The sequence below is a fragment of the Notamacropus eugenii genome, chromosome 5 (assembly GCF_028372415.1).
Source record: "Notamacropus eugenii isolate mMacEug1 chromosome 5, mMacEug1.pri_v2, whole genome shotgun sequence".
Lineage (NCBI taxonomy): Eukaryota > Metazoa > Chordata > Mammalia > Diprotodontia > Macropodidae > Notamacropus > Notamacropus eugenii.
The window spans coordinates 236614510-236715896 of NC_092876.1; the positions used below are offsets into that span (position 1 = coordinate 236614510).

The 101387-nt window shown below is 37.1% G+C and overlaps 1 protein-coding gene and 1 pseudogene across 8 annotated transcripts; both read right to left on the minus strand.

The window, feature by feature from the left end:
* Positions 1 to 13923: 13923 nt before the first annotated feature.
* GPR155 (G protein-coupled receptor 155) lies at positions 13924 to 78742 on the minus strand. 8 transcript variants are annotated; one of them, XM_072612364.1, is made up of 18 exons: positions 67231 to 67329; positions 66753 to 66997; positions 65217 to 65373; positions 58621 to 59118; positions 50734 to 51133; positions 48644 to 48809; positions 47271 to 47426; positions 44127 to 44210; positions 40043 to 40160; positions 37940 to 38024; positions 37749 to 37839; positions 36466 to 36679; positions 28565 to 28669; positions 23619 to 23755; positions 22282 to 22377; positions 19932 to 19996; positions 17958 to 18095; positions 13924 to 16032 (listed from the first exon to the last, which is right to left on the minus strand). In XM_072612364.1, exons 4-18 carry the CDS (start codon positions 59084 to 59086, stop codon positions 15732 to 15734), a joined length of 2622 nt encoding a protein of 873 aa, XP_072468465.1. In that variant the 5' UTR covers positions 59087 to 59118; positions 65217 to 65373; positions 66753 to 66997; positions 67231 to 67329; the 3' UTR covers positions 13924 to 15731. The 8 variants fall into 8 exon arrangements, with proteins under 8 accessions (XP_072468465.1, XP_072468470.1, XP_072468464.1 ...); XM_072612369.1 differs by lacking the exon at positions 65217 to 65373 and having other exon boundaries at positions 67231 to 67348; XM_072612363.1 differs by lacking the exons at positions 66753 to 66997; positions 67231 to 67329 and adding an exon at positions 65903 to 66043.
* Positions 78743 to 96285: 17543 nt separating this feature from the next.
* LOC140509108 (ubiquitin carboxyl-terminal hydrolase 15-like) lies at positions 96286 to 100858 on the minus strand (annotated as a pseudogene).
* Between the last annotated feature and the right edge of the window lie 529 nt (positions 100859 to 101387).

The window sequence follows — 101387 nt, forward strand, 5'->3', positions numbered from 1 at the left end:
TGTTTGGGCATACATTTCAAGCAGGTAGTGTGGGAAGATGCCAGCCTTCTTTGGTACAAGGAGTTTCTTCTCCTGAGAGTTCTTTGTACTAGTGAAATTTCAGATCTAATCCCTATTTCCAACCCTGTTAAGGTTTAAAGGACATTGGACAGCTAATGCACATTGATCTTTGAGAAACTGAAAGAGATCTCAAGAATGTTGAGTGGCATCCTTTATGGATGATTTATGAGCAAATGTGGACAAAAGTAATATAGAACGAGGAAGTTTGAGGTTGCGAGGGGATTCTCTTCTGCACTGATAGAGGGAGTCCCCACACTGAAGGAGTAACTTGATCCACAGAAGTAAGGATACAATACATTCTGATGACCAGGTTTGGCCTATGTGGCTCAAGTGTTAATAAAAAAAAATACCCTGTATAATTGCATGTAGATTATTGATATTAGAAAAAAGTATAAATTTGTCATTCTTGTATTAAGCTGATGCTCCCTTTCCTATATGCACACAGTACTTAGAATTTGTGATTGGAAAAAGCCTCAGAAACATCTGGCCCAAATCCCTCATTTTATAGGGGAAATACTTATAAAAGATTTAGAGAATTTAGAGTTAGGAGGCATCCTAAGGGATCTCTTAGTAATGTACAGAAAAGTTCACAGAGCTGAAAGCAGGACATCTGGATTTAAAGCTTGGCTTTTCTGTTTTACTACCTGTGTGACTTCAGGCAAGTCACTTCACTTCTCTAGTGTTCAGATTCCTTAGCTAAGATATAAGGCCCACTGATCAGGAGTAAGAACTTAAAATCTAGGTACTTGTTTCTTTAAACATTTTGGTAAAGCTGTTTCAACGTAATTGGTTTTCTTTGTAATTTGTGTGTTTTATGCATTTAAAAAACAGCCCTCCAGAGAACTGAGTCAAATTTATAAGAGTACAAGTCATTCCCCAATTGATAAATGGTCAAAGGATGTGAGAGCAGTTTTCAGACAAAGAAATCAATCATATAGCCATACGAAAAAATGCTCTAAATCACTATTGGTTAGATAAATGCAGTTTAAAACAACTTTGAGATACCATCTCATACCTATAAGATTAGCTAATAGAGCAAAAAAGGTAAATGATAAATGTTGGAGGGAAAAATGGGAAAACTGGGACAATGATGCATTGTTAATGAAGTTGTGAACTGATCCAACCATTTGGGAGAGCAATTTGGAACTATGCCCAAAGGGCAATCAAAATATGCATAACCTTTTGATCTAACCTTGCCACTACTAGATCTGTATGCCAAAGAGGATTTTTTAAAAAAGGAAAAGGACCCATTTGTACACAGATATTTATAACAGCATTTTTGTGGTGGCTAAGAATTGGAAATTGAGGGGATGCCTGTCAGTTGGGAAGTGGTTGAATAAGTTGTGATATAACATGAACTGATGCAGAGTGAAGTGAGAAGAACCAGGAGAGCATTATACACAGTTAACAGCAGTATTGTATGATGATCAACAGTATTCTTGACAATACAGTGATCCAAGACAATCCCCAAAGGACTTATGATGTCTGCCTCCAGAGAAAACACTGATGGTGTCTGAATACAGACTGAAGCTTGCCTTCTTTTCATTTTCCTTCCTTCCCTTCCTCAAAATGACTAATATGGAAATGTTTTACATGATTGCTCGTGTATAGCCTATATCAGATTGCTTACCATCTCAGGGAGAGGGAAGGGGAGGGAGAGGGATGGAATTTGGAACTCAAAACTTAAATAAAAAACCCAAATGTTAAAAATTGTTTTTACATGTAATTTGGGGGAAAAATAAAATGCTAAAAAACCAAAAACAGTATTCTGAGAAGGGGGTCTACAGGCTTCACCAGAATCCATGACTTGAAAAAAGATTAAGAACCCCTGGACTGAAAAATTTCTTCAGGTTTCTTCTTAAGCCCTAAAATCATACCCCACATTTTACATTTGAAAAGTATAGGAAACTGAGATAGAATCACATGTCAAAGATCTTCAATGTCAAAAATTATCTGTCTAGTGGAGCCTTGTTCTATGGAAATACCTGATTTTTGCTATTGTTTAGTTGCTACAATCCTGTCCAGCTCTCTTTGAGCACATTTCTTGGCAAAGACACTAGAGTCGTTTGCCATTTCTTCCTCCACCTCATTTGACAAATGAGGAACTGAGGGAAACTGGATTAAGTGACTTGCCCAGGGTCACACAGCTTGTTAAGTGTCTGAGGCTAGATCCAAATTCAAGAAGATGAGTCTTCCTGATTCCAAGTCCAGTGTTCTATCCACTGTGCCACATAGTTTGCATCTGATTTTATGATGTCTCAATGCAAAAATACTTAGAATAAGCAATATCCAGAAATACCCCAAATACCTCCTAAAGACTTTTACAGTTACACATTTTCCCCAGCAAAAGGTGCTACTATTATTCTGGATTTTTCTCCAAACTTTTACGCTGATATTTATTTTACCTGAAACCTTAGTTGGACCTTAAATTGCTTACGTAGTATTTGTTAAATTAGGCCTTGCTATGGTATACATTTTATATTTCCAAAATCATTTACTACTATTACCATACACTAGAACAAACCTTTTATTTAGCCCATTTGGTAGATTTTACTTGAACCTACAGGTTTGAGCTCTTTTCCTTTAATATTTTCTTAAATCTTATCTCCATTTCATGACTTACAGTACTTATTTATAATAAACTTTATTATCAATCAATGCTACTACTACAGGATTGTTGGGTTTAAGTGAGATCATGTATACAACAAAAGCATTTTGTAACTGAAGTGTTGTATGTAATTATTATTGATAATGATGGTAAATTGAGAATACCCTGATCTTATATAAAGTGTGAGTACTCCCTCCACTGATGCTGATTGCACTCCCCTGCCTTTTTATCTAGTGTCATTCTTTTTTAGATTTCCTTTGGTCTCCCATAAAGGATCTAGGCACTGAAGACCCTTCTCTACTTACTTTAATATTTCACAAATACCAGCATAGCATTCAAGATGGCCAATTATTATTGCTACGTGACAAACCCACCTCCTTTTCTAGTCACCAGTATTCTCAATGAAGAGTTTTATACCACTTTTCACATATCATTGTTGCCAAGTTGTTGAAAACTATCCTCTACTGGGGATGTTTTTTTTTAAAACATTTTCCTGAGCATGGTTTTCCTGTGTTTCACAGCCTCCTAGTATTCTTACCTGGATAATATTATGCTATAGAACAGGCTGTAATCACAGAAAGTAGTATAGGTTTTCAAATGTGATCCACCCTGATCTCCAGTGGGCCCAGTTCATTTTTCACCTGCAGTGTTTATCCAAATTTTATTTACCTTTGGATTTGTTTGAAGAACTGTTGTAATGGTAATATAAATGCAAAAATCTTTCCCATTCATTAATAGGCCCACATGACCTGCTTAGATCACATGGAAACCTAAGTCACATGTGATGGGAGGAGCTTGCTGAACAGGTGGAACAGGAAGGGTGGAGCAGAGCTGGGAGGAAGTTGGTCAGGCTAGTCAGAACTGGGAAGGACATAGGCAGACAGGAACAGTTTAGACTCATGAGTATCTGTGGGAAGGGCCCAGCAGGGGGTGAGGAGGCTTGGGAATGGCTTTGCCCCCTGTGGTGATAGCCTGTATTGATTTCTTGTTCACTGCATTGGATGTTGCTTTCTGGTTCTGGGATTTGACTTTTTGGTGTCTAAATAAATGTTCTTCTGCCTTCTATATGGAGAGTCTGTTATACTTTGTTATACTTTAAGATTGAGAACTACTCCAGCATATTCATATTCACCACCACTGCTGTGAACATTGCCTTGATGATACATTTGGCATCAGGAACAGGATTGCAGTGTATAAAAATCTCTGTTTGGAGGCAGAAAGGATTTGGAGGAAGACATTAATATCCCAGGATGGGAGAATTGACCGTATTCCTTGGTAGCCAGGGAATGGGCTAAAAGCACTGGACCCTGTGAAAGCTGGGAAGTGAGGTTACAGGAGGGAGAATCTAAAGGCTTGGAAAGGTGTTTGCAAGGAATACCAATAAGACCAGGGAAGGAGTTGGCGGGGGTAAGTAAGAGAGGCTGGATTTTAACAGGATGCCGTATTAGGTATGAAAGCAGAGACAAGTTGCTGAAGGAAAAACTTCAGATGGAGAAAGAGCTAGTTTGCATGGGAATTCTCTGCGTTCAGGCTCTCCTTTAAAAGAGCAGTCTGGGGCGGGAGGTCTTTGATGGAAGGAAAGGCTGTTCACTTAGCTAAGAAGCAGCAGAAGACTGGCAAAAGAAATATGCATATGTCTGTACAGACCCAGCCTAGTTGCCATGATGACTGCCAGAACATGTGTGGGCAGAAAATGTAATTAAGTCAGAGTTGGAAAATGAAACAATGTTGTAGGAGGAGACTTCTAAGGCCGAAGCTTGCCCCATAGTAAAGCAGAAACAAAAGAACCAAGAAGGAAACACAGTGTTTAAGCCAACAATTGGGAATTTTACTCAGCAGGAGGTAACAGAAATTTTGAGCCGGTTCACCCAAAGGATGGGAGAATTATTATCTTGGATGGTGAGAATCAGTGATGAAGGGGCCAGAGGGGTATAAATAAATGGCATGAATTGCTTGAAATTTATAGGTTTCAGAATCCTCTTGTACAGCAAGTCTTTAGATGTGTTCATCCTTCATTGCCAAAGAAGACCATGCCATCAGAGAAATGATGACGACTCGCACTTGACTTTGTTTTGAGTGAAGGAGGGCTGTGCAGATCACCAGCCTCACTTCTCTCCTCCAGAGCCATCTGAATCCAGTGACCAGATATTCATCAGGGTGACTGGAGATGACCCAGGATGAGGCAACTGGGGTTAAGTGACTTGCTCATTCAGGATAAAACGGTTCTTAATACACATATGGTGACATAGTTCCTTAGCCAACAACAGACTCCAAAAAGGAAATAAGGAGAGAGGTGACTGCTACATGTCTGAACACTAACAGCAGTGAGAAGTGCCAAGGGATGAAAACCGTAAATTAGCTGGTCAACAGATATTTATTAAATGACTACTATGTGCTAGGCATTCTGTAAGGATTGCTGAGAATACTAAGAAAAGCAAAAACAGTACTCTTGAGAAGCATACGTTTTGGGGGTAGAGAGACATATAGTTATTTTAACTGTATATAATCTCTTTGTTTTTCTATAACCTGTGTCTGTCTCTTACGTGCATTACAAGCTGAACAAGAGATGATAATTACTTTTGAAACACTGCAAAATTCTTTTAATGACTTCTACAGGGATATGCAAGGAGGTAACAATACAACTAATCTGTTAGCTTTGGCTGCAGAAGACTGCAGTAGGCAGTATCCTACTGACTCTGTGTGGCTCAGTGGAGATAGACCCTGGTATTCGTTTAGGGACTGTATAAAAAAGTTAAAGGAGAAGGTGATGAAGACTGCCATAATGATTGGAAATGCACATGCATACTATGATACCTTTTTTACAATTTCCCATAGGAATATAATAGTGAAGACGGCTCCTTCTTACAAGCTCCTAGTTTTGACTCTAATAATTAGGGAAATAGGGAATCCTCTTTCAGAGGTGCTGGACAAGATTTCACAATTAAGTGACCTAGGGAACAGGAGAAAAGATAAATTTCCTCCAGAGAGAAGAGCAAATAGCCAGTGGATTTAAAGTCAGAATAGAATGACAAGAATTGTTTAGTGCTCTGTTGAGAGCAGAGGTTGATTTTGGAAGCATAGATGATATTCCAACAAATGAACTATACAGAATGTACTGAGAAAAGGGGCTTGATACTAGATGGAATAGAGAAGTAAGAACTGCCCTATAGATCCTCCCGAATGCTTGTGTCCATGTTTGCCACACCTTCAGGGAGAACAGAAAATTGGCTGAGCCCCAGCTCAGATTAAATACGCAGATGAGATTATAGACCCCATATCAATTTTACCATATATTGGAAAAATGGATCAAATACTGCAACTAGGGCATTAATAGAGCCTGGGGTGGAGGCCTCCCTTATATATGAAAACCCTGATAAGTTTAAACATGGATTGGGAGGGGCTGAAATATCAGCCAGACAAGTCAAACTAATGATGAAAATTGGACAGTTACCTAAGAAAGAATATACTGTAGTAACTGTACCCATTCCTGAATACATCATTGGAATAGATATATTGAGAAGTGTGACTCTAAATTTACCTGAGGGCAGACACCAATTTGCAGTAAGGAAGATAGGAATTAATACAGTTTTAATGGGTAAAATAAAAATGGACCCAATCACTTAACCTGAACCTTCTAAATTAATTACTTTAAAACAGTATCGTGTGTTAGGTGGGCAAGATGAAATTACCAGTACTATAAAGGAATATGTTGAGGCAGGAGTGTTAGTCCTTACAACTACTTGATGGAATAATCCTGTCTGGCCAGTATGAAAATTGGATGGGACATGTAGGATGACAGTGGATTATAGACAATTGAATAAGGTGATTCCTTTCTTGTATGTTGCTGTTCCAGGTACTGTTACCTTAATAAAAAGGATCCAGAAATATGATGGGACTTGGTATGCAGTTATTTAGCCTATGCTTTTTTTCCCCCAAGAGTTATAAATATTTTCTTTCCATGTAGGAATGTAAACAGTTCAGCTTTAGAAAGTCTTTTATGATTTCTCTTTCTTGTTTACCTTTTCAAGCTTCTCCTGACTCTTGTGTTTGAAAGTCAAATTTTCTCTTCAGTTCTGGTCGTTTCATCATGAATGCTTGTAAGTCCTCTATATCTTTGAATGATCATTTATTCCCTTGAAGTATTATATTCAGTTTTGCTGGGTAGGTGATTCTTGGTTTTAATCCCAGTTCCTTTGACTTCTGGAATATCTTATTCCAAGCCCTTTGATCCCTTAATGTTGAAGCTTCCAGATCCTGGGTTATTCTGATTGTATTTCCACAATACTCGAATTGTTTCTTTGTAGCTGCTTGCAGTATTTTCTCCTTGACCTTGGAATTCTGAAATTTGGCCACAATATTCCTAGGAGTTTCTCCTTTTTGGGTCTTTTTCAGGAGGTGATCGGTGGATTCTTTCAATATTTACTTTGCCCTCTGGTTCTAGAATACCAGGACAGTTTTCCTCAAAAATTTCATGGAAGATAATGTCTTGGCTCTTTTTTTTTTTATCATGGCTTTCAGGTAGTCCCATAATTTTTTAATTGTCTCTCCTGGATCTATTTTCCAAGTCAGTTGTTTTTCCAGTGAGATGTTTCATATTATCTTCTATTTTTTCAAACTTTTGGTTTTGTTTTCTGCTTGGTTTATCTCATAGTCATTCATTTCCCTGAACTCAATTCTCTCAGAGATGAACCTTCTCCTCCATTTGGCTAATTCTGCTTTTTAATGCCTCCTTCTCCTCATTGGCTTTTTGGACCTCTTTTTCCAATTGAGTTAGCCTCTTTTTAAAGGTGTTATTTTCCTCAACATTTTTTTGGGTTCTGCTTTAGCAAGCTGCTAACTTGCTTTTCAAGCTCTTCTATTGCCTGAGTCCAATTTAAGTTCACTTTGGAGGCCCCGGAGGCAGGGATCTTAACTTCCTGGGACAGTAAGCCTTCTTCTTCCTTACCTGAAAGGATGGGAGGAAACACCTGTTCACCAAGAAAATAACCTATGGTCTTATTTTTTTCCCCCTTTTTGGGCATTTTTCCAGTCAGTTACTTGACTTCTGAATCCTTAGTCAAGAGATTAGACTCAGCTGCTGGGTTCCCCTGGGCTTTGGGTGGGGGCAGAGCCGTCATTCAGGGCTGGGGTTTAGATCAGCTGCTCTTTATTGCCAGAGGCTTTAAGCTGAGCTGCCTGAATAATGGATCCAGGTTGCTTCCCAGCCTCAGCAGCTGCCTACAATCTGCTGCCTCAGCCTCTGCCGTTGCCTAGGGCTATTGCTGGAGAAACCCCCATCGTTCCCTCTCACCCAACTGGGAAAGCCCTCCCCCACTGACCTTTGGAGCTTTCTTTGTTGCTTGTGGGTTGAGGTATCTAGGACCTTCCCTGCTAGGAACTCTGACCGGAGGTCTGTTCAGGTCCTTTTCCTCCCAGTGCCGCATGGCCAGGGCTGTACTCTGCTCCACTCAGCATCCTGTGAGATAGACCTTTCCTGTTGGCCTTCTGGGTTACCTTTGGCTGGAAACCTCTTTCATTCTGTTGTTCTGTGGCTTTTGCTGCTCTAGACTTTGTTGAGAGTCCTTTTTACTGGTATTTTGTGGGCTGTGAGGGAAGCGCTAGAGTATATGCGTTTTTCTAGTCTGCCATCTTGGCTCCCCCCTTCCCCCCTCCCCCATGCTTTCTTTACTATCCCAATAGATTCTAAACAATGGGATCAATTTGCTTTCTCTTGGGCAGGGCTGACAATATACTATTACACGCTTGCCACAAGGATATCTACATAGCCCCACTATTTGTCATAGGATTGTGGCTGAACATTTGGATGAATTAGAGCTACCACTACATAGATGATACGATACAGGAAAGTGGAGAAGAGTTTGACACTTTTACTTGGGCATATGAAAAGCAAAGTGTGGGAAATTAACCCTGCAGAGATTCAAGGGCCAGCTCAAACCATAAAACTTTTGGGCATACAATGGAATAAGGGGCTGCAAGAGATTCTCTTGCAAGCCCGACAAAAGATTCAGGATTTTCCTATCCCCACCAATAAGAAAAGTTTATAGGATTATTTGGATATTGGCAACATCATGTACCACATGTAGGAGAAATTTGGAACCTTTATATAAGACTCCTGGGAAAAAAATATGAATTTGATTGGGGACTTGAGCAGAGTAAAGCCTTTGAAGAAGCAAAGGCTGCGATACAACTGACCCTAGATTTATGGCCTATGCAAAGTGCCCTGATGGAATTACAAGTGATTGTACAGGATGAATATGCAAACTGGAGTTTATGGCAAAAACAACAAAGCCAAAATGTACCCTTAGGATTTTAGTCTAAGAAACTGTTAGCTGCATTTTGAGCTTTGGTAGAGACTGAACAACTGACTTTGGGCCATGAGGTATAATATTAAGGCCTGGAATCCTAATTATGACCTGGGTAATGAGTACCCCACCTTCTCACAGAATTGGACATGCTCAAGAGGCTAGCATAATTAAATGGAAATGGTAATATTCAAAATAGATCTAAAGCAGGCAAAAGTGGAGTTTCTGCCTTATGTGAATCTATAGCAAACATAGATAATGAAAGATACACCCCCTGAACCAAAGCAAGAATTGGTACAGTCCTTAGTAAAATGGAATGAGGGATATGATGGATTAACTGAAGGACAAAGGAAACATGCATGGTTTACTAATTAGACAGCAAAATATTTGGACCACAAAAGACACTGGAAAGTGGTAGCCTATAAAACCCATGTACTAGGTGGACTTTGGAAAGTACTGGGATAGGTAGAAGTAGTCAATATGCTGAACTTATGGCAGTACACCAAGCTATCAAAACAGAACAAGGATGACAGTGTTTTATATTCACTGATTCATGGGCTAATGGGTTAGCCACATGGATGCCCATGTGGAAAAATCAAAATTGGGAAATTCATGGCAACTAAGTCGGGGGCAAAGAATTATGGGATGATACATGGGATATATCTTTGGTTACTAATTTGTCAGTTTTTCATGTAGATGTTCATGTGGCCCTCACCACGCCAGAATGTGAGTACAATGCACATGCCGATCAACTAGCAAAGATTGCTACTCAACGTATTGTTCCTACTCTGACATCAGCTGATGATCTGGTAGTAGCAAAATGGGTCCATCGAGTGGCTGGCCATTTAGGGGTCCAAGGCCACACACCAGTGGGCACAAGACCAAGGTATTAGTATCTCTCATTCATTGTTAAAACAAGTAGCAGAGAAATGTACATATATGTCAGTTGGAAAAGGAATGAACTGTTCCTCAGGTAGTAACTGGAGAGAAAGCAAGGGGAAAAGAGATAGCAAGGAAAATTTATTTGGCAAATATAATGGACCTCTACTCCAAGATATAGGATATAAATTTATATGTACTTGTGTTGACACCTATTCAAGTATACTAGTGGCTTGTCCCTATAAGGATGCAACCCAGAAAAACACCTGTAAAACTCTAGATATCATAAGTCTATATTATGGAATCCCAATGCAGATCCAAAGTGACAATGGGTCTCATTTCAAAGGTAATGAAATGAAGATAAATTGTGTATTAGACAACATAGAATGGATATATCATATTGCATGTTATCCACAAGCCTCTGGGTTAATTGAAAGAATGAATGGATTATTGAAAGAATAGTTAAGGAAGTTCTAGTAATTCTTATCAACATTGGTAAGATAATTTGTTTGCTACTTTGTGTAATTTCAATAACACACCATTAGGAGGAAGTATACCTCTAGCCAGAATGATGACCCCAAATCTGCAAATTAGAAAACAATAAATACAAAAGATTCCAAATACTGAGCATTGATCACATGGAAGCCTAAGTCACATGTAGTGGGAGGATCTTGCTGAACAGGTGGAACAGGAAGGGTGAAGCAAAGCCGGGAGGAAGTTGGTCAGGCTAGTCAGAACTGGGAAGGACACAGGCATGCAGGCACAGCTTAGGCTCATGAGCGTTTGTTTGTTTGTGGGAAGGTCCTAGCAGGGGGTGGGGAGGCTTGGGAATGGATTTGCCCCCTGTGGTGATAACCTGTATTGACTTCTTGATTGCTGTGATGGATGTTGCTTTCTGGTTCTGGGATTGGGCTTTCTGGTGTCTAAATAAACGTTTTTCTCCTGCCTTCTATATGGAGAGTCTGTTATACTTTGTGATTGAGAACTACTTCAGCATATTCACATTCACCATCAGTTCTGTGAGCACTGCCTTCACAATACAACTGCCCATTCAACTAAATATTATAATCCAGGAAAGCCTGACTCAACCTGATATACTCTATTAGTTCAGATTTAATGTCAATTAGTCCTTCACAGCAAGGCAAGGACCTAAAACATTCCCAAAGAACTCTTGATGCAAAATGCCATTCACATTCAGAGAAAAGAACTATGTGAGGAATCACAACACAGAATAAAGCATACTATTTTCTCTTGTGTTATGTTTTGTTATGACTAATGTGAAAATATATTTAATAAGAATGTATGTGTAGAACTCATATAAGATTGCATGCCATTATGGGGAGGGGGAGAAAATTTAAAACTTACAGAATTGTTGAAAACTAAAAACAAATTAATTAAAAACAGAAACAAAACAAAAGAAGATTTAACATCAACACAAAATGAGGCACTTATAGGTCATTCAGCAGTTAACAAAAGGTTTCTTCTTGGCCACAGCATAAAAAGGATACTCAAACAAGGATACTGCAGCATTTAGCTTGGGCAGACTTTCCATATGGAAAGTCAGCATGGGAGGACTCGTACAATCTTGGGATAGCTGCCAGATGTGAACTCCACATGAGTGGGCCTTTTTTGTGACTAGGAAACCACATCAGCATGGTCACAGGGTACCAAAAGCTATGTCACATGAGCTACAACTTGACCATAAGTCCTCTGGCTCACTCAAATCTGGGGGACACATTCTGTCACCTTTCAGGGAAGAACAAGCCTAACACATGTTTGCCAGGGAGGGGCAACTTCTGTAGAAAGTGGTCCCTTCAGACATGCATTTTCAGGTATTTCATTGATGCTTTTCTATTTATTATCACTATCATTTCCCAATGACCCCTTCCCTCCTCCTCCAAGTTTCCTTTGTGAAGAATAAGCAAACCAGTACCTTGGCCATATCTGAAAGTGTTGACTACATCCCATACCAAGCCCATCTCTCAGACTCCTGCAGTCTTCCAGCACTATTTTTCTTTACATTATCATGATCATTGTGAAAAGTATTCTCATTCTGCTTACTTCAATATTAGTTCATAGATCTAACCCAGTTTTACTGGATTCTTCATTCCTAAGAAACAAAAATGTTCCATTACATTCATACACCACTATACGTTCGCTCATTTCTCCAGGAGTCGTTCTATGCTATTAGAAAGTACGTCTGCATCCATGGTATCTTTTTACTTTGATCATCTTACAGTTGTATGCCTAGTAATGGTATTGCTAGATCAAATGGCACGTGTACATTTGACGGACTTTCTCAGTCTCATTTCAAATTGTTTTCCAGAATGGATGGACTATTTCATAGTTCCAACAGTGCACTGATGTGCCTGCCTTCCCACAACTCAACTGCTACCCATTTTTGTCTTTGGACATTTTTTGGCAATCTGACATGAAGTAAAATCTCAAGAGCTGCTTCAGTTTGCATTTGTTCTTAGTGATCTGGAGTGTGCTTTCACATGCTTGTTGATAGTTTGTGCTTTTTTTCAAAATTGCTCATATTCTTTGACAAGGCGTGCACGCATCTGTGTGTATTCCTTACGTATCTTGGATATCCAATTTTTATCAGAGACATTTGCTGCAAAGATTTTTTCCAATTAACTCCTTTCTTTCAATTCTGCAGCACTGATTTTTTTTCCATGCAAAAGTTTTTCAGCTTTAATGTTCTCTGATCACCTCTATATATTATTTAGTTAAGAATTCTTTGGTCATAGTTGTACAAGGTATGTATTCTTTACTAATTTGTTTTTACTGTTGCAGTTACTAGTGTAATCTATAATAAACATAAAACTTAGAAGATATTCTATATTTCTATCAAGTTAATACAAGTTATTAAAAGTTCTAACACAAGTAAAGGTTTCTGAATAAATTGTTGGCAACATGTACATTGTAAAGAACATTGGACCGGTAGATGCAGGTTTTAACACTAGTTACAAACAAGTACTAGGTGATATTAGGCTGATTTCATTTAACCTTTATATAGCCTTGGTTTCCTCATCTATAAAAGGGACTGAGGTGTGGACAGGGAAGATTGAAAACTAAATTTTCCCTATTTAAAGCTCTGCTGTTTAGTGAAATATTTTAATTTTAAAAAAACTGGATTAAATTTCCTAGAGGTGACTGATGCATAATTTTTAATATTCTTGTTTTAAGGTCACTTTTCAGAATTCTCAGATTATAATCATAATAGCTAGCATTTAAATAGACAGCCCCTAGTAATTGCCAGGCACTGTACTAAAAGTGCTTTAAAATTTTATCTTATTTGATTTTCATCCTACCCTGGGAAGTAGGTGCTATTATGACCATTTTACAGATGAGGAAACTAAGGTAAACAGAGGTTAGGTGATTTGTCCAAGGTCACACAGCTTAGTGTCTGAGGATGAATCTGAGCTCAGGTTTTCCTCACTGTAGGCTCAGTGCTCTATGAGCTGGCCACCCCCCTGATACAGCATTTGGTTTTGAAAGCAGACCAACTAAATGGCTGCTACAGTAATAAACATTCCCAGCATGTGATACTAATAATGAGATGTTTCGAAGGGACAAGATGAAATAAACACCTCAAAGAAATCTTTTTCTCTGCTTCTCTTTATGCGAGAAGCATAAAGTTACATGTCTACTGTGCAAGACAAATGCTCACAGATCATTAGATCAGATGTGGGATTCAAGAACACCCTTTTGGAGACTCTGTGGAGGGTGGATTGGATCAGGAAGAGGCTGGAGGCAGACAGCAATTAGGAGACTACTGTCACAGTCCAGGTGAGAGGTGACAAGGGCCTGAACCTAGGTGATGGCTGCTTGAGTGGAGAAAAGGGGACACAGATTATAGGCTCCCAGATTCATTCATTCAGCACTTACACAGTGCCTACAGTGTACCTAACAATGCAGAAATCATAAAGTACTTGCAGTAATTCATGGAGTACTATTTAAGAAAAGGACAATTTAAATGAACTAAAATAAGACTGGTGTTAAGGAATGACAGAAAAGACTTGTGTTTTTTGCATCATTCAAAGAAGTCAAAAAATTACAAGAAAGACATTTTCTGCAACACAAATTAAAAGAGCTATTTTATTGAGAAACTTGCTATATTATTGAGGTCACAGGTACAAAGATATTTTCATTCGATAAAACTGGTATATCCTTAATTCTAAAAATATTTTAACATAACAAAAGTACTCTTTTAACCAAACTTGCAGATCACAATGATCAACAGTTTTCTATCAGTACTTTCTGTGCTAAAAGATGCAATTTTCTGCTTCCCTTTAAGAGAACTGATGCAATAACTTGTACAAAGGTAAAACAATTGATTCTTAATTTAAATTTGAGATGCTTACCATGCATGTGAGTTGGCACCTCAAATGCTGTAATTATAAATCAGTTCTTCCTGGCATAAGTAATATTTAAGCTTAAAACCAGTCTAAACTCCAGAGCATTAGGACAGTTACAATTAAAATGTAAAAAACGAAGATTTCCTTGCCAACGTGACTCTAGTTGGCAACACAAACTGCTCTACCCCTAAAACATAACTTAAAACAAATGTTATAGCAAAATGTTTAGATTTACTCTTGTTAAATACATTAAGGTTTTCCTAAATTTTTTTAACATATAGGTTTAAAAGGGTAGTAAAATGAGTCCTATTCACTTAAAAAAAAGGATCCAAGTAGAAAATAGAACTGTCTTTCATGTGGAAGTTAGATGCAATTAAATATAATGAAACTAAACATTTTAAGTTAAATCAGCAGAGGGGCTAAATATTTAGGATAAAGTAGTAAACAGCTTAAAAAGTAAGACAAATTGGGCATAATGTATTAGAGAAACTTTTAAAAAGTGACTTAAAACTTATGAAATAAATAAAGCACACTGAACATCAAGTAACTCAAAGATAACATGATCACCTTTTTCTCTTCATCTTTTTTCCATCAATTTCAAACCAGGAATATTTCATAACTGTACACAGCATGAATAACTTAAATTTGTAGATGTTTAAGAATCAGAATGTCATAAATTAAGTTCTAAAATTTATAGCAGCATATTAGATTTGGCTTCAAAAATAGTTTGAAATATGTAAAAGGCTTTCATTTTTATCTTTGTATCTCAAGTGCCTGGCAAAAAGTGCATGCAAGTAGGAAACACACGATAAGTGACTGTTGACATGAACCACTTCTTTCCTATCTTAATTTCTCTAAACAGTGGTTCACATGAGATGTGCAAAAATTTTCTAAGCTGGGATGTGCAAGATTGTATATATGTATATGTACATGTACATACATATCTACATATATATCAATTACGGTAGCAATTTCGTTGGTTGGTGTAATAGAAGTTAAACTGCTTTAAATATAACATGCACAACAAAAGTTAGAGACTAAACTATATTTTAACTTCTATTACAGATTTTTGGAGATTATCCTCTACCTTTTGATAGAAAAGCAAGAATAAGTATACTTTAAAAACATAAACTCACTGTGTTGCCAGTTTGAATGAGCACCACTTGTTAAGAAATTGTGTGGTGGTGGAGAAATGAAGAATTAGGAAGGGCTCTTAATAAAATGCTTTTCGAAGTTTCTCCATGAAGTGCAATGGGTAAGTGCAAAGAATACATAATCATGAGACTGGTTTACTGCTCAATATCCAACTGCAAAATTCAGCAATTTAAGAGTCGTGGCTTATTTGGTTATTAAAATCATATTAAATAATTACATGCAAATCAGTTATTAACAATCTTTGTCCAAACTGATGATTATTACATTCAACAGGAGCTCTCTAACAACGGTGATACAGGAGGGGAAAATTCTTCTTGGGTTTTGTTGGATGAAGTTTCCTTCTGTGTTTTATATCTACATATTTCAGGCTTGGGGGGAAAGTGAGGTAGGGGATGAGTGCTCAATTTCTACCTGTCTGTCCTGCGAGGATGTACCTGAATTAGTGCCTAGAGGACTTTCTGTGGGACTGTCCTGAAGAAATCGGTAAAACAAATATTCATCCCGAAATTCATATTCATTGGTAATGTGCTGGACAACTCCTCCTTGTACCAGCCTGTCTCCATACAGCACTGCTTCACCACGGTCAGAGGCAAGGCCAACTTCAATTAGCCAGTTCACCAGGTCACAGCCACAGAAAGTTCCAGTAGAGGTCTTTGCACCACACCTGTATGTCAAAGGAATGATTGACCCATATATTCTATAAATCTGCTATCAGCACTGCATAACAGGGGACAGGCAAGGAAAAACGGGAAAACAAGGAAAGACAGCATGATAGTTGGTATGTAAAAAAGTATGGTAGAAAAGAAACTGTTTTTGGATATTAATGGTTTGTTAAACTGTAAAAATCATTTTAAAAAACATGACAATTATGTTTATGAGAATAGTTAAAAACTTAATACATAGAAGCTATATATGAAAGTGACATATTGTAAATGTGTGTTCAAATCAATATACAATAACATCAAGCTTTGTTAGAGACTACTACACTGCATAAGGTTTAAGTAAAATTTGTCCAATTATAAAAATACCAAATGTTTTCATTAATACTGTAAACTACTTTTTATAGTAGTAAAGCAAGAATTGCTTCTCAGGTAATATATTTAATCCGAGACTTAAAACTTGTCTTACTAAAAAACAATGAGATTAAAAAAATGTACTTGATTATTTCAAATGCATTCCTAAAACAAATGCATGGTTCCTCATGTCTCAGCAAACAAATAAAGTTTATGGCAACACGAGGAAAAAGAACCAAATGAACCCATAAATTTTAATAGAAGTTTGTAATGGACATGAAGTACACTTGATAAAAGCATCAGTCAAGTAAAAGAACTATTTACAGAGCCAAAAAGGAAGCAGCAATCAAAGATCAAGGTGAGATGAGGAAAGCAGGTAATGAAAAAGAATACATTTAATTACATGAGTAGATTATTTAAGAAGTCATACAAAAATCACAAGGTTAATATGCATTTAAACATCTTCTCAAGTCACATCACAATGAACACAAAAAATGTAATTTCAGGTACATATAAGATGTAATATACCTTAATTTGTAAACAAAATTTCAGGCCACTCAAACATGAGATTAATACCCCAAACAATTTGTGGTTGAACATCCATTCTTACTGTTAATTTTAAATACTCAATTAAAATCTAGTAAGGTTCTTGAAACTCATTCAATAAAACCTATGTCTGCTGATGACTGTGTAATGACATCTCAGGTATCTTTACAATTGGACAAAGGTCATGTCTAACTAATGAGGCATGTAGCCTGGAAATGGTCTAATGGAACAGAGAGGATTCACCATCACCCAACAGCCACATAACTCCCCAATCCTAAAAAACAACAGCAGTGCTATGATTCCCTTTCTGCTTACTAACTTGTATAAAGGTGTCAAATGAAATTTTCTTAACCTGTTGAATTGCTGAAGGAAAGTATTCGTAAGTATTATTTTTAAATGATTGTGCCAGTTCAGATATCTGCCCCTCACAAAGGAAAACTGTCATGTGGTCTGTAACACTGGTCTTGGATTATCTGCTTTTTCACTTTCCCAATTATATAATTTCTTAAAAGTTCATGGCAACATTTATCCTTCATATTTCAGCATCAGAGGCTATTAACTGGTTTCCATGGATATTATTTAGATACCACAGACTAAAAACTAGGATTTGACATGAAAAACAGAGTAGTTGGTGTCAGGACTGTCAGTTTTGAAAATATTTTTTTCAATAAAAAGTAACATCAATAGAAAATGAAAATAAAATTGTTTCTAAGTTCAAAGTCTTTTAAACTTTTCTAAAAAACAACTACTAACGTCCCTCAATTCTAATATTCTAATGTCTTGGTTCTCAGATCATGTTTCTATACTTTATATGAGAAACCAAAGCTAGCAGCTTTTCAAAACTATCTAAACAAAGATAGTCTAGGTATGTTACAGAGGTTTTGTTTAAGGGATAATCCATCTCTCATGTGCACTGGCCCATGACATTTTTTGTTAAAATGCATCAGTCGATGGTATTATTTAATCTGAAAGGTATGTCCAACATTTAATATTTTAGTCAACAGGAATCTCTGCATAGGCATTTGCCCACCTTCTTTCCTTGACAATGCTTCGGACACAGAGATCACGGTGATAATGAACAAACTGTTGACAGGTCATTCTGATTTCCTCAGGAACAGGTGATGATCCATTTTCTGCGGTTTCTTTATTATTCCACAGGAATTCCAATCTGAAAATAAAAATTGAAGAAGGGGCTATGTGTAAAGATAGACAGAAAACACCACACAGGGGACCTATTCCCCCCAAAAAACATGCTTGTTCAACAACAGTTGTCATCTATCTGGTATGTCCATGTCACTCTTAAGCTAGAAGGAATGATAATCTGCCCTCATTGACATTTTATTCCTTAAATTCACAAGATAAATTTGGCATATTTGTGATTTGTCAAACTCCATTTTCCCTGGGATATTTTAAAAACCATCTTTAGAGATCAAACACTTTACTTCAGCATTTTTGTGCAATAGGCAGATTTCCTGTATATCTTGAAAGTAGAACTACTGTGTGCAAGTCATTCCAGCCTTGTGGCCTATTTATTCTTTAATCTGATTGATAATGAAACAGATAGCTAGATCTCCTATTAATGATTAAAGTTCAATGACTGGTTTATTATTCCATTTCTTCATATGGGACCACCCTGACTGTTTTTTAATTAAGATTAAATGGGGATCTCACTTTGGGAGGAGGCAGCAAGATGGTAGGGTAAAGAAGCACTCAGCTGAGCTCTTCCAAACTCCCCTCCAAGCACGTCTAAAATAACACCTCAAATCAAATTCTGGAATGGCAGAACCAAAAAAAGGCTGGCTGAAACAATTTTACAGCCCAGGAGAACTCAGGAGATCAGCAGGAAAGGTCTGCCCCACTGGGTGGTGCTTGGGCCTGGAGTGCAGCACCAACCACACAGTGCAGGTCATGCCAGCTTGCCTTCTCAAGGAGGTGGGGAGGAAGGGAAGGAAGAAGAGAATTTGGAACTCAGAATTTTAAAAAATTAATGTTAAAAAATCAAGTAATTGAGGAAAAAAAAGACTAAATTGGAACTAAGAACCTAATGCTAGGTCTTAAGACTCATTTTGGCTTCTCTGGCATCCCATTATTACTTGGCTCAAATCTCCCTATCTGCACGGAGCCGCTTAGCCTACTCCTTGTGCTTTCAGCGTCTCTGAGATAAGATCACCTTCTCCTTCTGCTAGATAGATATCTGGTAAGTACATGTCTTCTGTATATTGTTTTCCCCAACACCACGTGAGCTCCACAAGGGTAGAGATCATGACTTTTTCTTTGTGTCCTCAGCACCAAGCACAGTGTTTGACAAGGCATGAACACTTAATCAACGTTTGTTGACTGATTAAAATTGTCACTCTTATGCATTTGTGAGTTCTGTAACATGCCCAGAGTCTTTATTATGTAGTGCCTTGGTCAGTGGAACTCTTAACATTTCTACTTTTTACTAATTTTACCATGAAAACTAGTGAACCTAATAATATCCTAAGGTACTCCCAAAAACATGATCTAAACTCAGTGCTTATGATATCTGTAGAAAGTTAATAAAGTTGATACTTTAGCAATCTTGGTACAAAATGGTAGAATCAAAAATTTAGAAAAGCAAAATGAGTTTTCTTGAGGAAAAAAGTCAAATGTGCTAGAATCTAAACTGCTCTTGTCAAGAAACAGATATGCTGTAGAACAGCTATCACAGATGAGATAAAATCTCTTCACTATCTTAAGAACATATCTTTAAGCATAATTTAAAATTGCATTTTAAATTCAGTAATTTTTTTTTCTAAAACAATATCCAACAGTTCTTTTAAAAATGGAAATACTACTGGATTTACAATGGTTCCTTCAGTAGTTTATCTGTGGTTATTTACTACAAATATATGAAGCAGCTGATGATACTGTTACCATGATAGTCAGGCCAGTAGATACTAGAGGCCTAAAAACAGTCTCTTAAGGGAATATCTTTATCATTAACTTTATTAAAATAGATACACTTAAAAATCAAGTTTACCTTCTTTTGAAAGGAAGAATGATAAAATGTTTGTCCAACCCAAAGATTCCAAAGGAAATAAAACCCTGTTGAAAAAAATATATACACATGTTACATATTTAGAAGCTAGAAATAAAATTTCAAGCAAAAAGCCATGACATTCACTCCAGTAAACTACATAAAGTTCTAGGTCCTGAAACAAGAACATTTTGCTGCTTGCTTGTTCCAGGCACCTGGTCTTGTCAATTTTGTTAACAGTCTTTATGTCTTTCTTCTAAAAGAACACCAGAGGCTGAGGAAAGGAATATTATTCTCTGTACTGGGGGGTGGAGACTGGTGAACAAGTGGAATCAGATAGAACCAGTCAAAATATTCACCAGTTTTTACTTCAACCTTAGTCAGTGCTACTGGGAAGGAAAACACATAGTAGAAGTAATTGTTTCAAATTAATGTCTGGCTCTTGGAACCATGTAAATTTTGACTTTTTCATGAACCTGGTCCCTACTTTGCATCACTACTATGAAATGTTGTTCATTTATCTAGGAATTCATGTTTCATCTAAATAATAGATGTCTTCACAATAAATTTTCAGAATTGTATGCACTTTGGCACAAAAGCCAATACATAGAAAACAGCACTGGCAACAATTAAAACATATTAAACGTTTCCATGCAGTGCAAACTGTAAGTTATATAAACTCTATGTGGGGTAGAAACTGTTTTATAGACAACTCTTGCTTATTCAAACTAATAGACTGTAGAAATCCAAAACAAAAGGAAAGCAAAAAAATAATTTATATTGAGCCTTGAAGTATATCACTACGCTAATAGTTTAATACTATTACATCTCAAAATGATCTCAAATAAAACACTAAAGTAATGCCATAAATCTGACTTATCCAAACTATCTTTTTACATTGTTTATGAAATAGCACTTACCTTCACTAATTCTACAGTCCAGCAAAACTGATCTTCTTGCTGTTCCATATGCACAGTATCTTGAAGTCATTCCCTAATTTCTTTTTACCCTTTATTTACTTTGTAAAGTAAGTGGGAGTGTGTGTGTAATATACATATATGCACATATATTCATATAGGTATACATACGTACATATACATTTCTATAGTAAATGTACATATATTATACAAGCATATATTCACACACACACACCCCTCTATGTATATCTATCTAAACAAATGCCACCCTCTATGTCGACACATTCTTTTCCCTGGCAGAATCTAAAGTCTTTGGGAGGAGTTATTTCACTTTGTCTTTGTATTCTCAGTGCCTGGCACATAGTAGGAGCATAATAAATGCTTGTTGATTAAGTTCAACTTTTTTTGAATCTCACTCTTATTAGGTTCCTCCTTCAAAGCATCAGCCTGAAAATAGAGCTTCCCTCTCAAACTTTTTATGAAATATGAGATATGGGTTCCAAAAAGGGTTTTCCTGATGACTACAGGTTACATATGTCAAATCAAATAAATGTAAAAGAATGTGATATTTAAAGTATTAAATCAGAGCATGTGTTAATTTATCTACTAACCCATGCTTAATGATTGATTAAAATTTTATTTTGTTATCTCTTGTGGTGTAGAAGTGATCCATCTTGAAGGTTGTAGTAATGGGATACATGCTCTTACAGGTTTACCACCTAAGCTTCAAGTATGAGTATCATGATGGACTTCATGTCTTTTAAATAAAGACAAGCCTGGCTAAGTTCAAAGAGGCTCATGACCAAGTTGGCCAAAGATGATAAATTTTTCTAACATAACAATTTATGGAAATTGTCTGCTAAAGCAGAGAAAGGAGCTGGAATGTGTACTTAAGAAGGGAGTACCCACATCAATGAAATCATGGATCCCTGAAACAGTGCAGATGTATTAAATTGTCAATAAATTTTAAAGTAACTTTTAACAAATAAATATAGACTATACACAGGATCTCCCCAAGTCTTAGTGTGATTTTAAGCTGTTAAAGCCTAAATATGTACTTAGAACTTCAATAATACTTTCTGCTCAGGAATTATTAACGATACTATTAAATAACTTTCTTTATTGTATTTGTAGCTATAAAAGACCTTCAGGGACATTATTTGGCAAAGCTAACCTAATAAATTTATAGTAAAGTTCAAATAGATGAGGTTCTTTGTCTCTGTTTCCATGACCATTATTGCTTTCGAAATTAAAATAGAAGATGAATTCAATATTTCTGGTTGAAGTATTCAGAACACAACCTGGTAACCTCAGTCAATATAATAACACATTGCTCTATTCAAAGGCATATCTTTTGCTGACATATAACAAAGCCGATCAAACAGAATATACACGCATACACAAACACACATTCCTTTGAAATTTCTAGTAAATACCTGTCCAAAATTGAATACAGCACAAAAAAACTGTAATTCAACATACAGTCTTCCAGGTTCCTGGTTGAACAGCCACCACAAACAACTGGAAAGATTCTACAAAGAAATAATAAAAAATACTTTTAAATGAAGAAAACTATTCATCTTACCTACCACAATATAGCTCCAATTAAATAAATGCCTCAAATCTAAATCTACTTAATGCCTGAAAAGGAAAACTAAAGGGCAAAACACTATGAGAATATATAACCTTTGTCTTTCTAGAAAGAAGCTGACACATCCTTCTGAGAGATGCCATTTATACAGCTGTCTATTCTAATTAATACTGAAGGAAAAAGACATGATCTATACTATAGGGGTTTATATAAGACATCAGTATTGCTGCCTGGTGTAGAACACAGCAGATTTTTAAAATTAGCACATCATGATGCAAAAATCAGATTATCAAATTTGTAGCAGTACTCTTTGATCTTTTCTGATTATTACGCTTAGATGGCAAGTAGAATGGTACCAGTCAATATCATTCTACATAAAATGAGTATGAGAAGTGATGAAAAAATTCCCCTATGTTCATTCTATTTATTGCCATGTCTGTGGCTATCTCAGAAAAGTAGCTATCCTGGAAAGATCTCTTGAAAAGGAGAAGTGGAGCCTGTCCATTAAGGTCAGCTAACAACTAGAAATTAGTAGCTCTAAAAAATGGTAAATTTTATCTATGATGAAGAGTTGTTGATTACCAGATTAAGATTTTTTTCAGATCCTAAGGTTTAAGGTAAATGGATAATTATCCAAGCAGGATAAAAATTTTTTTCAGAAATTGAACAGTAACATTGTAAAATGAGCTACTAATTCCTCCCCCCACCTTTTAAAGAAGATTAGAAATTTAGGATTCTATAGTTCCTATTGTGTATGTTTGTTTGTCCTCCTTTGCTGAAGAAGACCATGCCATCAGAGAAATGATGACATGACTTGCACTTGACTTTGTTTTGAGTGATGGAGGGCTGTGCAGGTCACCAGCCTCACTTCTCCTCCAGAGCCATCTGAATCCAGTGACCAGATATTCATCAGGATGACTGGAGATGACCCAGGATGAGGCAACTGGGGTTAAGTGACTTGCCCAAGGTCACAAAGATAGTGAGTGTCAAGTGTCTGAGGTGAAATTTGAACTCAGGTCCTCCCGACTCCTGTACTGGTGCTCCGTCCACTGCACCATCTAGCTGCCCCATAGTTCCTATTACCATTTGTAGAAGTAACTGAGCTGTTTTAGCTTCCCAAATGCAATTTTTACAAAGCACTTAATGGAAAGGACCTCAAATAAAAATAAAAGAAATATTTACAGCAAGTAAGCCGACAATAAGTAGTAAACACAGCAGCACATGTCTAGCCAGTTGTTTGTCTCCAATCTGTAGGAGCTGTTCTTCTTCCTGCACTAATATGCAGCTCTGAGAATTACAGTGACTCACACAATGTTCATCTAGAAGACATTAAGAATAATTTGTAATCAGAACTTTTTAAGTGAATTTAAACTTGTTAAGCAAACTGTCACCTGTACAAATACAACCCAGAGTCATAACAGGTTATGTTACAAGACCTCCGTATAAGATTCTTTCCTTCCCTCTGCAAAGCAAGAACAGATTCCTTACTTCCTCTTACAAATTACACCCGAGAAGCTATATGATACTTGCCTTACTTATACTAAACAGTAGAATTCTAAGACCAAAAAACCCTCAAACTGAGAATTCCTGATTTCATTTTTAACTAATGTACACACATACATATCTTTGTTGTATGATTTCAAGTTAATTTTATAGCAGCCAAACTGAAAAGCGTGAAGGTTTTCTTGGTTTCTTTTCTGTTACAAAATTAATATAAATTTTGATAGTACATATGTTAAGTGCTTTATAAATGTTTATTCAATCAAAATACAACTGACAAACTGCATTAAAGATTTTTAAATTTGTCTGAAGAATTGAGACACTGTACGAAAAGATGATGCCAACCACCTTTCTTTTAGCACAGGTTCACTTGAGCTGACCCTCACTAGTAAATCATCAACTGTGCTGTCTAAACTGCTACTCCATGACAGTTAAAGAAACTTTCACAAAACAGATTTTTATACTAACACAGTGCAACACTAAAGATCAATTCTCACGTGTTAGAGTACTAATATTTCACAAAAGTATGTCTGTCATCTGGGTCTGGAGAGAAATGAATACCAGTCGATTAATTTTTTGGTACAGCAACCTGTGGTAACCATCTACCACAGCCTAGGGGAGCTAGGATCTATCCTTACAATGGAAGCACCCACACTGACAAAGGCCCATTGGCTTGGGGTCAGTGACAAATACAACAAAAACAGCAGTTCATGATTACGTAATGCTATAAAAGTTGCAAAGGGTTTTCCACATATAACAACTCTGCAGATCAATAGCTCTCTAGAAGAGATTAACAGTGAAGGAGAAATGATTAAAGACCAGATCCTGGAGGCAAAAAAGAGGCAAGCAAGAAACTCAGATGACGTTTTGAGGATATTGTCTATCTCATACACAAAAAGGACCAGTTTAAGTGGAAGAATGCCAAATTAAACTGTTAGGGATCGTAAAAAAAGAGAACAGCTGAAGAAAAGCTTGGTCCCGCATTGAGAAAGATGGAAGAGGTCCTTGGCATAAAAAATTAATGAACACAATCCCAAAGGCTTAGAAAGAGAGTGTGTATGTATGTGTGTGCACATGTGCACGGCATGTGTGTTTAGCCCTTTGGAAAAACGAATACTATTAAAATTTCATTCTATACCAGCAGGTGGCAGCAAAAAAGAGGAAAAAAAATACCTCATCCTGAGAACACGGAATATTTTACATATAAAAATTTTTTTACAAATGTGTATCTGTTTCATGTGTATAGAACACTGTTTTTGTTCCTTTGTTCAAACCATGTTTAAATCAACACACAGAGTAGAAAACTTACTCACAACACATATATACTTACCAATTCAGTGGCTCTAAATAATCTCAAATAGGGACATAAAGTAAATCCATGGCTGAGTTTTAATCTCTAAGCCAAAAAAGGCAGTCCCTTTAACAACAGCACTCAGCTTATGGAAAGAATATTTTTTTTAAAGATATGCATATAATAATAAGTCTGTAAAATAGCCCCTATTTGCCTTGAAGTCAAAACAATTTTTAAAAAGTCCTTGGGACAAAAATGCCTTGGTTTTTAGTTTGAAGTAAAAGACAATATTTCTTCTGTGCAATACTTAGTATAAGGCAGACGTTCAAAAATATTAACTAATAAATTCAAAGGCAATTTAGCTGGTCATTAAGGCCCACTTTTGGATTTATTTTTGAGGGGAATAGGAGAAGGGAAGTAGATCATTAAGTGTGGTGGTAAATAGTGATTAGCTCTCAGAGATAGCATGACAGAGTAGATAGAATCATGTAGACTCAGGTTCAAATCCTACGGCAAATACTTAATAATGTCTGACAACAGAAGAGCAAGAAGAGCAAGGGCAAGAGACTTAACTTCCCTGTGCCTCATTTCCCTTATCTGTAAAATGGGGGTTATTACCTCTAAGGTTCTTTCTAGCTTTAAATCTATGATTCTGTAAGATGCCTAAAAAATTACCCCTTCCTTTCCAATACAAATATCAAAATTATTCGGTACTAGGATTTTTCTAATAGGAACAATTTTGAAAATAAAAATGCAGCCAAAAGACATGAACTAAAATTTTTCAAAAGAATTTAAAGTTATTAATAATTGTACGAACAGATGCTCCAAATTACTAATAACAGAAATGCAAATCAAAACCATAAGGTTTTACCTCATTCCCTGTAAATTAGCAAAGATGGCAAAAGTTGAGAATAGTCAATGTTGGAAGGGTTATGGAAAGACAGGTACATTAATATACTGTTGGTAGAGCTATGAATCAGTATGAGCATTTTGGAAATCATTTCAGAATTATGTAAATAAAGTGCTAAAATGTCCATTCTCTTTGATCCAAGGATTCCATTACTGGGCTTAAATTTCAAGAAGGTCATTAAATAGAGGAAAGTCCCCATATACACCAAAATACTTCTGACAATACTTTTTGTGGCAGCAAAGAAATGGAAACAAAGTAGATGTCTATGATTGGGGAAAAGCTATTAGGGAAGAGTTTTTGTTCTTTTTTTTGGTTTTTTTTTTGAGAATTGTTTATTCATATCCTTTGATCACATTTTTATTTATTTTCAAAGCTGTGTTACTTAAATGTAATGGAACATGCTGTAAGAAATGATGAAAGTGACTGACAGAGAAACAGAAAAATCTTTCATGAACTGATGCAAAATGAAATAAGCAGAGCAAAGAAAACAATGCATACACAGTGGCTACAGTGATGTAAATTGAGTTTACAAAAAAATCCCAAAAGTTAATGGTGCAAAATTATAAAGGACAAATATAGCTTAAAAAAAGAGAAATAAAAAGATAATATTCCTTGGCAGGGGTGGGAGGTCCACAATTTTTGTAGATTGCACATATTTTCAGATTTTTTTTTTTGATGTGTTGATCTGTCATGCAGGTTTTTTCCCCCTCTTCTCTTTCTTTTGTCTTTTAAAAAAAATATTATTTGTGTTCTTAAGAGTTGGTGGAAGAAGGGACAGATACTGAGCACATAGTGATGTTAAAAAAAAGATATCAGCAACTTATCTTTTTAGAAAAAAAAATATAAAACGTATGGCTAATGATCTTATAAAAATTCCATACCTGTTCTGTTGTAGCATAAGGGATAGAGAGTCAGCTTTGGAGTCAGAAAGTTGTTGTTTATTTGTTTCAGTCATGTCTGTCTCTCTATGACCCCATTTTGAGGCTTTCTTGGCAAAGATACTACAGTGATTTGCCATTTCCTTCCCCAGCTCATTTTACAGATGAAGAAACTGAGGCAAACAGGGTTATATGACTTCCTATGGGTCACATGGCTAGTGTCCGAGGCCAGATTTGTTTTTAAATTTTAGTTTTTTTAAAAAAATTCTGAACTTAAGAAATAAAACAAGTATTTCCATAACAAAGTAAAATAGAAAACAAAAAAAGGATTACATTTGAAACTGCAGATTCATTATATACAATTTGTTATTCCTTTAAATATACAAGTTATCATGTAAATTTCTTCTCCTCCACCCTAGAGAGGGGCCTTTGAATACAAATATGTATGTATATGTCAGTTCTTTCTCTGGATGCTGACAGTATCTTTCTTAATAGGACCTTTGTAGTTAATTTGCCCATTTATAATAGTCTGAATGACTTGGTCTCTGGTCTCTCAGAGTTGTTCTTAAAACAATAATGTTCTCTTGGTTCTGCTCATTTCCCTCTTCATTATTTGATGCAAGTCTTTCCACATTTTTCTAAAATCACTGAGTTTATCATTTCTTATAGCAGAGTAGTATTCTATCCCCAACACATACCACAACTTACTTAGCCATTCCCCAACTGATGGACATCCCCACAATTTCCAGTTCTTTGCCACCACATAGATTTTAGAACATATAGGTTCTTTTCCTTTTTCCCTAATCATCTTGGGAAACAGATCTAATAGTGGTATTACTGGGTCAAAGAGTATAAGCCACTTTAATAACTCTTTGGGCATAATTCGATATTGCTCTCCAAAATAGTTGGATCAGCTCACAGATCCACCAACAATGAACTGCTCCCAATTTTTCCACATCCCCTCTAACATTTGTCACTTTTCTATCATTTTAGCCAATCTAATAAGTGTAAAATGATATCCTAGGTTGTTTTAATTTTCATTTCTCTAAAAAATAATGATTTAGAATATTTCTAACATGGCTATAAATTGTTTTGATTTCTGCACTGGATAATGTCCTGTTCATATCCTTTGATCATTTATCAACTGGAGAATGAGGCTGCATTTGAACTCATGAAGATGAGTCCTGATCCCAAGACCAGTACACTATCCACTGGACTGGCACTAGAGCTGTTTGGCCATGGGAAATTTAATCTTGAAAAACCCCAACCTCTCTTTAAGACTATGGACCAGATGCTGATTTGCATTAGTGGAGAGAGTAGCCATATAAAGAAGACTCCTACCACTGACAAAAGTAATAAATCCAAGAACTTCTTACAGTTGAATTTTTTTAATGTCATCTGACTATTCTAATAGCATTTCTCATATACATCTGAAAAACGAAACTTGGAAAATTACTTTTGCTAATACCAACAGAAATTTTATGTAGTTACTTTGAATCATAACAATATCGAACTATCTCTATAGCTTGAAACTCTTAGTCTAATTTACCTGTCCCCAAGGAAGGAGTTATGGTTTCACCCGGACTGGTGTTTGCTATTGGGTCTATTGCAGAATAGCACAATTCGCCATTGCCTACTGAACATGAACAGGAGCCTGAAAAAAAAAAAGTCAGGTCAGAGGTCCAATACTTTCAAAACTATCCAAAGTTCATGAGGTGATTTAACTTCTCATGGGAAACTTTTCTGTGCTGTGTCAAAATAGTCTTGAACCATCTTCTCTAAAGAGCATCTAAACACAGATAAGGACATATAAATAAAATTTATATTTTCAAAGGGCTCTCCCACTGCATTTTAATTTTGTCAAATGAACTAGTATGGAAAAATCAGAATTTGCTCCAAATCTCTCTCAAATACAATTTTCATTCTGCCACTCATCATCTCAGAAATCTATAATAATGTTCTCTTTCTATAAGATTTAAAACTGGGGAGTCTTCAATTTGTTCTCCCATGGATCTCTTTTGTAGATTGGTGAAGCCTGGAGACTGCTTAGGATAATATTTTTAAATAAATGAAGGAACAGTTATGTTTCAGTTAGACATTAGTAAAAAAAAGAAAAAAAAAAAGGCCCTTTTTTTCTCATCCAAGTTCACAGATCTCCTAAAATTTGCTGACTCTAGATTAAAAAGCCCTATTTGGCTTTCAAGACTCTTAAAACTGGACCTATTCCCATCTGCCCACTCTTATTTCTCATTCTTCAACCCAAACTCTTCATTCCAGGTAGGGTGGTCTCTTATTTGTCCATTTACATGGCATGCTAATTAGTGGCATGTAAAGAAACACCGAGCTTGACGTCAAATCTGAGTTCATGTTTTACCTCATACATTTGTTAGCTATGTGTCCAAAGGCAATCATAAAGATTCTTTTCTGAATGCTCAGTTTTCTAAGAATATTGTACTACCTACACCTCTCATGGTTTTTGTGAGAAAAAAGCTTTATCAATCTATTCTATGATACAAATATTAGCTATTTGAAAGGTAGCATGGTGTAGTGGAAAAAATATCAAACTTGTCTGAAGACCTGGGTTTGAACCCTGGCTCCGATACTCGTGTGACTTCCCTTGTCTGAGCCTCTGTTTCTTCACCTGTCAAGTTAATTTCTGCAATGCTTACTGCAGTCATTGTGAGGCAAACACTTGGAAAACTCAGTTCAGTATGAACATGAGTTTGTGGGGCTTTTGCTTTTCCCCTTGCTTAAAATACCTGAAAACTTTGCCCCATTACCCCAAGATTCATTTACTACCATGTTTTCAGAACACAAATAGTATGGACTACATCATTTTGTACTTGACTGTTGTCTAATTATTTCCTAAATTTAGGTTTTGTCTCTACAACCAGACTAACTAAAGGAAGGGATTTTAGTTGATGTTTCTCTTGTATCTTCCACAGCACTTGGCAGTGATAGCTTTCAGTAACCACTTATTATGTGCTTTCCATCCTTAAAATATGAATGATAAAATCTATGGGTGGTAACAAATGTAAAATGATCTCCTTTAAATTAGGTTTTACAGAAAAATTATATGGTTTTAAAAATCATCCTGAAGGTGGCATAAAGAAGTCAACACTGAAATGGCAATGCATAGCAACTTTTGTTCCTCCAAATGGTCTACTAAGCAGCAGGCTATGTATTCCCTTTGTGAGAACTTGCACATTTCCAGATGTGGTTCTTATTGGCATTAAAATCTTATTTACCTTAGCAACAAATCACATAAATGTCAATGTTCAAACACTGAATAGACGCATCCTAAAATTTAGGGTCCATGGCATCCAAAGAAGCTTTTGACATTTCTGAAGCTTAACGTCTACTATAATGTTCATAAACACTATGACTCTAAGAGGAAAAAAAATTCTGGAGTATTGTTTTATTTAATGTTGGAATCTAATAGAAAAAGAGCTAAATTAGCACCATGGGAAAGGTAATCCTGTCCTCTCTGCCTCAAAGTAAAATAACTAAAGGTAAATAATTTTGAAATTATCTTCGAAGGTACTCCTTTTGTGCTGTTACTCTGGCAGAACAATAATAACTACTATTTGCACAGTGCTTTAATATTTCCAAATAAGTTTACAAATATTATTTCACTGAAGTTTTTTTTATTATTGCCACACACAATTAATTTGCATTTGTTTCATGTTTATCCAGATCTTAAGTTCCTCTACTGGACTGTAAGCTGAGGGTAAGCCTTGTCTTATTCATCTAAGAACCTTCCTCAGCACCTATTGAGCCTGCTCAATAAACACCTGCTGAGAGCAGCTTTAAGTTCACTGCTTCAGCCCTGGTTCACAAGCCAGCTTGTCTTTTTCCAATAACAAAATTCCTCTTATGCTTGAAAATAGTAATCAAATCACTCATTAGCCTCTTCTTCTTTGACTTCAGTCTGGAATTTAAGGGTCTCCTTAGCTTTAAATTATTTTCAAAGCTCTCCTTAGGCTTAAATTATCTTTTCCAGCATTATTTTACACTGTTCCTTCCTTTGTTACACACTTCCTGCCAAAGTAGAGTATTAGATGTTTCCAAATTTCATCCCAAATTCTTCGGCTTCTGCTCATACTTAAGATGCATCTCATCTTCATTTCCACTCACTGAAACCCTACTTTTCACTCCCAGTTTGGTCCAAGTGCCATCCCTCCCCAAGGATCCTCCTCTCAGCTAAAAGGGATTTCTCATTCCTCAAATCTTCCTAGAACTCTCTATCTGATCTCTCCCCTACTTCTATCATATTATGCCTGATCAAGCCTAAGAGGGATTTTAGACCTCCTGACCTGGACTAAGAGATTCTGATTAGGCTATCCTGATGAAGAGATCCTAAAATTTAGCAGATCCCAGATCCAAGCTTTTACCTCAGTGATTTTCAGACCCACACTTTCTACTAACACTAAACAAAACGCTACTTCTCCATTGTTCTACTCACCAAAACACTCTAGCTACCACTTACCTACAAGTGCTTTCTCCACTCCTTCCCCTTAGGGTAGCTTGGGTAGATGCAAGCAGTTTGACAGCAGAGACTTTTCTATTTTTATATTCATATTCCTACCTTAGTTTAGTACCTGACAAATAATAAGCACTTAAGAAATGCCTTTTCACTCATCCATTTGTCCTTCTTAGAGGGACAGGACAGTTATCTTGCACCTTTGTATTCCCAGGGCCTAGCGTGCAGTCTTTTACGTGTGGCGGATATAACAAAGGTTGCTAGAGTGAATTTAGTTTTTGTCAGAACTCTCAATTTAACAACAAACCTTGATACAGTAATGAGACAATGCTCTTGGCTTACCTACAGTAAAGGGACTGGGAAACCAGGAATGAAATGTTTGGAAATACCTCTTGTGGGTGTTCAATCAAGGAATCCAGGCTGGAAACCCGAGTGATACAAATTCATGCTAGTTACTAATACTTATCAGATCAGCCTAGATTAGGGGTGAGGAGGAAAGAAATCACAGAATCTCAGAACTGGCAGAGATAGAAATCACAGGCCAACAGCTGCCTTTTTTTGGGAAAGGAGAGAAAGGAATTAGCATTTATACAGAGCCTACTATAAGCCAGGCACTGTGCTAAGAGCTTTACAAATATTATCTCATTTGATCCTCACAATCCTGGGAGGTAGGTACTATTATTATCCCCATTTTAGAGTTAAGGAAAATGAGGCAGAGGTGAAGTGATTTTTTTCATGGTCACAAAGCCAGTAAGAATCTGATGCCAGATCTGAACTCAGGTCTTCCTGACTCCAGATTCAGCACTCTGTCCTCTGCACTACCTAGTTGCCTCCTAGAAAAGGAAGGAAGGAAAGAAGCAGTTATTAAGTGCCTACTCTGTGTTAGGCACTACACTAAACACGTCACAAATATTATATCATTTATATAATTTGCAAGTCTGCAAAACTATTACTTCATTTAATCTTTATGATAATCCTGGAAGATACAGATATTATCAGCCATGCTTTACAGATGAAGAAATCGAGGCTGATGATGATATTGAATACCACGGCAGCCTTTCAGATGTGAAAGGTTGTCATGAAGAAGAGAGTGGGACAGAGGAACTACAGGAGTGGGGCTGAGGCTCCAGTTTTGAATTCAGGCCTGTGTGATCACTGGTGAGTCACATCACTTCTCAGGGCTTTAATTTCCATCTCTAAAAAGTGAGGAAGGTCAGATGGAATCACTGTGATCATCTTTTCAATTGTGAAATTCTATAAAGAAACTTGCTCCTCACAATTCCTGATGCAAGAATAAGTACCACCACCAGGCAACATTTACAAGAGGCTGCCTTCCTCCTCAACATCACTAACTGGCCCTAAAAAGGAGTGAGCTCAGGAGTGCCAGAAAGACATGAGTAAGCAGGAACTCAGCTACCTGGGAGATTCTACAGAAAGGAAGCAGCTTCTGGTAGAAATACAGAATGGACAGTCCCTCAAGTCCCTGGCAGGTAAAAAGATTACATATGGTTCAATGCTATGTTTAAATAAATAAACTTCCACTTAGTTATAATGGCACACATTATACGCAATATTTAGGTTTTTTTTGAGTGGACTCAGGTTGGTACATCTTGCTCCTAAAATGAGTTCAGTTTTATTTTATCAGCAGTGTTTGGTCATTTCAGTTGTGTCTGACTCTGTGACCCCATTTGGGGTTTTCTAGGCAAAGATTCTAGAATGGTTTACCATTTCCTTCTCCAGCTCATCTTACAGAAGAGGAAGCTGAGGCAAACAGGGTTAAGGAACTCACCCAGGGTCACACAGCTATTAAGTGTCTGAGGTCAAGTCTGAACTCAGGTAGATGAATCTTCCTGACTTCAGGCCTGGCAGCACTCTTATCTACTGTGCCACCTAGCAGCCCCCTTTATCTTCAATAATTGTTACTAAAGCTTTCTTGGAAACAGCTAGTAAAGATTTACCTGGATATTCCTTATTATAAATCACGGGTTTTAGTTTTTTAAAGGTTTTAAATTAATTAAAATTAAATTAAAAAAAATTTAATTAGCCTCCTTTCCAGAGAAAATTCACTTGTTTAGTACAATATAGCCAAACATGGAAGCAATTTAAAGAAATTTATAGTTTTAGCTTTCTGAATAGATTTTTATCAGTGATCTATTACAGAGATGTTGAACTCCTAGCCAGGGTTGCCTGCACCAGATTAAAACATAATTGAGATGTGAAAAAATGCTGCAAATCACTAATAAAAAGAGAAATACAAATTAAACCAATTCTGAGGTTTTATCATTATACCAACAAAAATGACAAAAAGGGAAATGATAAATGTTAGATGGGCTGCAGGAAAAACAAGTACTGTTGGGGAGATGCGAATTGATACAAGCATTCTAGAAAGCAATTTAGAATGATGTCCCATCCCATCTCCATCCCCCCCCCCCAAATCATTTAACTTTGACCCAGAAATATCATTTCTAGACCTGAAAAGATCAAAGAAAGAGGAAAAAGATCCATATGTACAAACATATTTACATCAGTTCTTTTTTATTATAGCAAAGAACTGGAAACAAAGGGGATATCTATCAGCCGGGAGAATGGCTGAACAAAGAGATCATGCACGGTTTATGGTTTATTAATATTGTGGCTTTATGAGAAATGATGACATGAATTATTTCTGAGAAACCTGAAAATACTTGTATGAATTGGTGCAGACTAAGAGAACAATTTATACAACAATAACAACCCTGACACAAACCACATCAAATGATTTTAAAATTCTAATTGTTTGCAAGATTCTAAAGGACTGATGAAGCATGTTGCCCACTTTCTGACAGAGAGGTGATGGATGCAAGGTACATCCAATGAGACATTTTCAAACACAGTCAACAAGAGAATTTATTTTGATTTACTATGCATATTTGCTATAAATATTTCATTTTTCTTTTTAAAAAAAATTGTGGGAAAAGATGGAAGAGAGAAGAGAATTGGCAATAGAGTTGTCTAATTAAAAGGAAAAGAGGGCCACTGAAGCATTTTTAAAATTCACAGAAGAGGGAAACACGAACAGGACAACTTTGAAAATTAAATGTTTAAGTCACATACTTAAAAGGAAAAGGAAGTTGTACATAAAACAGATTCAGAGTTGCCTATATAATCTATCTCAGTTCTTATATGGAAATGCTCATTTTATTTAGTGCTTGTTAAATCCAGAGTAAAAAAATTAAATTAAAAACCAGAAAGGAAAAATATTTTCTCAATGCCCTCTAAATGGCAATTGTGAATGAAAGAACTTATAAATCTTTCATCAGTTCAAGAGCATAAGTGGAACAGATTTGCCTCATACAAAAGTGGTAAAGAGCAGAAGGTGAGCATTTATCAGAAAACAAATTTATGTGGTATTGTTCCTGAAAGGATCAAGGAAATCAGATCCTACAGTCAAGAGTCATAAATGGCTATTTGGGCATGTGGATTTTCTTTACTCATAGCATTTCCTGCTAGGTTTTTGTAAGCAAGTGCCCACTCTCACATGAACACTGAATATATTGATGGGAGAATGTAACCCAGAACTATCATGCTTTGATTATCATTTTATTTGCCTTATACTGAATTACTATAATGTTATGATTATTCTTGCTTTTGCCTTATCATTAAGTAAATATTCTATGTTTAAGAAATATATATGTGTGAAAAAAATGGAATTGGGAAATGTTTAACAAAATAAATAAAAATAAAATTCAACACAGATAATGGTCATTTGTGGCTTTCTAACTCAAGAGGCCTGCATAGATCTATTTTTATCTGAGTTTTACACCACTGATCTATTACATTAATTACTTGTACACAGAGCTACTGAACTTGGGAGTCAGGAAGATCTGAATTCAAATCCCACCCTGGACAAGTCACTTTTCCTCTGTCTCAGTTTCCTCAATTGTAAAAAGGAAATAATAATAGGCCCTACCTCTCAGGAATGCTGTAAGCATAAAGTAAGATAATATTTGTAAAAGAACTCTGCAAACCTTAAGGCATTATATAATGCTAGCTACTATTAAGATTTTTTGAGCAACAGGATTATCTCCTCCCTCCATCTTTTTAATAATGTCATATTAGCTGAAGTATAGATGCAAAATGAAAACTATTAATTTAAGGCATACTTCTTAAACTACCCAAAGAACTTAACTAACAGAGAAGTCTTATCTCACTTAATCCCTTTCTTTTTCCTTTTCTCTTCTCTATGAAAATCCCATTTTAGACAAAGTTGCCAGTGTGTGGTTTTTCTTCCCCTTTTCTTTCTTTTTCAAAAGATGGAGAAGGTAAAACATCTTCCTTCTTATCTCATACCTCTTTATCTCTCTTTTTGTTCTTTATTTACTGACATCAGAATTTTACCATTTGGCATTATTGACCTATCAGTCACAAACCCTCAGTAATGAAATATAATCCATTTCCTAGAGTGTTAAGTCTATGAAATCTTTACATCCTCTAATGAATACATAAAAACAGTATTCCAATTCTGCATTCCTGATATATACGTAGTAAAGCTAATGCTCAATCTGGACTACTATTGATAAACAGGTATTATTTTACTAGTTAGGTTCATAACCAGTTACACTTCTATTGCCAATTGAAATAATTTTTATACCAGACCTCTGACTTATTTCAGTCACTCCTGTTGCCCAAAAGATAATATAGTGGAATTTTCTAAGTATATGTGAATTTCATTTAGAATCCACTCTCAGTCAATATATTTTTCAGAATGTAAATTCTAAGTCCTAAAGTTCAACAAATGATTTTCCACACAGAACTATAAGCAAAATAATCAATTAATGTGATTAAATGTTTCCTAATTACATTTGTCCAAGCTCCCTACATGATGAATGAATACCTAGAATACTCAAGGCAAGTCAGTTACGGCCCTTGAAGACAAAGCTTTATAAAGTATAAAAACATAAACACTGATTTATGTTGAAGGGACATACTTCTTTCTAGAGTAGAACTTGTAAAAGGTTGTGGTTCATTTTCTGGCACTGGACTCTCCTCAACAGCAGTACTTTCAGCCTCCCCTGCTTTGCTGTTCTGAGAACGATGATCCAATCCCTCATAATTCCCTTCCTGTGTACTCTGGTTCATACACATCAGTGATATGCCAGATATTAATATGCTACAAAACAGGGTGACTGCTGTGGTGATCATCTGTCAGAGTTAGAAAAAAGGAGTTATAACACTCTTTTCACAACATATTAAAAATCTTAGTATGTTAAGATACAAAAACAAATACAAAATTAAACACTTATTCACAGTTCAAAATGATTTAGAATTTTCTTTTATGAATGAAAGATTTCTGATTAACTGATTCAAAGCATAACATTTATGCTATTCTGCTTTTCATTGTAGCAATCCAACTGTTTTACTGGTATGCTTTTATCAAATAGGTATTTAAAAATATTGATTGATAAAGATTCCTGTGACACCAAAAAAACCCCAAACAAACAAAACACACAAGTTATTTGGAAACCAAATTACCCCCTCTTTCAGGGTGTTTTTCTCAGTATTGCAGACCTACCTTCTGAAATAAATGACATCTATTCATTCACAAGGCGAACAACTCCTCGGTCTTTCAGTCCCTCAATTCTTTTACATATCCTTCTTTCCTCCTTCCTCTAACAGGATCCACCAAGGTTAATTTTCAACTTTCAAGTATTTTTCTCCTCTAAAAATTTTTATCTTTTAAATTCTCATCTAAAAATGACTTAAAAGTCAGGAACTTGGGTTTTATTACTGTTGACCCACTAGATGGCTTTACACAGATCATACTTAAATCATGCCCATTTAAGAGAGCTAAATAATTGTTAAAGCCTTTGAGAACTCAGCTAAAAACAATTATACAAATGCAAAGTATTCATGACACCTGTTTTGACTAATCTAAGTGAAAGGTGCTAATTGAAGTATAATTTACTTAAATTCATCTGAGATAGCTAAAGCTGTTTATATTAAATGCTGCCAGCATTTTTTAAGGATTAGAGGACCATAAAATGAGAGCTGAAAAGGACCTTAAGAGATCACTATATGCAATGCCTCATTTTACAGATGAAGAAACTGAGGCCTAGAGAGGTTTGGTAACTTGCCTACAGTTATACAGATAGCATATATTTCAGGTGTTATACGAACCCTGGTCTTCTGTCCCCAGGTTGTATGAGGTTTTGGACCTTAAATTGGAAGATGTTCATAAGATGCAAAGATTTTTCTTAAATTCTCTTCTTACCTGGTCTTTCCCGTAAAAAAAGGCAGAGTCAATGCTATCACCATTATGTTTTCCAGCAATCAAAAGAACACCCACGAGAAGGGCAGGAATGCTGTAAGACCAAAGAGAAGGAGGAGAGACAGAAAAGAGGCATCTGAATAGCAACTGTGTATATGAAAAGCTATTAAGCAGAAAGAAAGCTACCAACTCACCCCCATCCAGAGATAATAATAATTCCTACAGGAATCTGTATTGCCTCTTTCTTCTTCAACAGAAACAAAGAAATTGATAGAAGCCCTATGAACAAAATGTTTCAAAAAATGAAAATTTGTCAACTATGTGGTAAGTATGAACAAGGATTAAAACCACTTTTCAGTTAAACCAAGAGAAGTAGTAAGCTGTAAAATGAGCCTCCATTTTAGCATTTTGCTTTTTGACAACTTTCAGTGCACAAAACGATTGCAACTAAAAATTAAATAACACTACTGAGTACAGTAGTGGAGTCTCAAAATCCAAAAATGCCACGGTAAAAAACATAAGTACTGTTGCTTTCCTATTAACTTGATTCTGAAACCATGTCATTCAAGATGTCTAAAGTAGGTGATATTCCATCACCCTTAGGGAATACTGGTCAGAGATGGTATAAAAGAGATTTCTGGTTTAGGTAGGCGTGGATTAGATGAACTTTGAGGTACCTTTTGTCTTCCAGATATGCTTTTCACACACTGTCCAAAATCTAATTCCTAAAAAATTTCTAGCGCTACTTTTGGCAAGTGTGGGCAGTTTCTTTGTCCTCAGTATGTAGCTGATCATCCCCTATAGAGGGATTAGAGATTACTTTGGAAAAACTAATCAGAGATGAAACTAATCAAGGGTTAGTAATCTTTCAGAAGTAATTAATACACCGAGAGTCATTTTCTGAGTGGGGTTGGGGGAAGGGGAGTGGTACTAGCTATTTACATGTTACTCCTTACCACTTGGGACCAGCAGAAGCATAGCTCCAACTAATGAAATGATGAGAGAAAGTAAAAAGGAGGGGAACATCCTCAGAATACTCTCACTTACTTGGCATAAGTCATTCTATAACTTCATGGTAACAGAATGATCTCCTAGGAAGTAAAGAAGGCCTTGAAGTCCACTTCCCTAGAATTATTAGGAGCATAAATTTGAGCTGAAGGAGACCTGGAGGTCATTTAGTCCAACTATCTCATTACACAGAGGAGAAAATTGAGGGCTAAAAAAGTTAAATGACTTGCTCAAAATTGCACAGGTAGTAAATGAGAGCTGGAATTATTTGAAATAAAATCCTCTGACCCCAAATTCAGCATTATTTACACTACACTAATAACCCAATTCCCATTTTAAATATTCAGAGTTCCTTTTAAAAATTCAAATGAACCCAGAAGAAAGTCTCAAAAGGAAATTCTGACTACTTCACAATTTTGCCCAAGATTAACTTCAGCTTTGCCACCTCAATTTATTTTGTAGATCACCACTGGCATGTACACTATGGGCTATCAACTCAGAACTAGCATTGAGAGTCGGAAGAGACCTTACATACAGATCACCATGTACAAACCTTTCATTTTACAGGTGAAGAAACTAAGACTCAGAGAGTCTGTCCAAGATTCTATGTTGTGTACAATAAATGACCAATTAAATGACTAGTTCTAAGATTTTTCCTTCTGAATATAATTCAAAGAGTGAAGAAATTTTTCTTGTAGATTGTCACTTAACCTACACCTGAGTAGTGTCATTTTTAAAATGACTCAAGTGGACTAGATGACTTCACACTTTTCCAAATCTAAATAATTCACTTTGCCCAAATTATTTAGGAACTCCTCCTTTGGGAATACTTTAATAGCCAGTTTGTTACCCACATTTAAAAAAAAAATCAATCTTAATATTAGTTTCACTACCATTCTGCCTTTCCTCTCTCTCTCTCCTCTTCTAGTTCCTTGCCACATCTGTTTTGATTTTAATAGGTCTATATATTCCTAGCAGGCACTACAATGCCTTACCAGCTGCCCTCACCCCCCCACCAGCTGCTTTTTAGTTCTGGAACCATAATCAAATCAATACTACCAATGCTACTGCTCACCTACAGCTCCACTTCTCATCCTTGAAAATTTTCAAAACAAAACCTCCCTCATTGGCCACCATTCTCCTGAATCCAGGTAAAGGACTGCCTCTACTCATATCTGTTTCCCCATCATTTAGCGTAGTACTTGGCATATTAAGTGCTTATTAATAAAAGCTTTTTATTTGTTCATTAATTCAAAACACAAACAACTTCTATTCATATTACAACTCACCTGTCCATAAGTAGGTGCTATAGAGAGAACTATATAACAGAACAAACACCAGAATTTGTCCAACAAAATTTTTCTCTTTAACAAAATTCCACATCATCATTCCAGCACAGACAATAGACTGTGGACAAAGATTTATTTAAAAAAACAAAACAAAACAAAATTTAGTCCTCATTAAAGAAAACTGTAACATGTTAATACAAAAGAAAAGCTTTCCATTATGAATAGTCAGTCATACCTGTGCAAGTTGCATTAGCAGTAAAGGTCATATTATACACATTTACTTTTAATTACTATTGAACAGCGACTAAAATATTTATCGCTAAATTTCAGTATGCTGTAGAGTGTGATAAAAATCTATTAAATCAATGATATACTCAATAAAAACTGACAATGAGCTTGGTTTTAAGTATCAACTTTCTGTCCAAATCCTATCAAATTTCTTCCAAATAACACTAAAAAAAATTTTTACATAGTGTTAATATTCATTTAAATTGTCATTTATAACAGATTCAACTAGAAATACAATAATTTGAAAGTTTTGTTTTTCACAATTCAATTATCTCACAAATAATAGGACCACAGTTTTCTCATTGTTGAGGTACTAAGACCTTTTACACAAGTATGTCTAAGAGAATTATGAAGGTACAGCAGTTACCAACCTTGTAATACAGATCATTTTCTCCCAGATCCTTCAGTGTTTTCTTGCTCAAGAATTTAGGCAGTTTAAAGCATAGTACCAAGACTTTTTCAGGAACGTACATCAGGGTGGAACAGAGTCATGTAGTGAAAGCTACCTGGGAACACTAGATCCCTAGAGCCATACTTCTCTGCCCTGAAGAGATCTTGATATACATACTTTCCCCTTTCAAGAAGACCAGCTCTGAAAACCAGAGTATAACACAAGCCACAAGACTCTAGCTGTCCATGCTTTTATTTGCTGCCTATAGGCAGTTTCATCTTTGCAGAGAGAAAGAGAAAGAGAGAGACTGACAAAAGGCTAGGGGCACCCAGGTTGCTAAGCTGCAATGACCTTCTTAATATGAAAACATTTGGGGGCAGAGCCAAGATGGCAGAGTAGAAGAACAGACCTGCTGTAGTTCTCCCCCTGAATTCCATAAAATACCTGTAAAAATGACTCTAAACAAATTCGAGAGAAGCAGAAGTCACAGAACAACAGAATGAAAGAAATTTCCAGCCCAAGGCAGCCTGGAAGACTGACAGGAAAGGTTTATCACACTGGGCTCACAGTGGAGCCCAGCACACAGAGTGCAAGCCCATGCGGGCAAGGCAGGGATAGGACTGGAACAGGCTTCAGGGCGCAGAATCCTGGGTAGCAGCTGCAGGTTCCCAGATTCTTCAACCCACAAATGCCAGAGACAACTTCAAAGGTCAGTGAGAAAGCTCTTTCACCCGGGTGAGAAGGGAGCAGGGTCCTGCCTTAGTCCCAGGCCCAGGCAGCTGCAAAGTTCATTTTTTGAGCCCTCGGGGCCTAAAGACCCTGGGGGAATCAAGCCACTGATCTGAATCTCAGCCCTGGGGTGAGGAGGAGCACTAGCCTGGTGCAGTGGTGCTGGAGGTGGTTGTGGAGAGGGAACCCTACTCACGGATCCTGGGTAGGAAAGCTTGTGGTTGCTTCCAGACCAGAGCACAGGCCAGGAGAGGAGTAAACTCCTCTCCCTTGATTGTGCCACCTTGCAGGAACTGAGAACTTACAGGTCCCTAGAGAATACCCTCCACTTGACAAAGGATTCAAATGTCAAGTAACTAGCTGGGAAAACGCTCCAAAAAGGGGGGAAAAAAATAAGACTATAGAAGGTTACTTTCTTAGTGAACAGGTATTTTCCTCCATCCTTTCAGATGAGAAAGAACAAAGCATACCATCAGAGGAAGACATCAAAGTCAAGGCTTCTTCATCCAAAACCTCCAAAATAAATTTGCAATGGTTTCAGGCCATGGAAGAACTCAAAAGAGATTTTGAAAATCAAGTAAGAGAGGTAGAGGAAATATTGGGAAGAGAAATGAGAGTGATGCAAGAAAATCATGAAAGGCAAGTCAACAGCTTGCTAAAGGAGACCCATAAAAATGCTGAAGAAAATAACACCTTTAAAAATAGACTAACTCAAATGGCAAAAGAGGTCCAAAAAGCCAATGAGGAGAAGAATGCTTTAAAAAGCAGAATTAGCCAAATGGAAAAGGAAGTTCAAAAGCTCACTGAAGAAAATAGTTCTTTAAAAATTAGAATGGAGCAGATGGAAGTTAATGACTTTATGAGAAATCAAGAAATTACAAAACAAAAACCAAAAGAATGAAAAAATAAAAGACAATGTGAAATATCTCACTGGAAAAGCAACTGACCTGGAAAATAGATCCAGGAGAGACAACTTTAAAATTATGGGGCTACCTGAGAGCCATGATCAAAAAAAGAGCCTAGACATCATCTTTCATGAAATTATCAAGGAAAACTGCCCTGATATTCTAGAACCAAAGGGTAAAATAAATATTGAAAGAATCCACCGATCACTTTCTGAAAGAGAACCAAAAAGAAAAACTCCCAGGAATATTGTAGCCAGATTCTAGAATTCCCAAGTCAAGGAGAAAATAATGCAAGCAGCTAGAAAGAAACAATTTGAGTATTGTGGATCTAGCAGCTTCTACCTTAAGGGATTGAAGGGTTTGGAATACGATATTGCAGAAGTCAAAGGAACTAGGATTAAAACCAAGAACCACCTACCCAGTAAAACTGAGTATAATATGTTAGGAGAAAAAATGGTCATTCAGTGAACTAGAAGACTTTCAAGCATTTGTGATGAAAAGACCAGAGCTGAATAGAAAATCTGACTTTCAAACACAAGAATCAAGAGAAGCATGAAAAGGTATATAGGAAGGAGAAATCAGAAGGGACTTACTAAAGTTGAACTGTTTACATTCCTACATTGAAAGACAGTATTTGGAAACTATTTGTAGACTTTTCTCAGTATTTGGGTAGTTGGAGGAATTATATACATATAGAAGAGGGCACAGGATGAGTTGAACAGGAAGGAATGATATAAAAAAAATAAAATTAAGGGGTTGAGAGAGGAATATATTGGGAGGAGAAAGGGAGAATGGAATGGGGCAAATTATCTCTCATAAAAGAGGCAAGAAAAGGCTTTTTCAATGGAGGGGAAAAGGGGGGAGGTGATAGGGAAAAAATGAAGTTTACTCATCACATTTTGCTTAAGGAGGGAATAACATGCACACTCAATTTGATATGAAAATCTATCTTACACCACAGGAGGGTAGGGGAGAAGGGGATAAGTGGGCTGGGGGGGGAATGATAGAAGGGAGGGCAAATGGGAGGAGAGAGTAATTAGAAGTAAACACTTTTGGGAAGGGACAAGGACAAAAAGAGAGTATAGATTAAATGAGGGACAGGATAGGACGGAGGGAAATATAGTTAGTCTTTCACAACACGACTATTATGGAAGTCTTTTGCATAACTACACATGTACAGCCTATATTGACTTGCTTGCCTTCACAATGGGGATGTGTGGGGAGGGAGGGAGAGAAGTTGGAACTCAAAGATTTAGGAATGAATGTTGAGAACTGTTTTTGCATGCAACTGGGAAATAAGAAATACAAGTAATGGAGTATAGAAATATATCTTGCACTACAAGAAAAGAGAGAAGATGGGGACAAGGGAAGGGAAGGGTGTGATAGAAGAGAAGGCAAACAATGCGCGACATTTTGGGGTAGGGGTAAGGGGAGAGATGGGGAGAAAATCTGTAACTCGAAATCTTGTGGAAATGAATGTTGAAAACTAAAAATAAATAAACAATTGATATGGAAACATTCTCAGAACCATTAGAGATGTTCCTACCTCATTTCAAAATATTCATAAATACTGAAATAATTCATATCAGATAATAATGAAAGCATGAAATTCTAACTGGTCTGTAATTTGGTGATTTTTTTTTTAACTAGGAAAGATCTAGGAAAATATAACCAAGCAAATATTCTTCCTCCTAAGGGGATGATAATCTTTCACAGTAGTTAGAGCAATCTTTAAATAATTCTTACTTTAAAAACCTGTAAGTTTACTAACCTGAGCAATGAGTAAATTGGTTGTTAGCATGTGAGGAAGCTGTTTATATTTCTTACTCAGAAGTAGAACAGCAAGTGACCAGATCTGAAAGATTAAGGGGTTAACAGCTTGTAACATGGTTTCAACTGAGTACAGTTAGCTAATTTCTAAAAATCCCTACTTTAGTCTTTTATTTCATTTCAGAGTAAAATCTAAAGCAAAAAATTGGAGAAATCATATAATGCTTTTACCTGAAATTCTCCCTTAAATAGAGCCTTTGGTAACTAATATCTAAACCAAACAGATACCCAGAGCCATTTCTGGATTATCCCTACACTTCAATTTTTTGTGGACAGAATAGAGGCAGGGATAACTTTTTGTTATTAAATTCATGTTAGTTAAATGTCTGTAGGTAGAGCAGAGCTTCTACACATGTGAAGTCTCTCATTTTCTGTTTTTGTTCTTTGGGCTTGCCAAGCTTTAATTGTTGTTGTTGTTTTATGCTTTGTTTTTGAAGACGACCAATGATATTACAGGGTGATGTGTTGATTCACAAGTGAACTGGATTTAAGTGAGGCAGAATTACACAACATTGTTAACCTATCTCTCTCTTCCAGAATCATCCAAGTCCAGTGGCAAGACAAGAGTCAGGATGACTGGTGATGGCCCAAGATGCAGTAAGATAGAAGACCTTGGGATTTTGGATGTCTGACCAAGTTCTAAGCAGTCCACAGTGCCTGTTTCAACTGCCTTCAGAGTAGATGGAACAAGTTCTTCTCATCCGCCCATTCCACAGGGAGAAGTCTTCATAGGCCTGGGGTAGACATTCCCCTAACACACCCATTGGTTTGTGGCCCATCAGTTACCCTCACTCTTGTTTAGCCCATCTGCTCAGGTTTACCATGGTGTGGCTACTGCATATGCTACAGCTTCTTGGAGCCACAGGTGAAACTTGAGTGTCAGGTTGATAAGCAGACCTGAAAAGGGCTCAGCAAGCCCTCACATGAGAAGTGCTTGCCAGGTGCCTAAACTATGGATAGCTTTTCCTCGAAGGCCCTATGTACATGCATATCAAAACATATATAGCACTAAACCCTAAACTTAACACTTCTCCATGCTTTATTCTCTGAATGAAGAAATTCCTAGTCCATCTCTTTAGACAACCTACAGTTAAATCTGGATACTTTCTTTGTTCCTCACTACTAAGCAAATGGCAATGCTATCCACGTATTCCCTTTCCCTAAGACTCAGCACAGATTCTAAGAACCTCAACACGACAAAAAGAGAAATTTCAACATTTTGTCAACTATGTATCTCTGTTGACAAAACAACAGATTCTTCTCTTCTTTATCAAGCATTTAAAACAGGATTTAAAATCAGGACATTATGACTTATGAATACTTTTTTGTTTTTCTTAACAATCACTGCCATACAATTGCGATTTTATCCCTCCCCACCTATTCCCCACTACCCCCCTCCCTCCCCACGACTGCATACAATTCTGTATAGATTCTACATATACTTTCCTATTGAGTATATACTTTTTTGTTTTTCTACAGATGTCCGTCACATTCTGAATTTTAATTTGATGAACAATCTTAAATACTTCTAAAACTTAAACATTCAATCATCTAACTTCAGCTAATGTCATCCAACTTAAAATACATCTCAAAACCCACAACAAATTAAGATATGGAGGTTAAAATAACTTTTGAAGTTGCATTTAACTCTAAACATTCTTTAATAGTAAGAATTTGTTCTGTGTAACTTGGACTCTGTCAAAAAGCTGCACCCAGGGACCTATAAGGTCACATGTGGCTTCGAGGCTGCAGATTCCCCCCACCCCTGATCTAGTTCAACCTCATCTTTTCACACCTAAGAAAAATGAAACCTAAAAGATGACATGCTCAAGATCAGATGGGCCACAAATAGTGAAGTTGAGATTCAAAACCAGGTGTTTGATTGTAAATCTGCTGCCTTGGGAGGTAAAAAAAACCTCAACTTTATTTTCAAATAAATTGAAAATTTATTCTAATTCCTTTCTATAATAAAGTTGCCTTTGGCTTCATTTTTAAAACATACAGAGAACTGAGTCAAATTTATCAGAATACAAACCATTCCACAACTGATAAATGGTCAAAGGATATGACCAGACAGTTTTCAGAGGAAGAAATTAAAGATGACTATACACATATACAAAATGTTCTAAATCAGTATTGATTAAAGAGATATAAATCAAAATTAACTCTGAGGTACCGCATTACACCTATCAGATTGGCTAATATGACAAAACAGGAAGATGACAGATGTTGGAGAAGATGCGGGAGAGTTAGAACACTAATTCACTGCTGGTGGAGCTGTGAGCTAATCCAATCATTCTGGAAAGCAATTTGGAACTATGCCCAAAGGGCTATAATAATGTGCACACCCTTTGACCCAGCAATATTGCTTCTAGGGCTGTATCCCAAAAAGATCATAAAAATGGGAAAAAGACCCACATGTACAAAATTATTTATAGCAGCTCTTTTTGTGGTGGCCAAGAACTAGAAACTGAGGGGATGACCATCAATTAGGGAATGGCTGAACAAGTTGTGGTATATGAATGTAAGGGAATACAATTGTGCTACAAGAAATGATGAACAAGAAGACTTCAGAGAGGCCTGGAAGGACTTATGTGAACTGATGCTGAGTGAAAAGAACTGAACCAAGAGAACATTATACACAGTAATAGCCACAGTGTGCAAGTACTGTTTCTGATAGACTTAACCCTTCACAGCAATGCAAGGACCTAAAACATTTACAAAGGACTCTTAATGCAAAATGCCATCCACACTCAGAGAAAAAGCTATAGAATTGGAATGCAGAATGAATAAGGCTATTTTCTCTTCTGTTTATGTTTTAGTTTTTCTCCTGGTTTCTCCCATTCATTTTAATTCTCCTATGTAACATGACTAATGTGAAAATATCTTTAATAAGAATATATGTGTAGAACCCATATAAGGCTGCATGCTGTCTTGGGGAAGGGGGAAAGGTGGAAGAAAATTTAAAACATATGGAAGTGATTGTTGAAAACTAAAAATAAATGAATGAATGAATGAATGAATGAATGAAGTTGCCTCTGACATTATTTTCTGTTTGTCATCTCATTTTTATTTTGTTACTTACCAAAGAGACCAAGCTGACGATACTTATATCAAAACTAACATTCTGGATGGCATATGCCATGGGCTTTGGATCCATGGAGGGAATGGTTAGTAACCATGCAGAAACATACATGATTGGTGCCGACACAAAAGTACTTATCACCATCCCTGAGGTCACCTGCAAATTAGAGATCCAAATGGGGAAAGATTCACAATTCTGCTTAAAAATATCAAAACAAACTTTGTTTCCAGAGAATACCAAATGAAATCTAAAACAAATGTCAAATTTCCTAAAAATGCAGAATGCAGATACTAATTCAATAATCTTTTCTTTGGTTCCATTGAAAAGAAACTAGACAAATTCGTTTTCTACAGTTCATTTCTGTAATCTTTAACATTCAATTTTATATTTATACTAAACATACAGCATAAAATTTCACTGTTAATTGCTAATATATCCTGTATTTTTTGGTATTAACCAAATATTTAAAGAAGTTCCTATGTAGTTTTCAGAACTTATATGGTAACTGAAATGCAGACTTTAGACATCTTGTTTTTAAAGGGAAAATTACCTTTTAAAAAAAAGGATATCTCTAACACTTAATTGTCAAGAACATTATCTGGCATGTTTCCTTGAAGAACAATATTCATTCATACTACTTCAAAACTTTTTTGACCAATGTTTTAGAAGGTGACAAGTTTATACATATTACTCTAGATCACTGATAATAATTTAAAATTAGAACAGCATGAGTGTTAGGCATATTTGTTGTATCATATTGAATTTAAGAGTTTTATATCTATATCATATTGGTCATAATTTACACTTATATAGTATTCTGTGGTTATAAAACTTTTACATACATTATTTATGTTTACAAAACTGATATCTCAAACACTGAAAATTTTCTTTCCTATAATGTACTTAAATATAATTATCAAAAATTCAAAATTAAGAAGGTAGAAACAAAGTTCAAAATGGCTCAAGATAGAATCTGAATAAAGATGAATTATTTTACAATACTTTTTCATACACAGGAAAAATACTATTTCTGCATATATAATGCATATACACACTTAATATACATCTCAGGTATTTGCCACATCAGTAATGTACACTTTAAACCAGAGGTGTCAAACTCAAAACCCACTCCTAAATGCTGTCCAAACTAGATTAAAATGTAACCGGAAAATGTTTAACAAGACAAAAAAAAACCCATCATAAATGATGTTAATTTGTGGTTTTCTAAGTTAATATATGGCCCACAGGGATCTGTTTCTATTGAAGTGTGACACCACTGCGCTACATAGTCACAAAAATAATGTTGACTTCTACACTGTAAAAGCTATTCTACTATTATAAAGTGAACTATTTCTGAAGCAATATGTACATACAATCTCTACTTCCATGTTGAACTGTGTTGCAAAGATAGCCACTCCTGGTGCTACTGGAAAGACTCCATATAAAAATGCATAATTGGATAAGCTAGTATGGTTCACTATACCACCGGTCTTGTCCAAGAGTTCCACCATTTCTCTACACAAAAGTGGCATCACCAGGCTGTAAAGAAAATAAGTCATTCATACTGTAATACCCAGTGCCAGTTCCAAGTTCACCCTCGTTTTCTCTATGTTTTTATTAGTAGCTATTTCTATCTTTATAAAAAACATAGGGGCAATTAGGTGGCACAGTGGAAAGAACACTGGCCTTGGAGTTGGGAGGACCTAAGTTCACACTTGATACTTATTAGCTATGTGACCCTGGATGGTCACTTAACTCCAACTGCCTTGCCCTGCCCCCCCAAAAATTTCTGTTTGAGGATTTTTAAGAACAAGATCTGTCTGATACAACTGATAGCAGGAATGCTGAAATTCAGTACAGCTAAGAATCAATTAACATACAAATATTTCTAGATCCCACTGATTTCCAAACAATAGCAAATCAAAGTGATCCTATCAAAATTTAAATAAACCTTCAAAAGAATGATATAAAAAACTGACACCACAACACCAATATACATGGTACTTACTGATATAGCCTAGACATAAATTCATAGAATGTAAAAGCTAGAAGGAAGTACAGAATTCATCTAGTCTGACCCCTCACTGAACAGGTGTGGAAGAAAACTAGAAGAGGTTAAGTGACCTTCCCTAAAGTTACAGAACCAGCAAGTGACCATAACCCATGGTTTCTGAATTCCAGTCCAACAAACAATGATGCCTCTCCACATTTAAGCAATTTTAAAAAACCTTTTGCTTGTTAAACTAAATGCATTTATCCTTTTCCAGAAAAAAAAAACAAACCCAAAACTACTCCATTAGAAAGTTTAAGAGATATAACACTCCCGGATTTTAATAACCTAGGAAAAAACAATAATAATGGGCCAAATTAAGGAACAAAGGTCTGAATCATAAATTGAAGATAAGAATAGTTACATTTTACATGTAAAGAATGGCTGACAGCACTACCACTGTTAAGACAGCAATTATTATACCGTAGCAATACTAAAACATATTTTCCTTAATGGGAGTACACAATTCACATAACTTTCTAAATTTTTACCATTATGAACATTTAGGTACTACATGGAACACATTATAAGTCAAATTATGCTGCAGCTATATTCATCTAATGAGTTTAAAATATTCAAATAAAAGTACTATACATTATCCATGTTTCCCTAGCTACTCTGTATAATCTTTCAGTAAATCACCAGGACTGAAATACATCTCCACAGTTAATAAGCTTTACTAAAGAGCTACACATTTTTTTAAAGATATGCTGGGATCAAGTAATGGAGATGAGTGTTCACTAGCCTCAAACATAAATAATTTTTTTCTTTTCTAAATCCACAAAACAAATTCCATTTAAATTAAAATTCTTCTAATTAGAGAAGCATTGTAGCATGGTGGATAGGGGGCATATCTTGGAATAAGGAAGACCTGACTGACATAAATTACACATATATATGACTCTGGGCAAGTCACTTAGAGGAGTTTCTGATCAATACTGGTGTTTGGAGTTTCTTTAATAGGAGCTCCCCCATGCCAGTGTAATTACTGCTCTAGACCTCCCTCAAAAGCAGAAAGGTTCTTGCATGTCAAGGTTTCAAAACATATGAAAACATGAAATTCATGCAGGATACCTAGGGGAAAATAAAGCAAATTACCTGCACAAAAGAGAATTGAAATGAGAAGCCTCTAAAAAGTGAAACCAAGAACATTTTTATCCTCATTTGGTAAAACATAAAAGAGTAAGGTATGCAAGTGGAATGAGGAAGTAACTTTGTAGAAAAAAAATACATTTTCCTTTCACTTTAAGCATCTTATAAAGTAGGAACACTATTCATAATATATTACTAACAAGAAGTCAGTAGCATAAGGACCTGCTCCAGAACCATGGCTTAGGCAGTCTTTACAATGTCTTTCTAAAGTGCTGAAGTTTTCACAAAATACAGATCCCACATGAAACAAAGGAAACTTACAGTTTAGCTGTGACGAGCAGAATTATTGCAACAAATGCAGATTTCTTTAGTTTCTTTATTTGTCCCACCATTGTAAGACCAAGATAAAATAGGGCTGAGCCAGAAAAAGAACTCCCAAGCCCATCCAGAAATTTTTCCAAGTAAACTGGCACCTTCTGGCCAAGAATAAGATTGAAGGCAATTCCAATGAAGACCATGAATACAATTGGGTTCTGCAGCACACGCAGAAGTCCAAGTCCAACGATTTTCACTTTGTTTTGCGATGCATCACGATTCTCTTTGCATTTTTGGATTTCACAGAAGATAAACCCGATAGGGTTTAACATCATAAGAGATATTGGAGCCACCAAATAAATGTACTCAAGGTATTCTGGATAAGTAGTTTGATACAAAGCTTCAACTGGAAAACAAGAGTTAAAATTGATTTATAGAATGATGACAATATTTAAATACAGTTTACATAACATGCTTCCATATGCATAATTACAGAATGTTTCAAAGTAAATCTAAATACAAATTGATCACATTAGCCTATTTTACTCAAAATACTTTTGAGGTATCTGGGGATGAAGGCTTAAAAAGTAAGCTATTCCAAACATTTACCATATTAAACATTGCATACAACTTTATTGTGTTAAGTAACTGTTTTTAATAGTTAAAACTATTCATTTTAACTAACAGGTAGAATACTGGCTGGGAAAAGAATGGGTTTTCTGCAGCACCATTTAAGATACTGAAATAATAGGCTCCTGGTTTGGAACGTAATGTATCACCTGAGGCTAGAGCTTAATGTCTGGACAGAAATTTCAGAATTTAAGCTACCCCAAAACTGAAAGTAGAGGGAAAAAAATGCTTAAACCAAAACAGGATCTGTTAAATATCTCTACTATGTGCAAAAATGTGCATACAAAAACAAAAACCAAAAGCATTTGCACTCAAGGAACTAACATTCTATTGGGGGATTTCAAAATGTACATAAAAAAATACAAATTCTCAAAAGTAGTTCTGGGATTGGGTGGAAAAGCACTAACAATTGGAGGGGATCAAAAAATGCCTCATACATGAACTGGCACATGAACTCTGAAGGGAGTTATGGATTCCAAGAGAAGATAAGGAGGCAAGCATTTCAGGCATGGAAAATCATTTGGGTAAAGGCCCAGGGGGAGGGAGATTGTTGTGTAGTAGGAATGAAAGTGGTATAGACCAAAAGGGAACAGTCAAGAAAATTAAAGCCCAGAACTATAAGAGATTTGCAAAAACAAGACAGTAAGCATGGCTTTAAACTATGCTTAATGGCACGAGAAAGGGAAAGATTTTTTCTTTGGAATAGACAGGAATAGGTGAACAGATACCTGAGATAAAATGGACTACTTACTGTCTTATTTGAGTTTCATCTTCTCTATCAAAGAGGATGATCTTTAGATTACGAAGGACCGAACAGACATAATCACTCAACATGCATTTACTAAGTGCCTACCATGTTCCAAGCACCTTTACTTGGGACCCCCTGACCCTAAGGAGCTTATGTTCTATCAGGAAAGTAACAGTTACGTACATTATACATCACTACATAACACGGACACAGGACAATGTGGGGGAAGAAGGGCATTAGCATTAATGTTTCATGAAGAAGCTTGAGCTGGGTCTTACAGGAAGCCAAGGATTCCAAAAGACATGGAGGTGAGGAGGTAGGCCAAGGTAGCCGGACCACAAAGAACATAGGAAAGAGTATCGTGTAAGAAGAACTGAAAGATAGGAAGGAGACTGTGAAGAGCTTAAAGGCCCAACAAAGGAGCTTCTATTGGACCGTTTTACCTATTAGGGAGCCACTGGAACTTACTGAGTATTAAGTAGAAGGATAAAGTGATCAGAACTGAGCTGGAGGAAAGGCACTTTGGTAGTTGTGTGGAAGACAAACTTGAGGCAAGAAAAAAACAACTATATAACAGCCCAGGGGAGAGGCGATGAGGGTCTTTTTTCTTTTTTTTTTGATGAGGGTCTTAATGAAGGTGGTTTTATGTGAGAGGAGAAGAGGGACTATATGCAAGAGATGTTGTAGAAACAGGATAAGAGCTGGTAACTGTCTTAAAACATTTGAAAGGCTATCAAAAAAAAGGGATTGAAATCATTCTGCGTGGCTCCCAAGAGGAGAACTAAGACCAACAGACAGAATATACAGGGGAATAGAATTCAATTCAGTATAAGAATTTCCCAAGAATTAGAGATGCTTGAAAATGAAACAAGTCACTTTATCATATCCCTGTCACTGAAATATTCAAGAAGAGATGGGATAAACCACTTGTCAGATATTATAAAAGAGTTTCAGACAAGCAGCTGGGAATACAATAAATAAGCTTCTGATTCTATGATTAACCTCAGTTAGCAAAGAGCATTTGATATAATTTTAATAAATTTGGAAAGAAATCAAACGTACATTAGGAGCATAAAATAAGCCAACACTAAACTGACCAGCAAAGAACCTTTCATGAATGATCAGAACACTCTTTAATAAACGTGTATGTAAATAATACTTCAGAAATGTGTGTGGATCTTGACAAGTTTCAGCAAAGTATTCTAAGCCTTCCTTATTGTATTTAGGATATTAATTTGTATCACATATGGGATTCCTTTAAAAAATTTCAGGTCAGAGCCTAAGAAAACTGAAAGTAATTAAGAATCTGTTGCTCCTCAGTTCTAGCTCCCTTCCCTACGTGCAACACCTACTGCTGTCAGGTGGCTTCCCCTTCCCGTCACAAAGGTCACCAAAAATTTAACACGAATTAATTTAATGTATTTATCTTTCCCAGAAATGACTATATTTTAACAAGGAAAAATGCCAAAATAAAATTTCTCATAGAACTATATTTACAATGAATGGCAATTGGATGAAGGACGTATTTGCAGGCAATATGTCTTACTACAGTCCTGACTTCAATCCAGCCAATCTTAATTGTCACATATACTAGCAATGTAAGATCATCAGGTTTTACTCTTTCCCAAAGGATTTAATGAGATAAGATGTTATCTCCTTTTTATTTAAAAGAATAAATTAAAGATCTGCCCAAAATCACATCTATAGTTGGTACTAAAGCAGCATTTACATAACATGAATTGTGGACATCTCAGGCTAGTACTTGATGATGCACGGTGCCCCTTTGCATAAGACTTCAAGACTACCGAGGGAGACAAAGGTTTCAAAGAGCTCTGAAAATAAACTTTACTCCACCCACCAAATCCTATGCTTCTCAACCAGTTGTGTATTTTGTTCAACAGTCACACTGCTTCATAAGCTAAAAGTAAAGAACTTAATTGTTTTGGCAGTGGGTGCTATGTAAACTAAATGAATGTCTGTGGGAATACAGGTTTACAGTTTATTTGATGTTATAGGTTAAAAGAAAACATCACAAGGATCAAGACAAATGTTTAAAGAGTATGAAAGATTAAGTTTCTAAATTTACTTTAGGAGAACATGAACTGAGACAGGTAAATAAATATTTATCTACCCTAATCAGTAGCCCACTTAGCTATTATCAGATAAAATGTGTATTTCAAAACTTATATAACTAAGTTATGTAATTTTTACAACTTCACCTTGTTCCACCAAGTTAACATTGTGTTTGGAGAATGTCACCCTGATTCCCCATTTTTCATACTATACATGGAGGAAAAACACTTTACTAAATCTAACTCTACGTATTATTTTCTACTTCCTTCATACATACTAAACTAGATGCGTCATTTCTTCAATAAGAGACTGTGTTCTATTGTGTAAAGAGCAATGGACTTAAATATGAGAAAGGCCTGTGTCTGAGTCATGATTCTAACAGCTGTATTTACCTTGGGCAAATAAATCACTTAAATTCTCTAAGTTTATTTACTTGGTAAAGTGAGGGTAATAATAATACTTTTATTATCTATTTCACTGAGATATGAAAAACAAATGAGACCATGCAAAGTACTCTGTAACCACAAAATACTACATAGATGAGCACCCTGTTTTTTTGTAGAGTTTCATCTTTTAGGTAATAATGCAAAGACAACATTTTAGATAGCTAACTGCTTTGGAAATTAAAGTAAATTCTAACTAGGGTAAGAATTCTTTTTAAAGCATTACTATTCTCTTGAAGCACATTAGCATTAAGTTTATATCATCCCTGCCCCCATCCAATTTCTAAAGTTGAAAGAGGCAACTGATGCTCTCAATTTGAAAAAAAAACCACAAACTACCAAATTAGATGCTTTGCAAATGTGGTATTTCATATAACTCCTAAATGCAACAACTGTACATTTTACCCAAAACTTCCTAAATTTTCAACACGAATTGCCCAAATACATCAAGTCTAATATCTCCTAACAACAGAGGAAGAAATTTGCTTCGTAGTTGAGTTAAAAATTTATGGTGTAGTTTCTTGATGGATATGCCAGCAGAGGGCAAGTTCCAAAATGTACTACCATACACTTCAAAGATAGTCCTAGCAACTGTTTTTATGGACCAGTGTAGCTAAGGATGGAGGGATCATCACCAATAGGCTGACCACTTGGTAATGAATTCTTGGGTCATGGCAACCCATAAAAGAAAAATACATTGTAACTCTTGGGACTCTGAAGCTTCCTTCCATTTCTGCAATGAAGGAAGCAGAGTGGTTGAAAAGAGGATGCTAACAATGAGTTTTCAGACTACCTATAAACACTAATTCAGCTGCTAATACTTTAAATGTGAGGTTGTTACTCAATACCCAAGTGGCAGCTAGAATTTAGAACATTCTCATCAGAACCAATAAGGAATACTTGAAAATGTACATCTTTAGATTTTCTGAAAGTGTTACCTTATATGTCATAATTATCTGTTCATTAATTGAAGCAAATCAAATTGTATTAATCTTGATAAAATAAAACCATAACACAAAAGAAAGGATGGCTCATAGGTTCTCTTAAGAGAGGCAAATAAAGTAGTTAGCATAGCTGGCTTTCATTGTGCATCCAAAGACAACAAGATAGATCATTTCATGGAACATTTGTTCAACTTATATTGCAATGCTGAAGATAAGTATCTGCAGAAAGACTCCCATGAAAATGATTATAGTTTACATGCTAACAACACCAATTAAAAAGATGAGAAAGTAAGAAATTATACAAAGAATGCATCAAGACCCTTCAAATTAAATCAGATTATGAGGCAACAGACTTTGTGACTTATTCAATGTAAAGTTAGATATGGAGGAAGATGATATAGTTTCAGAGTAGGAAATGGGATGCCAAAGACATGTATATTACACAAATTTGCAATTATAAATCAAGAGCCACTGCACATTGCAAACAGCAAACATCAGAAAAAATGAAACTGATTATAATTCAACAGTTAAGAAATAACTTGTTACTGATGTGGGAGTCACTGCAGAATCAAAGATCAAAATTAATATAAAACTTAAAATGAGAAAAGTTCATGGCATTCAATTAAAATAACTATATCTCAACTTGTTTAAATATTATTTAAATGTTACTGATGCTGAAAAATGAGAAATGAATACATAAAATATATAGTTCAACCAACACAAATCAGTTGATCTGAGACTAAAAGAGCCTAAAAACTATCTTAGCCACAAAGATATGGCAGCCAAGGATAACACCAACTTACAACATAAATTTATTTGTAACATCTTACAAGAAAAATGGTTTAAGATTATCAGCAATATTGCATAAAAATAAGAAGCAGTGGAAATAAAAATGAGCTTTTTAAAAATTTGATAAGTAACTCAACAAAGCAAGATCATCCCAGAGTCTGACCTAGAAAGAGGAAAACTGAGGAAACCTGGAAAAAACCTTTAATAATTTTTATAACAAACTCTTTTCACTATCAAGGACAACTGAGACACATTTGTATACTAACATTACAGCTGAATGTGCAACCTAAAGAAGCAGAAATGACACTGAAGAAAACAGATGGGAAAAGCAGCAGGATTAGAATAAGTATATAAATAGGAGGTCCTCTGGACATGACACAATTTTGAGGGCACTGAATGATGAGTCTCAAGGAATATAAGAAAAAAGAGGATACTAAAAAAGTGGGGGGGAAATGTTCATGTCTTGGTGTTAAGCATGAAAAGCAACCAAGAAAATACTAATTGCTATTGACTCGTGCCTACTTTGCTATGTATACTAATTTTTAAATGCAAATAATTTTCACTTGCAGTAAGACTATCTTTGATAAAGGTCTTAGATGAGAACACAAACAATATCCAACAGTAGACATCTCTTCGCTCACACAATTGACTGAAAGGTGCAACACAGACACTGACTATTTTCACTGTTTGATGATTATAAAAAAGCATTTGCTTTGGAAGAGCATAATGCCACCTTAGAGACTCATTTCCAATAAGGTTCTCTCATATATCAAAATCATTTAAGAATTTGAAATAAAGTTCTAGATTTAAGTCCCGCTACTAGCGCATAAGTAATCATGCACAAATGACATAGCTTTCTGAGTCAGTTTCATCTGTAAGACAGAGATAATACTTGCAGTACCTAATTCACTGCGTTGTTGTGAGCTTACAATTAGATAATCTAAGTCAAATGCTTTGCAAACTTTGAAATATGAAATAAGTATCACTTCTTTTAAAGTAACATTTGTAATATTTTATAATAACATTTATAGCATCATTCATTGTAACAGTTAAAATATAATACAATTTGTAATATAACATAACATTTTGCTTAAGTTGTACTATATGTTTTGTTAAACTCTTATTAATTTTCTTTAAATATTTAACACCGCAGAACTGAGTTACTACTAATTTGAGATTCCTATAAGTATCTTTATCAGTTTATATCATTGTTGCTCTTATAGAGACAAATATCAATTCTTGTTTAATTTCCAAAGTCTTCACTTAAAAAGGCATTATTATAAAAAGTATTTTAAAATTAAATTACTTCAAAAGAGTATTTATTTTAATCTTGGCTATATTTTAGTTCTTCACCATTCAGAACTAACAAAGTGCAGAGGAAAACAAGAAAGATGAACATTCACTCCAGTATATCAGATTATGTTTAGCACCTGTGGTAAAAGGTTAAAAATATGAGAAAAATGAGATTTGGAGATTGTTTCATTTATCCATATTATGCATGTACCCCATTACCATGGACAGAAAACTGTAATTTGAAAATGTAATATGCATTAAACAAAAATCTGGTCTTGAGTTCCATTAACTTTTGCTAGAAACAGAATATATTTACATTCAAAACATTATTATATCCTTTGATACGGTTATCAAACATTCAGTTGAAAACAAAGAACAGCAATGAAAATTTGGCTTTCCTAAATATGACAGAAGCACCAACTTTTTGAAACTAAACCTATTCCAAAATGTGATGGATGGAGAAGGAAAAAAAAATAAGATTTGGAAGTAGTCAACATTATTCTAAATATTCTGAATAATCACATTATTCAGTTATGCTCTTTTTAAGGAAAGTAAGATTAATATGGAAATATGTTTTGCATGACTGCATATGTATAACCTATATCAAATTGCTTACTTTCTGAATGAGGGAGGAGGGAAAAAGAAGGAGGGAATCTGGAACTCAAAATTTTTAAAGATGACTTAAAAATTTTTTTATGTGTAAATGGTGGAAAAAAATAAAAAAATAAGTTTTTTAAAATAGCCAGACATTTAGAGGATACTTTAAGATTTGTAAAGATATATGGCTTAGCTCATTTTAACATCAAAGTTTAAGGCAAAACATAATTATGAAAGAGACCCTAAATATCCCAGAGAAAGAAACTCATCATACTTTAAAAAAAATCTCTTTGGTATTAAAGGCTTAAATTTCTTTCTAACACATTTGGATAAAACAATAAAACAATCTGAATAATGAACATATGAAAAAACTTACCTATAGGATATCCCAATGCAAAGTCATTGCTTTGTGTAGCAAATATAGGGAACAATCCAGCTTTGCTAAATCTACTGTCAGGACGGGCAATTAGTAATGTTAACACACACACAATAAAAAATACAGCGGCTTTGGCAATTAAGATACTATAAAGGAAAGACCAATTTACGTTAGAAAAATTAAGTACAACCATGTTTTTGAATAGTAAGGCTGGAAGGGCAAAATGGGAAACAAAATTCCCTAGTCCTTTGGCCTGTGTTGATGTTATAATGTGGGCCCTTCCTGCTATGTATCCGCAAAGGATTATACCAAAGCATTCTAACAAGGCTGGGAAAAGACTAGTTATTGACATTGATGGGGTACTACTGGTGGAATTGAATTGATAGGCTACTGTTGCGGGCAAAGAACTGGTCATGTTGACTGATGAAGTGAGGTTACTTGAAGTCAGGTCAGCAAAGGAATTCATTTTTCTTTCACCAGATTACTCCCACTAAAATTCTGAAAAAAAGCAAACAAGATTCAATGTGATTTGATAAATCTCAGTACTTCTATTGAAACAAAACATTCTTCAATCCCTTCCCCTGTTCCTCTGTCCTAACAATAATGTTAACAGGACAGGTAAATAAACACACTCCCCACAATAAAGAGAAATACAATGAAAAAAATCATTCATAATAATTTTGTCTTTCAACGATAAGTTCATTTAGAACAAAGTCCCATCTGCAATGTAAAAGAAGGTATATACCAATAGTGCCATTTAGGTGCTCTCCCTACAGAGGAACTTTCTTGCTGTTCCCTTTGGCACTCTGAAGTAAGTCATAAATTGGCTTAGCAGAATTTGAGAATTATAAAGTGACTACAGGAGAGAGTGTTAACATGACCATACATCTGGAACTGGAAGGGATCAAAACTCATTTTGTCTAATTCTATAATTTTACAGACCAGGAAACTTGAGTTCTACCTCCCTACAGCCACATACATTCCCAACAGCAGCTTCCAATATCACTAGTACTACTCTGTAGATTCACTTGGGAATTATAAGTCCCACTCTGGCATGTGACCATCCTATAGGTATAGAAGGGTCTCTTGGGCAATGGATACCGACTGGAAGCAGACTGATTTTTAGGACTGCCCTAAAAGATTCCAACCTAATCCCCATTTAAGCCCAGAATAAAATCTTCAGGTAACCTAAGCATTTCTAGATCTAATTGTTTAACATACAAGTCAATGACAACTAATGCTTATTGGCTGGTGAGAAAATTTCCAAGTAGAAAAAGGGGCAGAGAAAAGGAGTTAAGAAGAGAACAAAGAAATATAGGTAAAGTCTAATGATAAGCTTCAATATTTTTTCTAAGGTCAGCTTCTACTTCCCACTTTTCCATTTTCTTCTCAAAGTCCCCCACCTAAACCCAAAGCAAAAAGGTGTAAGAGGAGGAAACTGATTAAAATAAATAGGAGGAAAAGGAGACAAACAGGAAAGAAGCAGATTCTAGCTATCTCTATCACTATCTTATAAGAAAGAAAAAGAGCAAATTAATCTTTCAAGTTTCACAACAAATCCTCACCATGAACTAAGTTATCTTTGCCCTTCTACCCTACTGCTTTATCCCATGCCTTATTTTGTATCTCATCAACTACCATGTATGGTTTTAATGGAGAAAAATACAGAAAGAAGGGCTTGCTATGTAAAAACAGGTCCAGAACTAGTTTCCATAAGCTAAACAGAAAGTGTGAAACTTTCATGCCTCTGACTTTTTAAGCTCAGGAAACACCTGTGTGTAAGTCTGAGGAAATTTCAGTTCTCCCAAGACCTGTAAGTTCACGTATGGACACTCACTCTCTCCACTGAGATAAACAGTGATACTTCTAGAACTCAGTAGGTTAAATACCTAGCATAGTGCCTTCACATAGCAGGCACTTAATCCACATCCGCTGAAATGAATCAGTGATAATCCCAGAGAATTTTGGGGGCCAAAGAAAAAAAAAAATGACCTTGAAGGCAAGCTGGTGCTGCACCTTTCTGAACTTAGGCTGCTCAGGCAAGGTCCATAAGGGTCTTGAGAGGGCTTCCTAGAACATGCACTTTACTGGCACAACCCTCAAAAATTCAAGGTAATCATCAAAGCATGGGGAGGTATCAGAAGAGGGCTTTAGCTGAAGAAGAAACAGAGATATCTAAAGAATTATCTACAGAGACCTATTGTTGCTGTGCATTTTTATACACTTCTTGTGGCAGTAAATAGAGAGGCTGGCTTGGAGCAAGGAAGACCTCAAGTTCCATTTGATACATCCTGGCTGAGAGACCCTAAGGGAGTCACTTAACCTCATATTCTAGGCAGTTGCATCACTGTAAAATTGCACAGAAGGTGCTGACTTCGATGGGGAGTGGGAGTTTCTTCTTGAAGTTCTCCATACCAATAAAATCTCGGCTCCAGTCACTATTTCCATCTTATCCTATTCTGTGTGCTATGATACCCAGACTGGTACAAAAGCAGATTAAGCAAGACAGTTCCTTGGATTGGGTCTCAGTCACTTCTACATATACACTAGCATGTCTACCATTTGCATTTAATAAAAGAATGAAATACGCATGATGAATGCTCAAGGTTACTTAACATGGTTAAGCACAACAACCATAGATAACGCGGAGCTTTATTATATGTTTTCATTAGGACTGAAGAAAGATTCTGGCAAAGTTTATAAAGGTATGTTAGGTCAGACCCAAATATATGCAAAGGAAAAGAGCTGTCCCTATGACGCACAACATAAAGTATATCAAAGCCCTCAACTTTTTTTTTTTTTAAAGAATTGTGATACAACTTAATTATGTATATGATCAGGAACCAGTATGGTAAATTTTATTTTCACAAATGCAAAAAAGTTGTAGTGGGTTCGGTATAGCTGCACAGTACTATCCTTGGTTTTTGTTTATTTGTTTTTCATTTAAGTAGATGAAAGTCAAAGAATCTGGTTTTATGTTTGTTCTAAGTCTCAAAGGACCAAATCTTAAGGTCTCAGAAATAAATTTTCATGAGAAAATGTTCTATGTAATTACTGACATCTCACAACACAATTTATAAAATATACATTTAAAATGGGATTATCTATGCTTTTAGCTAGCAATACAAAAATTTTCTAAGCTATTCGAATAGAGAACAAATCTAAAGTGGTAGACAAAATTCATAGCTTCCAAAAGGTCATACCTGATACTAGAACATCTTAAACTTGTTTAAATAATAAGAAAACATGGCAGGTAAGTAATTCAGTAACATTTAAGAATGATTACTGAATATAAGCAGTACTAACAATCCGCTATATGGGCAATTTATTTTGACAATGTAATAGTGGTGAAGTGAAGAAGGAAATGGCAAACCACTCCAATATCTCTGCCAAGAAAACCCCAAATGGGATCACCAAGATTTGGATACAACTAGAAATGAGTGAGAAACAACAATAACGATAGTAGTAAAAGTAGAAAAATAAAAAAGGGTAGCAATAATGGAGCAAGAATTTTTGATATTTTCAAAAAGAAGGCAACAGAACTAAGCACTCCATTAAAAACTGGTTTCAATGTATTAAAAAATGGGATAATGGAAGTGTTATTGACTCAGTCCCAATCTGCAAAATACTTCAGAAGGTTAAAGAGAAGAATGCATACTCTATAGCAATCTAACACACACACACACACACACACACACACACACACACACACAAATTTAAAATGTCCTGAGTATTAAAAAGCAAGAAAAAAAAATTAAACAATAATCTATTGACAGTTGGAAGGAAAAAAATAACAACAAATGTAACTATTATCAACAACTTCTTTCCCCAAACAGGTAAGCTTTTTCCAAATTCACAAATTTGGGGAAACTAAAACAAAACAAAAAACCCTAAATTTCAAAATTCAGGCAGTACTATCATCTATTCCATGTGTAAGAACTTACATTTTTTAGAAATGCAGTATGGTACATATCACTTATAGAGTAGTCTTAATATCTTGGGAGGAAAAATTTCAACTGACCAACCAAAACCAACAAAAATATATACTGTAGATAATAAGAAAAAATCCCCTATCTATATAAATATATGCATATTATACTTGCCAATTATTATTATATGTAAATGAGAATTCTAATCAGTACCATCCCAGAACAAAGAAACCAATCACTAAGTGAATACTTTAAAATATTACATTTAAAAAAAACTGAACAGATATAATAAACTGGACCTTAATTCTCAATCAAGCCATCTTCTTTTTAAGAGATCAATGTTCTTCTATCTACTTTATTAATAGGAGTATTTATTAATAATATCTATTATCTAACTACAAATTATCTAAATAAATATTATTAATAGGAAAATTTTCAAGCCATCAGAGAGCACTAAACTCACTTCCAAAAGGTGAATGTTTATTCCTTGTAACAAAAAATTAATAACTCTTTCTCCCTCCTTCTGACAGAAACAGATCTTTCTAAAGTCACTGACAATCTCCTTATCATTAAATCCAAAGGCTGTCTTCCTTTCTCCTGCTCCTAAACCACTATCTAGCATTTAACATTCTGGACTATTCCTTCCTTTGCCTTCCACAGCAATGAACTGTTATGGTTCTCTCCTCTGATCAGCTCTACTATCTATACCTAAGGGGCAGTTAAAAGGTAAAGTGGAGGGAGAACTGACCTTGGAGTTAGGAAGATCAAAGTTCAAATCCCCCCTCAAACATGTCCTAGCTATATGACTGTGTGCAAGTTTCTTTCTGTTTGTCTTAGTACCTTCAATAATGGTTGTTGTGAGGGTCAAATGAGATGCCTGTAAAGCACTTATCACAGCGCATGGCACAGAGTACCTATTTAATAAACACTATAGCACCTATAGCAGGGCAGGTAATATAGCCCTAAAGTACTTAACACTGTGCCAGCACTGTGGTAAGTGCTTTAGAAATATTATCTCATTTGATCCTCATGACACCCTAAGAGGTATGTGCTATTATTATCCCCATTTTACATACTGAGGAAAGTGAAGGCAAATAAAAGTAAAATGACTTGCCCAGGGTCACACAGTAAGTATCCGAGGCCATGTTAGAACTCAGAACTTTCTGAGTCCAGGCCCAGTTCTCTTATCCACCATGCCACCTAGGTGTCTCCAACAAGAAATAAATTTATTGCTTCCTGAAAAAAGCTACAATGACAAGTTTTTTAGCAAGCAAAACAAGAGGTGTCTGATGACATGCTAGAGAACAAAAATAACAGGCATTTCTGGGAAGGTGGTGTTAAACAGTCATGTCTAATGCTGCCACTGATATAAATAATGGCTATACTAGATTATGATCTAGATTTGCACAAGTATTTAAAATCACTACATCATTTTGTCCATAGGAATGAACATATCACATACATACGTTCACAGACAAAAATGAATCAGGGCCAATATACATCTTAGGAATTTACTGATCAAAAGATCAACAGCTATCAGAAATAAAAATCCAATAAACAATTAATCAAAGCAGTTTGGGTCTCCTTACTAGACATGATTTCATCAGCCTAGAGTTCCCTGACAGTCACCAGTTCTTCAACTTTATAGTCCTGAAAGAACTGCCTGTGACACTGAGAATTTAAGTGACTTCTCTGACCAGCATCCATAATCTGTTAGACTTGAACACAGGTCTCTCCTACTCCCCAGACAAGCTACCCTATCCACTATATAATGTTGCCACTCAAACTAATCAGTTAACAAATGTATCTAGACTAAGAAAAGTTGGGAGAATAAGGTGGTAAAACCATTACTTATTTTAGCTTTTATTTGATAGCCAGTAACAGAAAGGAGAAAACTATTTCTATTCACTTGTACTACACCTTAGTATTAACTCAAATAATCTAATTCAATAGTTTTAACTAATTCAAACCTTAGATAAAATCAGATGCTCACAAACCTGAAGATATATTTAACATTAAAGACAGGTAAATGAAAAGACCTATGTCCCAGTGCCACAACGACTGTTTATTTTGATGTAAAACAGGAATTCCTTCCTTTGAAAGCCGACTTCTTCCCTACTTAAAAGTTAATCAATGGAAAGCGAAACTACAGCAATTATTTTCAAGCTGGTTTTGATAGCCATGGCAAGTAGTGTACAAAGTGGAAGAAAACATTACAAGAGACTGAAAAATGAAATCAGAGTTTTAAAAAAAGGACCCGAACAAACTTGAAAAAAAGTTACTTAGTATTTTCACCTACTGGTCAAAGCTTAAAGTCTGGATTCTGATACCAAAAAAAAGAAAAGTTAGATGTCCAAAGGGGCCTTCCAGCCCTTAATCTCTCAACCACAGAACAGACGCAATGGGACAAGTCGCAGGCTCCCTCATCGCTGAACAAATCACACATTTCTTAGGAAAGCCACACTTGGCTTCACAGAAGTGCACCACGCACGGCTTGAAATAAAAAAAAGGAGTCCATATGAAACTGTGGGCTGCACCTGGTTATCTACCCCGGGAGAGAAAGGTCAGCATCCTGCAGGGGAGAAGCCCAAACCAACCAGCGGCGCACCTTCCCTCGGCTGCCAGGAGCCCCCAGCCCCGCCACGCGGAGCCCCCGGCCCTCCCGACCTTCCTGCCGCGCGGAGCAGACGCAGCCCCGCGGTCTCCAGGTGACACGTCCCGCACAGCTCAGGCTCCCGGGCTGAATACGGTGCAAGAAGGCGCTGCGGGCGGGCGTCGCTGGGGGGTTGGGAGCCCCGGACCAGAAGCTACTCCATCCACCGGCCTGCAAGGGGGAAGAAGGGCAGGAGTGACCTGTGGGGCTGGGGCTCGGGTGCAGCACGATCCGGCTCCCCGTCCCAGGCTGGCAGGGGGAGGGCGGAGGGGGGAGGGGAGGCCGTGGGAGGCAGAGTCACTGTCACCGCAGCTGGGGGAAGGGATGTCCAAACCCCCGGGAACACGGAATTCCCGGGGGCTGGCGACTGCTTGTTTTCCACGGGAGAGGGCAGTGCCCGTCCTCGCCAGGGAGAGGACGAGGAGCTGACCTTTCCATTTCAGACCTTGGCCCGGAAGCGGGGCTCGGGGCTCCCCACGCTCCGCGGCTCCCGAGCCCGCCTGCTCACGGGCGGAGGAGCCGCAGCGCGCGGGCCGCGGGCCAGGGGACGTCGGACCAGGGTCAGGAACGTCTTCTCCCCCCGCCCCGGGGTCGAGGCCGCGTGGCCCCGGGCGTGCGTGGGAGCCACACGCGAACACGCTCCGAGCCGGGGCGCGGCTAGTCCAGGGCTCCGACGGAGGAGGGCTGGGGACCCTCTCACCTGCCGGGGCCGCAGCCCCGGGGCCGCCGGCCGGGCCGGGCCGGGCCGCCCGCCAGAGTCTCGGACTGGGCCGGAGTGAGAAGAGAGCCGGCCGGGGAGAAAGCCCCAGGCATCTCCCCGCGCCCTGGAGCCTCCCCGCAGTGCGCCGGCGGCGCCTCAGGCAAGCTCCCGGAGAGGAAGAGCGCAGCCTGCCCGCCCCGGCCCCCAACCTCCCCGCGCGCGCTCCCGACGGCCCCGCCCCCTGCGGGGCGCCCCTCCTCAGCCCGGCTCAGGCCCCGCCCCGGGGGATTCGGAGCCGGGGAAGGCGGAGGCGCCCCTGCGGGGGAGTGGGAGGGGGTTGGGGCGGGGGACGTTGCACCGGGTGGACTACCACTTCCGCCGGGACCCTTTTCCTCAAGATGGCGGTGGCGAGCGCTGTAGCCCTCCCAGCGGCCCCGCAAGGACCCCTCCTCTTCTGCGCCAGCCCCGCCCCCCGGCCCGTCGTCACGGCCTAGGGTCAGCCTGGAAGACCCGCGCCGGCCTCGGGGCCGGACGGGGGAAAGGCTCTGGGCCGGTGCGCGCTGCCGGTCCTCCGCTGCGAATGAATGGCCGTCGGCGCAAATGGGGCTTTAAAAGCCTAGGGTCGCGCCTGCTGGCCACACAGTAACGACACCACCCTTCCCTGGCCGTGAAGACCTTCCCCGCTCCTCTCCGCCCCCTTTACGGTCAGATCTAATTACGCGTTAGTGCTGCGGCCCGGCGGACCCTGCCGATCGCCCCCCCGAGCGCCGCGGCCGAGCATCCTCAAGCCGGGCCGGCGTTCACGGGTTCGGAGCAAACGCTCGGTCCGAGGGTGTTCCAGCAGCCTTACCATGGTGGCCCGCCTCCGAGCCTTACACCGTACGCTAAATATGGCCCTTCCCAGCTCAACTAAGAGGAAAGCCCCTTTAAAAACGTGGTAATTGCAGACTCCGATTCCGGTTCAAAAGGCTCAGTGCGGTTTTCAGCTTCAAGCGGGGCGCTCACGCGAGCCCCAGACTTCCCCCTGCAGTCAGACTCGGGACACCGCCTAGAGGCGCGGGTGCCCGTTGACTTCGTAAGGAGCAGACTTCATGCCTGTAAGACAGATCGGCTGCCGTGAGAATGTTATTCCCTCTCATTCGACACCAGTTCCCTTCTCCATAATTCCCAAAATCTAACCCAGCCTTCCACTTTTAACCTCTACCACCCCTGCTGGCGGCAGGACCCCCCCCCCCCCCACCTCCCAATCAGGGTCCTAGTTGGGCAGGTGGATAGAGCACCGGCCCCCCAGTCAGCCAGGCCCTGAGTTCAAATCCCACTTCAGGCACCTGTTGGCTGTTTGACCCTCGGTAAGGCAACCTGTCCTAACCCTGCCTCGAAGTTCCCGATTCACTGGAAAGCCTGTAAATTCCCTTGAAATGCCGATTCACTTGAAAGGTCTGTAAATAAAATGCAGAAGCTTCAGGAGGAGCTGAAACTGACCCAAGTGGGGGTGGGGGTGGGGGTGGGGGTGGGGATGAAACTGACCCAAGTGGGGGTGGGGATGAAACTGAAAGCACAGGAACCGTGGCATTTTTCCATTCAAAGGAATCATCCTTCCCTTTTCCTTTCTCCTCCACACTTAGCCAGCCTTCCCCATTTCCCTTTGAACACTGTCATTATTCCTTCCAATTTTCCCCTGACTGGTTTTGAAAGGGGAGGAGAGGGGAGAGAATACAGGTCCTAAAGTTGAAAGAATTGCATTTAGTTCAATGGAATATTTCGTAAGTCTATACTGCTCTATTAGTAGTGAAGTTGGAAAGTTTAGTCTATCGGCCAGTTAGTAGCATTTTTAAAGTGCCTGTTAGGTATCATGCATTGTGCTAAATGCTGGAAATTCAATGAAAGGCAAGACTGTTCCTGCCTTCAAGGAACTCACAATCTAATGGGGGAGACAACTTTTAAATAAAATGTACAAACAAACTATGTACAGGATAAATAGGAAATAATTAATGGAAGGAAGTCCCTGGGTTCAGGTTAATTTTAAGTTATAGTAAGGTTGCTCAGTGCCTTGAATTTGGACTTGCACCAAAGGGAAAAGCATATATTAACAGCCTATTCGGTGCCAAGTACTATAATAGGTGCTAAGGATACCAAAGACGAAGATGAAAACTCTCAGTTTTAAATCCAATTGGAGATGTGTATGTATGTATATATGTATGTACGCATACATATATACATACACATAATGGATATATATATGTATACACACACACATATAAGTATATATTTAAAACCCTGTTCTCAGTTTCGTCATCTGTAAAATGAGCTGGAGAAGGAAATGGCAAACCACTCTGGTATTTTTGCCAAGGAAACCCCAAATGGGTCATGAAGAGCCAGAAGCAAATGAAATGACTGAACGATAACATATATATATATATATATACAAACACACACATAATTTACACATATATACATCTACACACACACACACATATATGTGTCAGAGGCAACTAGTGGTATGGTGGAAAGAGAGCAGTAGACTTGCAGTCAGGAAAACCCAAGTTCAAACCCACCTTCAGACACTAACTGTGTGACACTGCGCAAGTCACTGAACCTCTGGTTTCCTCAACTGTAAAATGGGGATAATGATAATCACACCCACCTCCTAGGGTTGTTTTGAGGGAAAAATGAGGTAATATTTTTAGAAGTGTTGAGCACAATGCCTGGCATGTAATAAGAATTGTGTTATGCTTATTCCCTTCCCTACTAGGGGAAATGTACCATAGATAAGTAAATTTAAAGTAATTTTTGGAGGGGTCTTAGGATGCAGGCCTACATCTGAGGTGATTAGGAAAGGCCTTGGAGGAGTTGGAGCTGGAGATATTAAGAGGCAGAAAGAAGGGAGAACAGTCCAGGCATGGAGGGACAATCTATACAAAGACATGAGGATGAGAGAATGAGTGTGTATGGGGAGCAGAAAGTGGGCCAGTTTATTTGAATAGTACAGAACTTTAATGGGAATTGATGTGAAGCCAGCCTAGAAAGATAGAGTTTTTTGCCAGGCTGTGAAGGGTTTTAAATTTCAAACAGCAAAAAAAAGCTAATGACCACATGAAGGGCATTGAAAGTTTTTAAATAGGGGACCACAAAATTTGGGTCTTTTCAATTCAAGTAATCAAAAATACCCTACTGGAAAACAAAAAGCAACAGGTCAGTCGCTAATGAAAACAATGTACAAGGAACAGAAATAGTTGACATAACATTTCTGCTGAAGTCTTATTGTCAATTTTCCTTGAGTGAATAGAGCTTTGAAGCCGGAGTTAAGAAGACCTAAAGTTCCAGTCCTGCCTCAGATACTTATTGGTTCTTTGATCCATCACAGGTCACCTAAATCTCTTGTCTGCCTCACTTTCCTCTTCTGAAAAAATGAGATCATAGTAGCACCTACCCTCCAGGGTTATTGTGAAGATAAAATGAGATAATATTTGTAAAGCATTTTATACTCTTTAAAGCACTATATAAAATCCTAGCTATTATTGTTTGGCTACTAAAACAAAATAGTTCCAGCATCTGTGCCGTTTAATAAAGTAAAAAGCAGTGAAAACATATTTTAAACATCTTTTCTAGCAAAGCTATTTTTTTCTGGTCTAAAATCATTTCCAGACTTTTCCCTCTAGGAAAGTGGGTAGAAAATAAGCTAAGGATTTTCTTAAGGAAATAGATGAATGATGGTAACAAAATTTAGTTGTTGTATAGGTTATACCATTGCCTCTCTATCTGCCCTAAAGTGACTGGGGTCATTACCTCCCTGAGGGCATTCAAGGTTAAGCTATTAATTTGCATGGAGGAAACCTTTCTGAATCCTTGCAGAAGTGGAGGGAACTGAGTAGTGACTATTGTTTTGGGATGTTAGCCCAAAACTGAATTTAGGATATCATGGTCTTTTTTTTCAAGATTCCTGTTACTATAAACTTTCTAAGGATGGATCTATTTCCAAGGACATAGGGAAACTCTGCCATTTGGGATATCTTTCTTTCACTAGGTTTGAAATGCTTTTGTTATAGCAATAATAATAACTAGCATTTAGATAGCACTTTAAGGTTCACAAAGCACTTGATACAGAATAAGGTTAAACTAAATAAAATTGTTTCTGTCAGATGTGACTAAATGAAGAATACAGTATACATATTTTTTCTTCAAAAGCAGTAAAAAAGGAAAAACTGAAGTAAAAGTTTTGAGACACCTAGAATAGCAAAAATTACTGTCAGAAAATCTTTATAGAGAATATTGAAGGCACATTGGTTCTAAAGGAACTGTAAGCAATAAATAGCAGTTTTATTTTTGTCACAATACTACTAGCTGGCATAGTGGATAGAGCCCTGGGGCTTGGAGTCAGGAGGAACTGAGTTCAAATGTGGCCTCAGACTCTTTCTAGCTGTGTGACCCTGGCCAAGTCATCTAACCCTATTTGCTTTCAGTTTTCTCATCTGTAAAATGAGCTGGTGAAGGAAAATGACAAACCAGTCTACTATATCTGCCAAGAAAAATCCCAAATGGGGTCAGGAAAAATCAGGCATGACTGAAACCATTGAACAAGAACAAAAAAGTACTACTGAATCAGGTAGGTTGGGAATAATCGCTAAGTAAAACAGAAAAACAAATCATGAATAATCATATAAGACTGAAGAGCACTTAAGTAATGTAGTTTTTCTTTTGAAGGACATTTAATTGCTTCTTAGCTGCTAAAATCCCACCTTCTACAAAAAATCTTATCCCCCTTAATGCAAATGCCTTCGCTCTATTGATTTTCTCCAGTTTATCTGGTGTATATCTTGTTTGTTCGTAGTTGTTTGCATATTTTTTCCCCCCTGTTAGAATGTGAGTTCCTTGGAAGCAGGGACTCTTTTTTTCCTCTTCTTTGTAGCCACATAGCTTGACACAGTGCCTAGCGCGTAGTAAGGGCTTATTTCAGTGTTTATGGACTAACTGATCCCATATTGCTGGAGTGTTAGTGGTGGGCCTCAAAGAGCAGTTCCTGATGGCAGGTGGCCTTTAATGAGATGTACACCCAGGGATGTGTGCCTGGCCATGTTTGATTTCACATTTTTATCAGCGGTTTGGCTGAAGGCATAGATGGAGTGCCTATCAAACATGTAGATTATACAAAGCTGTGAGGGACTGATAACAGTAGGTAACAATAAGCTCTTAACAGGCACATCGTACTATGTCTAATAAAATCAAATTCAGGAAGGATAAATAAGTCTCACCTGTGGTTCAAAAAAAAAAACAACTTCACAAGTACAAGTCTAGGGGAGACATAGTTAGATAATTATTTGTTTGGAAAAGACCTGGGAATTTGGATGTATTGGCTCAAAAATGACTCAGCATTAGGTTATGCAAACCAAAAAACACCCCAACCCCTGATCTGAACTTTGGCAGCATTGAAAGGTGTAGCTTTTGTGTTCACCCCTCATCGGACCACATCTGGGATATTGTGTTCAGTTTCAGGCACCACAGTTTAGGAGGAACGTTGACAGAAAATGGAGAGCGTCCAGAGAAGTAATAATAACAGCTAGGATGTGCATATAGTGTTTTCTATGTGCCAGGCACTGTGCTGAACACTTCACCATTATTCTCTCATTTGATCCTCACAACAGCCCTGAGAGGTAGGAGCTTTTATTATCCCCATTTCACAGTTGTTGAAGCTGAGGCAAGTGGAAGTTAAGTGATTTGCACAGGGTCACAGAGCTAGTAAGTGTCTGAGGCTGGATTTGAACCCAGGACCAGCACTCTATCCATTGAGCCACCTAGGGGAAATTAGAAAGGCATCTAAGATGGTGAAGAGTTGTGAGTAATAGCGTCATATGAGGATCCATTTAAGGACTGTGTTCAGTTAACCTGGAGGAGAGAACATGATAGCTGTAAAGCATTTGAAATGCTGCTATAGTGAAGAAATATTCAGTGTGTTCTGTGTAGCCCCAGAGGGCAGAAGCAGGACCACGGCGTGGAAGGAAGGAAACCACTGGGCTTCAAAGAGGCAAATTTAGACCTGATGTCAGGAAAAACTGACTTGGAGCTGTTCAAAAGTGCTCTGGGATGCTCTGGGTTTCGTCTCAATGGCAGTCTCCAAGGAGAGGCTGGACCACGACTTTCAGGTAAATTATAGTGGGGTTTCATTTAGTGAGACTAGATGGTTACTTGGGTTTCTTGTGATGTTGTGGAATGCTGTGGCATTTGTAATGTGAGAGATCTTTGGTATAGGCCACTAGGCCTTTATCTAGCTGTCAGATTGTCTAGGTTTATTTATGTGTTCCCTCCCACAACACTCCTTCCTCCCCATCCCTTCGAATTTTGGCTTTATGTTGTATTATACATATTATATCTTAGCAACTTACTTTCTGAACTGTCAAGATAATTCCTTCCTTGTAATTATCTTTCAATTTACTAAAGCAAGTTCCTCACAAAAGCACAAATTAGGAAATGGCAAAGGGTACAAATGACCAAAAAAAGAGGATGACTTTCTTAACTTTAAAATGTATTCACCTTTGCCAAATAATTAAGTCATATATGGGTATAATTCAGATGTAGTAGGCAGATTTTTTCTATCTGTTCTATAAAATACCCAGTAAATTCAGTACTTAATATGCTAAATCTATTCTAAGTACAGAGAAGTACATTATTAAGGATGGGAGACAAGAAAACAATGAAACCAAAATTAGAATATAAAACTTAAAAGTTAAATCAGTGACTTAGATAAGAAATAGCATTCTTTGACATTGAAATCAAATGTGATGTGTTGTAAGACATTTACCATTTTGAGCCATGTGGTTTAGCTTTAGCCACAACTTAAATTTATAAAAGAGGAAGAGACCTAGAATGTAAACACGAAAAGGAAAAGATGAGTTTTGACTTCCAACAGAGACCAACTATAGCTTATTGTTGTCAATAAATCAGCAAAACACTTAATAGTCAAATCTTAAAGATAACCTAAAACTTATAGCCGTATACCATTTTCCAGTTTGAATGATCTGCCCCGAGAAGATAAACTATTAGTAATTAGCCCACTCATGAAGCAGTGAAAAGAGGAAGTAAGGAAAGCCCTCAGATTTTAAAATCTGGCCTAGAGTAGAAAGATTTTTTCATAGCTAATGCTGTTTAGAGTTTGGGAACAATATCACAGTGAATGACTAACCTGAAAGAAAAATTTCATAAGTCTTCCTTTCACAAACTGCATTTTAGCCAAACTGGAATGCTAACCAACAGTCTTAACACTCCATTTTCCATCTCTGTGCATTCAAATAGGCTTAAACACATGCCTAGAATGCACTCATTCCTCATCTTGGCACGGGTTGTGTTGCTAAGCATTGTTTAAGGCTAGCTCAGGTACCACCTTTCCCTGAAGCCTTTCCTGATTTGGCTAGCTGTTTGTGCTCTCTATCTCTTCGATTATCTTTTATTGATTTATGTGGGTATCCCCATCTGGAAGGCAAATTCCCTGAAAGTGTTTGTGTTTGTATCCCCAGTATCTTGCACAGTACTTAACATGGAGTGCATGCTTAATAAATGTGTTGCTTAAATTGAACAGAAATTCATTTCTGCAACATCTCTCCTAAGATGAAATTCTATTTTTTGCCATTCTGTAGATAGAAATATTGGGTTACCATCTTATAGATACACTACAACCGAACTACAGTTCTGTTCTTAGAAGTCAGTTCAGCCTTAGACTGGATGCTATGGGAGAAACTGAGGTCCTTCTAGTACAACTGATAAGTAAATCACTTTAGATAAGGTCCATGTTCTACTTAATGTATAGTAGGCCATGTCATTAGGGAGCTCTAATTCAGTTATTAGTAATTCCTTAAAATTTTCTTCAGGGGAAACAATTATTAACTCTTCTCACCCTTCATCCTAAATAATACTTCAGATTTAAAGTGGGAAGGGACCTCAGAGCAGTGGGAAGCTTAGCAAATTTGACACCTGGAGTGTATCATTTTTAGACAACCCTCCTCTCTTCTTTACAACAAAACTATTTTCAGAAGTAATCATGAAATTAAGTGAATGATAATGGCTAATAAAAATATTGACAATGAAAATATTATTTCATTTAACTATATAAAAAATCCTGCCAGACTGCACCTGTCCCCTAGCACTGCATGAGGCTCTCAGAGCTCTGCCCACTCCCAGGAAAGGGAACCTAGGACATCCCTATCCATACTCCCCTTACTCAGAGCCCTGCCCAATCCCAAAAAGTACACCTGACCCAGATGACATTATTATGAATTCTCCTGTTCCCTGCCACACACACCTAAATAGACCCCAGGACTTCTTCTTCTCCAACTACTTGGAGTTCAGCTCACCAGACAGGAAAGGACTTGACCCTGGACAGCAGCTACTTGCGCCATGTGCCCTAACACTCACAGTGGTACAGTTTCCCCTTTCTCCCCACTGCATTCAGCCCCTGGGAACACTATCCAGTCATACCACCCCCATCCTATCACAGCAGCTGGAAGCCTAGTCTACCTGTTGATTTGGGCCCTATATGACACAGAGTAGAGGCCATCCATACCACTCTCCACTCAGCTGAGACAATAAGACTCCATCCCTCCACTCAGGGGAACTCAGATGCAGAACCACTCCTCAGCAGCTTGGAGTCCCTGTCTCTCCTCTGAAAGGGACCTCAGGATCCTACAACCTTAGCTGAGCCAAGAATTGGGCACCTCCCCTGCCCCCCATGCTGGCTACTTGGAAAACCCACCCATTCACTGACCCACAGGACCTCTGCACCTGGCCCTCACCCGCTGAGACAATGGGATCCACTCTAGCCCCCAGCCACACAGCAGCTTCTTGGAGATCAGGGTCTACCCACCACCATGGATCTCACTATCACCCCCAGGGGAATTTAAATTTGGCCATGACCTAAAGTCTTGCTTGATTTATTTGACTACTGGAACAAATCATTTTTCTAACACTTCCTCTATTCAATAAAATTCTTTTTAGTAAATACCATGAAATGAAATGAATAATAATGACCAGGAAAGAAACTCAGTTAATGAAATTATTGTCTTGTTGAACTTTGCAGTCATGCCAGTAAAAAATAACGTCAAAATAAATGTCATAGGAAAAAACAAAACAAAACCAGAAAAACATAATGGATTAAAACTCTTTAATTACATAATAATGTCTTAGGATTTTTTTCTCGCCTCAACAAAGAAGCTCCTTCTTACCTGTGGAAAGTTGTCTTAGACATCCTTATGGCAGGATCTTAGATAGTGACTGCTCCTGGGGGCACTGCCCCAGTCTCTCTCCTCCAGTTTTGAGAGAGAGGCTTTGATTTTTTAGTCACTGTTGCAATCCTGCTATAGCTCCTGCTGCAGAGACACGTATATTGAATTCTTTTTCCAGGATAGAGACACACAGGGTTTGCACCTGCCCCAGTCCCAATTCATTCCTGCAGCTTTCACCAGAGATCAAGTGGAAAAGCTGTTCCTTATCCAAATACTCTCTTCCTTCCTCTGGGATGACCTCCTCAATCTCCTCCCTTGCATTGGGGGCAGAACTTTCCCACCGCTTTGCCCTTGGTATGCTATTGCCTCAGTATTCTGTGTTGCCTAACATCAAAGATATACTTTTCCAAAAGATAACTTGTTTTTTTGGTGTTTTATGTAATGTTGGACAACCTGTTTCCACATCTTTCATATGGGAATGATAATACTTGTACTGCCTTTTCACTTGCATCCACAGTGACTAATATAATGCCTAGTTCAGAGTAGGCATTTAGTAAATATCTGTTGATATTAGTGTTACCAAAGACTTTCTAATTCTAAAGTGCAATGTAAATGTGAGTTTTGTTGTTGAGTCTCTTCGTGCCCCCATTTGGGGTTTTCTTAGCAAAGATACTAGAGGAGTTTGCCATTTCCTTCTCCAGCTCACTTTATAGATGAGGAAATTGAGGCAGATAGCGTTGTGACTTGCCCAGGCTCATAGAACCAGTAAGTGTCCGAGGCTGGATTTGAACTCAGGTCTTCCTGACTCCAGGCCTGGCGCTCTGGCTGCTGACCACCCAAATGTGAGCTCTAGTCATCATAATTATTATTTCAATTCTCTAGAACGGTAATCTTTTTTTTGGTTTATTGGGCCCCTTTGGCAGACTAGTGAGGTCTATAATCCCCCTTCCAGAATAATGTTTTTAAGCACATAAAATAAAGTACATAAAATTACAAAGGAAACCAACTATACTGAAATAGTTATCAAAACATTAAATGAATAGATTCACAGACACCAGGTTAAGAACCCCCGTTCTAAAGAGGGTCCACAGCAGATTATATTATGTCCAGTTTTATATCATAAAGATTTTTTTTGCATTATCAAACTTTTTAGAAATGACAGTTCTATATCAAAACAATGGAATGTTACAGTTACTCCCTCCATCTTATCACCATTTAATTTCTCTTCAGCAGCTACACATCTAATCAGGAGCAGGGGTTGGGGTGGCTTATCTCATGTAGAGACTAGACATAGGAGTGAGTGGTTAGACAGTCAAGGATGATCACCAACTAGGTTAGCAAAAGACCATAGGAGTTACAGACCTGGTAGGAACCTTATACAAGTCAATGAGCATTTATGAAACACCTACTATGTGCCTTAGCTTAGGGGATGCAGAAAAAGGCATGAAAAGTCCCTGCCTTCAACAAGTTCACCATCTAATTCAGGAGGCAGCATGCAAACAATTATGAACCAACAAGATATAGATAGAAATATAAATTATACACATATGTATCTATATAACTATGTATGCATATATGTGCTTATAGAAACACAAACACATGCATATATCTATATGTATCTATACATATCTACGTATATATAGATACATATACCCATGCATATATGCATTTAAATTCAGGATAAATGGTAGATCATCTCAGAGAAATGACACTTCTTGCAGAAGTTGTGATTTTAGCTGAAACTTGAAAGAATCCAGTGAAGCCAGGAGGCAGAGACAAGGAGGGAGAGAATTCCAGGAAAAGGAGACAGTCGGTGAAAATACTGAGAGCTGAGAGATGGAGTAGCCTGTATGATGAATAGAAAGGAAGCCAGTGTCATCTAATCATACTAAATACATGTATGGGAATAATGCGTAAGACAATTGTAAAGGCAGGAAGGAACCAGATTATGAAGGTTGTTAAAAGCCCAGCAGAGAATTTTCTATTTGATAGGTAATGGGGAGCCAGTGGAGTTTATTGGATGGGGGAACAGGGTAACATGATCAGACCTGTGCTTTAGGAAGATCACTTTGGTGGCTGAATGGAGAATGGGCTGGAGTGGGGAGAGACCTGAGGCAGTATGAGGTGATAAGTGCCTGTACCAGGGTGGCTGCAGCATCAGAGGAGAAAAGAGTGTGTGAGAGAGATGCTGTCAGGGTAGAAATGATGAGTTTTGATAATACTTTAAATGGGGAATTGAGGGAGAGAGAGTGAGGGGCCAATGATGACCCCTAAGTTGAGAGCCCAGTTGACTGAGCCAGTTATGCCCTCAACAGTGATAGGAAATTAAGGAAGAGGAGAGGATTTAGGAAGAGGGGAAAGACAGTAAGTCATTTAGTCTAACTGCCTTATTCTACAAATGAGGAAATTGAAATAGAAGAGTGATGTAATCTGCCCAAGGTGGCAGATCTAGTGACCCAGGTTCTCTGACTTCAGGTAGATCACCCTTGCCATTTACTTCTCATACTACCTCTTTGAGGACTGTTGTCCCGGGTCTGTCCCCGGGACCTTCGAGTGAGAATCTCCCTTCGGTGGGCACCGCTTCGGACGTCTCCGGACCTACCCCCGGGGGACACGGCGGCAGGCAATAATCAGGCAATGCGCAGGAGGTTCATAGCTTTATTGCATGGAGGAGTCCCCCGAGCAGTTCAGGGCGTTGTCTTATATAGGGAGGTTCTTCCGGGCTGCCATCCTAACCCGCCCCGAGGGTGAGGCCTACCACCCGATTGGATCCAGCCCACCCGACCAATCCCGTGGGCTCACAACTCCTCCATGGGAGCCGTGTCTCCCTCGGATTGGTGGGCTGCCACTCCCGGGGAGGCCCCTATCCGCCCAGGAGCCTAGGACCAACCCCCGTCAGACTGTATCTGGAAGAGATAAACTGTGGATGAGGCAGGGATCCAGGATCAGCAGCCTGATAGGTAGGCCTGAAGGGAAAGCTTCATTAACTGGTGTTGATGCACTCAGTAGAAATTAGGGAGATTGGATGGTTCCATGAAGAAGGTGTGTAAACTGAGGCCTTATATCCTAGCAGTTTAGGTTATCCAGTTGCCCTTCCCTGGGTTGACCTATCTGGTTTTAGAGGCAGAGTCGGCTATGGCTCCTCATTCTTCTGGGAAAAGAAATAACCCGCTTCCACTGCCAGAAGTCTTTACTGTTTATGTCTGAGAACAGGTTGATTGTATTGGCAGATCAGATAAGGTTGTAAGATCGCTGGATCATACTTTTCAGAGCTGAAAAGGACTTTTGAGGTCAATGCTTTACACAGCTAGGTGCTCAATATTTGTCAAATTTAGTTGGATTGAATCTAGTCCAATTACCTCATTTTACAGGTGATAAAAATATGGTCCAGAGAGATTAAGTTACTTACCCAAAGTACTGAAGAAAGTAAATAGCAGAGCCAGGATTTAGATGCTGTGCTACTGACTTTCAAGAGAAGCTCTTCTTTCAGTTGGTTTTCATGGCAGAAGACCTATGTACAGTGAGGTGGCTCTAAACCTTCTCTGTGACCAGTCACTCCAGAAGGGAACCCGGATGAAAATCTAGAATACTGACAACAACCTCAAATTTTCATTCTTTTGTTTTCTCCCTCCTCTCTTCTCTGGCATGCTCTGCTAGCTAACGTCCTGAATCTGTTCTTATTCTTTTGCACATTTATATCCTTTTGACTATCTCAAAGAGTCTTTATCCCTAGGATCACAATTCATTGTTCTTCCTCTTAACAAAGCTCTGCAAACTTTTCATGATTGTGGTTTGTCCACTCTTTCCCCTAATCCTGGCCACTTGGATTCAAAAGCATATCACTTTGATGCATTCCGAGACCAGTTGTTTTTCTTACCCTTTATTCAGTTAAGTGTTCCCTCTAACACCCAGAGTTACTGTTAGTTTTAAGCAACACTTTGTTATGTAATGAACATTTTGTTATATAACAATCTGCTCCCTACCAGGAAAGCCTAGCTTTTTCATACCAATAACCTTTCCATGATGCTGTGTGGCTATGGCTTATGGAATATAATAATGTCAGAAGAATTTAAAAATTTTGGATAACCCAGAGAACTATGAAAAGACATGTAGTAGGTACAAATTGGCAGCAGTTTATTACTGACAATGACTTCCAGGTGAAAAGGATTGGAACCAGCAGCACCAAATAATTGCATAAGACCCCGCCCCCCCCCCCCCAAAAAAAAAGAAGAAGAAGAAGAGGAAGCCTAGTGATGTGTATGAGGGAGGCGTAACAGATGGATGGGCCAGATTTTGCCCTGGTGTCTGTAGCAAGCCTGAACAAGAGTTAGAATATGGTGCAGCCTTCCCTTCTTTTTCCTGAACCCATGTGCATGTGGGTGTTGCAGCAGATAGATGACTAGAAGAAAAAAACAACACTTTCCCAGAATGCTGTGTTCCTAAGGTATGTAGCAGAAACCACCAACTTGGAGTGGCTAGAAGAATGAGCATGATTTAGAAAGGAACACAAAACATGGAGCGCTTCTATAGGAGCTTGCTGATTTGGGGGACATCTCTAAAGATGGCACCAGAACCTGTAGACAGTAGCAGTTTTAACAGTAACTACAGATGGTAATGCTAAAGGTCCACTTTCTCATCTTGGGCAACCATTACCGCCTCAGTCCTCTATGGGAGATTGAGCCAGCATACAAGGGGCCTTCCTCTAGACAACTTGACTTTGTATGGTTCTCAGAGGCATAGGAAAGTCAGTCTGTCAACCCTCAATCTCACTAGTCCATTTTTCTGATTATACCTCTCTTTGATGGTATCTTTTCAACCACTGCTGCTATATAATTCTTCACTGGTGATATGCTGCAGTTTATTTAAGCCGCCATCCCCCTGTATTTGCCTTTTGGGTAAATCACAACTTTCATTTATTTTCCCATCAATTCAATTAAACAAACCCTCGTTAAGTTCTTTGCTTGTGTAAAGCATTGTGTTTGGTGCTGTGCTAACAAAGTAATAAACGAAACTACCCCACCCCTTTCTAGTGTAGAAACCTTCTCCTGATTAGGAGATAGGCTCATGTTACATGGTGTGTTTGTTTGTTACTGATTTGTACGTTACTAATAGGAGAATGGGAGCGCTGGGTAGGAATTTGGGGGATTAAGTAATCTTTCATTCCATCTGGAATATTGATGTGGCAAGGTCAATGTGACATTTCTCTCAGTCTGTGTTATTAGAATTTCCAGTGGAGAGGTGATGACCGGTGATGACAAGCATACACAGAACATTTCATTAGGATATGTATACCCAAGGAATTACATTTTTAAAACATTTGATGAATTTATTGACTATTTAATCATAATGGACATAATTTTTATTCATCAAACTAAAGAAACTAAAACTTAGCTAAGTAGGAGTTTAAAAAACTTACCTAAAAATACAAATTTTAAAAACAAAACACAATATGAGTTTTTTTTAAGAGGCATTAATTAATGTGTTCCTGGGCACACCCTGTACACAAATCTATTCAGGTGTGTTCATCCTTGATATTAAATGATTCCTTATTCCCCTGCTCAAAAATTTTCCCAGACACTCCATTGTCTGAGAACAGAGGGCCGTCTGAAGCCTTCCCACAGCTTTGGGAAGTCTTGGTTACTTTAGAGGTGACTAATCACTTCAAGATATAACAATAACAGAAATGAAGATGGAAATAACGACTCCTGTAATGACTCCAATCATGATACTAGTAGACATGATTTCAGTGGTTGGAATGATAGCTTCAGGTAGGGTGTATGTTGTCAGTTCTATCATCATATGACTTCTTAAATGTTTAGCACAATTTCTTGGTACACAGGCCTTATGAATTTTGCTTTGGATCTCTCCCCCTTCCCTGGTTTCCTTCACTCTCTAGACCTTGAACTTTGCATAGATAAGGAGCTCCAGGTAGAAATTGAGTAAATCCTGTCTATAATAGCTATAAAAATGGACTCTTCTGGTGCTTCTGGCATCCTAAAGTTCATAGCCTAGTGTGACCTGCAGAGTATGATACCTTCTTATCAGTCTGTCATGATGGTAGATAATACTAAACAGAATCTCTTGAATCTCCTTCTACTTGTCTTTTCTCTCATGAATCTCCATTCAAGCCCATGACCTCAGTGATTTTACTCTTTGACTCTTGTTGCTGTGGTATAGGAAAAAGTAGCAGGAACAACTTGTCAAACAAACAGCCAATAACAAACTATGGGAGTTGTCCAGTGCTGGATGGGGAAACTGTAGTAATGTTACATCAAGAGGTATGAGAACTGAATGAAGCAATCAGAGCATTCCAGTTTTCTGCCGTGGTTCTTAAGAAGACAAGTGAAGGATCAGAAAATGAAGCCAGATTGGGAGGTGGACAAGGACTAGTGGGACGGAGGCCACCTCTCACTTTGTTCCTAACATGATGGCCACAATTGAGAAGAAACTTTGTTGGCCACATGTCAGCACAACTACTGCTAGCTGCCTTTAGCACGGGAAAGACTACCACATTGATATTTAATTTCCTTACATGTTGATTCTTTCTTACTTACGTGTCTCGGATTCTTCCCCATTCTTTTTGGAATTCATCACTATTTTATATATAGCCTCCTAGCTAGTCTTTTGACCTCTAGGCTCTACCAACTCCTATTTGGACCCTAGGCTCCACCACTGTATAATCTTTCTAAAATGGTGTTCTCATCATGTTATACAACTGCTTAAGACCCTGCAGTGGCTTCCCATTACTTAAACAATCAAGTCCAAAGTCCTCATCCTGCCATTATTAAAGGCCCTACCTTATTTAGTCAACCATGCTTCCCATTACTATCTCACATGAGCTAATATTGGTAGTGTTCAGCACAATGCCTGGTACATAGTAAGCATTTATTAAACACTTCTTCCCTCCCTTCTCTTAAACACAAACTCTTTGATCCTACTAAATCCTTTCCTCCTATGGCATGTTCATTTCTAGTTTGGTGCCTTTTTTTTTTCCTGAGTAACTCAGATCTCCTTGACTTCTCTCCAACCTTCCACAATCCCATCCATTATCTAAAACTCTTCTCAGTTCTCACTTTCTCCATGGAGCCCTCCCAAGTTACTTTGGTCTCCACTGATTCTCCCCTTCCTGATCTATAATATTTATTGTCACTGAGGCATTAAGGGACTTCATCACTTTTTCTATCATGATGCTCTCTAATTGTTTCATATATGTAAGGCTTGTTCTCGCTGTTAGATAGTAGGTCCCTTGGGATCATAGACCTCATCTTAGATTTCTTTTGTTTCCCCCTGTCCCATAGCCTTTCCTTTAGGAACTTAATAAATACTTGATCAATTGCATGAATAGAGTTGCTCACATGAGTCAACAAATAAAGTTAACTTAAATATAACATTAAAGAATTTATTCCATAAACATTGATATTCACTATTTTAATAGTTCCCCCCCCCCCAGCTTAGCATATGTATTTATTCTAGCACCTGACAAGCATTCTTATTTTGTCAGAAAAAAATAATTTTGGCAAAGAGAATAAATAATTATGTGCCAGATTTGGAATAGCTGTATCATCCGAGGACTTTAGCTCCATCGATGTTTCTCCAAATAGCCATAATAGGAAAACCAGAAAGTAAAGGATCAGAATTATGTGATAGAGATGATTAGATCTCAAACATCAACTTTCCAAAGTGTTCTAGAGTTCTTTTGGTATTGACTTGTGACTAATAGCTCTTTTGTGACTCTTTTGTTTATTTCACAGCATTGTGAGGAGGTTTACAGTAGGAAATACTTTTCATTTTATTCTTAATTTTATGAAAGTGTATCATTATAGAACCATATAAATAAGAAAAACATAGTCATCATCCTCCCAGCAGATGACTAGAATAAGAACTTCTTGACTGTTGGAGAGTGTGTATATTCCTCTTCTATTCTCTATAGGCAGCAACATAATACTATATCTATGTTTCTCTTTTTTTGGTTAATTTTTTTAAGTTAACAAAATCTACCTTCTGCTAGCCCCCAATTGAGAAGCAAAGAGAAACTAAACCTCTGTAACAAGGATGTGTAGTCAAGAAAAACTAATTTCTGTATTGCTCATGTCCAAAAAAATATATCTCAATATATACTCTGAGTCCGTTACCTCCATATTAGAAGTTAGGTAGCATGCTTTATTATGAGTCCTCTAGAATTGTGGTTTTTGCATTGTGTTGATCAGAGTTCCTACATTTTTCAAAGTTGTTTTTATAACACAATATTGTCGTCACTGTATAACTAATTCTCCTGGTTCTGTCCATTTCACTTTGCATCAGTTCAAATTCATCTTACCAGGTTCCTCTGAAAGCATCTTCTTCCTTATTTCTTATAGCACAATGGTATTCAATCATATTTTTATACCATAACTTATTCAGCCATTCCTCAATTGATGAGTACCCTTTCAGTTTCTAATTTTTTGCCACTGTAAAAAAAAACTGCTATAAATATTTTTGTACATGCTTTGTTGGTTTTGTTAAGGACTAGTTTTCCCTTTAATTTATGTTCCTTCTTATCCCCTTTCATTTTCTTCCTCTTTGTTTTCTATTTACTTGTTTAAAAAATTGTATTTCTAAACCCAACTGTGTGTATATTTTTCCCTTCTTTGACCAGTTCAGATGAAAGCGAAGTTGAAGTTATAACTGTCTCCCCCAACCCTTCCTTTTTGTTTTGTATAGACAAAGATTTGTACTCCCTGATAATGTGAGATAGTTTCCCCCTTCCTTCCTTTCACTCCCCCCCACGCCGCAATGTATTCCTCTCTCTTTCCCTTTCTGTTTTTCTTTTAAGATCGTCAAGACACAATAGAACCACTCCCAGACCTTCTATCTGATTACACTTCCTCCATGACCCCTCTGATAATGATAGGATTCTGAGGGGACAGATGTAAAGATTAGGATATAAAGAGCTTTTCTTTGTGTAGTTGCTTATAATTGTTTGCTTATGTTTACATTTTTTGTGTTTCTTATGACTCCTATGTTTCCACTTTAAAGTTTCTATATAGCTTTGGTCTTCATTAGGAAGGAATTTAAGTCCTATATTTCATTAAATGTCCATTCTGCCCCCTTCCCCTTGCCATTTTTTCCTTTGTTCTGGAAGCTTCTGAATTTGAACCATAATATTCATTGGAGTTTTCATTTGGGAGTTTCTTTCAGGAGGTGACTAGAGAATTGTTTCCACTTTATACCCTTTGGATCTAAGATATTTGTGCATTTTTCTTTTATGATTTCTTGAAATATGATGTCATGGCATTCAGGTATTCTGGTGATTCTCTTCTTGATCTCTTTTCCAGGTCAGTTTTGGTTTTGGTTTTGTGATGAGATACTTTACATTTTCTTCCGTTTTTCCAGCCTTTTGAATTTTGTATTAATATTTCTTATCGTCTCATAGAATCTTTGTTTTTTATTCAATCCATTCTAATTTTCAGGGAGTTTGTTGCTTGGGCAAAGTTTTGTATGTCTTGTGCCAAGATGGTAATTATCTTTCTAATTCTTTCTTCCAAAATCCAAATGTCTTTTTTTTTTTCCTCTAGCACTGTCATTTCAAATATAAAAACATTTTGAACTCTTAAAAAATTTGCTTTACCTCTCATTTCTAAAATATATAGAGAACTAACTCAAATGTACAAGAATACATGTCATTTCCCAATTGACAGATGGTCAAAGGATTTGAACAGGGAGTTTTCAGAGGAAGAAATTAAAGCTATCTATACTCATGTGAAAAAATGCTCTAAATCACTATTGATTAGAGAGATACAAATCAAAACAACTCTGAGGCACCACATCACACCTCTCAGATTAGCTAACATGACAAAACAGGAAGATGATAAATGTTGGAGAAGATGTGGGAGAGTTGGAACCCCAGTTCATTGATGGTGGAGCTGTGAGCTGATCCAACCATTCTGGAGAGCAATTTGGAACTATGCCCAAAGGGCTACAAAAATGTGCATACCCTTTGACCCAGCAATATCGCTTCTGGGACTCTATCCCAAAGAGATCAAAGAAATGGGAAAGGGTCCCACATGTACAAAAATATTTACAGCAGCTCTCTTTGTGGTGGCCCCAAACTGGAAATCAAGGGGATGCCCATCAATTGGGGAATGGCTGAACTATTGTGCTATAAGAAATGATGAACAGGAAGACTTCAGAGAGGCATGGAAAGACTTATATGAACTGATGCTGAGTGAAAGGAAGAGAACTTGGAGAACTTTGTACACAGCAACAGCTACAGTGTGCAAGAAACTTTTCTGGCAGACTTAGTCATTCATAACAATGCAAGGACCTAAAAAATTCCCAATGAACTCTTGAGGCAAAACGCCTTCCACATCCAGAGAAAGAACTATGGAATTGGATTGAAGAATGAAGCAGATAATTTTCTTTTGTATTATGTTTTGTTTTATGGCTTCTCCCATTCATTTTAATTCTTCTATGCAACATGACTAAGGTGAAAATATATTTAATAGGAATATATGGGTAAAACCTAAATTAGATGGCATACTGTCTTGGGGAGGAGGGAGGGAGAGGAGAAAGAGTGGGAGGGAGAGGAAAAAATCTAAGATATATGGAAGGGATTGTAGAAAACTTAAAACAAATAAAATAATTCTAAAAAAAAGAAAGAAAAAACTTGCTTTATCTTTTTCAGGAATTCTATTTGAGTTTCTACCTAAGCTCTGTGTGTGTGTGTGTTTTGAGGCTTTGCTTATAAATAATTTTTTTCTTTTGGGCTTATGTTTTAAGTATTCCTGTCACCACAATAGCTTCTAATTGTGGGATATTTTTTTGTTTGCTCATTCTTCTAGCCTACTTCCTGACTTCAGATTTCATGTTTGAATGTCTGAACTGATTCTTCTGCCAAATTTTTGTGATATTGAATGTTGAGAAATTCCAGGATGTCAGGGACAACTTAAACTGGGGACCTATAAACTTTCAGAACTCTCAAACCAGTCTGATCCAGGAAGAAGTTGTTTCTGATTTTTATCCTCCTGGTCTGTGTTCTTGACTTACTTTTGGATCTGACCAATAGGTATGCTCTACCTGTAGGATACACACACACACACACACACACACACACACACACACACACACAATCTATAAGGACTGATACATAGCTTAAAGTAACGCTTTTTAAACTGTGGGTTGAGGTCCCATATGCAGTTAAGTACTGAATACTGAGGTTCTGAAAAATTTGTCAATGGTAAAAGGTTTCTGAACATGCAATAACCAAAATTTAATTCAAAATCAAATATGTAATGAATCTTAGGTGTTAATGCTACTGCTTGCCCGTGTTGCATCATAGTACTTCACTGCAGTCTTGGTTCTGAACACACAAAATGCACACTTTGCATGCCATCATGCCATGCAATGCCAATGGATGCTACCAGAAGCACCTTGGCTCAGATTCAAGACTATTGTATGTAATGAATTGCAGTGTTTTTACTGGACATACAAGGTTTTCTGCTCTTAGAGAAACATAATAACATAATTATGAAAAAGAAAGACTTTTAATATTTTCCTACCATCATTCCTTAACATGTGTCAAATTAGTATGCTTTTGGATTGTATTATATTAGAATGTTTTTTTTTAACATAGCTGTTACCTACTTCTACAGAAATATAAATGGTTAATTACAGCAAGACAAAAGTCCTTTAATAATATTTCTCCACCATCACCATTGCATGTGCATTTAAGTGTGAACATCAATTTTTACAATTAAGTGTATTAAAATTAAGTGTATCTAATTTCATACACTAAAGCTAGTATTTATTTGAGAAATTATTAGCAATATTTATTTATATTTTAGGACAAAATTTTTTTTGTTATGTATAAGATGCTAAATTTAGAGAGAAGAGGTAAAAATACTGATGACAGTGCAGCAGAGTCTTTGCTACCAGGTTATAGAATACATAAATTGACAAGAAAAAGAAAATATGTTGAATCATTTTGTAGTATGGGTTTACTTCTAATAATGATGATGATGTGGAAAAACCTCTTTGCTTAATTTGTAACAAAGGTCTGGCTGTGGAGAACATGAAACCATGAAAATGACATCTAATATTAAGCATGCAACCTACTGCAGTAAACCAAAGGAATATCTTGAATGTCTTTTAAAATCTTCAAACAAAGAAAAAGAATGTTTTGAGGAATTTGCTACTGTCAGCAAAAAGTATTTACTTGCATCTTATGAAACTTCTTATTTAATTGCAAAAACTAAAAAGCCTTATGCAATAGAAGAAGATCTCATGTTACCTGCTGCTATTAAAATGTCAGAAATAGTATAGGGGAAAAAGTGTGGCAATGAGATTTGAAAAATTCCTTTATCTAATGATATTCTTTCGAAAAGAATTTCTGAAATTAGTGCTAATTCCAGGAGCTTATTACCAGGCTTAAGAGCAGCCCAAAGTTTGCAATTCAATTAGATGAAACAACTGATATTTCTAATATGGCACAGTTATTACTTTATGTAATTTATGTTTATGAAGGAAGCATACATGTGTAATTATTGTTTTGTTGTCATTTGGAAGGGCACACAAGGGGAAGATATATATCTTAAAGTTGGTGAATTTTTCGCAAATGAAGGTTTGTAATGGAAAAATTGATTTGGATTCTGTAGAGAAGGTGCTAGAGCAATGATGGGTGGGAATGTTGGATTTGTAGGAAAAGTTAAAGTTGGTGGCAATGAACATATATATATATATATATATATATATATATATATATATATATATATATATATATATATATATATATATGTCACTTTTACTCTCTGTGTGATCCATTGGGAAGCACTTGTAGCTTAAAAAAATCACCAATTCATGATACTATCAAAATCATTAACTTTATTAATAGTCATGTCCTTAACAGTTGTTTGTTTTTAAATCTTTAGAAAGGTGTGGACTCTGATTACAAAGGCTCATTACTGCATGCCGAGGTAAGGATGGCTCTAAACATGGCAAATTTTAAACAGATTATTGAAGTTGAAAGATGAAGTTGTTATATTTTTGACTGAGCAGAAATCCGATTTTGTTCACTTTTTTATGACTTATGGCTTTCAAAACTGTTTGTTTTTTGTTGAATATTTTCAAAAAAACTCAATGATTTAAACATGTCACTTCAAGGAAAAAATTGTAAAATTTTGTTAAAAGATAAAATTGAAAGTTTTACTAAAAAAGTTAACATATATAATAATAGAGTGGAAATGGTTCTTTAGAAATGTTTACAGTTACAGATGATCTTGTAATTGAAAGTAACCCACCCAAAGATTTAATTGTAAGAGTTATAATTGATCATCTGAAGTGCCTGAAGACAGAGTTTCAGAAATACTTCCCTTTAGATTTTGATTCTAAAAAACTAAGTTGCATTCATAAACCATACTCAACTGAAATAAAAAATGTCTGTCATCTGCTATTAAAAATTCAAGAAGAATTTGCCAAGTTATCAATCAGCACAAGTTTAAAATTTGAGTTTCCTAAAAAACTGTTAAATGAATTTTGGTTGGGGATTAGGACAGAATTTCCAACAATTTCTGAAATGGCCCTGAACATAGTTCTGCCATTTTGTACTATATATTTATGCGAAGCAGCTTTCTGAACATTGATGATTATAAAATCAAAATTTCAATCAGCTCTGAAAAACATTGAAGATGTTCTGCACCCTGCAGTATCAAATAATCTTCCAAGATTTAATTCTTTATATAAAAATAAACAGGCACATTCATATCATTAGTGTGCAAAATTGCTTTCACCTTTAATAATTGGTAAAATTATATATATATACCAAAGAATTGTTTTAAAATAAATTTGTTTGTGATTTGTTATCAGTAAATGATTGATTTGTATTCCTATTTTACATACCTATATACCTCAAGTCACACAAACATTTCTTGGGTGAAAAGGGGTTGCGAGTGGAAAAACTTTAGAATAATACATATTTTCCAAATGGACAATCATCAAAGGACATGGATAATTTTGAAAGCAGGAAATACATGCTGCTGCTGACCACATTAAAAGATGTTAAAATTCCTTAATGACAAAATGAAAATCAAGATAATTTTATGGACTATCTTGTATCCTTCAGCAAGGCAAAAATTTTTGGGAAAAAAGATAAAATTCTGTGTTGGCAAGGCAACATAGAAATAGACATTCTACATTGTTGATGAGACTATTGAGTGATGAAAAAATGTTGGAGAACAATATGACACAATACAATAAGAGTCACAAAGCTAATTATAACTCTTGACTCATTGATATGACTGTATCAAAAGAAAAAATTAGAAGAAGGAAGAAAGGACCTATATGTGCAAAAATACTCACAGTTACTTAATAATAGCCCAAAGCTGGAAGCAGTCTGTGCAACTAATGATTGGAAAATGGTTGAATAAATTACATTATGTTATTTTAATAGATTATGGTGTCAAAGTGATAAATATGAAATAGAAAAAATATGGAAAGACATATGAAGTGATGTAATGTGAGATCAGCAAAATTGAAAGGGTCTACATTTTGACTTTGGCTATATTTTTGAAATTATATTTTCAAAAGTGGTAGAATTTCAGAGGGACTTGGAAAGAGAAAGAGAATAACATATTTTTGTTTGTTTCTTGTTGTTAATCAACCTATTTCTACCTTGTTAAATGTAAAGTGTCATCAATTATTCCATATGTTTGTTTTCCTTTATTTATGGTGATTTTGTATATAATAATTTTAAAAGAAGCATTTGTTATATACCTGCTTGCATGTTTCATTTGGCCAAGTTCTGCACAAAGTAAATCTCATAGCCCTTTTGGAATTTATTATGTAAAATGGTAATTTATAACCTGCTATGGTTACTCTCCTTTCCTTCTGTTTGTGATCTCCCAATAATTGTGTTGTTTAACATATTAGCTTCAAGTTGTGATATGCTAAATTTATGAACATGTGGGAAAATTGCTTTCAAAATGTCAGTTTTTCTCAAGTACTTCAAAGAAGTAGAGGTAAGAAGAGGATGATAAGAAGATTTAGCATCAAGAAACATCTCCACAGTATAGACCAATGATGAGATGCCCATGAAGATAAAGGTAGAATGTTCAGCCCCACAACCTTACCAGTTGTTGTCTCCATAGCAGAATATTGGTCAATAATGAACAGTAAAGAGCAGATTTGTGGTCACACATTCTCCTGTGGAAAGAATAGTGTGTAGAGCTTTTCTTTATGCTTGAATGACCAATGAGAACAGTGACCTAGCTTTGTAAATAGAGATGGAAAGAGTGTCTGTTCAAAGAGTCTACATTCTCACTGTGTCCACCAAGGAGGGATGCAACAATTGCGGTAGCAGTAACTGGTATATAGGAGATAGTGTCACAGAGTGGGAAGAGCCCTAGATCAATAATCAGAAAGCTTAGGTTTAGGTTGTGATAACTATTAGTTTGCTGTGGGACCTTGGGCAAATCACTTAACTTCTCTAGGCTCAGTTTCCTTAGCTTTAAAATGAAACAATTGCACTTGAAGATCCCTAAGGCTCTTGCCAACTCCAGGAATACAAGGATTTATGGTTAACAATAGAATTTTATTCTTTATCAGCACTTTTCAATAAATATTCTTTTGAGAATTCTTGTATTCTTTCTTCCAGAGGGTAAAACTGAGAGGAAGGGTTAAGTAACATATCCAAAGTCACATTAATTCAATGAGAGAAAAGAGACCAAATTTCTTAAAACCAGACATTTTTCTACAGCTCTTTATTTTGCCATCAAAAAGGAAGAGACTGAAGATGTAAATTCTCCTGTTCTTCTTCCCTTCCCTTTCCCCCTTGCCCCCACTGGTAATAGAAATATACAAAATTGTTTAGTAAAGTGGCCATGCTTAGTAATAATATAATTTTCTCCTTCTTTAGCCAATAGATATGTCCCTAAAGATTGTGTGTGAATTAATAATGATAAATTGAATCATGTTTTAAGTGGACCTTCTAGAGCTGGCAATTTAAAGGAAACCTATGGTGTCTTATTTTTGTAAATCAAATATCCTCTAATTTATTGCTTTGGTAGTTTAGGATTGTCATATACTATCCATTATTTACATATCTACATATTTGTCTTTTCACAGTAGACAGTAACTAAAAGTATCATTCAAACAGTGACATAAACATGATTTAGGATAGCAATCTTCTACCTGTAGTTTTTAAAATCTTTTTTTAATAATTTACAAGTGCCACCTAGTGATTTCTTTGAAAATAGCGTCTTTGCCTTTAGAGAGAAATTTAAGACAAAAAAGAAATGTCAGAATCATGTAGGGAAAACCAGGCTACATGCTAAATTGGATCTGGTCTTCATAAAGACTTTGAAAAACCAAGGACAAAAATTTTAATTTAAGACTCTAGCATTTTCTCTCTTTTGACATCTGTATCTTATATAGCTCTAAGTCAATATTAAGTCAATTAATAAAGAAAGAGGCTGAATGTAAGTTTCTAATAATAGTTGGAGTATTAATAAAGAAAGAGGCTGAATGTAAGAGTTTCTAATAATAGTTGGAGTATTAAATAGTGCTCTCCAAAAAAGGGGGGGATAAGAGAGAAATGATATCACCAATCTCACTTAATAAACAAATAAAACCAATACTTTAAAGCTTTTTTTCACTTCTAGAGAGGTGATTCTGTATTTCTAATCAATATCTTTCCACCAACCCTCAATTCTCTATTTGCAGCAGCCTATAGGAAATTACTCATGTGTCCTACCATCATTTCAGTCATCTCATACAAAACCACACTCATTACCTTCTACCTCCAGATGACTACCCTTGCCAACTTCCCCATTTCATCATCATAATCTTCTTTCAACAAACATTTGCTGGGTGACCACTGGTTAAGAGTTATTTCCATAATACTCTGTTAAGTGTTCTAGTTTGACATATTTGTGTGAAAACCTTTGAAAAAGAGTGTCTCAAAATAATCCATTGTCAAATTTTGTCATTTCTCCCTTCACATCACTCCTCCATATCTCCACTCCAACAATCAGTCCTCATCACCTCATGCCTACTCCGTGGCAATAACTTTCTGATTGGTCTTCCTTCCTGCCTGATGTTTTTTGTCACTCTAAGCCATCCTCCATTCAGCTACCAAGATGATTTTTTTTTTTTGGAGTCAGTCGAGGTTAAGTGACTTGTCCAGTTAATAAGTGTCTGAGGCCAGATTTGAACCTCAAGTCCTGCTGACTTCAAGGCTGGTGCTCTAACCACTGTACCACCTAGCTGACCCCCTGCTCCTGCTTCCCCCCACTCCCACCAAGATGATCTTTCTAAAGCATAAGTCTGACCATGTCATTCCTCCTCAATAAGCTTTACCAGATCAAATAGAAATGCTTCTGTTTTACTTTATATGAACTGGCCTCTTCCTAGCTTTTCAGTTTGCTTATACTTCACTGCTCTCCAGGAACTCTACAATCCATGGACACTGGCCTCCTTGTTGGTCCTCACTTCCAATTTCTGTGTCTTTGCACTGGCTGTGACCCATGCCAGGAGCACTGTCTTCCTTCACTTCTGCCTCATAGTTTCTCATTTCCTATAACTCAGATCAAATCCTGCTTTCAACTAGAGGCTTTCCCTAGTGTCTTCAACTTCTAGTGAATTTCTTTTAATTATCTTTCATCTACTGTGTATATATACATCATGTATGTTCTTCCTTATTTATATGTTGCTTCCCCCCACTAGGATATAAGCTTCTTAAAGGCAGAGGTTGTTTCTGTCTTTTTTTGGATCATCAGTGTTTAGCACAGTACTTGGCACATAGAAAGCATTTAATAAATGCTTTTGACTAGCCAAATATTTTAATTGTTGGGGGGTCTTAGATACTATGTAAAAAGGAGCCATGGTAGGGAAAGGTTAACATTTCCATTTTATATCATAAACTCCTAAAGGATAAGGATTATATTTGTGTGATTTACTTTGTGCAGAAGTTAACCATATCTTTCCGCTTTCACAAAACCTTTTCTACTACTTAAGGTCGTATTGATCTCTTCATGTCTCTGAACTTCTGTACACTAATAGTTTCTATTACACAATTTAGCACTTGAGAATAGATTACTTACTAGTTTTGTGTATTTAAAACTTTGTCTTCCTAGCAAATTGAGGGGTTCTTGAAAGCCAGGACATGAGGAGCCAATGTCCTTTGTCCTTTGCACACTGTGTCTAGCACAGGTTCATTAAATAATTATTAACTTGCTTTGAAGAGGGAGATGAATTGCAAAGAAGTAAAGTTGGGTGTCAACCTTGAGGTAACTTTTAGCATTGTGTCAAATCAGTTTTTATAATGTTAATTCATTTCTACCAGGTAGAGCAGGGATTAATGACTTCTGGCAAGAGGACTCATTTTCAGTGGTAATGGCAGCTGGGATTTTGATAAAGGCCTTTATGGCTAGGTGAATGTAGAAATACTGACCCCCTTTTCCTCTCCCCCATACCACTTTTCCCTTTTGTGACTGAAAAGAGAGCTGCCACTACCCCTACTTGGTATTCTTGCAAGACTGAGCAAATGAGGTTGTGGATCATACTTTGGAAAGGCTGAAAGATAATAGTCTTTCTTTCTTGTTTCTGTGATTTTCTTGGGAAAAGGTTAGATATCTATTTCATGTGACCTCTGATTTTTTGAAGTCATGAGCAGGTAATCATGCTATTTGAGCAGATAGTTGTGATTCATGAGCAGCAAATTATGAAGACTGATAGCCCAACTCTCTTCTCCACCTTCAACTTTTAAGGTGACATTAATTAGTTATTTCTTGTATTTAGTTAGTGGTTTGGGAGAAAGGACAGGTAGGCTGCCATCCCAACTTTTCTGATCCTATTCTAGTCCTGAGAGAAACCCCTTTAGGCTATGAATCTTGTCCAGATCAGGGCTAAGGACAGAGATGACTTTCCTTAAAGTTTGTTTTCAGTCTTGCCCTGGGAATAAAGCATGGGAATCAGTCTTAGGGTCAAAGTAACCTACCTATTTTGGGTTCCACTGTGGAGGAGTGAGAGGGGCATGACTATACCAAGGCATTGCCTTGTCTAAGGTCCATGGTGCCTCAGCTGGAAGTCCCCTTCCTTGACAATGACTATTTCTGATCTTTAAGTGCAAAATCCTTGCATATGACCTTGGGAGAGGGTGAAGGCATAGGGTAGGGAGCTACTTTGGAGCTCAGCTGAATCCCTAGGAGATCTGTTTCTCTGACCAGGGTAGTGGGAACCTGGATAGGAGAAATGCTAGGGTCCAAGGATATGTTTTTGATTTAGGGCTGGGAAATTTTCTTCTCTGCAGCAAACATTGCTGCTTTTCTTGAAGAACAAAGATCAGAAGAGAGGGCATGGCCAGGGCCTCAGGGGACCAGGAAGAAGACTAGTGACTGATTGTTTCCTTCAGTAGTGAAAGGGATTAGGTTCTACAAAATTCTTTCCCTTAGGAACATAGAGACGGTATGTTAATGGTGTTATATAAGGGACCCTAAGAAGTCAACTATGCTTCCCAATAGCCTGAAGAGATACACCAGATTTAAGTGGACAGAATAAGGAAGTTGTGGGTTTCAATCTTGCCTCTGGCGATGTGACTCTGGACCAGTCATTTAATCCCTAAGTGCCCCAAGCAACACTCTAAGACCAAAGGCTTTCCTGAATTGATGAAGGGAGTTTCCACACAGGGAGATCCTGACTCAAAACCAAACTGTCTGAAATTCTATCATTAAGTGATTAATTTGGGTCAACAAACATATAAGAGGCAGCAAAGCCAGCAGATAAAGGAGAGATGTAACCTTTAGGTCAAGAAAACCTGAGTTATTGCCTACCTCTGACATACATTAACTGGGAAAATCATATGCCAATAATTTAACCTATAAATACCTCCTGGCACTTGTTTAAGATTCTGTTACAGATAATTAATAATGATAATAATAGCCAACATATATATGTGTGTGTATATCTTTATATATATGTATGTATGTATGTATATATGTATATATATATATATATATATATATATAGAGAGAGAGAGAGAGAGAGAGAGAGAGAGAGAGAGAGAGAGCATCTACTTGTGTACTAGCCACTGTGCTAAGTACTTCACAATTATTGTCTCATTTGATCCTCTCAAGAACCCTAGAAGGTAGGTGGTATTTTTATCCCTATTTTATATACAATACATGGAAACTGAGTTGGGTCACACAGCTAGTAAGTCCAGATGTGAACGGAGGTCTTCCTGGGCTCTCCCCTGTGCTCTGTCCATCATACCACTTAGCTACTTGATAGAGAGTTTCCAACTTGGGATAAACTGGTGAAATTATAAGTCAGCTCTGTCAAAGAACACACAGCAACAACGACAACAACAACAAGAAACAATTATCCTCTGACTTTTCAGGTGGCCAGGTGGCAGGGGAGAGGAATTGATGGCCGTCCGCTATTTATACCTGAGTATGAATTAGCTTCATAAGGTGGCTTTTCTGATATCTGAGAGAATGGGGGTTGACATGAAGATTAGAAGACAGAAACACTGAGATAATTTTGGAATATTTTACCACAATGCTACAGTATGTATATGCAAAGCACTTGAGATATTTTATATAATTTAACATATAACAACTGACTTTCCCATTGGTTCATAGGTAGAATCTTATCCATTGTCTCACCTGACTTCAAATCCAGTGCCTTTCCATTAAATCATTTTGGCAGCCACACAGAAACATGAGGAAATTAGGAACCATGGGTGGGGTAGGGGAAATTGGGGAAGGGAGAGAGAAAGGAGAGCAGAGAGAGCTAGAGGGGTGCAAAAGTCTTGGGAGGTTAAAGAGATTCATGAAGTACGAAACCATAAAATTTCTCCACTTCCAAGTTTTGCCCAAAGTCAGCCTGCCCCTGTCCAATAATTCCTGACATGTATAGAACTCATTGCATTATTTTCTCAAAAATCTGTTCTTACATCAATATTACTGCTGATAAAGCGGAAAATATGTTATATTATAGATGTCACTTTTAATAGGATGCAATAGTATAAATACAAGGTTAAATCAATTTGAAAATTAAGAAAAAAATCCTGAAACATTTAATGAAGGCATATGTATTATATTTCAGGTTCATTCTTTTGATTATTTTGGATTTTAATATACAAAAAGTAGCTATAAAAACACAAAGACTGAATCACTTAGTACTAAGTAAATAGAAAAATTAAGACACTTATTTAGGAGTTGAAGTTGGCCATGTTGCATCTTTTTTTTTCTGCTCTATTACTACTCTATTACTACTATTACTATTCTATCACTAGCATCTGTCCTTGATATAAACGAGCATCTTGAATGGTACTGTCTGACCTATTTAGTGGTTCAAATGTATTACTCATGTACATCCATAATCTGGTCTCTTTTTCATCTGGAATATTGAAAATTTTTCTTTTTTTTTAATGGTTTTTAAAAAATTGTATTTTATACTCAAACGCCAGAACACAAATGGAAAATAGAGAAAAGAAGCAAAAACATATCATAAACTTAAATATTGGAACTTAAATACAAAGTTAAAAAGAAAAAAAAAGTCATGCATATAGCAGAATATGAGAGGATTCAAATTATGTAACAACAAATTTTCATTTCAAGAAAGCCTGTAAGATAAATAATATTTGTTGTGTTGAAAATTGTCCATCTTTTCTTTGCATTTCTGTGCACTGTTTTACTTTGTTCTTTTTTCCTCACCCATCCCCCCCAGACGGCTACAATGAAGTTTAGATATGTTTCTCTGTAGTTATAGATACATATATACACATATACATATACACATACATATGTAGACATATATTTTCCAAAACCTCAAGCCTATTCTATACCTGATCTTTGGTTTTTATGTTTGTGCATGTCTCTTGTTTCCTATCGCTCCTGCATCCTCTACTTAACTTTTACCTACTACCTTGCCCTCCTATTACTTACCTACCCCCCCCAAAAGAATTCCTCCCCTATGCTCTCATTCTCATAAATCTAAACACCCTTCTATAACCCCCCCTTTTTTTTTACCTATTCCCTCACCCTCTAAAAGTCTTTCCCTTTTCCTCTCCCCCTACTGTTTTATTTCTTCTGAATTTAGAAGATTTTTATGCTCTTTTAAATATATATGTATTGTTCCCTCTTAAACCTATTCCTGATGAAAGTAGGTTACCAGAACTATCAGCCCTCCTTCCCCATCTAATTCCTCTGTATCAGTTCTTCCTCTTGCACCTCATTTGTATAAAATAATTACTCTTTTTAGCTATTCCTAAATGGTTTTACTTTTAAAATTAATATCATAGTCGGGTTTACCCACTCTTTGTTATGAGCTATCCAATTATTAATAAGAGTCTTAGATATATATTTTACATATATAAAAGGTAAAGAGTCTGTCTTTATGAATTCCTTATAATCAGTCTTTGGTATATACCTTATATTTCTCTTGGTTCTTGTATGTTGAATCTTTTTTAAGTTCAGAATTTTTGTTAACAAAGTCTTGAAAGTCTGAGAGTTTATCAAATGTTCATTTTTTCATTCCAAATAATACTTAACTTTGCAGGGTATGATATTTTTGACTGGAACACTAGTTCTTTTGCTCTTCAATATATTATGTTCCAAGACTTGCAGTCCTTTAATGTCTCTACTGCTAGGTCTTGTGTAATTCTTCTAATTGTGGCTCCATCTTATTTAAATTGTTTTCATATTGATGCTTTTAACATTTTATCCATGAGCTGGGGGTTTTGAAATTTGACTATGATGATATTCCTATGAGTTTTCCTCATAAGATCTCTTTTAAATGGTAATCGATGGATTTTTTTCTATTTCTCCGCCCTCCTTCCCCCCTTGTTCTAATGCTTACAGACAATTTTCTTTAATTCTTTCTTATATAACATTACATCAAGATTCTTTTTTTAGTCATAACTTTTAGTTAGTCCAGTTATTTTTCTATTTTCTCTTTTTGATCTATTCTCCAAGTGTGTTGTTTTTCTTATAAGATATTTCACTTTCTCTTCTATTATTTGTATTTTGTTTAATTATTTCTTGGTCTCTTATAATTTTACTGGCTTCACTCTACCTAATTCTAATTTTCAAGATGTCATTTTCTTCCTTAAGATTCTGGATCTAATTGGTTGACTTTCATAATCTTCCTATTTTTCTTAGATTATTCTTATACTTATTTTTTTTAGTTTTTCCTCCATCTCTGTGATTTGGTTTTTAAACCATTTTTAAAGATCTTCAGTGAATTGTTTTTGGGCAGGTTAACCATTTAACGTTGCCTTTTGGGGTTTTCTGTACTTCAGTATCCTCCTCTGAAGATGAACCCTGGTTATCTCTATTCCCACAATAGCTTTCTGTGGTTGAATTCTTTTTCCTTTGCCTATGCACTTTTTTTCTTTTGTGGTAACAGTTTAATTTTTGTAATCACCTCTAGTCCTGGAGTATGGGAAATGGTGCCTCTTGCCTCAGATCTTCAGTTTTCCCCTCTAGCTTGGAACTGAAGCCAAACCTCCAGCACTGCTTTTGCACTCACCAGGCATATGCTGGATCCTTCTCACCCCACCACTCTTCCCAGCACAACTGGGTCTGGCATTCCTTATCAGCAGAGGTTCCCTCAATTTTTCTGGGCTCAAATGCCCAACTCCCCCCCCCCGCCCCCCCACTATCCTGGATGTGAAAGTTCACATGTTTGGGGCTGAGGCAGCCTCTCAAACCAACTAACCCTGGTTTAAGCAGCTTGGCTGTGGCTTGTTAAAATGGAACCTAGTATCACATCACACCTATCATATTGGCTAACATGACAAAATAGGAAGATGGTAAATGTTGGAGAAGATGTGGGAGAGTTGGAACACTAATTCATTGTTGGTGGAGCTGTGAGCTGATCCAACCATTCTGGAGAGCAATTTGGAACAATGCCCAAAGGGCTACAAAGATGTGCATGACCCAGCAATATTACTTCTAGGGCTGTATCCCAAAGAGATCATAAAAATGGGGAAAGATGCCTCATGTTCAAAAATATTTATAGCAGCTCTTTTAGTGGTGGCCAACAACTGGAAATTGAGGGAATGACTATCAATTGGGGAATGGCTGAACAAGTTGTGGTATATGAATATAATGGAATACTGTTGTGCCATAAGAAATGACAAACAGATGGACCTCAGAAAAACCTGGAAAAACTTATGTGAACTGATGCTGAGTGAAATGAGCAGAACCAAGAGAACATTATACACAGCAAAAGCCAGGACTATTTCTGACAGACTAAGCCCTTCACAGCAATACAAGGGCCTAAAACATCCCCAAAGGACTTTTGAGGCAAAATGCCATCCACGTCCAGAGAAAGAACTATGGAATCAGAACACAGAATGAAGCAGACTCTTTTCTCTTGTGTTATGTTTTGTTTTGTTTCTCATGGTTCTTCCATTCGTTTTAATTCTTCTACGCAACATGACTAATGTGGAAATGTGTTTAATAAGAATGTATGTGTAGAACTCATACAAGATTGCATGCTGTCTCAGGGAGGGAGGGAAAAGGAAGGGGGAGAAAATTTAAGACTTACAGAAGTGATTGTTGAAAACGTAAAACAAATAAATTAATTAAAAAAAAAAAAAAACAAAAACAACCGAAACCTAGCCTGGAAGTGTTTACTCTTCACAAAGACCAAACCTCATCCTGAGATTTTTCTTCACATCTCCTTGAATTGTCCTGGGAAGACCCCTGTGGTGCCCTTATTGTTATTTATTTCCACCCATACTTGGTTCACCAAAAGGTACTATTTTAACTCTTTTGTGGAGGAAAATCTTGAGAGCTTGGAATTTTCTGACCTATTCTGCCATCTTCCCAGAATCCTCTCTAAGATTTTTCTTGTTTCTTTTTCATTTGTATCCATTGTGTCACCTTTGCTACATCTTCATGTGGCAACATTGTTCATATTTCCATTTTCACACAGCTTTAATTCTGTTAGATACACTTTCACTTTGCAGTGCTTTACAAACACACCCTGTTCAACCGCCTTGCATGCTGTTGTTGGTTCCGGACCCTCCATCAGTGTGTACAAGCTGACAAGTTTATTCCAGCCTTCAATTGGCAATAGGATGTAATCCAATTCATCAATAAGATGCTCTTTAAGGGACTGAGCATCACCGTCTTTAAGGAGTCCAGAATTATCAATGTGGTGATCTTCCATCTGATATTTGTCCCAAGTAACAAAACCAACATTTTTTCCACTGTTTGAACCGATGACTATCTACTAAATACCAGGTGTCCCGTTTCTGGAGTAAGGGTTTGAGCAGTGTAGCGATGTTGGGCTGCTCCCACTCCTCCCTCTGCTGTCTTCTCCCACTAGTGGCAGTGGAGGTGGCAGCAGCAGCCCCCATTGCATTATTTTATTTGAACCTCACAACAACCTGATGCAGGTACACAGATAATTATCCATATTTTAGAGATGAGGAACCTGGGTCTTGGAGAAGTGAAATGACTTACTCATGGTCACACAGCTAGTGTCAGAAGAGGAACTCAAATCCATGTCTTCCATATCTCCAAGTTTAGAACTCGATCCACTATGCCACTTCTTGTCATCAACCAAATGGAAATAACCCCATGATGCACAGCCAGAAACAACTGTTAAATATTTAACTCTCAGTCAGTTCCTATCTTTGAGGGGATTAGGTGAGCTTGTTTCTTCAAGCCTCTAGTCCTTTCATCTTTCATCTCATCCCTTTCTATTATCTCAGAACTGAGGAAACATAACTCTACCTCCCAGATTTACTTTCTGATCCTACTTGAGAATCTCCTTCTCCTTCTCTGATCCTCACCTATTATATCTAACTGGCCACTTGTTGGCCATATAGAAACTTGATAATAGTTTAGCAGAGGGCAACTAGATGGTGCAATGGGTAGAGTACCAGGCTTTAAGTCAGAAAGACTCATTTTCCTGAGTTCAAATCTGATCTCAGACAGTGCCCAAATATGTGACCCCCCCTGGGCAAATCGCTTAATCCTCTTTGCCTCAGTTGGATGAAATGGTAAATCACTTCAGTATTTTTATCAAGAAAACCCTAAATGGAGTCATAAAGAATGGGACATGACTGAAATGACTGAACAACAACAAAATGCCTTAGTATAGATGGTCCAAGTTCAGGTGTGCATGACAAGTAGAAAGAATACCCTAGGAAAGTGTGTGTTTTGTGTGTCATATGAAGCTATGAATTCTAACACTTTATCAGGGCCTCTATCCATAAGGTGTTTGTAGACAATGGTGAGCACAGAGGAGTCATTTTCCTTCCACTTTACCACAAAATTTGAATTCTTAGA

Bases quoted from the DNA above. Each gene is read 5' to 3' on its own strand.
- GPR155 (XM_072612370.1), bottom strand. From the start codon at position 59,086: ATGAATTCCTTTGCTGACCTGACTTCAAGTAACCTCACTTCATCAGTC. The intron at 47,427-48,643 runs GTATGTACATAT...TCTAATTTGCAG, and splicing joins TCAACATGGAAGTAGAGATT to GTGACCTCAGGGATGGTGAT. The intron at 37,840-37,939 runs GTGAGTTGGTAG...TTGGTCTTACAG, and splicing joins ATTATTATCTCTGGATGGGG to CATTCCTGCCCTTCTCGTGG.